This window comes from Haemaphysalis longicornis, unplaced genomic scaffold (genome assembly GCF_048455015.1).
Source record: "Haemaphysalis longicornis isolate Haplotype H1 unplaced genomic scaffold, Haemaphysalis longicornis Haplotype H1 scaffold_8, whole genome shotgun sequence".
Classification (NCBI taxonomy): Eukaryota; Metazoa; Arthropoda; class Arachnida; order Ixodida; family Ixodidae; genus Haemaphysalis; species Haemaphysalis longicornis.
The window spans coordinates 122,515,766-122,645,462 of record NW_027526445.1 but is presented as its reverse complement, the minus strand read 5'-3'; the positions used below and the strand labels follow the sequence as shown (position 1 = coordinate 122,645,462).

The window sequence follows — 129,697 nt, the reverse complement described above, 5'->3', positions numbered from 1 at the left end:
TGTCTCGACTACCTGGCCAGAATAGATTAGTAAAGGAACTAATGTAACCCGATGGCGCAGGAATTTTTCAACGCGTATATATATATATATATATATATATATATATATATATATATATATATATATATATATATATATATATATATATATATATATATATATATATATATATATATATATATATATACATATATACACATACATTTATATATCCGAGTGGCGCTGGCTACCACCCCAAAGTGCAGGAAACAAAAAAATACCTTAACATAAATACCCGAGAAAGTGGTGGGAAAACAGCCCCGCCGGTAGCGTAGTGGTAATCGCACCAGACCAGTATTCTGGAGGTCGTGGGTTCGGATCCCACCGGGCGGGCATTTTTTCACCACTTTCTTTCTGACTCAAAAAATTCTTTATCTGTTTCTATGACCTACCTCATTCCCCCCTTTGTTTTTCGAGGTTTTCTTGACTGCCGACCCTTATTCTATACATACATACATACATACCCACATACATACATACACGCATGCATACATACATGCATACACGCATGCATACATGCATACATACATACATACATACATACATACATACATACATACAACCCGCCGCGGTGGCTCAGTGGCTAAGGCGTTGCGTTGCAGAGCACGAGGTCACGGGCTCGATTCCCGGCCGCGGCGGCCGCTTTTCTGATGGAGGCGAAAAGCAAAAACGCCCGTGTGTACGAGATTTCGGCGCACGTTAAAGATCCCCAGGTGGTCAAAATTAATCCGGAGCCCTCCACTACGGCGCGCCTCATCGCCTGCTTTGCGTCGGCGCGTTAAACCACACAATCAAATACATACATACATACATACATACATACATACATACATACATACATACATACATACATACATACATACATACATACATACATACATACATACATACATACATACATACATACAACCCGCCGCGGTGGCTCAGTGGCTAAGGCGTTGCGTTGCTGAGCACGAGGTCACGGGCTCGATTCCCGGCCGCGGCCGCCGCTTTTCTGATGGAGGCGAAAAGCAAAAACGCCCGTGTGTACGAGATTTCGGCGCACGTTAAAGATCCCCAGGTGGTCAAAATTATTCCGGAGCCCTCCACTACGGCGCGCCTCATCGCCGGCTTTGCGTCGGCGCGTTAAACCATACAATCAAATACATACATACATACATACATACATACATACATACATACATACATACATACATACATACACACACACACATACATACATACATACATACATACATACATACATACATACATACATACATACATACATACATACATACATACAACCCGCCGCGGTGGCTCAGTGGCTAAGGCGTTGCGTTGCTGAGCACGAGGTCACGGGCTCGATTCCCGGCCGCGGCGGCCGCTTTTCTGATGGAGGCGAAAAGCAAAAACGCCCGTGTGTACGAGATTTCGGCGCACGTTAAAGATCCCCAGGTGGTCAAAATTAATCCTGAGCCCTCCACTACGGCGCGCCTCATCGCCTGCGTTGCGTCGGCGCGTCAAACCACACAATCAAATACATACATACATACATACATACATACATACATACATACATACATACATACATACATACATACATACATACATACATACATACACACATACATACATACATACATACAAGGAACTCTGCAAAAACACCGAAGAAAAAAACTAGTCCTGAGAGAAGGGAAGTAGATGGCCTCCTTTTCATCTCCACGTGGATCAGAACAAGAAATCTTAGCATTAGGCGTCCAAGACATTTCGAATGCAGACAGCGGGGGAGGCCGTGTTCCTATCAACTTTGTAATGTAATGCTCTTTACACAAGTGTATACATTGTAGACTCAAGTGGGGGTGGTTGCAAGCGCCGCCTTGGCGACTTATTGTAGCTTGGACCTTCTTTCTGAAGTCCCGGGGTTAAAAAGGCCATAAAGGCGGGTTCATTAAAAAGACCGTTTGTTGGCCCCGATAAAAAATTGACCCATTATATTGCAGGCTTCTAACACATAATCTAGATATTAGGGAAAACAGACAAACGGGATGCACGCGTCCCTCCCCTTGAATCACTTTCTATTAATTTGTCTTGGACGTCACTGCGCGATTGGAGACTGGCGACATAAGGCCTCGTCAAGAAACGCTACTGGGACATTGTAGTGGGACCCCCAGTTCCGTAAGCCAGCATCACTTGAAAGCTAAAGTGCAGTTAATACACGGAAAACTACCTTTTGATTGCTGTGTCTCATACTAGGGAAAGCGTGGCCAGGTTACGCCTTTGAAGCGCGAAATTTCAGTTGTTCAATACTTTCCGAGTTTTTTTTTTTTTGTTGTTGTTTAGTAAAAGCCGTTCACGACTGGAATGCAGCTGAGTAATTTATCTCGAGTTAGGCATAGTTGGGATTTGTCTTCGTGGGCCCCTTAAAAAGAGCGCGCGCGGACACCATGGTTGGGTCCTTGTAGAAACTCTCGATGCTCCAACGGGGCCCTGAAGTGAGAAAACCGGCCACTTGGCTCCTTAAGTTTATTCTCTGTCTCTTCCTCTCTCCAGGCGAGGCACAGTCGGTTTACACTTACCGAGCACGAACTGCTGTTGACGTAAACACCTGCAATTGCCGCACGTATATTTGTTAGAGAATAGATCTCGAAGTAGTCTCGGTTAATCCGTCTTGTGCAATGAAACCAATTATTTCACCGGACAAAAAAAAAATTACAGCCGTTCCACTCAATGTGAACGCATTCGGAAGTTCAGGGCAGTGGTTCGCCATAATGGGCTGTAGCGCCGTTATCCGCTCGCTGCTAACACCCAATGCAAATGAAATTTCCCGCCTTCGTAGTGCTCGCCTGTCCCCTGCCCCAAACTGCGCAAGTGGGAGTTCTGTTCTTTTTGTGCTTGCTTTTCCTCCCGCACGTGCCGGCGTTGCACTGACACTTTTTTTTTCTCGTACTATCGTAAAAATCAGCCCAACGAGAGTTCCTAACTAAATAAACGCGGGTGATGCCGGTTAGTTATGGATATTTTGCCTCAAATGTACCTACAGGTTTCTTTGCGCTAGACAACGGGGAGATGTACGACAAGCGCCTGCGGTTCACGAGTTTCGAACGCATCTGACTTATAAACCACATATAAACCTCTTGGCTTTCGAAGCCTCTGGGTTATGTCGCGACGACTGAAAGTCGTATTGTTCTACTTGGGTTCAGCGAGCGAGCTGAGACGGCAAGGCGAGCCCCTAAAGTGCTCTGCACTTAAAACGATATCAGCTAAACAGCACCACTGGAGCCGAGCTTCGACGTTGTGTGTTTTAAAGCGGTAAACCCACATTAATTTTAATTCGTATGTTTATTTTTTTGTGTTTGTTTCGGATTATTCTTAAGTAAGCTTGCTTTTCAGATGGATTATTCGTAAGTTAAACACTGAATACCAGCCGTGGACTCAAGTATATAATGTTAAACACATTCATTCAGAGATATAGCTTGATATGCCTATCAAATAAGTCGAATGTTTAGCTCCGCGGCCATTACTTAAAGATGTGGTGGCATTGCGTGAGTTAATTCACGTTATTAGTTATTCCACTGTTCAGCGTATGTGCACAGCCTTAGTTGCCTTCTAGTAGGTGACAGGCAGGAACCGCTATGTCCCGTTCATGGCAACCTCATCAACTACCGTGAATACGTCACATTGACGTCACATTAGCGTCATTCCTGATACTTCGGTCTTCAAATTCACGCATTGCATGTTTATCCCCGAAGCTACCGTTTTTTTTACGCACAGGTTGTACAGGCTTAGCGTCCTAGCAATACGCTAAATAGAGCTGTGTGGAATCAGCAATATGTCGTCATAGAAGACGCTATCCAAGCAACTGGAAGCAACAATGGGAAACTAGAATTAATTTCTAAAGCACATTGCGCTGCAAAAATGTTCGCACATCGGCCTGATATATGAATAACATGGGCTATGCAATGTAGCCTTCCTACTGGTAAGGTTTTTAGACAGCATTTCCAACTCACTTGAGTGTCTTTCAGGTTTCTTTTGCTCTCTGACAGCGTTTTTCATTCGTTGTAACCATTGTGTCGAGGTCCTGAATTTCGGTCGCCAGATAAGTTTCGTAGTTAGAGTGGTTCCATTGGGATAATCAGTTAATCCGGACGCTGAGCGCTGCAAACTTCTCAATTTGAGGCCTCCAGGTGAGTTGAGTACGTGGTTTCCTATCTAAAATGAGTCAACCCAGCCGGTGAGTGCTGCAAAGTTCTCAGTATGTACTGTAAAGTGATGTTCGCCGTTAAAACGGTCTCCAGGCGGAATTCAGTCAATAGCGGCCGCTCGTTCAGTATCTATACGATATAGTAAAGCTGCGTATGGCTAGGATCAAGCAGATCACCCCCGTAGACGTAGACAAGCAATTTCAAGCGGTGGATGTATATGGGTTTATGTATAAACTGTCTTATTCTGGTACAAAGTAGTATTTTGCACTCGCAGAAAAGAAGCCGAGCGAATCTTCTCAGCCTGTGCAGCAGCTTCGTTTGCTTACAGTACTTGTGACTGTCGCACTGTGAGTTCCTCCCGTAATTACGATGAGTGACACATCGGTTACCGTTGGGACAGTCAGCGTCCTGCGAACAACGAATAACATTTAGGTCAAGAAGCGCGGAGTGAATTTATTTTTCCTTTTTAGTACACTAGGCCCTTTAGAGGGACCTTATGACACTTTTTTTCCTTTGAAAGATTTTTCTCTGTCTGCAGTTTCGGTGTTGTTCGCGCACCTGAATGACGGACACCATGACGCCACTATGTACCAGCTTTCGTTCAGATGGAGCAATAAAAGTGGTCGGTAACCGGTAACCGTCGGAAACAAAAGCAAAGCGACACCTGGAAAGCGGGTCTGCTGTGACGAGCAAATCACGGAGAGCCGCTTACTTCTGGCGATGTCTACACTTTCGCTGAGCTTCCAGGTATACAGATAAACAGTACAAGCTTTTGCGGTCAGCGTTGTAAGGTATTTTCATTTTTCAAGAAAGAACTCCGTCGCGCAGGGGACTTTCATCGGCCAGCGCCCACCAGAAAGTTCACGCAAAGAAACATTTCGGCTAACTCCCTGATGCACAACATTAGTTTTAAGCATTCGGAACGGACAACCACATCACGCCTACAGCTGCAAACGCGTAACTACAATCAGTTGGGACTTCAGGACAGTACTAGGGTGAATACTTGATGTAACGACACCAACGAACGTAATGCGCACACTTCATGATTTCAAACTAAAGTATAAACACTTCTACGCATTTGCCCTCTTGGTTTACTTACACTTCGGCAAGTAGGCGTATCAGCACTGTTAAAAGGTAGGGCCACTGAAACCATCAAAAAGAAGGAAATGCCGTGAGAGTAAGTGCTCAAAAAATTTAACGCTGACAGTTAAATTCAAAGATGTGACCCTCTGTTGGACCAGTAGCCCGATGATCGAAGATATGATCCGATGAAACGATGGCTCGTGGTCGACGGCACGTGGCAAACGATGAGCTACTCCAAGCAAGTGTACAATATGTACACTTTATTTACACCAGCTATTTACAAGTCTCAGGGCTTATGACAACATAAAAGAGGTCGTGCAAGGCCCGCGTTGAGCGGGGCTCCCCGCTCTCTCTCTCCTCTTTTTTCCAAAAGCATCAAACTCCTCAGTTTTACTCCTGAAACCCCGCCTATAACAGGGACGTCACAATTTGAGAATCAGGATGACTCATTGAATAACCCACACTAGACCACTGATTGGCCACCGTGACAAACAAAGCTAGGTGGGTTCAAAATAGTGACGTGACCCACCTCTCTCACTCTCATGCAGAAACCCCGAAGTATTCCGCAAAACACAAATTTAACGCACATGAAAATCACCCGACTAAAAGCAAAAGTAGCGGCGGCCATCGGTTGTCGCGAGGCTCGTCTTAAAGTATCGTCCATACCGTGGGTGCCTATAACTCTGCCCCACGCCGCCGAAATTTCTTTCCTTTGTAAATACCTGGAGCGCCTAACAAATCCTTGTCACCTACCAATTGACGCATCCCAGCCGCCGAGTCGCCAGAGTCAGACGTGTGACGAACGGAAACTTCGCCCAGTAGCTTTGAGCAGTGCAACTGTCGTAGACAGAACGTCCGGTGCCCCCTTCCTATGTTTGGCCCCTTGACTGACATTCATCTCCCGTTCGCTTCGGGCTTTCTCATGGCCGTAATTTCGGTTGTCAGTGTCTACGGTCCCCCTTCGCCGGTGTCCCGAACGAACTCGAGGAACGACTCCTTCAAAAGCTTATATCGATTTTAACTATTGTGGGGTAGGGACGCATTTGTATAAGCCCTCTCCGGGCCCGCTCAGCGTCTGGTGATCACAAAAGTGCGGCGAACAAAAAAAGAAGCTTCCGCGGTTTCTCTTGACACCCCTCGCGCCCAAGTCAGCTCGGCCGGCGTTAAACAAACACAATAAAGGTAAACCCGCTATACCTAACGAACGATAATCTAGTTGCCGGGTGGTATTAATTAACTAAGTGAGGTGCGCGAACTTAACACTCACTAAGCAAACATCGAAGAAACAAGAAAAAAACTTTACCTAAAAAAGGCTGAGAAAAGTACGAAAACTTCCTCGCATCAAAACTGCGTGAAAAGTTCGTCAAAATCTTCGCTGAAAGTGCGTCCAGTGAATCGTCAAACCTTCACATACCCAGATAGCAAACAAAGAAAGAACCGAAGCGACCATATTTCGCGCAATACGTAAACGCATCAACGAACGAACTGAATGTATACCGATCGGTGGTTTGTGAGATGCGTGTACTTGTCTCATCTAGAACCCTTCTTTTCTTTCGAGATTTTGAAGTGACCATTCGCACACAATGGAAGCCCGGTTTCACGCATGCGTCGTGTGTCATGCGGAGATCATATCAGGAATCAGGGGGGGGGGGGGGGGGGTATTCTCGAGTTTTGTCCCTTTTGTGTCTCTTTTGGCGAGCCCTGATTGGCTAAAAGCAAACTACCGGAAGTGACGTAACGCAAGCGCGGCAAACCTACTGCCAACGCTCACTGCTTAACCGGAAGTACATCACGAGAAAGGGGGGCAAAAGGAACGTTTTCAAAAGGGACAGTTACGAGAATACCGCCCCAGAGCTTTTCATTCGACCAACCGGTCTATGGGGAAACGCATTAGTTTTCTGACAGGAAGCCAGCGGTTCGGTCCCATTAAGAAAGCTTTCGCTTTAAAAGACATGCAGATGGGGCAATATGCTCTACACTTTGTTCGACTTCACCCTTTTTGTGAGGTGGACTGCTTCGCCCTTTGCGAACAAAGACCTGCCTAAATCTTCGGCGGACATTGCCATGGCTGCAAACGGAGTTCCGAAATTCGTGATAAAGTTGAACCCACAAGTGCGTAGATTGTGCTGGTACAAAAAAAATGTCTGAAACAGTGCGGACAGGTAAAACAGATCAGAAGTCTTCTCCTAGCCATCTGCTTCAATCACCCACAACCTCTCAGTACGACGTACCGCTTCTGTAAAAAGTTTCAAGGCCATCCTGAAAGTGAACAGGTCGCCAAAAAATCTATCTCCAAGCGTATACGTTGAATTATTGGTTTTCAATATTTTCTTGCGTTTTCGAACCATAAATTCCGTTTACTTGAATTTCGTTGCAATATATTTATTTCTTACGCATTCATGGTACAATGCTTTCTGATGCTTTCTGATGCTTACATTTGCTGTAGCTATATTTATGTACAACTTACTTTCATGTTTGAAAATACGGTATCCACGTCCCCCACCCCCCTTTATGGGAACGCCATCGGTTCCTCAAGGAACAAATAATTAACAATAAATTAAATACCCTTCGTCGCCAGAAAAAAAACACAGCCGTTAAAATATGCGTGACATTACTGCACTGCAATGCCGGTAGTGTAGTTTGTCAACGACGTTGATTTCACTGTGGACAATACCGTGCTCCGGGATGTATGTAAGTGCTCTACGCACTGCTCCGTAGAGAGTACTGGTGTGGGGTGTGTTTGGGGCAACAAACTGCTGATTTTTCCATTACAGGGAAACTCACGACGAATGCGTGTACTCGATTTCACGGATATTGAGAAGCATCGCATTCTACGACCAAGGATTCCTCTTTCATTTGTTCTTCGGGTTGGAGGTAACAATAAATTCCCACAGGGACAATTCGGCCTTAACTCCGACCATCGCTTCGAGTGTTAAATAATCGTTACAAATTTGGATTAAGCAGGCCGCATTTGAGGTCTGCTCTTTCTGCATGACTGCATGGCTTACGCTAACGGGTGAGCGCAACCCTACATTCGTTGTGGCTCTTTCCCCCCTGTTTTAGATCCGCAAAACCAACCTGCCCCCGATTGCAGCTTAGGAGACACACTTACTCAGTGTGATGAAGCAACCGATGAGGGATGCGGGGACAAACATTTCCGGAGGGTGGTTGGCGCTGGAAACCTTTGACAACTGCTGCTCTTGTGAGTCAGAAAATGGCCCCTGCCCAGTAGGTCGATTGGCCAAGAAAGGAAGCTCGCATAAAGTCGGTAAGATATACCGGAGATGAAAACAAAAACTAATAGGCGCCTCAAATAACATAATCAAAGCAAAACAAAGAAATTTTAATGCAGTAATAAAGACAGGTACTGAGAAGCGGAAGAGAAAGTTTACAGTTTATTGCCCAGGCTCTGTAAACATGTGCCATCTATACTGTATCTGTATTTCTACAAGACAATGGAGTCAGGATCATGATAAACAAAAGGTCTAAACGATGACACCACGCAGAGAGAAGAGCAAAAGGACAGTCCTTGTGTTCCTCTGTGTGTGTGGTGTCATCGTTCGCGCAGTAGTCACCTTTTGTAACATGCACCAACTCGCCCGAGTCCTTCTAAATTAGATCATGATCACCCTGAGCTTTCATCATCATAAGCCTCTTGAGTAAGGATCAGGATGATGAGAGTTCGTTCACCTCACATACGCATTCTCGGTGACGGTGTGCCTCGAAGTTGTTAAATTCGGGCGTTTCTGAGACTTGAGCAAGTCCACAACGGGTGTTTAACGTCAGCTTCCGGCGCAGGAGTGGCACAGAAGAGGCAGGTGTCCGCAAGCTGGGCGTGATATCGAGCAGGCCAAGCGTGAGTAACTTTTGGGGATAACGCCACCCGAACTCGAAGCTCCGCAGCAAACCCTCCTCCCAGCGAGCGAGCCCACTGGGTAGGTCAGTTCCCCGCGGTGGAAGTAAAGCACGCGTGGCGCGGCGGAGGCTCTCTTTTTCCACCAACAGTTCTTCTGCGGTAGATACTGGAAGAACTGGTAGTGGCAGTGGGAGGTCTCTTTGGTGGCAGGCGCGATGTGCTGCAGTGTGGGCAGGAAGCATGTCCCGGCGAATCCACAAGACACGGACAGGGCTTGGGTAGGTGTCCTTAATCGCATGAGTGCATGCAGCCAGGCTTGTACACCGCGCAACTAGACGTAAATCCCGAATCGCTGCCGTTGAGTCTGTGAAAATTTCCAGCTTCACCCCACTAGTCACTGTCGATGCAAGCGCCTGCAGACCATCCGGAATGGCAGTAAGTTCTGCTAGCAGGCTAGGTAGAGCACCGAGGGTCTCGTACACGCAGCTTTGGTTCAAGGCAGGGTAAGACGGACACGTCAAGACCGTGGTGACGACGCAGTCGTATGCCCCGGCGTCCATGAAATCCTGGACAACCGGTTGCGTCGAAGGCGCCCTCAAAATTATCAAGCAACCTACTTCAACACATCTATGTTTATCAAATCTAGAACCAGCTGTCGGCCGTCATTCTTAATGACATTTAACACTCGTATCGACTGGGCACCTAGACACGAGTCGTCTTCGCCGGAAAACCCGGCAGACCATGTGCCTGCGCAGGAGAGTTTACGCCCGCACACCTCCATTGATTCCTTCTCGGCCAACGCCACCTCCAGCGATTCAAATCATTCTCTACAAAGAAAGACAAGAAGATTCACCTCAACATCTCGCCCCCCCCCCCCCCCCTCGGTTTCTTACAGGCCCTTCCCCTCCTCCAGAGATCCACAGAAGTCTTCATCAGCAAATTTCCCGCCAATGCCTCCTATGCACCTGAAACGTTCCGCATGGTAAGCACCCCTTTCTATCCCGAAATGCGCTTACAGCTCCTCCCAAACTACAGCAAACCTCCATAATACAGTTTGGAACTGCCGCAAATCCTCGCGACATTGCAACTTTTCGCCGCCCTCTGTTGAGGTTACTAGCCCGTCGACCCCATACTTTAAGCACGCCAACACACCCACCCCCATCACCAACATTTCGGTTCAAAGCGGCTCTTCAAGACCCTTTTGCAAGTCTGCGCCATACTAGACTAGCCTCCGCTTCATAAGGCGACCACTGATTGCAACGTCCCTACCTCCCCCCCCCCCCCCCCCCCCCCGGTGGCCAGAGCCACCTTAGCCAAAAAAATGTGGTTGATCTCGCTTTCATAGGAATCGGTAAAACACGAAAGTGAAATGTGCCTCCACAGGATCAGTTGAATGTTTATCATGCATCGATATGAACTTGGACATCGCTACTTAGATTTCGTCGATATGGCACCGTCAGACGCATCATCAACATTAGACACTGGAGTGTACGCGCCGGGACACTGCGTAAACCCGAATGAAACCCCACGCGCTCGCAAACCATGCGAACGAAACCGAACGGGTAGCCGGCGAATCGTTTGCTGAACTCATGGTCCGCGGCAGCGAAAAAGCATGTTATGCGGGGCTGTCTTGTGGGTGTGCTTCGCGGACGACGACCTGCTGGCGCGACGCTTTGGCAAATGTGCGACCACCACGTTCCTGTTCCGTGGAGTGTACGGCAGACGGTTGCGTTGTGACGAGCTCAGCTGGCGCCAACTATCGGCGCTCATGAGCGTCGTGATGCACTACTTCGCTTCACCTCTCGTAGACGCAGCACCACCTAAATGGAGCAGGTTATAGGAAGGATATACAGCGCGTTCATACAACTGTCGGCGCTTCAGCTCATAGCGCAGTGGATAAAGCGTCTATCACCTTATGTTGTGGCCATAGATTAAGTCATAGAGATAATATACTGACTCTAGAGGGAAAGCGCGCCGCTGAGCCAATGCATTGGAACCGTACGACACACAGTGGCAGGCATGATACAACGATTTGAAGGTTACCAGCTGAGCTTTTGCTTACTAAAAACGCGAAAGCGATGTGTTGCAATCTGGCAACGTGCTACTGTAACGTTTCCGCGTCCGGCTAGCGAAGCATGCCGGGAATAATTGTAACATGGCGGACCGCTTGCCAGGCGGATTTTATGTAGGCGGCATCGACAGCATTGCGCAGTTTATCTCCTGTGGGTAGGTAACCGACGTGTTTTCGGTTCAGCGTGTGACTTATATGTACTGAGACTATTTCAGCAAGATGTGGCAACGCTCACACAACACTTGCGGGCAAGCTCGAATGCGACTGATCGCATGCTCGAGGACGCCAAGGAATCAGCTGATACGTACTGGGGCGCACAGAAAAATGAATCTCCGTCATGATCTCCGAGCATTTTTGCGCTGTGCCGCTTTATTTGCCATTCTGTGACATTTTGCGAGTCGCTCAATGCTTTTCAAACGAAGTGAAGTGAACTGTGAGTTTAGCTGAATGTGAAACCTTTATTGACACCAAGAAAAAAAAAACGTTATCGCATGGGCCAACGCTGATATTGCCGGTGAGTGGCGGCCCTTTGAAGCACAGGAACGAGAGAGTGCGGCCGATCGCAGGCCAACGGAGTGCCAGAATGCATGCCGAAGGAGTATGCGAAATACAGTCAGCGGCGTGTCCCGTTTTCCTTTCTGTCTGTATTCGTCAAGTTCTAACTGCTCTCCACCACTTCAAAGGGAAAGCTTGCGGGACTGAATGGGCAGTAATTTCCTGTACAGAGCGCGCGTAGAGAGAACATTGACTTATTGTCTTATTGTGACTGATTTAAAAATAAACCGCATTTCGTTACCTATTTTTTCGTTCTACCTTCACGAACGTTTGCGCAAAAGTTCGAAGCATGGAGAGCTGTAAGAAGTTCCATGAATAAAACAACTGTAACGGAACGATTATAAGAGCTCCTTTTACTTCTCTTCCAACGGGAACGATCGCTGCCACTCCGTAGCCTGTAGTGAACTTGCGGTAGTCAAGGTAAGATCGGAATCGCTGTTCCGGCGTCAGTGCAGGGGCAATAGATAGGGTGCTTAACGTGAAGAAACGAATGACAGCCTCGCAAACGCCTGGGGAGGCACTTGCTCAGCGCGTGCATCCGAGTTGTATAACTTGTATACGTTTTGCACGCACGCAGATCTGAGCTGGAGACTACACAGACACACTTCGCAAGTCAGGCGCAAGAGCCTCGTCATTTCCTAGCGCACTTAAAGAAAATCGAAACCAAACCTGAACTACGCACTTACTCTTTGTTCGGTAATTAAAGCCTTATTACAGTAAAAGTTTTTATAAAGCTAGTTTAATTACTGAGGCAATAATTTGTAACTATTTTGCTTCAGTTCTTTGTTTTAGTTAAATAATTACGAAACAACTTTTTAGAGAGCTGAATACAATTGATCTGGCCACCATAAAAATTGTATCATGTCAGCGCCCACGATTGTACGGTCTCGGCCATAGAGTTTCATACTAATGAAACTAGAGGGGACACTGGCGCTGCAATCGTTCAACCCCCATGGAGCTGATTGTGTGACGTAGACTCGTGATTTTCGAACTTGGCTTAACTTGAGGCTTGACGATTGTTATATGTACTAGGCTTCGTACTTTTCCGCTCCGTCAGTTTCGGTTTCGGCGTCGAAAGCGTCGGTGGGTCATTCCGGGGCAGAATTGCTGTTGGCGTTCGATTCCAGCGGCTGCAGTGCGCAAATACTGCACGGCTGGAATGAATTAATGGATACGGGAAGCACTCCGCGCCGGGTAGTGTGTTCCATCCTAGCCACGTTCATGACTACGCTTGCGATTATAACACGAGCACGGTAGCGGCGAAGACAAATACAAATCTTTTATCAGCAGTAAGTATGTGTGCACAGCCGGTGATTTTTTTTTTTTTAATGTTGCGGGAGCGTCCACCAGCGGGTGGGCCGGCACCTTATCGTGGGAGAAAGCGGCGAAACAAGTGAGGGTAGGCCGCTTGCATAGGACGATTCCGCCAGTGCAACCGTCGTCTGCTAGGCTGTTCCCGCAAGCACAACACAGCCGACACAGTCCCTTTCCGTTGCTAATCAGCTGCGTGTATTCACCGGTGTAACCAAGGCTCACGCGCAATCGCTGTGACCGCCCGCAACCATGGACGCATATGGGGTGTTTGAAGCTGAAGGTAAAAACAATGTACCTCTGCAACGGTAGAATGGCTTTACCTATTGCAACAGAACGTGGCCAAATGATTGCCTGGGGCCTACCAGTACTTTTGGGCCATAAACTATGGCTCACGTAGCTATGTACTGGTGAAGCCATATGAGGCGATCACCGGCATGCATGCTTGCTATTCAATGAAGTCGCTGTGAGTCTACATTGGTCACAGTGTTCCCCATCCAGTGGCAGGTGTTGCTGTAGCAACTGTTTGCGTTAGTGGAACCCTGGCTCAGCGCCTGGAGACAGGCATATTGAGCACAGAGAAAAAGTTGGCGACTGCACTAGGCGAGTACTGTGTGAATTTATTGTGCCAACAGCAAAGTGCAGAATTCCGTTTCACTCATTTATAAAAAAGCCCTCACCACAGTCATACTCTGTAACACTAATAAAAAAAGCACAGCATTGCTTAATACATCAAAAGCAAGAGTGCAAGCTTACCTTGAGGAAGTTGTTTTGAACTTTTGAAGGCTGGTAAACAGCAAACATGCAAACTATGCAGCGAAAATGAGTGAAGGCATAAGCATGTCGCATCAATGTATTTATTGTCCCATCCAAGAGCCAGCATTGCTTAATACAACAAAAGCAAGAGTGCAAGCTTACCTTGAGGAAGTTGTTTTAAAATTTTGAAGGCTGGTGAACAGCAAACATGCAAACTATGCAGTGAAAATGAGTGAAGGCATAAGCATGTCGCATCAATGTATTTATTGTCCCATCCAAGAGCCACTGTGAACATATTGGTACCAGGATTTAGTTTGTAGCTACCTGCCAGCATTGCCATTTTCGCAACCAGCATACTGATGTACGCAGGCTGCTTTATGCAGGAATCAACAAAATGGTTACTGTAAGTGGCGAACAAATGCGACGTTAGGTTACGGTAAAAAGATTGCATGAAAGGAACCCTAGAAAAGCTTATAGCTGTAGAGCAGAAGTGTTTCGATCAGCATCTGCGAGCACAGTAGAAGCAGGGCAACAATATCTGATCAACGAACAAACAAAGGTCTTAAAACAGCGTACACTCGGCATGAGAATATACAGCCACAGTGAACAGCAGTGGGTGGATACAATCTGCAACTTGATAACAGCCAGAAGTAGGTGAGGCAGCCTTCTACCCCACTGATCAGAACCTTTTGAGCCATACTGACAGTGCAAGATGGGAAAGGGCAGCTTAACATTTTTCAATCCATTGTTTGGGCAGACATCAATGGTGCATAAACAAAACACTGCAGCCACAACGTATAATGTAAGTTTTAACTGACATTCACGTGGTGAAAGCTGATCCCCTACGTCACACCTTCATGAATATGTTGCTGGAGGAGGTGGCGGCGCCACAAAAAGTTTGTGAAAGGTGCACAATAGAACCTTGCTTCAACATGATTTACATGGGCAGTGAGGACGTGCCAGCTCTCTCACAGTCATTGGAACCACACACAGTCCTCCTCAGCAGGGTCCCTCAAGTGAATACCACTTTGGAACACAGTGGGCTAAAATACCACGCAGAATACTTCCACTTCATTCTTTCAGTTCAATAAGCACGTACACAAGTCTTTAAACGGCTGCTCATAGTAGTTAAATGAAGTTGGTTTCATGCTGTGCCAAGGCTATCGCAAATGAAGCCACTGCTGTAAGTCACATTTATAGCTGATATTATTTATGCATACAATGGATGGTTTCGAATAACTAATTTTCTTGCACCCGAGAAAAATAGTTTGAATCTTGAGTGCCTAACAAGCAAGATTCAAAGAACATCTTCCATGCACTACAAGGCACTTTCCTCACCACTTGTTTTTCTCTTTATTGTGCAGCTGAATGTACAGGATTGTTTTTACTATTTACATATCGTAGGCTGCAATCAACCTCTCCCCAAGCCCTTTTGCTTTTTCAATGGTGGCCCTTGCTAGAATTTTGGTGTTTTTGGCAGCTTGGCGGCATGCCTGCCTTGTCTTGCGCTGCTGATGATCCATCCAATGATCCTGACTTGGAAACTGGTTGCATGCCTGGTGCAGCTTCTTGTGTTGCCTGCTGGTCTGCTCCTTGCACTGCTGACACAGCTGGGACCTGTATCGAAATGGATGGCATCATTGAAGGTTTTGCAAGGCTTTTTTACAGATATTTAGAGCACAAGTATGTACTCTTAAAATCCAGCACACTAGCATGCTTATTTACAAAAATGGTTCCAGCAACATATAAAAACACACAGTTACGATCAGCTGCGCGCTGCCGTGTTGACACTGAAGTCATTACTTAAACCAAAGAGAAGGCACATACAATGAACTCACAAGACGCCAACAATGTTTTCAGAGGTCGTGCTTTAACAAGACATGACTTTAGCAGTTGGATTATTCAAGACTGAACAACCACACAAAATGAGTAAATGTTTTGAACTTATTGTGAAACGGCTACGGAACAACGAATGCATGAAGGCAGCTTGTGTATTATGGAAATGGCACCCCAGAGGCACTATTTAGTTGCTATTTAGGCAAGCACCGTCTGATCAGCAACATTTACGCTGTTTGACACCTTCGCACGTAATTTCCAACTGTTCCTGCGCTTCGGCACGCTTGTATAGAGGCACTGGAAAAAATACAGAGCCTTCAATTTAACACGCGTACCTGGTTATATCTGGGCGTGAGACCTCGGTTAGACAGGTGATGATTGGTACTTGTGGGCGTGTAATGTGCACACACGGTGCTTAGATATATCAGTGCGCGTTATTGGTCATCTAATAGAAACATTCTACACGGGAATTTTCACAAAATTAGGAACTCCCGTAAAATGCAGCCCACTGCTCCAGAACGCCCTGCATGCCTGCCGCTCTAAGCAAGACGAGGCCGTCTTCTGGAAGGTTAACACGAATGAAGTACGAGAATTTTTTCGCTGTGTGGCCTGATAAGATACCCTGTTTCCTACGCTTGTCGCTCTCAACATATAAAATTAACATTTGCTCACAGAAACAGCTCTACAGTGCGTCAAGACATCAAGAATACACGAATAGTGCAACAAAGAAAGAACCCGATTAACCATACGGTCAATAAAACATCGTCTGCGTGTTAGCGACGAACAAAGGTGATATGGTCGAGTTGGCCGTTATGGCTTGTTTAAGGCACCAAAGCAAACGATCAGCTGTTAATCAGCGTCCTTTCACGATTTTGTCAGCATGCCGACCGCACGTCGGGTAAGGCGACAACAGTTACACTTATGAGTGGAAATGAACAACAACCGTGTATACTTACTTGGGGTTATATGACGCGTCGCTCCGCTACTCGTAGTCTTCCAGAACGAAATTTAACGCTGTACAGCGGCCCTTCGGCAGATACATGCCACCGCCGACTCGCAAGCAAAAAAAAAAAAAAAACGAAAAAAAAATACGCTTAGCCGCCGAATCACCGGCCCCGCTAAACTCAGCCGCGTATGCCGTTCACAAATCACTTCCCCTCTTATAAAACAGTACTTCTAAACCTTAATTAAAACTTAACGTATTGTACAAGTTGTTTATGCGACTAATAATGTATACTGTAATAAACATTACTTGTAGCTTTTTAATTTAAAAAAAGATATTTCGAGTCAAGTCAAGATGTTGGCATAGTTAAGCCAAGTTCGAAAATCACACGTCTATCTGGCATGGCCGCCCTCATGGGGGTTGAAGCAGACGATCAACGGCTCGCATAGACACTAGCGCCAGTGTCCCCTCTAGTGTATATTAGTATGAAACTCTATGGTCTCGGCATAGAGTTTCATACTAATGAAACTAGAGGGGACATGGCGCTGCAATCTGGCGCTGCAGTTCAACCCCCATGGAGCTGATTTTATGACGTAGACTCATGATTTTCAAACTTGGCTTAACTTGAGGCGTCGAAAGCGTCGGTGGGTCATTCCGGGGCAGAATTGCTGTTGGCGTCCGATTCCAGCGACTGCAGTGCGCAAATACTGCACGGCTGGAATGAACGGATACGGGAAGCACTCCGCGCGGGGTAGTGCGTTCCATCCTAGCCACGTTCATGACTACGCTTGCGATTATAACACGAGCACGGTAGCGCCGAAGACAAATAAAAATATTTTATCAGCAGTAAGTATGTGTGCACAGCCGGTGATTTTTTTTTTTTTTTAATGTTGCGGGAGCGTCCACCAGCGGGTGGGTCGGCACCTTATCATGGGAGAAAGCGGCGAAACAAGTGAGGGTAGGCCGCCTGCATAGGACGATCCCGCCAGTGCAACCGTCGTCTGCTAGGCTGTTCCCGAAAGCACAACACAGCCGACACAGTCCCTTTCCGTTGCTAATCATCTGCGTGAATTCACCAGCGTAACCAAGGCTCACCCGCAATCGCTGTGACCGCCCGTAACTATGGACGCATATGGGGTGTTTGAAGCTGAAGGTAAAAACAATGTAATGGAATGAACACTCTGTATATGCAGTGCAGTATGATCTCGTTAAGCCGTACCAGACAGGGAGAGAAAATGTACCTCTGCAACGGTAGAATGGCTTTACCTATTGCAACAGAACGTGGGCAAATGATTGCTTGGGGCCTACCAGTAATGATTGCTGACGCTGCGGCGGAGCCTCTTAATAAATGCACATGTGTCACATAATGCGTATACCGTGTATGCGTCATTGAAGCAGAAGTAAGTATGATAATCAAGCTAAGCACCAGCAAAGCTAAGACTAACCAGCTGAACCTTAGCTCACACTACGTATAACCTGGCATAGCCGAGCTAAGCCACTGCTAATTTTTTTGGTTCGCGTCTGATTGCCCGACGAGTGAATGCCTCGTACGGCACCTTGAAAGAAAAACAATTAACGTAACCATTTAGTGCACAATGAACAGTTCTTAGGAACCTGCTGCTGGAGTGTTTTCCTTCGCTTTCTGGGTCGGTTTGATCGCCGGAGTGGCGGCCGCTCGAATGTCACGTGGCGAGAAAAAATAGTTAACGTAACCTGCAACTTCGCGCATTACCAAGTCCCCAGCAGCCTGCTGACGGCGTATTTTACCTTGGTTTTCGAGTTGGCTGGCCTGGTTGTCAACCAAAGAACTTACCAAGTGCGACGCCTTAAAAAGAATGAGGAAGAACTAATTAATGCAATTAGCTTAAAGCATAACCTGTGACTGACAGGCTTTACTTCGTGTTTTGAGATTTTTTCCGGATAAGCGCGCAATAGCCAGGCCGGCTGGTGCGAATCGGATGTCACGCACTGCTGCTGTGGAGAATAAAAAAGTAAAAAAAGAAAACTAGTAACGCAGCTCACGAAACAGTACCGCAGGATAGATATGCATGCCTTGAATTTGTTGCGCATTTTGTGCAGGTTCATATGCTCGCATCGACGGATGACAAAGCAATTTCACCGGGTACGCGCCAAAACAAAAGCGGCCGCGACGAGCACCACGGGCCCTACCATCTGCCGTGCGCAGTGGCCCCCAAATGATCCATCGGGGACGTCGGGGTGGTCCGTCGACCAGGAACACTTTCGGGTCCCTAGGTCTCCTAGGAAGACGCATCGCGACGTCCTGTGTCTACGTACGAACGCCGCGAAAAAATGGCTGGCGATTGCTACACTCCCTAATGCGAAACTTCTCGGTCACGGCGCGAGATGCTGCGCCTCAGGAAGTGATGGCGTGATCAGCGAACGCACGGCGGCGCTGTTGTGCCACAGCGCCTGGCCCAAATTCGTTGCACGGGGCGACGCGCCGAAATAGGGGCTGATTCCCGTCTCGACCAAACTAGACCAAACCGCCCGTGGCAGACATGCCGCTACATGCCTGGAGAAGGCTCCACTAAGACGGCAACGGCGTCGCCTTCCCTTTCCCCGTCGTGGCGGTTCGGTTGATGTAATCGCTTCGACTTCATTCGTCGGATTCAAACTCCGGCCAGCGAGAGTGCTGATTGGAGCGATTCAAACTTCTCGCAGCTGCAATGGACTCCCGGGGGTATAAAACGCGCCCGGAAGCGCAGCGAGCGCGGCACTTTTCGAAGGCACCGAGTGGAGACGTGCTGTCGCCCCTGTGCGAGCCGTTTACCGCTTTTATTGCCCTTGTACATACTGTATATAAATGTTGCTTCAACTTTTTGTCGGCCCGAGAAGTTGATCACACTGCTCTGCGCGGTGTCGATAGCGGACGGAGCAAGGCAACCTCACTACACCGGTGACTGCGTCGGGAAGGCTGATTCCCAACAGCGCACGCTACTCTGCCGTTATCTCGCAGCGCGTCGCCGCTGCCGAGCATGCTGTTGTAAATCGTGTTTGAACCTCCCGCGCAAATGTCACGTGGTTCGCATGAGCCACACAACGGGGAGGACGCAGAAGGACCGATGTACGTGCGCTACGGAGCGTGTGCTGGGCGCGCCCTCAGCATACTGCCCTCCCCCCCACACTTTCGCCATACCTTCATCCTCCTATTTCCTGCGTGCTCATATTCGGTGACATCTTCGTTCTCTCGGTTATTTTTAGAACGTCACCGCCGTGCAGCGTCTCGCGCCGCCACGGCATACCGTCCTCCCCCTCACACTTTCGCAACACCTTCCTCCTCCGTTTTTCTTCGGTGTTCCCTTCGTTCGCTCTGTTACAAAGCGTGCGCCGCTGCCAAACCACTGTAGCGCACGCCTAAGTTCTGCGCACAAATAATATGCCTCGAGCCGCGATTTTCGTCAGCAAATCAGCGTCGCTTCTTTCGCAGCCGAGACTTCGAGTGTACGCCTCGCACTGAACCTCCGAGACAACGAACCGCCTCCACGAGTTAGTTGCGGATTTTATTTGACAGGAAGCCGGGAGCCAACAAGGGCCGGCTGGAGTTGTGAGGAAGTAACACAATCATGACATTAACACATCAACGAGGCGCGCGCGTGCTCCAGCGGGGGTGGTAAACGATGGCCCCAAAAAATGTGGGTATTAGCCATCAGTGAAGGATCAACAACTACTACGGCAAAGGCAGCAAGGCTAGGAGTGACCGAAATGTGACACACTTTGGAATGCTGTCGGTCGTCTCCTACTGGCAGGCCGTTCGGGCAAACCGTTCCCAACTAATAGGGACAGAGGGAGGAACAAACGTACTCTGTCTCGCCTTACTACGGTAGAAGGGGGGAGGGGGGGCGCCTCCGTATGCCCAGCTTAAGGTAGGGTACATCACCCCAATCTGGGATACGCAGGGGCGTAATCTTAAAAGCAAAAAGCCCCCTTCAGAGCGACAGCATTATCACACTTTTATGCGCCTCAAATATACTTCACATGTTAGGGAACAGAAATACCCAGCTGCACCCGGTAAACGTGAGCAAAGCCATGTAATATATTTCTCGACGCTTTCGAAGTATACTTCATCTACTCTCATCTAATTATTAAGACTGCGTCCGTACCGAGCCTTCAAGAAAATCACATTCTTAGTTCGAGGGACTACGACGGCGGGGGTGAAAATGAAGATCACTATTATTTCACCGCTGCAGCGGGTGACGAGCTCACTATTCAGTTGTGTCAGCGACTTCACAACTGTGATCAAGCACGTTCCGCCCAAGAGAGGTTTCTCCTCATATCGCCACCATTTATTTCTCAAATCAGTACATATTCTTGCTGATAACAATGATTCAAAGGTCTGCCATTCTTTACTGGTAGATTTAACAGCGGTTATAGCGATAACCCTCATCTAATTTAGGGCCCCGCTTGGGGTCATGCTATTATAGCATGATAGAGAAATCGCAAACACTGCCAAACAATCGCCACCACTGCAAGGACCACAATTACCGGGAAGGCAATTACCGCCGCCATCGCTAGTGCAGCCGCCACAGTCATCCCTATCATTTCCAAGATAGGGAGCAGTTTTACGACGATAAACACTGCCATCAGTATCACCACAATCTTGAGCAGTCCTTCAATGTTAAACATGGTGGCCGGTTTGCGGCACGCAGGGGGAATTCGGGAAGGTGCGCTGACGGCTCTGTGTGCGAGGACCAGCGGACGGTAGAGCAGGACTCACGAGGCGGCCAGCCTTCAGAAGAACATCAGCAGCTCGCGTCTCGGCAGCCCAGTGGTCGCTCCTCCCACGGCCAGCCCTGGAGCTCCAGGTAGCGTCCACCTCAATCTACATTCCGGGAACTGCTTGAAGGGTCTTCTGGTCGGGCTTGAGCATTGCCCGGACACGCCAACGCCGATTTGGGGGAGGCCACGGGCAGCCCCTTCTCGATGGGTGGTGTTGATGATGAGGATTGCTAGGGGTATCCCCTTGTAGCGGGGTGATGACTTGGAATGGCGCCACCTATCTCGCGACTTGCGCGGCGATTGTTGGTTTTCGCGCCATTTGTAGTTGGGCTTAATTCGAATAATTAACCGGTTTTTATGCGGTCTCGGATTGGTGAAGTCTCCCTCAATCGTGCAGCCTCAACAGCGACGTATCCCGTATTTTTCGTTTTATAGCTTGCTTGCGCAAAGGTCAGGGGTGGAGTTATGATTTGTTGGTGGGCCTTTAGCCGGGGCGGTGGAAACTTTCTTGAGGTGATTATAATGGTGATGATGATAGCACCCTAGCCGATATTATCAATATCGAATAGCGTTAAGATTGACGAAGATTTCATTTTTGAGAATAACAATTCTTATTGTCATCATTGTATAAAATTATTATTGTTATTATTATTATTATTAGTAGTACTAGTAGTAGTAGTAGTAGTAGTAGTGGTGGTGGTAGTGGTAGTACTAGCAGTGGTAGTAGTGGTAGTGTTTATTATCAGCCGTGTTTATTTGTGCCTGCGTTAACACTCCATAGGCCTTTATTGGCGCCTTTATAGTAGAACTTAATAGTACATTATTATTTTTATCAGTGCTATTTCAACGAGGAATACAGTCAGTCTCAATATAACGAATTTCGCGGGACTGCCCAAAATCTTTCGTTATTTTGAAATATCAATGTAATAAAAAACTTGCTGTTACAAGCCAGTGCTCATACCTTGGAGTGAAAATGGCATATCTTGGCAGTATGCGCGTGTGCAGACAAGCAAACTTTCAAATAAAAACGTTGCACTCACTTCCAAGCAACTTTATTTGAAGAAACCAGTTGTTTTTTTCTGGCGCGTGAACACGCGCGACGGATTCCACTCTGCGCAAGACCTCATTGATTTATCATCGCAACGCGCAATGAAAGTGTGGACCAAGTTCACGTGCACTAAAACATCAATTTTTGACACTATCTCATCTTCTCCAGTGTTCTGTGACCCAGAGACGTCTTCGTTCACGTTGGGACGATGACGGCTGTCGCTTCTTCTTGGCTGTGTCGCTAGCTGCATGCATCATTAGATCTCGAACAAACTTCGCAACAAGATCACTACCAACAAGGAAATGCCTTCCCGCACACGTGAATAACGTGAGAAACAACCGAACCACCGACCGGGCACCGACTGACAGCCAGAGCAGCGAGAGAGAAAAAGGGGCAAATTCGGGTAGGGTGGCTAGGCTGCTGCACATTAAACTACAGCTGCTGTGTGGTAGCGCAAGCAATTGGCACTCAACATGGTGATGATGATAGCTGTTCCACTTGGGGGAACACGCACAAAAGCGGCGGTTCCTGTTTTACGCGAGAGTTGCGGCGCTGTTACTCTACCCGAATTCGTAACGACGATGTTTCTCGACTGTAAAGGACAAAAAAGATTACGTGCGTTGTTCTGAAATATGCGCTACACTGAAATTCATAGTTCTGAAATATTTTTAGTTTGAAAATATAGCAAATCGGGGGGTGGAATCTTGAAAATGTTCGTAAACCTGAGACACTCGTTAACGTGGGGTTCGTAGTAACGAGATTTGATTGTAGTACAAAGCTGACAACGTTCATAGTTATGTCTTGGAAAACATGTCTATAAAAACTATGTGTGAACCGTTGCTGTCAGTCAACTTATGAGGAAAAGGGCAATGATTCTGAAGCAAGAAGCCGCGAACCGTGCGTTGGGTTTGTTTATTTATGTTTTGCTTTTACCACCCGGCTGCGCCGGTCTGTGTTATCTGTGTGCCAAGGGCAGCGCGTGTTCCATTTTTTATTTGTATGCCGCACATGTTATCTCTTTCTCTTTTGATAGGGAGAGCGTTTTCAATCAACGTCAACAGCCCGGAATAATCTTTTTCGATCTACAATGTTCTGGATGTAAATCGACGGTTCGAGAAACACTCGCGCCGAAAGATAAAAGCGTGCAGAGCAGACGCCGCGGTATTCGACTCGTCGACGCTCGCCTGCACACGTCACTTTGTGGACGGCTGCTTCGCCGCCTTTGTATTCTTTGAGTTGTTATGGGAGCACAAGTTCGTTCCAATAAACTTGTTTTCCTTGAAGACAACTGCGTCGTCTCTAGCTTCGTGACAATATAATCTATGCATAATTCCGGCTCACCCGCATTCAAACAAATTAGACACGAGGATAAGCGGCTCACATTTAAGAGCTCTTATGCATGGAGGAAAGATTATTAAACTAGACCTTTCTTGTGGAACCGATGGAATACTTTCAAAAAAACTAATTCATTCCCCCGTAGACCTGTTCGTTGACCGAAAATCTGTATAATATATGAATGACTCACTGCGCATGCGTGAGACCGGGCTTCCATTGTGGCAGAACAGTTAATTGAAAATCGCGAAAACCGAAGGCATCTAGACAAGACAAGACAAGCATAAGCCACGTATCGCTATACCATTTGATCGTTCACAGATTCGCTGACTTAATGCGCGAGAAATCGTCGCTCAGGTTGGTCCTTCGTTTGCGATTTGGGTCTTTGATGGTTGGACGATCGATTGGACGCACGTTCAGCGAACCTTCAACGCACTTCTAGCGAAGGTATTGGCGCACTTTTGACGATGTTTTGATGTGAAGAAGCTTTTGCGCTTCTCTCACCTTTCTCTTGGAAGAGTCGAGGAGGAAGACGAGGCAAAAGGTTTATTGAGCTAAAAAAATTCGGCGGGTGGCTTGCTCAGTCCAGGGGGCTGCGCGCCGCCCATGCTCGTGTGGCCCGCTGAATAGGGCTGCGCTGCTGCTGCAGGTCCGGCCTGGTCGACGCGCATTCCCACTGTTCGGGGCTTCAGGAAAGTAGAGGAACAGGGTGTTGAGGGCACAGGAAGACGAGGTGGGCAGAAGTGGACGGAGGGTGACAGTCCGGTAGGGTAGTTACACTCGAAGCGTGAATGGGAGACGTGGGAGAGGATAGTGCAGTTATACTACGTGCCGGTTTGTTGTCGGAGCCAGATTCGTGATTCTGGCGGGGATACCTTCGGTGGGTGTGGCGGTACCGCGACAGGATGTCGGTGAAGCAGGAAGGGTGAAGAGGATGGAGTGTGGTCGTCGTAGAAGCCGAGCCGCCTGACCCTGTAGGGAACGCCTGGCAGTGAAGCTCGCGGGCCTCAGCACGTGCGGCTTTATTCCCAGGGAATGAGGCATGTCCCGGAAGCCATACGGTGGTGATTGTGGGCAAGTCGGCAATGGCTTTGAAGATCTTGAGCGCTGCCGGGGCTACTCTTCCCAGTAGGTAATGTCGCGAGGCTTGCTGGGAGGCGGTGGATATGGTTAGTTGGGTGGTGGGTGTAGGAGTGCCCGCGCGAGGGCAATGGCGGTGGCTTCAGCAGCGGTTGAAGAGAGATGAAGGAAAGCAGCTGCGTTGAGAACTGTGTCCTCATTGTCAGTGACTGCTGGGGTCGAGGGGGTGTTGGTGGTGTTTGGGCGATGTCGGTGTAGCGAGCATCCGGTGCAGAGGAGTACTTCCATGGAAGGTGTTGCACTCAGGATTTGCGTTGACCGTGGTCCTACACGGGATGCGTGTAACGCGCAACAGGTTCCACCTTGATATTGGTCTGGATGTGGGGTGGCAGCGGGTGAAGCGCATCGGGAGGGGGTTGGGCGTCGAACGACCTAATGCCCTGAGGACAGTTCGGCCGGCAGGGGTGAGGAATAGGCGTACCAATTGACTATTGTGTTGTGCTCCGAGGATAACGGGGAAGGTGTTATGCAGCCCCAGTTTAAGCTATCTCTGTGTGGCAGTGAAAGCTGGAATGTTCAGGGTGATCTTGTAAGGCCGACGAACGAGTGTATAGCGGCAAGCTACAGAGTCAGCTTCAGCAGTGTGACGTAGGCCTCACCCACCAGAGTATTCGCGCACCCCTGCCATCAGGAGAGTCAGACGCCACTGCGTTCGGAGGTAAACACGCTTTCCTCCGTGGTCTGGTCGTCTCCTTCAACGCCTCCGTGGCATGCGCTCTACAGGTGCATCTAGCTTGCTCTGTTCTTGAGGCTTGAGTCGGACGTAGGGGGTGCCGTATGTGACGCAGCTAAGCGGGATTCACACGACGGGGGAGGAGGCGCGCGGAGGTGGACGGATATGTGACATCAAGAGCACGTGACCGGATTCTCCGGCTTGGCGGCGCATCCACACGTGCGGAGCTACGTGGAGTGACTAGCAGACGACAGCACGGAGGAAGCGAGGGGATTCTCGGCGAGGCACCCTGCGGGACCGTTTTTTTTTCTTTTTGCCTTGCTTTCGTTCGCCCATTGCGCCCCCAAACGCCAAGGCGCTCTTCTCCCTGTTTTCCCGACAACAGCACCTGCAGTAATAGCGATATCCCAAGCGGTGCCCGAACCTGTTGTCACTTCACCACGTCGAAAAAGCCGCCCTTCCACCCGCTTCGACATAAAACCACGTGACCGCAATGACCACGCGCTGCCAGACTCCGTGCCGGCCTATGTGCAAAAAACAGGTTCCATTCCCTGCGGAGGGTCGCCGCCGCCAAGCGAAAACTTGCGGAGGCATTTTCTTTCCCAGAGCATCCACGGGCGATCCCCACCGAGGGGCGGACCCTAAAAGTGCTCACGTGAGCGGGTTTCGCAGGCCAGAAAGAGAGGGTTTCTCCGTCGGTGTATCCCGCTTTAAAAGGAGTAGGGCGGGGACGAGGCAGCAGGTGTGGTGTTCCCTCAGGCCGTGTTTGTGCGTGCAGACTCGCCGGATGAGATGGACAAGTTGCTCTAATGTTCCCTGAAGTTGGCGGAGAGTGACTTCTCTCCAAACATACCCGTGTGAAAAGGCACGCCAAGGATGCGGAGGATTTTGACCTGCGGCACCAGTGCATCCTTGATGGTGTTGCGGATCTGGTAGCGTGACCGGTGAGTGCGTCCGTTGGTCCTGAATTGGGCCCCTAGAAGGGCGAAGAAAGCAACTTTATGTGCAGATATTTTTTTCTTTAATAAAGGCGATGTCTTTCTTGGGATACTTAAACCAAGAAATTTTGGTCTGTCTGTGTGTCTGTCTGTCTGCCTGTGACTCGATTCAGCCACCCGACCAAAGCGAACAAAGTCTGCGCATTTGTCCAGTTTATATCTTCGTACTTGCCAACATTGTTGAACAAGAACAAGACACTACACAAATATAAGGCAGAAAATCAGTACATGGGTGATATTTGCAGTGTTCCTTAAAAAACATTCATGGATGCTTGATTTTTGCGAAATGAAATGCTAAATCCCACTGCAGAAAAAAAAAACTCCCATTGTCGCCTGCTGGCGCCCGCGCCACTATAGCTTCGGGCGCATATTGAGAAATCAAGCGGCAACACTACGAAAGGTTCCACTAGATAGGTTCCGCGTTCTGCTGGGAACGCACGTGGACAAGGGCAACGCGGTTCTATAAACGTTGAAGTAGGGCGCCTCGGTTCACGCGTGTCCCTGCCGTACAGCAGCGCTGGCATCGAAGCACCCGGCTTGGAGCAGTGGAACGTGGTAAATTTAAATTCAATGGAGCAAACCTTTAGCGTGTTTACCATGGGATGAGCTTGACACAAGAGAAACAACATGAGGGGTGAGCGGGAAAGCGGAGAGAGGCATTTACTTGGCAAATGTCGACAAAGACTATCGTCTTTTGTCGACATTTGCAACGAAAGGCGCAGATACGCGGCCAATGTTTTAAATGGCGTTTGGCTGAGTGAACCGGATTGTGCGCTCCTGCGTGTGCGAGAATAAATAACCATGTTGGGTCCGCCCCCTTTCACCCTTTCTCCCGCTGTTTTCAGGAGCGCACAAATCACGAAAATACGCCACACTGAAGTTGACGCCCACACACTGACAGAGAGAAGGCACTTTTCCTCTCGCTCAGGTCAGCGTCAGGCGGACTTCGGGGGTGCAATCTTCCTAAGGTTGAAGCCCTTAGGACCACCCCAAGTTGAAGCTACAAGAGGGCGCCTGGGCCCCATCGGTAAGACGGCGTCGGGCGCTCGTTAACAGCGGGGTTTCGGACGCGCCACAAAAGGTTCCCATGATGCGCGTCTCGCCGCCGAACAAGACAGGAACACTTAGCCTGCCGCCAAACGGGCGGCGCCGCGCGACGCCTTTGTCACCACCTCCGTTCGACGCTCTCGCTCATTGTTGCTGCACTCGCCGGCGGGCGCTCGAGTCACCATTACGTCACCGCCGCAGCGGGTGACGAGCTCACTATTCCGTTGTTTCGGCGACTCCGCAACTGCGGTCAGGCACGTTCCGCCCAAGAGAGATTTCTCCTCATATCGCCACCATTTATTTCTCAGGTCAGAGCATATTCTTGCTGATAACGATGATTCAAAGGTCTACCATTCCTTTTGGGTAGATTTAACAGCGGTTACAGCGATAACCCTAATCTAATTTAGGGCCCCGCTCCAGGTCATGCTATAATGAAATGATAGAGGAACCGCAAACACTGCCAAACAATCGCCACCACTGCAACGACCACGATTACCGGGAAGGCAATTACCGTCGCCACCGCTACGGCTGTCGCTACAGTCATCCCTATCACTTCCACTATCGGGAGCAGTTTTACGACGATAAACACTGCCATCAGTATCACCACAATCTTGAGCAGTTCTTCAATGGTAAGCATGGTGACCGGTTTGCGGCACGCAAGGGGAATTCGGGAAGGTGCGCTGACGGCTCTGTGTGCGAGGACCAGCGGACGGTATAGAAGCACTCACGAGACGGGCAGCCTTCAGAAGGACATCAGCAGCTCGCGTCTAGGCAGCCAAGTGGTCTCTCCTGCCACGGCCAGCCCCGGAGCTCCATGTAGCGTCCACCTCACCCTACATTCCGGGAACTGCTTGAAGGGTCTTCCGGTAGGGCCTGAGCAGTGCTCTATGGATACGCCAACGCAGATTTGGGGGAGCCCGCGGGATCCGCCTTCTAGGTAGGGAGAATTTACAGTGGCGCTACCTAGCTCGCGACTCGCGCGGCGATTGTTGGTTTTCGCGCAATTCGTAGTTGCGCTTTAATCGAATAATTGACCCGATTTAATCTCAAGTATTTCGCAATGGTGAAGCCTCCATCAATCATGCAGCCTCAACTGCGCCGCATCCCGTATTTTTCGTTTTATTGCTTTCTTGTACAAAGGTCAGGGGCGGATTTGTCATGAATTTGCTGGTGCCCCCTAGCGAGGGTGGTCGGATGTTTCGTGCGGTAGCCGGTATTTTTATTAGTATTAGGATTGATGAAGTTCTTATTTTTTAGAATAATAGTTCTTATTGTCATCATTGTAGAATGTTATTATTATTATTATTATTATTATCATTATCAATATTATTATTATTTCCGCGCACTTATCGCCCGTGGACGTCACACCTTTATCGTGCCAGCGGCTGAAGACAAAGTACGACTCCTATTCCTCCTTCTGTGTGACTGTCAGCGAGGATTGTTTTCAGCGTCTGGCAGATCCCTCCTTGTGGCCTAAGGATTGTCTTGTTAAACCTTTCCGAGGAAAGCTGCTTCCGGAGATGACACTTCTTATCGATGTCGCGTATGATGACAAAAAGAAGAAATAGGATAGACATGTATTATCAGAATGCTCGCGGTCTTCGCAAGAAGCGTCTGAATTTTTCTCAAACTTAGTTCCTTCAATTATTCAGGTTATTGTTATTTCCTAAACCTGGCACTATGGTGATATTAGCTCTACGCATTATTTTCCACCAAACTATCAAGTCTTTCGTAAAGACAGGAATTTTGGTGGGGTTAAGCACAGGGAGGGGGGGGGGTTGTTAGTTGCGGTTGACAGTGCTTTTCAATGTGTGCAGCGTCATGAACTGGAGGGCGACCACGAGTCTATCTGGCTAGATATACGACTAAATGGAGGTGAGATGCTTTTACTGGGGGCATTTTATATTCCTCCGGATATTGCTCTTTCATCGTTCAATCAGGTTCTTACATCTATAGAACAAGTATTCGCATCTCACCAAAACCATCAGCATGTTATTCTGGGTGATTTCAATACACCTATTGTGCAATGGGATAGCCTTACTCTTCAACACTACAACTATTACGTGCAACAGAAATCCAGCATGCTATTAGACTTCGTAGCCTTCACATCCATGATGCAACTTAATAATATCAAAAATAGCTCCGAAAACATCTTAGACCTCTGCTTTTCAAACATTCAGAATGCACGAGTATCGAGGTCTGGTATTTCTTCCGTTAAACCCGACAAGTTTCATCCTCCGTTTTTAGTTTCTACTCCAATCTCTTTTCAATGCCGTAGTGTCTCGTTGAAGAATAACGAATTATCTTTCTACTGTTATGCTCTTGGGGACTACATTGGCTTGTATGTCTTCTTTTGTACTTTTGATTGGTCTGCAATTCAAGATCTTACTGATTGTGATGCGCAGGTCGAGCGGTGCACTGAAGTTGTCAAAAGCGGTATGGACAAGTTTATCCCCACGTTCAAGCCCAGCCGCTCAAAGTACCCCTATTGGTTCTCCACAGAACTTCGTACCGCGCTTAAATAAAAGGACCGCGCCCACAGAAATTCAAAGAGTACTGGACTTAATAAATGGAAGGAGGACTTTCGCTCTAACCGAAAAATATGTAAAAGTCTATATGTGCGTGTCAACCGCTCCTATCTAGATTCCGTGGAGAGCAGCATGGATTCCCAGCCTGCAGAATTTTGGAAGTATATCCAGTCTCGTAAAAACAACTCATGTGATCGCATCAGCCTGGTTAATTCCTCTGTGGGACAGGTGCATGACGTCGCTAACTATTTTGCGCAGCAATTTAGCGCTACATATGACCAGTGCGATGATGCGGAAATAAACCTTTTGTTAAACCATGTACAAGGCCAAAGCCTTATACTATTAGACGAAAGGCTGGTTCTTGAGAGCCTAGAGCGCATGAAACCATCTTTGTCCTGTGGCCCTGACGGAATCCCTCCAGCCATTGTTAAAACGTATGGCAGTATTTTGTACCTGTTCTAACTTATATAATCAATAATTGTCTAAAAACAAACGTCGTCTCTCGCACGTGGAAAATCTCTCGAGTGCGTCCAATTTTAAAGACAGGCACGAGGTCTGACGCAACAAATTATAGGGCTGTTTCTCTCCTTTGTGCCTGCTCCAAGCTGTTTGAGACAGCGCTTCACAAAGTCTTATCAAGTTCTGTACAAAATGTCCTTATACCTAACCAGGATGATTTTATATCGGGAAGGTCGACAACAACAAATCTCGCCTGCTTCATGGAGCAGGCCTCCGCAGCAGTTCTGAGAGGGGCCAGTTGGACGTTGTATACTGCGACCTGAGCAAGGCATTCGATGTTGTCTGCCACTCGTTCTTACTTAATAAGCTTTTACTGTCTGGTATTGATACACCACTCGTGGCATTGTTGTGGATTTATCTACACAATCGGTTTTGTTATGTGAGTGTTAACGGCAAGTGCGCTATGTACAGGACAACCAGTGGTGTGCCCCAAGGCTCTGTGTTGGGCCCTCTGTTGTTTTCTATTTTTATAAACGATATGTCAGCTGCAACCAAGAAGTCTTCGTTCCTAAGTTATGCTGACGACATCAAAATATTCAAACGTATTGAGTCCGCCGAGGACTGTGTTTCCCTCAACAAAGATGTGTCCTCGTTCTCTAAATGGTGTTCAAAGAATACATTAAATCTTAATCCAAAGAAAACAAAGGTCATCTCTTATAGCCGAAAAACAAACATCCTTTACTTTCCTCGCACCATTGACGGCGGCCCCCTGTCTAGAGTTGATGGTATCAGAGACCTTGGAGTGCTCTTTGACCGTGCCTTAACTTTCTCGCCCCATGTCGATCAACTTACTCGGCGGGCTCTTCGCTCTCTTGGTGCTGTATGCAGATTTTCACGGGACCTTCGGCCTCCTAATTCATTCCCGAAACTATTCAAAACTTTGTATTCCTAAACTAGAATATGCCTCTGTGGAATAGAACCTGTCATTCTAACAGCAAACGTACAGAGCGTGTTCAGACCAAATTTCTGTCAATATACAGGCATCGGTTTTCCTCTGGGCCTCCCGAGACTGCCTTAGCAGTATCCTGATCCCCATTACATGTCTCTCTGAGTTGTCGGCGAACCGGCCTAGATCTTCTTTTTCTATATAACCTGCTTCATGGTATTATCTCATGCCAGGAACTACTTGCATTAGTCAGCCTTCGTGTTTCGCAAAAAACAAGGTTTACCACCCCCCCCTTTCCATAATGCTACAGCACTCAACACCCATTCCCCCCTCCAAAGAGTGCAGCGTCTCTATAACTGTCACTATGTGAAACCTGATATATTTCAACGTCCCCTTCGGGAGTTTTTGACTGGGTTGTTAGCTGCGATGCAATAATTACTCTTCTTTTGGGTAGAGTTTTTTTTGTTTGTTTGTTTGTTTTTTATTGTCGTTTTAATGTGTGCAATGTCTTCATAGTTCTTGTTTCTTGTTTGTAATTCCTGTATGTTCGTGACTTTGTGGCTGTAATTGCTTCATTGACTTGTCATATATTAAGGTATGCTACTTGCCTTCTATCGCACTCGACTTATTGTGCCGCGAGGAGCCACAGTGATGTCTCTGGTACTTTTCATCTTCTGTTGCTGTAATTTCATAAATGCGTTCCTGTATTTCGTTTCATACATTCTTCTTTATTTGAAGCTTCGTGTTCTCGCGTATATCTGCGAATATGTTTTTATGTCTGCTTGCTTCACCCAACTGCTGTGACCATTTTTCCACATACTTTTGCCATTGATCCACCATTAGAGTTTCTTAATCGTCTAATTTTGGTTGCAATACCTTTTTATTATCCTTTGGGTTTATTTTTACAGCAAAGCTGTAAATTGCTAGGATCCAGCCGATCGTCTCCGGTCCCACAGCGATGTAGACAGGAATCGCTAGCGAGCGTAGCGCCACGTTGCGGAGCCCACTCAAATCCCCGGAATAGTAAAACTGCGCGCCACACCCCCGGGGCATAGCAAAAATCATACAAAATTAAACAGGTCCTAGGGACTTCATATTTTATTACAAGACGGCTTATATTTCGTTTAAAAAAACTGGCTTGTGATTACGATACCCTCTAATGCGATATTTGGGCGTAGTATTCGGGCAGCTCGTTTAGCAGCCGCGACAGACGACGCAGTCCAACCAGTTGCGTCGCTCATTGCTTAGTAAGAACTGGCTGAGATCGCTTTTGCGCATTCCACAACATTCTCTTCAGATGTGCAAGACCGGTTCCGCCACTCGCAGTTCAACAGTCACTCCTGATAGCTGCAGTGCGCTGGGCAGCACTCACTCGTGGGTTCTCTCGACGGTGAGCCTCTGCGGCGGCGGCGGGAAGTGCGTCTCAGGAAGGGACCACGGACTGCGTCTCAAAATTGCATGGTTCACGGTGAAGTTGTAAATATTGTGGAATAGTTGTATGCTGTCAATACATATGGGATTCCACAGGAGGGAAATGGACAGCCCTATGCTTGTCCATGCGAACAAAACTCTAGTTCGTTGAAAGTTCTTTCCATTAATTAACGAGAAGCAATGCTCAATCGCAAATTACAAACAAACATGTTTTGGACTACGACCCATTGGACTACGAACCAGTCAAAGCTCACGTTGAGGCTCGGCCCCGCAGCTTTGCTGGCCATCCTTCTTCACCGGATGGAAGAAGGATGTGGCTTCTGAAGCCAAACATGGAATGGAGGGAAGAGGTATTTAGCTTCGAAGTAGGAAGTAAGCCGGGAACGCATCATATGTTCAAAAAGTTTTCCCAGTCACGATGTTAAGGAAATGGGTCGCAGATTGGTGATGGTAGCCCAAGCGACATTGGCAATTGACCAGTGACTGGAAACTCCATGAAACGCCATTGGCTTCCGAGCTATCGGCCACCCATCAATGCATTAGGTGAGAGATTGCTCGGGCGCCAAGCAAACGGTGTCCGGAAGCAGCGCCACACAGAAAGCGCATCGGAGGCCATCATTTATCCAAGCAATAAATGTTGGCAACGTTTATTGCTTGGATAATCCAAGCAACACACCACGTCTTCGCTCGCGCTAAAGAAAAAAGTTAAACATTACTTAATGTCGGGAATTATGTAGCGCTACTCCGTGTAGTTTGTATAGCGCTACTCTGTGTAGTTTGTTATAATTTTTGTTGTGCGCCTTTTGTGCTTGCTGCTTTTTGATAAATGTACAATTGATATATGTAGTTTTGATAAATGTACAATTTTGGCTTTTCCTGTATTTTATTGGAATTAATTGTGGAATTGTGTAGCGTTACGCTGTGTAGTTTGTAATTATTTGTGTTGTGCACCTATTGTAATTTCTACTATATCATGTCAAAATAATTTATAATCTTGTTTTTTCTACATCAGCTTTGTATAACTAGTTGTCATGTTTTGTTTCTACCGTTGCTGTGCAATGTTGCAATGTTGCATGTCCGGGGTTGATTGTCGCCGTCAGGCAAGTTAATCTGCCTTTTGCCTCTCCTCCCGAGACATGGTTTGTTTAAATAAATGAAATGAAATCAAAATGAAATGTAGGCGGCCGACTAACCGTGCCTGCAGCGTTTCAACACGTTGGTCGGAGGTAAACAGGCAACAGCGCAGCAAAAAGTAGTTACCAGACGGGTTACGCCACGGCGTCACGAAAAAAGGTCTACTGAAAACTAGATTGCAACGTATGTGAAAAAGACGTGTGCGATGTATCACTTTCTTTAGGCATCGAATATTTGTGTGTCCTAACGCAACCATGGCCGGCGGACTATTTTTCGTTGTGCCCTTCCGCTCTTTCTTTTTCTCCGTGGCGTAGGTATGGGGCGTGTTGCTGTCTCAGGTGTCTGTTTTTTTAACATTTCAACCGCCGTTGTACTCCTGTCGGTGCCTCTTACGTGTGTTTTGGTGTCGTTGACGAGCATATCTGCCTGTGGAATTACGCTGGCTGTCTGTTGTAGCTGAAAATGTAAGTAAGAGTTTGCGCCCGTTCCCGACTAAATTTGCGATGTCGTTGTAACGGTTCAACTACTTCGATGCTATATACGTGGTGTCGTGGGTTCTTGCGAAGAAGTAAGCGGTCGCGTACTGTGCTTCTATTTGTGTGAAGGCCAAGTCCAGCTATCTTCTTCCCGGCTTTCTTTTTTCGAGCAAGCTGTCGTACTCGTACTGCAAGTTCATTTTACGTCTACTATATATGCGTTGAAGCGAGACGCGTGGACAGTCTGACAGTCGAATATATTAAGCCGGCGTCATAAAACGCTGGCTGTAAACGCCACGTAATCCTACCAATTTCCGAACGAAGCCGGCACATCTTAAGGAACATCACAGGCTTGCAAAAAAAAAATGGCCGCCTCCAAATTCCACGATCCCGAAAGATCAAGCAACCCAACTACGCAGACTTCAAACAAGTCCATTTCCCCGCGACCCTCAACTCCATAAGATGTGCCCCACATTATACAGCTACGATTGCAACCTTTGTAGCGTAACGCCCTGTAGCAAATGGTATGGGAGCTTAAGGGCGGTAAAGAACTCCCGAAGACCGTGGCACCGTCACCGGAGCAGTGGGAGGCCCTGCAGCGCAGACGTAGAGAACCAGCGTGTCCTGGTGACCTTGGCCGTTCGGGCTGCGGCAGCCAAGGCATCCCGTACAAGGACGCCAACCACTCACGATGATCACCTCAACACCATCGCACGTCATCCCTCCGCCCCCTCGACCAACTAATTTCGTAGTTTCGAAATGTTCCGCTTGTATAAACGTCTCGTTCAAGAATTCCTCTAACTTTTGGCCGGGAGGCTGACAGACTAACTTTTAACTTTTGGCCGGGAGACAGAACGACAAACAGACAGACACAGACAGGCTAAACTTTTCGCGTTTAAGTAGCCCAAGAAGAAGAAGAAGAAACACAGGTATTTGTGAACACAGTTACTTGACGGCAAGACTACATTCATTAAGAAAAAAAGGGATTGGACTCGCATCCTGTACGGCCCAGATTCGAAAGCTAGGTCCAAGCTATTCAATTATTTTTTTATTTGACGGTGATGACTGTTTTTTCCTTTGTTGTTCTTCATTTTTAGGCGACGCAAGGCCGATTAGTGACACAAAGAATTTTCTTTTCTTAGCTTTTATTTTGTTTGGGCTGTCGGCCATTTTAAAGACCATCTCTAGGTCATGCCGACGCCATGGAGACGCCGCATTTTCGTGTAATGGAGCGTTCAGTGACTTCGCATCAATATTGCGCCTACGTCAAGGAACATAAATATCCCCAACTGCTCCCCATAACTGTGAGTCAGGTGCTGTAATATATTTGTCGAACTTTCCGAAATAAAAATACTACGGCGGCTGTCATCTCAATTTTGAATTCGGCCCTATCCGTCAACAAAATCATTCGCTCCGTTCAATAGACGTATTCATCGCTGATGACGGGGACTGAGCAATTTAGCCTTGGTCTACATGATTTATGAATGATGCCCGTTGAAGACGACCTCCGTAAGGACTGAACCCCCCTTCGCTCCTTCCCCCATCTTTCCCTGTCCAGTACCCGCTGGCCAAAGACCTTCTATCCCTTAAAGCTTGAAACAACAACAACAATAAGGACAACGATGATGTTGACAATAAATAGGAAGAAGGATGAGACGATAATTATGCCAGTGCCGCAGTTGGCGACGATCACATTACTCAGCGATTTCAGACTTGAATTTGACGCATTTGGACACGGGTGTTATGCGCAAGAGACCCTTCTTCGCACACCGTCCCCGCGTAATCTATTTATTTCTCTATTTATATATTAGTATCCATCACAGCGACTCGAAGGTCTAACGCCCACTTCAGCTGACTCTTGACAGCTGTTATTGCAATGCCCCCAACCGAATTTAGTGCGCCACTCGGTCTCGCGCTATGCAACAACTATAAGCATACCAAGACAACGCCACACGACCGCCACTATACTGTCGCGATCATCATCACCGCGACAACGATCGTCGTCGTCGCCACAGTCACTGTGGTAGCCACTATCAGCATCATAAGGAGCAGCAGCATTGAAAGGAGTCCTAGAATGATCAGCATGGTGGCCACGCCTCGTTCGCCGATTTACGGCCCGTAAGAGCAGGTCGGGAAGATGCGCTGACGGCTCACAGGTGGAAGAGGCTGTCCAGCAGGTGATGGAGCAGGGCTCGGGAGACGGCCAGCCTTCCGTAGGGGAACAGCAGCTCGCGCCGCGGCAGCCCGCCGGTCGCTCTGCCCACGGACAGCTCCGGGGCTCCAGGTAGCGTGCACCTCGCTCTACATTCCGGGACGCGCTAGGGAGAGGTTCCGGCCGGGCCTGAGAAGTGTCCCGGACATGATGCCAACACGGATTCGGCGGAGTCCGCGAGCCTCGGCAATGCCGGTGTCTTCTGGGTGGGGAAAATTTAAAGAGTGGCGCCCCTAGCTCGCCGATTTCGTTCATCATCATGATAATTGCCATAATAGTAATCATCATCATCTGTATGTTCACTGCAGGAGGTATGGCTCTCCCATCTGCGATATTGCGCTCCTAGAGAGGTACGACACCAGCGCTTCCGCTGCGATGCAGAACGTTTATAAAAAAAAATGTTGATCAAACGAGATCACTCGCACCATGCCCTGAACCCACTTGAAGGCTACCAAACCACACCTATAACAATTTATTTATTTAAAAAAAAGATGAGTAGAGTATAGCTTTTCCCACTCAAAAAATAAATATCATGGGTATTAAAAAGTTGCTTCGCTGGGCCCGTACCCGGGTTACTCGCGCCGTGTTGTGGCGCCGCAATTGTACCCATAGACGACTGAGGTGCTTTTTCAACGGCAGAGCTGTTCGAGAAGAAAAACCTCAAGAAAAAAAATTAACAGTGGCTTAGCTCGGCCATGCCAGGATATACGTAGCGTGAGCCAAGGTTCAGCAATCCAATCCAATCCACTCCGGTCCAGTCACTGCTCCTCGCGCATGCGCAGCACCGCTCTCCAGGAGCCACGCGAAACGGCTACCAAGCGGCTCCGGCGCAGCGTCAGACTTGGCTACTGCGCAACGGAGGCGCACAGCTGGGCACCCGCCGGCGCCAGTGCGTCTGCCGCGGCAATGACGTCACTCCTCTGGAATACGTACACAGGCGAATGTGCAGACCCAATTCTCCACACACCCGTACTTCAATTGAATTTCCAATCCAATCAAATCCAATGCAATGCAATCCAATGCTCCTCGCGCTTGCGCAGCACGGGGTCCACGCGAAACTGCTCGACCTCGGCCAGTGTAGCCGCCGCGCGCGCCTCGCCGGTCTTCGTATTCCAGAGGGGTGACGTCGTAGCCGCGGCAGACGCACTGGCGCCGGCGTGTGCCCAGCTGTGCGCCTCCGTTGCGCAGTAGCCAAGTCTGACGCTGCAACGGAGCCGCTTGATAGCGCCTCTCATTTTGTGCGCATGGGCAGAGGTATCAGTAGGGGTGTACACACAGCGGAGCGCTTGCCAGTGTGGTGTAGCCATGGAGAATGAGAGCGAAATCGCTCGGCGCAGAAGGGCGGAGAAGCTTAAATCATCGGATACCGAAGTAGTTGCCCGGTAATTAGCTGTTGAGCGTAGGAAGAACGAACAGCAGAAAGCTAAGCGTGCTGCGGAGACACCGGCGCAAAGGGAGGAACGTCTAGCAAAGCGGCGTCGCCAGAGGCTGAACGCCGGTAATCCTAGACAACCAGGAAAGCTAAGAATAACCAGCTGAACCTTTGCTCACGCTACGTATATCCTGGCGTAGCCGAGCTAAGCCATTGCTGATTTTTTATCGCATTTCGGGCGCACAGGATTTCCTTTGGGGTTAGTAGCGCAGGCGTTGGCTTTGGACCTGGCTACGGGTGCTATCGCGTGCTACCGTGCAACACTTTGGGAGAGATGTGAAAGGCTGCGGACGAAACGATCCGGCCCTGCCAGTCAAGGAGAACTTTCAGCGGAAAGTTTAGAAATAAAAGCGAGGTGTAACTGTCGGGTCTCCGATGAAGGGATAGGGGCCGCCAGCGGTGCTGCTTCTCCAGCCTTGAAACACTAGTGCAGGCTGTGGCAATTTTTTATCACCGTTTTCCCAAAAACACACGTGGATTCAAGGGTAGATTAAAAACCATCTGCCATGCTTTGGCTGCCAAAAGTGCGCGGCCCTTCCAACACTGCAAGCCCTTCCAACTACCAGCCATTCGTGGTCTGTGTCTTGTAGCTTGTGAATCTCGCACAGCATAGATGTGCAAAGTACTTGCTCACAGTGAGCACTTGAGAATCGGCACGGCGTACTGCCATCCTTGGCCTCGAGATGCAGGCCGCCTGTAGAGCCATGATGAGGTCGTACGCACGCTGCTATCACTTTCTACAAAAAGAAATCGTACGATATGTGGAGAAACGGGCAGACTTTGATTTAGAGTCCGTTACAACACATCCCAGAAGAAAATAGCGATCCACCACCCCGCAAAAAAAGGCTCAACTATTCCCGGTTATGTGCAATTTGTCAACCAGGCAATAAACAACCTTTCTCTGTCACTCGTGTTTTGACAGGGAGCGTGTTGGTGTGAAACTTTGGGGAAAAAATGTTTCACGGGTGCTGGGAGAGCCATAAAGCATCGTGGCCAGGAACAGAGCTGTATAACGATCGATAAAGAGGTACAGAAAACGGCACTCCCTTAACACTCTTGGCGAGGGTCTTCTTCGTGGGATTTTTACGCACTCAAAGGCGTACACGCTCACGCTTGAAGGGGCAATGTAGACAGAACACAAGTTTGGTTCGTTCAAAAGATTGGCTCGATATAATCATACTGACACCACTTTTAACACACACTTTGCTCGAATAAGTTATATAATTAGGAAAGAAGGGAATCGTCATGCGACCCACCAGCTCATTTCCCTCAACATAACATATATGATGCCATACCAGCCAGCTCTGCGATTGGCGGAGGCCGGAAAAGCAACGCGAATCAGGCAGATCTTATAAGCTTGCCGGACGAGCTATTTGCGCTTAAATTTAGGGCACATTTTTTTTTAAGCAGTAGATATGGTAGGACAAGCAGTGGAAGCTACGAAAGCACACGTAAACATAGAAGTATCAATGCGTACTGCTGTTGGTACTGCGCGCACTATGCTTGGTTTAGCTGCACAGCACTGCGGGGATTTGGGGTTGTCTCAGACGACACTGGCCGATTGAGGCAAGCAACTGTGTCTTACGTGACAATATTTGTCAAGCGAGCACTTTTTCACGAAAGGATTATTTTCTCCCTGAACAAAAACAAGCCAGGTTTAAATACGGTCAAAAACAAATGAAAGGCAGAAAACGGCTTGATGATGATGATGATGATTAAAGGCCTCCCCTTTGAATCGGGGTGATGGCGTGCGCCATCTAGCCTATCTTAGTAGTTTGAATTGAAATTTAGTCCCTCAACTCGGATTTCTTTTTACTTCTGCCCTGCCGCTACCCCTGGCTGCGATGTTATTTTATCGACTTCCCTGCTTTTTTTCCACCAATACTCTAGCCGCTGCTTAGTAATACCCACTGCTGACCAGTTAATGTTTCCATCTATTGCGAAGCCCAGTGCCTCAGGAAGTAGGACTTTTCCCCCAATTCTATCCGGCTGAATCTTTTGGCATCCTATTACTATGTGGTCGATTGTTTCTTTATCCCTGCCACATACAACACATGTCTCATCCTGGGACGAATATTTGCTCATGTAAGTTCGAGTTCTCAAGCAGCCAGCCCGCGCCTCAAAGAGCAACGCACTACCTTTATTGTTGTCATAAAAGTTCTCTTTCCGGATCTCTTTTTTGCTTGCTTTGTAGATTCCCAGCGATCCCTTCTTTTCCATCCTCTCTTTCCACATGAGCGTCTCTGTTTCCTTCACTTGCTTTTTAACTGCCCCCCCTTGTTTATTTGCCGCGGTCAAGGTATATTTAGTCGCCAGCTTTCGCGTCCTCTTCCGCCATTGGGTGTCCACACTTTTAAGGTACGCGTACCTGTGCACTCTGGCTGCCCAGTTCTTCTCATCTAAATGTCTAAGCCGCTCCTCAAAACGTATCTTACTTTGCGCTTCCCTCGCCTCAAATGAAGCCCAACCCATATCGCCTTGTACCGCCTCATTTGTAGTCTTACTGTGAGCTCCCAGTGCTAATCTGCCGACTGCCTTTTGGTTAACCTCCAGTCCCGACAGGATATCGGACTTTAGGCATAATACGGCATTAGAGAACGTGAGCGCCGGCACCATTACCCCTTTCCAGATGCCTCGCACTACCTCGTACTTATTGTAACCCCAAAGTGCTCTATGTTTCATTACTGCTGCATTTCGTCTCCCTTTCAGTTTGAGGTGTTCTTCATGGGCATTCAGGTAGCTTTTTCCGTCATTAAGCCAGATCCCCAAGTATTTGTACTTATTTACTAATGGTATGGCCTCCTGTTGAATTCTTATTGGTGCTGTATGATCTTCCTCGTTGAACACCATGACTGCAGATTTCTGTGGGTTAAAATGTAGGTCTAGGTACGTTGCCTCATCACCACAAATGTCGGCCAGTTTTTGAAGGTCTTCCGCATTATCTGCCAGCAACACTATATCGTCCGCGTACATCAATCCCGGAATCCGTTGCTCCACCAACTCTCCATTGCTTCGGTACGACAAGTCAAAGCCTAATCCACTCTCCTCTAATCGTCTTTCCATTCCTCTAATGTACAGTGTGAACAGCAATGGCGAAAGGGGGCACCCCTGCTTTAAACCTCTTCTAATGTATACGGGCTCTGTGCCTGTACGCCCTTCCCATGTAATATGCGCCTTGTTATCCTCATATATTGCCCTTAGCAGGCCCACAAAATCTGACCCAATCCCCTCTTCTTCCAGTATATGCCACAGCAATCCCCTATCTACGTTGTCATAGGCTCCCTTTATGTCCAGAAACAGTAGCCATGTTGGTCTGCCCTGTGCTGCCGAAATTTCGATGGTCTGGGTTATTATGAAAATATTGTCTTCTAAGCGTCGACCCGGCCTAAATCCATTTTGCAGTTCCCCTAAAATACCGTTACTTTCTACCCACTTCAACAACTCGACTTTGATGGCTTGTATAGCTAATCTATAGAGCACTGACGTGACTGTAATCGGCCTGTAAGAGCTCGCCTTGTCCTTCTCTCCCTTGCCTTTATAAATCAAACTCATTCTGCTTTCGCGCCATTGCGTGGGAATCCTCTCGGATTTTATAGCGCGCTCGATGGCTCTATACAAGTGCGTCTTTCCCGCTGGTCCCAAATGGTTGATAATCTCTATTGGGATACCATCCGGTCCTGTTGCCGTACTTTTGGGAACACTGTGTTCTGCCTTTTTCCAGTCCAAAAATTCGATATTAAATTCTTGATCTGTCGCTCTTCTATTGGCCACATGTGTCCGGGTAGCCGATATCTCGCGTGTTTGGCCGAAAGTATTTGCTATGACTCCATGTAGGTATTTTAAAGCGCTGTCCCCCAGAAGAACGTTACCGTCCCCGTCCTGTATCTGAGTCTGCACCTCTTTAGTCGTTGTTCCCAATGCTTTTAAATGATTCCAGAATTTTTGGGGGACGCTCTTATCCTTCTTACGTATACCTGATACCCATTTCTCACTCGCAGTTTTAATCTTTGCTTGTACTAGTTTTTGCACCTCAAATTTCTTTTCTCGGTACCGGCTCCACCGTAACTGCACCTCTTCATCCTGATATCCCATTTGTTTTGCCTTTCTGTGCAATCTAGAAGCCCGTTGTCGCTCTTCAATAGCCAGTTTAATTTCCTTGTCCCACCAGCTTTGTGGTTTCCTTTTACCCCTCCAGCGGTTTTGTTTCCTTACTTTATATATTTCCTTCTGTATACAACTCACAACCTCGTCATATTCCCACACCTTCGTGGGCTCGGCCTCTAATTCTCTTTCGATGCTATTGACAATGTCTGCTACCTGCTTTTCGCTCAATTTCGGGAGCCCAACCTCCGGTGTTTCCTGCCTAGCCCCTCCACTGTCAAATTTCAGGATTATACGCCTGTGGTCGCTGCCCAGGCTGTTTTCTCCTTCTTCATCTATCGTCATTTGGTTTAACCGCTCGTACGTGTGCTCCGAGACCAGGCCGTAGTCTATGCAAGACTGTCTATTGCCGCTTTGCCACGTTATCTGCCCGTCGCATTTATGCTCCCGGTTAACTATTACTAGTTGCTGTTCTTCACACATATCTAGAACCATCGAGCCGTTATAGTCCGTATATCCATCTAGATCCTCAATGTGGGCATTTAAGTCGCCTACTAATATCACCTCGCCGGATTCTTTAAATTTCTTTATGTCCTTCCTGAGGCAGTCCACCAACTCTTTATTTTGTTCTCTGGCGTCATTCCCTGTCCACAGATAGGCCACTCCCAACCGTGTCTTTTTTCCACCCACCGTTCCACAAACCCATAAGTGCTCCTTACAGCACTGATTCTCCCTTTGCCAATTCCCTCCTCGCCTAATCAACATGCCTACGCCCCCACCTTTCCTCTCTCCCGCTGCCCTGTTGCACCCCACCCATACGTAGTCATCCATCACTGGTGGCTCCTCCATATCTCTCAGGTGGGTTTCAGTCAGGGCGTACACGTCAATTTCTTCTTTCTCGAGTTGGGTTTGTATCTCAATCCATTTTTCCCGCTTGCGGCCGCCTTGCATGTTTATATAACTAATTTTAGTTTCACGGTTTATTTTCCTTTTCTTTGCTTTACGTTTCCGCCGCCATGCATCAGTGCCCCCTCCCTCCTGTCCTTCGCTACCGCCTCCACTCAGTCCGCCTTCTTCTTGAACGTTCGGGGCCCCCCTAAAAAAGCCACTGCGCGGGCTGCCAGTCGGTGCCCTACAGGCTCAGCTAGACGGCCACTGAAGTGTATGCCGTCGAACACAAACGCCCCGTTGCGGCCCGCACGGACCAGGTCCCGGTTCAGGTTGACCACCTCAAACTTCATCGTTTTACCCAGGGTCCAAAGCTCCCTGTTTGCCGCAACCACCGCCCTTTCTACGTGGACCCCTTGTTTCTGCACCTCCGGCACCGTGCAAACCGCAATCTGCACATCCTCCGAGACCGCCCTCAGCTCGGTGACCCCCTTCGCAATCTGCTTTGCGAACCCTCCCCCGCGTCCCTGCAACACATCGTTCACACCCCCCATTATCACTACCAAGCTGCGGTCCTCCATTCTATCCCACAGTTGCCACTTTGCCTGTTGTATTACTTCCCCGACTCTTTTTCCGGGAAGCTTACTCACCTTCACGCGTTCGTCGTCTCCCACCCTCCCCTTAATCACCTCTCCCACCCTGGCCATGTTGGAGTCGCCGACAACTATGACTTGGCGCCTCCTCTCGCCTTTAACCGGCCCTTTTGCAGGTGTTCGGGGGCTACTGTGGTTGACCACGGCGGCAAACGACCTGGCTGGCGATCCACCACTTTCCGGCGAAGCCTCGGTGCTTTCTTTGCGACCCGAGTCCGCTCGGCGTTGACGGACACCGCTCTTGCGAGCAGCATCAGTCGCTCCCTGTGGCTCTGCTTTCTTGCCGGCGTGCCGCTCATCGTGCTGATGCCGCGCACTCACGTCATCTCCTACCGCCGGAGTGACGAGCTCTTCCACCCGCTTTTCCAACTGGGCCTGCCTTTCTCGCGCTTCGCCCAGCTCGGCCATCGTGCGCACCAACTGGGCGGTCTTCGCCTGCCCCGCCTTGTCCAGCTCGGTCACTCGCGCCTCGAGAGCCCCCCGCGCTTCCCTTTCTTCCCTGAGGTCCCCCTCCAGCTCCTTCACCCTCGCATTCAGCTGCTTCTCGAGGCGTTCGAAGCCCTGTCTTGCCCGCTCGCAAGGCCTACATTCGAAGGGCGCCTTCTTAGCGTCGGCCACACGCTCAAACTCGGTTTCTCCCAAGTAGCACCAGCGCAGGCACTCTTGGCACTGCACCTGGTCCTCGTCCCCAGTGCCCTTTCTCGTCCTCGGGGCCATCGTTCGGCCAACCCCTAGGCCTAAGTCGCCCCGTCACTCAAACAAAGCCCGCTTAGAATTTTTTTTTTTTTCCTCTCGAACACCTAAAAGCCTGTCGCGTCGCCCCTGTGCTGTCGCCACGTTGCTCCTAATCCTCAAAACATCCCTCTCGCTGCGCCAAAACACAACCAGAAAAAAAAGCACTAACTGCTACCACGTGGCTTTACTACTCATTACATTTATATTCCTGTTAACTCACGCTAACTGCTCTTTTACCTGCTAACCTCTATTACTAAAGTCGCGTCCTACTTCTGCAACATTATCACAAACAAAGGAACGAAAAAAATCAAAAACTTAGCGTTTTCGTCTTCCGCGCCGTCACCTCCGCTGCCGCTGCCGATCCGCTGCCGAACCGATCCGCTGCCGAACTCTGACCGTTGATTGCAGACCGTTGATTGCCATGGTTTGATTGCCGTGGTTTGATTGCCGTTGATTGCCGTGGTATGGGGACGCCATCTAGGTTCGCTAACGGTAAACAAGGCTTCCCAATCGGCTGCAGAGCGGTCGGGACCCGTGAAGTCATTGCATACCACGAAAACACATGATTTAGCGAAAAAATTAAATTTTTAACCGAAATTGATTCATTTCTCAGTGAATAAAAGATCGATTGCATCCGGACAAGCGCTGGGGGCACTATAAAACACGATATCTTAAAACAAACTTTTATTGTGTCCTCATGGCCCCTTTAAAGTTGTACGTTGTTTCACAAAGCTAAACGTTTGCGGTGGTAGTGCTCGAGCGTGAGGAACGTCCACAGCATGGTTGTAAACAGTAGCAGACGGAGCGCTTCGAACACTCCCCACCCGCAGCACCTCACAGCGACTACCCCGCGTGTTCCTAGCAGCGCAATGTCTACCGAGCGCGACACTGTTTCTCTCAACGACCTTAACTGAGTGGCTTCACACTCCGACAGAACGACGTCGCCTTGCAGCGCTCTTTCTTGGCTGCCGCCGACGCATGGCTTGAAACACAGGCAATGAGGCTTGCCATTGACCAAGGGCCCTTGATTCGCACGGTTATACACACATTCGCGACGCAAATTTTGAAGCCGGGAGCCTGCATAAGCCCAAGCCCGTGCTATATATACACGGAGGTATTTTCCTTCGCGAATACGGTGCTGGGACTATGCGCCGCTCCGATATTCGCCTTTTCTCCTTCTTGGAATTCTTGCTAACATTTCGTGAAAATCGCCCTGAAGCGTGATTTTCACATTCTCAAAACGCATAGTTTCGGGCCTATTCACCATCGCAACGTATTGTCATGCAGTTAATGACAACGCCGGTTTCTTTGGGGAACAAAATTTTCTGAGAGTGAACTTGTGCTCCGCACCCGCCGCGGTGGCTCAGTGGCTAAGGCGTTGCGCTGCTGAGCACGAGGTCGCGGGTTCGATTTCCGGCCGTGATGGCCGCTTGTCTGATGGAGGCGAAAAGCAAAAACGCCTGTGTGTACGAGATTTCGGCGCACGTTAAAGGTCCCCTGCAGGTGGTCAAAATTAATCCGGAGCCCTCCACTACGGCGCGCCTCATCGCCTGCGTTGCGTCGGCGCGTTAAACCCTACAATCAATCAATGAACTTATGCTCCGGTAAGAACTTGAAGATCACACAAGCTGCGACGAAGCGGTCAACAACGTGACGTGCAAAGGCGAGTGTCGGCGCATCCAATGAAGCGGCGTTTGACCGGCAAGCATGTATCTTTCCAGGGGCCGAATTCTCTAAATTGACGGGGCGTCGCTTTGAAACGACGCAGTAGCGTCATGCAAATGCACGTGTTCCGGGGTTGGGGCCGTCGCTTTGAGTGCAGATGATGCACTAGGGGCCGAATTCTCTAAAAAACGGGCGTCGCTTTGAAACAACGGGGTAGCGCCATTGAATTGTATGTGTTCTGGGGTTGGGGCCGTCGCTTTGAGGTGCTCAGCGTGAAGTAGGAGCTGCAAGAAAAGCACTGTGGCAAGGACGCGAAGCGACACCCACTGCCCTCCGTCATTTCACTTGTCGCTTTGCGTCCTTGCCACAGTGCTTTTCTTGCAGCTCCTACTTCACGCTGAGCACCTCAAAGCGACGGCCCCAACCCCAGAACACATACATTTCAATGGCGCTACCCCGTCGTTTCAAAGCCACGCCCGCTTTTTAGAGAATTCAGCCCCTGGAAACCATTTCCCGAAAGGTCGAACGAGATGGAGAACATTTACGATTATTCTTGCCGACGACGGGACAAAGCAGTCTCTCTATCAAAGTAGATTGCCTGCGCAGCATACAAAAGAAAATGGCTGCGGCTTAGCTCCGCTAACCTCGGACATGCAAAGCAAAAGCTTGGCTTAGTCTGGTTGAGTCTTGGTTTCGCTTGGTTAGCCTTTGATGTAGCGGTATTGCCGACCACGGCTCAAGGTCGCTCGCTTCCGTGCAGCGCTCACACAATGAGGCCCTACGAACGCGGCGTTCATTCATGGCGAACGCACCGTTCCTCTTCGCCGGGCGCGAGACGAGTCACGTTGCACCGCATGCATGGGAGGCTGCGGGGGTGGTTGGCTGCCTCGGCCGCAGCGGTGGTGGCGACCGTTGTCGGCGCCCGCAGGCGCCAACAGGGGGCCCGGCGAATCACGCGATGCGCTTCGAGGGGTGTGTCGCCGGGGGTGTGTCTCCGGTCAAAAGGTCATTTGCTCATCCTCCACGAAATCGCTGGACGAAAGTAGTAAAGCTGTGCTTTAAAACGAAAAAAATTGCGCCCACCTCCCCGCGAGGGGAACCCTGTGTAGATGCGACGCATCGTGGGGTTCACTTGGTGTTTCTGTTGAATTGATTCTGAAATCGCTTGAAACGTGTCGGGAACGCGTATGATTATTATGTTTTATGATTATTATTATGTTTTATTGGCCAATCTTGGTCAATCTCTCTAAGTGGTATGCTTGGGGCTTCGCTGTCGCAACGACCTTTACTCCATCATTGTTGCTGTAAGTGGGAGCTTCTTTTCTTTTATTGCAAGTGTTAATCATTGCCCCATCATGCGTTGTATCAGTAGCTTCTTGACGTAGTTTGAATGAGTCAAGGATATAAGGCGCGTTCGTAGCATTTGATTCTGTCTCGGTTTTGTGGCGCAGTGGGAAGAGCACCATGTACCTCGCGTTCCGCCCACAGGGTCATGGGATCGAAACCGGGCGCCGCTAACTATTATTTTTTATAGTGTAGGCGGAGGGGTGTGGAAAGACAACGCCGTATGGAGGGACAAGGCGAGTGAATGAGATGCAGTCGCATCTAAAAACGCCGCGTACACGCGCTTTCCTTCGAATACAGATAACACGGCCTCGCGCGGCCAGACGCTGGCGACAAAACAGGAAAGTAAACAAAACAGGAGGCGTGGTCTACGCCAGTATTAACTGGACCATGTAACACTTTTTTTCAACTCTTTTCGAAAATTTTAAATGCTTGCAGAACGTAGTGAACCAACACATCCAGTACTTAGATTGGGGGTTCTTTATGCCCATCAGATAACTTTGCAACTTGCTCGAAATATTTTTCTCTCTTTCCTGGTCTTGGCGTTCTTCGACCGCTGGAGTTGGGTCATTGCAGTGGTGTAGCGGTTATTATAGGCCGGGTTTCCTTCAGTTGCAGCAATGAACGCATTCGAGAGACCAAAAGAAAGTCTCGAAAGCAAAGCAGAAACGGAAGGCGTATATATGCTGCGACAAGCAAATCACGCATTGCCGCTTTCGCAGTGCTTCCAGACGCGAAGAAAAGAGTGAAAGCGTGTATCGGAAGAGTTGCAGAGTCTCTTCAATCACTCAGCCAACACCGCGGATAGTGAACTTAAAGGCCTGGAGTGTGAGGCCAGATAGAGCCGATCCAAAGAACTGTATGCTGCGCTGACGCGCCCTGGGATTGTATTCTCGTGTTTTGTCCGCTTTGTGTCCGTTTCAAAAGTGTCCGTTTTGAGCAAGCCCTGATTGGCTAAAAGCGAACACCCGGATGTGACGCCATGCAGGCAGGACGGAGCTATGAGCCGCGGCTTCTCGGAGCAGACGATTTGGAGCAGACGATTTTTCGTCGCCTTGTTGCTGGTTCGCTGGCGGAACAATAAACACATAAAAGATAGTTTAAAATAGGTTTAGTCGTTTAAAATGTGGTTACAAGAACAGTTGCACAAAAGTAATCACAAAGCCCGCCTACAACTGCAAGTACGTCACAATAAAACGGACGCAAAACAGACGTTTTCAAACGGACAAATACGAGATTACCGCCCCTGGACCGGTGTCTCCGCAGGTCTTCGGCACGTGCCCGGCTTCCGGGTCCGCCGCTTCCGCCAGCATGGTGGCGCCAACGCTTGGCCGCAGTCCCTGGGCCCTGGTGGTCCGGCCTGGTGCTTGCCCTTGCGACCGTCACCACCGTCCTCGGTCTGATCACGGGCATCTTCTTCGCCAAAAACTACCGTACGGCGTCTTCCGCACACTTCAGAGCAAGTTCATATCGGTCGGTCTGGTCCGGTTTGGTCCCCTCCAGTCTGTCGGTCGGTCGGCCTTATAGGTAAACAAGAGGGGAAAGAAAAAATTGACCGCGTATCTGCTCCTTCCGCTGCAAATGTCGACAAATCACGATAGTCCTTGTCGACATTAGCCATTTGCTCCGTTAGCTTTCCCGCTCACATATGCTGTTCCTCTTCCGTCGCGCACACTCCAAGGTAAACACGCCAAATGTTTACTCAAGTAAATTTAAATTTACCGCGTTCCACTGCTCCAGGCCGGGTGCCTCGGGGCCAGCGCTGCAGTACGGCAGAGACGCACGTCAATCGAGGCGCCCTACTTCAACGTTTATAGAACCACGTTGCCCTACTCCACGTGCGTTCTAAGCAGAACGTGGAACCTATCTAGTGGATCTTCTTGAACCGCGCTGTTTTAAAACAGGACAAAGAAATAGCCTTGCTCTCTAGTGGAGCCTTTCGTAACTATTGCCGCTTGATTTCTTAAAATGCCGCCAGAAGCTATAGTGGCGCGTGCAACAGCAGGTGACGGAGTGATTTTTTGTTTCTGCTTATGGATGTAGCATTTCATTTCGCAATAATCGAGCATCTATGAATTGTTTTTATAAGGTAACGCTGCAAATATCGCTCATGTATTGTGTTTCTGTCTTATATTTGCGTAATGTCTTGCTGTCCTTCAACAATGTTGACAAGTATGAACATTAAAACAGGACTTAGACGTTTAGGTTTGGCTGTGGGTAAATAAGATTTAGTTTCACTTTGGCTGGCTGGCTGAATCGAGTCACAGACAGACAGACAGACAGACAGACAGACAGACAGACAGACAGACAGACAGACAGACAGACAGACAGACAGACAGACAGACAGACAGACAGACAGACAGACAGACAGACAGACCAAAGTTTCTGGATTTAAGTAGCCGAAGAAAGACTGTCGTCTTTAAAAATGGTGAATTATTGTAAAGGCTATACAGAGCCTAAAAGTTCATTGTAATGGGATAAAGAGAATATTCCAATTTTGGTGGGACCCGCCGCGGTGGCTCAGTGGCTAAGGCGCTGGGCTGCAAAGCCCGCGGTTCGATACCGGCCGCGTTGGCTGCCTGACTGGTGGAGAATAGAAACGAAAACGCCCGTGTGCACGAGATTTCGGCGCCGGTTAAAGATCCCCAGGTGGTCAAAATTAATCCGGAGTCTTCCACTGCAGCGCGCCTCATAGCCCAGGTGTGGACCCGGCACTTTAAACCCTACGATTAATATTGGAGGGTGCTAAAAAAGAAACACACTGTAACCTCCAACCGACCGGATGGCTGAGAATGCTATATATCTCTGTACAGCCGGCTTCAAACAATGCTATTACACAGAGGCATGCTGGCGAAGTGGCTTCGAGAAATCAAAACAACCTGATACCAATGGAGTTCGGTTGTGAAAGGAGCTTTGTCTCTTATTGATGAAAAAATTACAGCAGTGGCTTAGTTCGGCTATGCCAGGATATACGCAGCGTGGGCTAAGGTTCAGCTGGTTATTCTTAGGTTTACTGGTTGTTTAGGATTAGCTGATTATCATGCTTACTGCAGCTAAAACGATTCAATACAATCCAAACAAATCCAATTTAACCCAATCCAATTCAATCCAATCCATCCGATGCAATCCAATCCGCTCGCGGTAACAGCGGCTCCGGCGCGCCAGCTGTGCGCCGTGAGACGTCAATGCTCCTCGCGCATGCGCAGCACGGGTCTCCAGGAGCCACGCGAAACTGTTCAACCCCGGTTAGTGTAGCTCACGCTACAATATGTCGACGCGTTAAAAATTAGCACTTCACGATGCACAATATTGTCTGGAGGAGCGACATAGAGACGCCTCAATACTCTTTTCTTCGGGGGGGAGGGGGGGGAGAGGGTATCTTAGAACGTCAAGCAACTTCGGGCTATTAACGAGGGCACGAAATATTTTACACAGTAGAATGAGTTCAAACTGTTTGGGTCGATAGTCACGAAGCCGTCGTCTGTGCTACTACAGGCTGTTAGGTTTTCTTATGAAACTGAGTTTTGAAAATCAAGGATGACGTTTATCCGCACACGTTCAGTCTGTCCCGTTTCATGCTCCACCGGCAGGTGCTGTTTCTAGCGAGAGAAGCAGTATACCGTATGGGACAGACTAATATATATAGTTTTCAGTCATAACAATTCCGCCACAACTCATATACTGATGAAAATAGCAATTAGGGTTTTTGTACACAAGTTTTGTGTCATTGTGAAGCCGGGCAGGCGGGGCAGCTATACGTATAATTTACCTCAACCAGAACCACGAGCAGCGTAAGCGCAGTGCGTCGTTCCATACATTTCGAGGTTCATGCGCAGTCGAGAACTCGGACCATAGGACTCGGCGAGTTCTGACCGCAAGAGCGTTTCCTATCGGGGCTGCCCTCTGGTGGGATATTGCCTCTTGTACTGATTATGCGTGCCAAGTGTCCAACTTCAACTTTTCCTCGAAAATCACTTTAAAAAACTGTGGTTGATTCCTCTGTCATAGGAATCGGTAAAGCACGAAAGTGAAATGATCAGCGAAATCTGCAGCGACGTCCTGCTAGCGGGTCGCTTCAGGAAAGGGACCACTTCGGTATTGCTCCGTGGCGTATACGGCTGACGGTTGCAGCTTACGCTAACTTTCGGCGCTTGCTAGCATCATGATGCACTTCTTCGCTTCATCTCTCCTAGACGGCAGCACCATCCGCGTCAATGAAACTAATGGAGGACAGAATACCTTTTCTTTCCTCCATGATGAAGCTTTTTCTGACGTTTCTCCCGTGTTCGTTGTGCTGGCGTCATTTCCTTGACGGATATGAGGTCATCGAAATTTTAATGCATCAGGGAATACAACACTTTCGTGTTAAAAAAAAAGTCGTTCGTTTGTCGAAATTGCGCCGCACAAGGGACGGACAACCAATTTTTGTAGCGTATAGGCTCTCTAGCTCATATGAAAGCCAGCGTTTTATATAGCCCGGTAACGACAAGCAATTTAAAACAAATTGGCGGAAATAATTTTAATTTCGCAGCAAACTTTTTGAAATCGGAAGGGTGGCGGTTCGTAGTGTCGAAACTTGACACTACAATGTGTCCCGGTCACGTGACCTGCAGACCTAGCAGCTACTGTCATAGAGTTTCATACTATGTATGAAACTCTATGGCTACTGTAACTGCAGAAACGTTCATTCATTTATTAAAAACCTTTTAACACAAGTATTTGTATAAGTTTTATTGTATATGCATTTTTAAACATTTTTTTTTTTTAATTTTAAGACACGCCGCTGGCCGCCGCTGGGTTGCTGTCAGTGTGGCTAACTGAGCCTCCATGCCCAGAATCAACGGCAGCGTTCAGTAAACAGACCCAGTGAAGGAGCTTTGACGATTCTGCCTGAGTAAGGGGCGTTTGTTCTGCCAAAATTTTTGATTTCAGTTGCCAAATACGCTAACGGCAGCTTAAAAACTTCCGACCTCCACAACGTGAAGACAGATTCTACCTATCGTCCATCCCAAACAGATAAAACATGCAAAATAGACTTGTGACTTCGTGCAAAATAGACTAGTGAATTAAAAAACACATAAAGGACTGAGAAGCCGGCGATTCACACTTTTTTTAGCTGGGGACAAGTTTTTAAATATCGTTTTTCATCTCGCATACAGACGTAAGTATGTTGCCGCCCTGCTGTATGTAATGGTTGCCAGTATCATTTTTGGTAGGACACATACGGCTCGTACATCTAAAAATTTCGATTTAAAAAGTTCTGTGGCGTTATCAGCAAAGCCGTTTCTCCTAAAGGTTCTTTAAGAGATGCCCTTTCGTTTGGTGTAGAGATTGGGAAAGAGGCCATGAGTACACAATACAACTTTGCTCTATTTTATTTAAAACACTAATCTTAGGTAGCTCACTCAGCTCCAGTGCAGCTACAAAATACGTTTCTATAACCAAAAAAACAAGAAATATTCAAATACATTCAAATTCCACGCTACACTGACGTAATGTGGACATGAGTGACGTAATATGCGCCAGCAATAAAAATATCTTCATCAGTGTGTTAACTGCACGTTAACATTCAAGTGATGTACGGTCAAGCGGAAATGGAAGCCCCACTGCATACACAGTCGCTCAATCATGGGTTCTTTGCAGCGGCTTTAGTTGGCGGCCACCAATCACACAAACAAGGTTCTGTGACGTCATAGAAAAGTTGCCGAAATGTGACAAAGGAGTCGCCCCTCCTTCATCTGTTTTCCTCGGTATATCCATTATTGGTGTGAAGTTGGCTATGAAATTGGTATTGTTGTCGTCAGGGCAAAACAGTTTTTTTTTTATTAAACCAAACGTCTATTTTGTCTTCACGGCCCTTTGAAAAATCCCTACGTGGACTTAAGAAGTAGTCCGTAGCCCTCCACTACGGCGATCCTATAGCCCAGTTGTAGCTTCACACTTAAAACACCAATTTGGAATCTTTTAATAAAATCATGCTATTTGTGCATCGGTCTTCATAATCTCTGGCCTCCGCCAGCTGTCCCAACACCATTTCTTCTGCAGTACGTCTTTTCATCTCAAAGAAAATACGGGGAATAAACTAAGCTTCAGTTTCACAAAAAGAATTACCAGAAGCTGTTGCACCGCTGGCTAATAATTAAGGGTTATGATGATTTATGATAATTTATTCCGGAGGATACAGAAGCCGCGAGGCAATACGACGCGGAAAAATGGAACTGGGTTCGCGTGATCATCCGCCATTTTATATATATACGCCCTTATGCAAGGCGTGAACACATACAGACGGAAAAGGTCTTTTGGGCTGACTAGAGAATATGTACGGCTTCAAGCCTCAGCGAAGGTGAAGGCGATCAGAATATAAATAACGTAGACGGCATAACTGAGCACGAAAACGGAATCCTGAAGGTCGTTAGAGATAAACCAGGCTGCGAAATGCAACATCAGAAATGAAGATTTGTGCGATTGCTCCATGGCTGGCAGCGCCTAGCTGCTCGGATCTAAAGCAATTTTTTTGGCGAACGAAGAGCTTTACTGAGAAGCATATGCAAAAACGATGGGACATGCTGGAGCCTGCGGAAACCAGGCAATTCAACACATCTTGTTGGAGAATGTGGGCATTCAAATATTCAAAGCACTCATACGTCCGCCTTGCTGGAATCTCATAGGATTTGTGGAGAGTACGAAGAAAGCAAGCTGAAAACGCCGTGGAAGCGCTTGAAACGAACGCAGTTGTTGAGAACTGTCACCTGTTACTAGTATCAACTTCGTAACGCGGTCGCTTAAGGCGGCGTTAAGATTAGGTCGATGTAATGTAGATGTACTGAATTCAGTGTCTAGGTAGCACGTAAGACCACCGAGGAGCCACAATCGAGAAGGTTAGTACAATTATTCGAATTTTTTCGCTGCACGAGAGCATGACAATTTTAATTCTTGTTTCTCTAGTAAATTAAAGACTGCCCTATCGAAACTGAGGAGCAACTGATGTCCTGTACGGTTACAATGTGAACAGAGCTCAGAAACCTCTTTGGTTTTCCCCTAGTGAAAAAAATACTTCGAAGCACTCACACCACCCGCAGCGCTGACGTCGGCGGCGTGTTTCTCCCCGGTAAGAACGTGGGACGACGTACACCCCTATAGTCGGTGGTATAGCGTCGTCAAAAGCCGTCAACCCCTATAGTCGGTGTTAGAGCGCCGTCAAAAGCTGTCAACCCCTATAGTCGGTGTTAAAGCGCCGTCAAAAGCCGTCAACCCCTATAGTCGGGGTTAAAGCGCCGTCAAAAGCCGTCAACCCCTATAGTCGGTGGTATAGCGCCGTCAAACGCCGTCAACCCCTATAGTCGGTGGTATAGCGCCGTCAAAAGCCGTCAACCCCTATAGTCGGTGTTAAAGCGCCGTCAAAAGCCGTCAACCCCTATAGTCGGTGGTATAGCGCCGTCAAACGCCGTCAACCCCTATAGTCGGTGGTATAGCGCCGTCAAAAGCCCAAGCAAGCACTCATCATTCTATGTCTTGGATCACTGACCAGCTAACCACTCAACCAGTTTTACCAAAGGAGTTTCCTCGGCGTAATTTCGTAACTCGGCGTAACCATTTCACCAATGGGGTTATAGTACATCCACCTTGGTAAGCTTAGCTCAATATCGGTTGGAACACCACAGACCTCAACCTCGATTTAATCTCACTATCACGTATACCTTGTTTCAATTGTAAGCCTATAAAAGAGTTTGCTGTGTTAATTTCAAGTAATGTGAAGGCATCTTGCAAGACATAATATTTCATGTGTATGGAACGAACACAGCAACACCTTCTGCAGGTACAAATAAAAGTAGCCTGCAAAACTGTAATTCCGGAAAAATATTGCGCGACGATTTTTGTGCGTCTCGCTGGGCGTTGCAGAGGTTCGATGTTCAACCGGAAGAAGGCCTTGCTAAATTAGCCAAGTAGCTGAGGTGGATAATAGTACGAAAGAAAGCGTGGATACGTACGACGTTCGTGTGTTCACCAGCTATAGCGAAAAATTGGGAAACTAATTAACGTATTACGAGCAAACATTGTGAACATTATGACGCAGGTTTAACGAGGTGATGGAACGTGATCACCGGGGAGGGTGAGCATTTCAGTCCTGTGCGCCACTTCAACCACACCTTAACCTGAAACCTCAATTCACTTAGGGGAGGGGGAGGGGGTGATAACGTCGAGGTAAACCTTCACCATGTGCACTCGGCGTTTTGTACGCCCTCACGCAATCGAGACTTGGGGATGTTTCGCTCTCGGAAGTGCACGTGGTGGCGCGTTTGGTCTGGCTCGTGGCGGTATGGGGGCCTAAACACCGAAACACTTGTGCGCACTAGATTTAGAGAGAGAGAGAAACAACGTCTTTATTTGGCCTGCGGAAACCTCTGGGGGCACCTACTATCGCCGTCCTCCCTGGGGGGGAGGTGAGAAGTTCGGCCGCTGGCGATCGATGGCCGCTAGCGCGAGCTGCACAGCCATCTTCTGTAGTTCATAGTCCGCACTGGTCACCGCACTCTCCAAGCACGGCGGCAGCGGATCCGCAGTGGTTGAGTCCGTTTGCTGGCAGTCCCAGAGCATGTGCTGCATGGTAGCGCGACCGTCACCACACATCACACACTTATCTGTCTGGAATAATTCGGGGCACACGTGTTTGGCGAACACAGGCGTCCATATCGCGCGCACCTGTAGTTGGCGCACTACCACCGCATCTCTTCGGGTAAGATTCCGGTGCGGCGGCGGGTAGGCTCTTCTGCCCTCCCGATACCAGGCCAGCACCTCCTTGTATGTGTCGATTGGAGATGCCTCGATGTGGTCTTCATCTTCTTCCTCGCCTTCCGCAGGACGAGGGGGGGAGCTCGGGGCAGCGCTGTGTCTGGTAAGCACGCGCGCCGCTCGGTCTGCCCCCTCGTTGCGGTTGGCACCCGTTCCCACCGGGCCCATGTGCGCCGGGAACCACTTGATGGTCACCGGCATTGTTCGTTGTGGTAGGGCCCCGCACACCCTAGACGCGCACGAGGACACTCTGTTTGTGGCGTAGTTCATGACAGCACTGCGCGAATCACACAACACCGTCGCACACTTGGGGTTGGTTAGGGCCAGCGCTATAGCCAGCTCCTCCGCTTGCCTCGGGTCCTGGGCCCGCACGCTGCCCGCCGTGTACAGCTCCCCTGAGGTCGCCGCTATCACGGCCACAGCGTACGTGCCTTGGCGGCTCGGATATGCCGCCGCATCAACGTAGTAGGCGTTAGTGTCCGCCGCGTGCGCGGCCGTGAGGGCCTTTGCCCTGGCCAGGCGGCGTTCCCGGTTCGTTTCCGGATCCATGTGCTTGGGGACCGGCGGGACCTGCATGAGACCGAGCAGCCCGCGCGGCAACGACCGCGGAGGCGGCGGCGGCACCGGTCCCCTGTCTCCCTCCCCCTGCAGCCTCGTCTGGCAACCTACTCTGTGCAGGATCGACCTGCCGGTTCTGGTTAGCGTTAGTCTAGTAAGCTGTGCTGTGCGCTGTGCTTCTATCTCGCTTAAGGTGTTATGGACTCCTAGTTCTAAGAGTCGCGTCGTGTTGGTGTGTGTATAGAGGCCTAGTGCCATCTTGTATGCTTTGCGTATCAGAGCGTCAACCTTGCCGCTCTCGGCCGCCGACCAGTCGTGGAAGGCCGCCACATATGCCACATGGCTAATTGCAAATGATTGAACCAGCTTCAGGAGGTTGTTCTCTCGCATCCCTCCGTGCCGTGTTGCCACCTTCTTGATTAGCCGTATTGCTGTCATGATCTTCGTCTCGAGCTTGGTGACGGTAAGGCCGTTGTGCCCGAGGGCGTCGACGTGCAGTCCAAGGACGCGCAGCGTCTTCACCCGCGGTATGGTCGTCCCGTCTCGAGTTCGGAGGTTGATGTCGGGTTCTGTATTGCTTCCCTGACCTCTTCGTTTCGGTGGAATAATCAGCAGCTCCGACTTGTTCGGGGAGCACGTGAGGCCCGTGTCCTGCAGGTGGTCTTCGACTTCGTCGATGGCGCTCTGCAGGGACGCCTCGATCTCGCCGTCACTGCCGCCGGACATCCACAGCGTGATGTCATCTGCGTAAATGGTGTGCCCGACGTTCGGGATGCCCTGTAGTCGTTGGGCAACCCCGATCATGACTATGTTGAACAGCGTTCGCGAGATCACGGCGCCCTGCGGCGTTCCCGTGCTCCCCAGACTCTTCTTGTGTAGTTCCATACCTCCCGCCACTATCGTTGCGGTGCGGCCCGTGAGGAAATCGCGGATGTAGGCGAAGGAGCGCTCCCCCATGTTGAGGCGCGAGACCTGTTGAAGTATGGCTGAATGGCGAACGTTGTCAAACGCGCTCTTCAAATCCAGGCCGAGTACCGCTCTGTTGTCCATGGAGCCGGCCGGTCGGTCTAAGACTTCGTGTTTGATGAGCAGCATCGTGTCCTGCGTGCTGAGCTTGGTTCGGAAACCCAGCATCGTGTCGGGATAGAGACCTTCTTCTTCCAGGTAAGCTTGCCATCTGTTTAGGAGGACGTGCTCCAACACCTTCCCGATGCAGGACGTCAGGGAGATGGGCCGCAAGTTGTCGATACTCGGCGTCTTGCCCGGCTTTGGGATCAGTACTGTTCTGGCCTCTTTCCAGCTGGCGGGGAGCTTGCCCGCCCGCCAGCACTTGTTAAAGTAACCCGTCAGCGCCGTTATGGCCGCGTCGCTGAGGTTGCGCAGCGCTTTGTTCGACACCCCGTCCGGCCCCGGGGCCGACTTGCAGTTGATGGTTTGAATGACTGCCCGGACCTCCCACTCCTCGATGTCGGCGTCGAGCTTGGCGTTAGCCTCGCCCGCGTAACTCGGGAGGGGGTCGGCGGGCTGGACGGAAGGTATTTGTTGTCGATGCGCCGGCGGACCTCAGCTTCGCCGAGCTCCTGCTTCGCCTTGTGTAGTGTCCGGGCAAGGATGTGGTGCTGCGTCCCCTTCGTCTTGCTCTCGTCCAGCAGATGACGGAGCAGGTGCCAGGTTCTGCTCTTGTGGATTTGGCCGTCCGCTTCCTGACAGACCGCCTGCCACTGCTGCCGGCAGAGCACCTCGCTGTGCTTTTCGATCTCGGTGTTTAGTAGGGCGATGCGTTTACGGAGCCTCCGGTTGTGGCGTTGTCGCTTCCACCGGGCCCTCAGTGAGTTCCTCGCCTCCAGCAGGTGTGCTAGGCGGCTGTCGACTTGCGGGGTCCCTTCGTCTGCCTCCACCTCCGTTGTGGCTGCCCGTGTCACCGCGTTGAGCTCACGCGACCACTTGTCGATGTCTTCTATCTGCTCGGTCAGAGCGTCCAACTCTTGACGCACATTAACGAGTCGCCGGGTGGTATAGACTATTCCTTTGCATTGAACTGTACGGCGCACTACGTACGCACGTTTCCGGAGGGATCTTTGTACAAGTATTCCATTTCGAGATTCACCACAAGGTTAGATATCAGTCTGAATGTACGCAATGAACCCAATCCGGGAAAACGAGAGCGCGTGCTTTGTAAAACACGTAAATAAAATTGAGCGACATCTACGCATCGACTAGAGCTCGTCTAATTCGCTACCATCGACGGCGCAGCACGGTAGGAATACCGGCAGAAGCGCCATGGTCAAAGTCGTGCCGTGATATTTGTGGACTCCGCGTGACGAAGCGCTCTCGGAGGTTCCGCGTAGATCTTTTGCTTTAAATAATAAATTACTAGAGCACGATGTTCGTTTGTCCGCCACAATGACTAAATAGCTGCGCTGCGTTTCAGGTATCTTTGTTTTTTTGTTGTTGTTTTTTTTTTGTAGTTGTAAGAACGTTTGCGCTATGCTGTGTTTCACGTTAAGTGCGACGCCGGTCAGGATGCCTTGACAACCTGCTAAACCTTTTAAGTGAACCAACAAGGCGTCGCCGTTTTCTAGGGAAACAAAAGTCCCTCGTGAATCGCTGTTTCGTCATTTCTGAACTTTACACACTGAACGGCTCAGTGTGACCATATGCGCTAATACTCATAGCGCTGCGGCCTGCCTAAAAGAAACAAACAACCTTAATTATAACCACGCACGCACCATAAATTGATCTAGGACAGGGGTCGACAACCTGCGGCCCCCAGCACGTCGTTAAAACCCCCACCCCTCCTATCACTTCCTTTCTGAAGGCTGGCACGCCAGTTTTCACATGAAATGAGGTTGTACGGTAATCAACAACAAAAAATTGATTGCTGCCAGTTGGCATTGCCCCACATCTTCACACTTAGCCACACTGTTGTCAATTATTGTCAGATATTATTGTCAATTCGTGTAATTCAATTCTCTTTACGGAACCTCCGCCGTGTCGGCTTCCTGCCACTCGGCCCTCCACCTCAAGATGTTGCCGACCCCTGAACATATAGAGTATGATTTTTCAGCCACGGGGTGAAAATATTGCTAAGCTGCGCAAGTGCCGTCCGACGGCACTCCACGGCAGAACTAAACCACCAGGAGGTTCCATACAGGATGACGGACGGCACGGCGAACGTCTTTTCTTGTAGACATATTGTCAAAAGCGTCACGTAACTCCCCTTGGGCTATGAATGCACGGATATAAACAGTATATTTTAGGGTGAGCATTATTAGGCTGCTGCTATGACTTCAAAGCCCAACGTGCAAACTATTTTGTTTTACTTGCATGACCGTTCTCTTTAACCCAATGTTTTGTGGCTATGCGTACACGCGTCAGTCATCCTGAACTTGCGACGTTGCCCAACCGAGCTGAAGGCAATTAAACGTTTGAGATATATCTTTCAAAGGCACGATGAGTAAAAACACATATCAAGGCTTTAAAAAAGAGAGACTTGCTGTAAAATCACCGAAACGAATCTACAGGCGCTTTCGGTGTCTATGTCATGTATTCGTGTTCATTACGCACTCTTCCTATTTTATAAATGCCTGCATCAAGGTGGGCAGGCCCCGTCCACCCTCATCTTTGTGGCTTTTTGTCTGCGGCATTTGTAACGAAAATATCGAATAAATTTGATTTGATTTGATTTGATTTGATTTGATTTGATTTATCTTGCGCTCACCTCCTCCCCAAATAAAGCAATATGACCTTCAGGGGGTCGCTAGTCCGATTAGGTGACTCCTAGCTCATCTGATTACCGGTACTATTGGATAACCCAACCTAACTCCACCGAACCGATTATAAAGTTAACAAATCCGCTTCTGACACGATAAAAACGCGCGGCTGCCGGGTGCGAGGGGGAATTCTTTGACGATACGGAAGAACTGGCCGCGTCCTTGGGTAAATATAACACCGTGCACCGGCCAAGTGTTTGCGTGAGTGTTGTTTTTTTATGCAGGAGAAACACGCCGATGTCGTCAGCGCTGAAGGCGGTGCGTCGGCTGAAATGTATCTTTTTCGGAACTGGGGGAAAACCAGGCCGCTTTCTGAACTGTGTTCACTTTGCGGACATTAGTTGCTCTACTGTTTTTAGAAGGCGGTCTTTTATAGATTACAAGAGGAACAAAATAAAGTCGTCATTTGGCGACAGTTACTGTAACGATCTGGATTGGTATATGGCTTCACTTTGGGTGGCCTTATGAGCCACCTTGCCATTTAATCGAGTACATCCACTTTGCAGATTAGGGCGCTGACGACACCGAGCAAGAGGACGGTACGAGCGGTGGCCCCGCTGTTTTTGTGTCCTCCGTTTATACCCCTATTTCTTCTTGGTTTTAGAACTCGCAGTGTGCGACGTGAGACCAAAGCTATTGAGGTGATCTTCCATCGCTGTGCCTTATTTGGTACGCTGGCTTAGGGGTTAATTTGCCAATGAATTATTAGCTCCAGAGCTTTGTTCATACATTGAACAATTTAATTGATCACCTGACCACATGGCGTAATGACTGTGTTATTAGTTTTGTTAGCACCTGAGTTAAAAATTACAAAACAGTTACAATGCCGAGGTTGTTGGTTTTCATTGGTTGATAATATAAATATTGTGAGCGATTGGATCATTAAATGATTATTTGAATATATGATCGAATTATTGATTGATTGATTGATTGATTGATTGATTGATTGATTGATTGATTGATTGATTGATTGATTGATTGATTGATTGATTGCTTAATCGATCTATCGATGGATCGATCGAAATTTAATCATTTTTTTTTAATTTTCAAAGCTACAGGCACTCTAAAGGACAACTTTGCAGGTCAGCTTATAACTTGCGCATCTTCTTCCCCTAGACTTAAACAGGGACGCTCGGTACGCTCCAGCAAAAGACAGATACATAAATAAAACGACGGTAAAGAAATAAAAACATTTTGCTTTCATTCAAGACGGTACATAGATTTCCGCGGGTGACACGCAGCGAGAGGCATTCGACTGCGCGACGAGGACATACCACATGTGCACAAAGACAGCGGCAACACCGCGCTAGCTTTCGTTTTCTTGTATAACCACATTACGCAACACTTTCCCTTGCTAATCTTCCACATCCAGTGGACGCACCCCGGCCATCGTGAAGCCGCCGCACCGAGCCATGGCCCGTGGCGCTCGCGGAGCAAGGATTCCGGAAAAGCGACCGGGGCCACGAGACAACAGACGGAGGGAAAAAGAGCAGCAGCGTGATATTAGTCGCGCGGTGCGGGGAAAGCGTGTTGCAATTCCCACGGAACAACGAGGAAATCTGCCCGTTATGTGGACACGGCGAACGTACGTGCGGGAAGTAGTCTATACTTCTCGCCCGACGCATTTGGTCAAGGGCGGCGAGGCGGCGCCCTCGCGGCGTACGCACTCTGTCGCTGGTGGTGGTCGGCCATCCTTCCTTCCTTCCTTCCTTCTTTCCCAACAGAACCTACGCTCTCCAATTTTTATCGCAATCTTTCTTTTACAACCTCGACGCCCCTGCAAAGCAAGCCGCATTGCAATGTCAGATACGGTCTCGTTCGCACTACGAGGTCTTCCAGCTCACCGACGTCGCGATGGGCTGCCCGCCAGCAGCAGTGCTGCGGCGGTGGTCACCGCTGAGATCACCAGGAGCACGCGCCGAACTAGAAGCAGTGTCACACAGGTGACGGAAGACAGTCCCACTTATAGCGCCACTCATACAAGCCGCCCTCGGCGTCAACTCTTTCCAAGGCCGTCCACGCTTGACCATTGTCTTCGCTCGCCTGTGTGTGTGTGTGTGTTCCCGGTGGCGGCAACAATCCTTAACGCATGTACGTTTGCTCCAACTGACTGACCATTGTCTCGGACCGCCAGCCGCTTCACAGTTGCTTACTGTCCGGCGACGGGTGAAGACGTCGCCAGGCGGCTCAGCAGGACGACCCTTCCGCCATGGGCCAGGTATGGAGCAACCTGTGGGACGTCCAGCTGCCGTTCAACTGCTACGAGACGGCTCACACGTGGACGCCTATGTGCCATCGGGCGTGGATGGATCTCTTCAAGGACGTGATGGCGTCGACGCTCCCGCTTCACCTCTTTTTCTACTCGGTATGGCTCGTACCTTTGTGGAGGGATGGTCTTTGGCGACCAGGGCAGCAAGACTAGCTCTGCTGTCCTACTGAAGAAAAGTTACCGTCCCTGATTGGCTTTTGTAAGCGTGCCTAGATTGTGAGCGGCCGTATAGAATAATAAGTGCAGTTATTGCTTGAAGAATTTTTTGGGGGGCCCGATTCATTCTTCAAAGGTAAAGGTTACGAGAATAAACGACGACCGCTATGTACATACCTAGGGATGAATTTTGTAGTAGCTGTCCGTTGCAATAGCGTCCGTTTCGAGTCGCACATTCCCGAACTTGTGGTATGTGTTTGCGGTGTCAGTTCTACTTTGTGTGTGTCCGTCTCAAAAAATCCTGGTTCCTTCAGAACGGGCGCTCTTTCTTTTTCGAACGGAGGCTCAACTTGGAAAAAAATCTTCCTGAGTTCTATTTCGAGAAAGATAAATCTAGCAATGACTACCCTGACATTTATTAACAAGCTTTTCAAATCCAGGTTGGGTGAAATTCTCACCACTCAAAGCTGAAATACGCGCTTGTAGCATAAACGACTCCACTGATCTCAGCACATTTCTTACTGGATACGCCCTTCCGCGCGAGCAATGTGGAATTGTGATTTATCAATTATACCTGTGTTGTGCACGGCCGTGCACCATGCTGAAACTCTCACTCCCTGGGACTAATATTACCCAGTACGCCGTTTTAAACACGACGACCTTACCACTACGAATTCTTCGCTGTATACGCCAGTGCATGTTGATGTCAAGTGACAAACAGCGCCCAATTTGTGCAGTCCTGCCACTGTGCCTACTTTCGCGCCGCATATCGGCGAAACCGGCAGCCCGTTCGCATAATAAAGACGTTCTCAATCACAACGACAACAATATGGGGAGGAACGGTGTCATGGCCCCATTGGTAATTCTGCAATTTGTGGTGTTAAAAACTGTCCATGGTTATTACAATACGATGGCGGTGGGAACGCGGTCGCATACGAACAAACGAACATTTGTTGTTTGTGTAGCTTGTAGCATACATCATATAATATTCTCTAAAACAAACTGCCATTAGATAACCATCGTGGGATGTGTTTAGCATCTTTACGAGGACCATGGCCTGATGTGGGTCTTCAAAACAATGTTGTTCGTGCCTTGAGTGCGTGTTTTACCTCGACAGGAATAGCGCCAAAGTATTAGGCAGCGTATTAGCTTTTTACCGTAAATCCGTGAACGGGGGATTTTATAGACAACTATTAGAACTCACGAAAATTGTCGTGAACAGTTGATTTGTATAGCCGGGTCTATGACCCTTTGTTGGGGAAATGAAGTAGCCGGGCGCACAATCGCTTCCAACCTCTCCAATAAACAAACCAGTTAAACCACAACGGCGGTAGCATCTGTTTGAAATCGTGGGCATTTCAGTTCAATGGATTTGCCAAGGGAATGCAGGCCGAACCGCAATTTGAACGCGTTCACCCAAAAGCGGACAGGAATGTCAAGGCACCGTGAGGACGTACACAGAGGACGAGTGAGTAGCAGCTCAAGGCAGCTTGCTGATCGCACCATCCGTGACAATCTGGGACCTAATTTGAAGAAACGCGCACTTAAGGAGACAAATAAGAATCTTTGGGTCAATTCCTCTTTCGAAGGTCACGGGTGTTCACACATGCACAAGCACGCGCAAACACTCTCTCTTGTTCCCCTCCTGTTCCCGATGGCGATAGGGAGCGTGATTCCATCGATAGGCTCCGTATACGATCCACGCCCCCACTCACAGAGCTAGGCTTAGCATTCACTTAGAAAGCATTTAATGCCCCACAAAGCGAAAATGCGGCATCCGGCGTCGGGGAGACCTAAAGGCCGTCCGAAAACTCGCCGACGGTGCACACAGAGGAACACTAAGTGGATCTGGACATGTTTCTACAGGGTGTCCCAGCTATCATGCTCCAAGATTTAAAAAAGAGAAATTGCGTAACTCGAAGAAAACCTATTGCATAATGTTTGCAGTACTGTGAAGAAGCGGAGAGTATTTTTTTTTCGTTAATGAGACTTAATTAATTAATTGTAATTAATTATCTAACTCCCGAAATACTGTCCTAATCACTAAAGTGTCAATGAGGCACTTGTAGGTAACCACGAGGGGCATCTAACTGAGCTATTTTCAGCCACGAACTAATTGCGTACACATTTATTCTGACTGATAAAGGAAACCCGCGAAATATGAAAAATACCACGCGACGACGCTTACGCGCGCATTGTAAAGCAGCGTCCCCAAACAAAGCTGATTGAAAGCAACTGCTTCGCGTGTTACCCGCCCGAAGAGACAGCGCATCACCTTGATAATAGCATGCATGGAAGGAGCAGCAGCAGCAAGATTCGCGGGACGCGTGTGCAGGTAAGGAACAAACTCGGTCGCGATTTCTTCTTTTTTTCTTTTGTCTATTTCGTTCTGGCTAACTCAGCGGCAGCCTGTTTGAGGGCGTTGCTTTACGGTGCGCGCGGAGGCGCCGTCACGTGGTATTTTTCATATTTCACGGGTTTCCTTTATCAGTCAGAATAAATGTGTACGCAATTAGTTCGTGGCTGAAAATAGCTCAGTTAGATGCCCCTCGTGGTTACCTACAAGTGCCTCATTGACACTTTAGTGATTAGGACAGTATTTCTCGAGTTAGATAATTAATTACAATTAATTAAGTCTCATTAACGAAAAAATACTGTGCGCTTCTTCACAGTAGTGCAAATATTATGCACCTGGTTTCTTTGGAGTTACGCCTTTATTCTTTTTTTAAATCTTGGTGCATAATAGCTGGGACACCCTGTATATATCGGTGCTGTCGACTCCAGTCGGCATCCAAATAAACTTTCATTCTCTCTCTTCTCTCTACTGCGAGGATCTTTGAAGCGTCTACGTCACCGGCAGCGTTTAAACGTCAAAAGTGTTGAAACTTGGGCTACATGGTACATGATCGAAGTGAGGAAAACAGCGTGATGGACGGGACACAAGAAAGAAGAGATAAACGCTTGACCCTCTTATCTTGTGTCGAGACTTCTGCGCACGCCGAAGATCCCCACGCGGTCGAAATTAATTTGGAGCACGCCACCACGCAAGGCGCTCCTCATAGCTGCAGGTGTACCTTTGGAATGTAAAACCTCCAAATGATGGGGATGAATAAACCTATTGAGTCGAAGTGCTGATGTTCGGGCACCCTCCCGGTGGGAGGCTTCCTTAGTCCGGGATGCCTTGGGCTGTGATGGCCATCCGTGCCCTCTCCCCCAATTTTCGCTGCTGTGGGAGGTCGGAGCTGGTCAGCAGCTCCACCCACTGCTCATATATAGGGTTGGGTTAGGGGTGAGGATATACGGGATTGCTGGCACTCCCATACCGTGTGGTACAGGGTGCCGGGTTGGGGGCAGGATTTGCATGGGGCAGCGTATACGGTGGGATAAGAACCCTCCAAAATTAAAAAAAAAATTCCACCTATTGTTATTACCTCATCAATATCACATCCAGTGGCGCATGACTGCACTTCACACGCATATTACTGGCAAAACGAACTGTGTTTACGAATTCGCTTAACAAGTCGTTCTAATGCTCCAAAGATTACTTCGCGTGCCTCCAACAATTTTCTACAACACGTTACCACCTCCAGCCCCGCTATTAAGCCGGCAGGGCCGGCAATACTATTAATGGCGTCCTCGTGAATTCCTGGAATGTGCATACCCTCTTTGCTAGCAAGCCGCTTTCGCGGGCGATTTTACGTCACCACCCTGACCACGGAGTTAAAAATTGTGAGCGAGATCTGGCGAGGAGAAAGCGCATCTCGCCCTAATGATCCGCATGCGTTCATGAAAGTGAGCGAATACCCGAAATTAAGCACGCTCTCGGTATCCTGCTTCATAATTGGTTATAGTGACGCAAGTAATATGATTTCTTTTCTTTCTTTCTTTAGGTTTCGTAGAGCTCCTTTTATAACCGTAATCTCAGGCCCAGTTACACAATGCATTAATGGGCCTCCGCGGTGTGTGTGAGGCGGAAAGAGAGCCGTGGGGCGCCATTTTAAGACAACGCGTTAGAGCGAAAAAATTAAGAAGGATAAAGTTAGGCCCGATGATGTTACGAAATTACAGGGAAATTGTTGAAGGTCATTATCAGAAGATACACCGCGCAAGGCCCGATGGAAGTGAGGAAGTAGCAGCCTTTCCTCGTGGAGCGTGCAGCAATCATCTAGTTTTTCTGCTATTGCGTTCTCATTAAACCTACTCATTGGAACGGCACAATATTTCGTAACGAGAGACCGCAGGACGCTTCCACTGAGTAGGTTTAATGCGAACGCAATGGCAGAAAAACTAGATGATGATTCTGCCCGCTCCACGAGGCTGCTGCTTCCTCACTTTTACAGTGCCTTGTACGGGATGTCGCTGATGATGATCTTCGGTCCACAAATAACGAATATTTCTCAGTAAAGCGAAAACTGGCGCAATTAGATATCGCCTTATTACACAAAGATGATATAAGAATTTAAGCGTATTTGCTTTTCTCTTTTTTTTTCCGTAAAAGAACTACTTTCATAAAAGTGGCGGCTGCAGCACCCTACGCATGTTGCTTACACATTAGGGAGCGTCACTTAAATTTTATTTTCGCCAGCCTTTGAAGAAAAATGTGTCCAATTACGCCAGGGCCCCTAGCAAACAATGCATGACAATTTGCATGCATTATAAGTGTAGTGTCTTCGGCATTTCCTTATTTTTCGGTACATAATTATGTTGCTAGAAGATATTTAAACGCTGAGTGGAGGAATTAGGTTATGAGAGTGAGCGGGTTAAATCTGACGAATACTACTCCGCATAATGTACCTCTAAAGCGCCCCGGCGCATATAATTACAGCGTTAAGTAGCAGCTAGCCATTGGGCAGCCCTGCAGATGATGGGAAATACGGGTCTAACGTGTAAACGGCCTACGATTGTGGGCGTTTTAGCTTTCACTCCGAAATTTCTGCGCACGACAATTCCTCTGCGTTCACCCATAAAGCAAACGGCAGACAAAGCGCACTTTGGAAACATCTTCTGAAGCAAAGCTTTTAAATCCAGGGCTCCATACATTCCTGTTGCGCGGGAAGAAAAACTCCAGAGGCCCCACGTGCATTTGAAGAGAGAGACATTCTATAACGCGATGCGTTGGAAAAAACCACGTTTCTTTGGGGCGGTCAACACCACGAGGTGAACACCAAAGTCGCACGCCGTTCAAAATATGATCTGTACCTCAGTCTTATACGTCTTATCACTTGGGTATGCATTCCGTAGATCAGTTATAGACAGGCGCCATTTTCAAGATCAACGAAGTGAAAATAAAGATGTGCGCGTGTATGTATGCGTCTCTCAGGAATGACGGCTGTCAGTGCTAAAAAAAAAGTATGTTGATACATTTCTTCTCAAATACTGTGTCTCCTATATGTCACGTGGCCACAAGCTTCACTGATAACCCACCTTCGCAATTCATAATTTTAGTTCTTATACATTCTCTTTCCCTTTTTTCCACTCTTCGCGGTCGCGTGGAAGCTGGGGCGCTAGGGTTGCTCACACGTCTCTCCGTCATGATTAACCGCATTAATGATGACGCATTCGTCGGAATTCTCTGCAGTGCTCTTTGTGTCATAATAAAGGAACTTATTGGATGCCCCCGACAAGCTGTCGCAAATAAAATCTTATGCATACCTACACTGGCCCACTGGCATACGCGGGAGGGGGGTAAGGCGGAGGGCAACCCGCCCCCCACCCCCCACTCCTAATTTTTCGATCCCGAAGTGGGGGGAGGGACGAGAGAGAGAGAGAGAGAGAGAGAAAGAGAGAGAGAGAGAGAGAGAGGGAGAGAGAGAGAGAGAGATCACTTTATTCCCAGAGCAAGTTGGCTTATGAACGCTCCGTGGCCGCCGGCCGAACGGAAATAACGCTGCCTCTCAACAAATCATGACCAATAAGTGTTTTCGTTCGGATAAGCTGCGCACCAACGACATGCGGCTTCAGTGTCCTTTGCCACACCGAAGATCAGCCGCTTTGCAATTTCACTGTGGAAAGAAAGGAGGAAAAAGTCGGAAAGTTACTTCGAGAGCGACGTCATCTCGAAGTACGTATCTTTAATTTGAATAAATTATTGGCTTCGTATGTTTATTTTGTTGTAGGATATTTTTTTTTACTTTTTCGTCCTTTAATGCTTTCCTTTTACCAATTTTTTATGACCCCCCCCCCCCCCCCCTCATACTGGAGTAGTAAGAGTTCGTTGCCGATATGATCACCCGGATGGCACGGCGCCGAATACCATACGGAAAGGGGTTCGCAAGACGGGCGCCGCCAGGTATACCGTCCTTGCCTTTGCGCGGTGCGATCATATCGACACTCGTACTCATCGCCGCCGGCTCCTGAAGTTCCTCTCTATGACGTCTCCGGACGCAGTTAAAATCGATGGTTATCCTGTTGGCGTTATCCCCGGAAACCGCTCGAAGCGGTCACTTGAGCTTTACGTGCGTTTTACCGACATTATGCGAACCACGCCCGGACTTATTCCGGCAGGCAGCCGCCGCTGTTACGTAAGCGCGCCGAATTACTTCAGCGCTCCCCTTTTTGCATAGTAGTTTGTTTGTAACCTACTCTCTCTGAGAAATGGATATTAGGGGCTGATGTTTCACAAGCGGGCCGCGGCTCGGTGGCCAAGGCATTTTGCTGCTGAGCACGAGGTCGCGGGTTCGATTCCCGGCCGCGGCGGTCGCTTTGCTGATTGAGGCGAAAAGCAAAAATGCCCGTTTGTACGAGATTTCGGCGCACGTTGAAGATCCCCAGGTGGTCAAAATTAATCCGGAGCCCTCCTCTACGGCGCGCCTCATCGCCTGCGTTGCGTCGGCGCGTTAAACCCTACAATCAATCAATCAATCAATCAATCAATCAATCAATCAATCAATCAATCAATGTTTCACAAGCGTATCGAACTGCTTTAATCCTTTGTTGCATACGGTCCAGTGTTGCATGCTGCAGCTCTCGGAGCTGAGCCTCATGAATAGTGACGGACACACGTGCCGGTGTTATCGCACCAGGTCTCAAAAAGGATTACTTCCTTAGGCCAGGTTCAGACTTCAGGTTCAGACTTAAGGTTCGCAACTGACGTAATATCTTTATGTAATTACGTCATTTGACGTCTCAGCCACCTGAACTGAGTGAAACACCGTCTTTTTGCATCCATAGCTCACAATATGGCTGTTACGTCGGTAGTCTGAACATAGCGTTAGGACGGGTTCATACTGGTGCCGCAACTGTCGTAAGAACTTTAAAGAATGACGTCATTTCACGACTCAGCCAACCGAACTACGTGACCCGCCGTTGTTTTACGTCCATAGGTCACGATATGGCTTTTGCGTCGGTAGTTTGAACATAGCCTTACACTCTAATTTGGAACGCCATGAGGATTGCGCGGAACGACGACACAAAGAGGAGACAACAGGACAAGCGTTCTGTTCATGACGAAGCGTGGTATTGCGATGCCTATCGCAAGCACTTACGAAATCCTATTATAACCGTATCGAAGAAAGCCTTTGAAACCAAGTTTGCCGGTTAAAGAGAAGGGGGTGCCACGATTCCTTGATAGTCTCTGTCAGAGAAGGCGTTGAAGACAATTGTGAAAGGAAAGGACGACGGGAAGAAAATAATGAGGAATAAGAGGCGACCTGCTGTCTTGAATGAAGTATGTTCATGACGTCTCACACCGGCTAAAAAATGTCGGGAGAAAACATGAATTCCCTGTAGCTTTAACGGCCCCAGAAAACTTGGCGGGATGTGCAGGGCTGTCGAGGCAAAAACAGACAGCAGTGCGTCCAACACAAGTAAGGTCAGACACATGCGCAAATTTATAAGTTGTGTACAAGGTGTCGTTTATGAGATCCCACTGAATTGCAGTCGTTATTACAACGGCCAAGCTGGCGGCTGCATCAATAAAAGGCTAAGAGAGCACAGATATGCGTGCCAGCAGATAACGGGTGCAGGAAACTTGGCCGCGCATTGTGTGAGGTGCAGATGCGAAGCCCAGTTCGACAAAACAACCATTTTGTTAAGATCGAAACATGCACTCAGGCGGGAGATCTTCCAGGCATTTGCAATGTTTGCAAATGCCTGGAACGCAATGCGAACGTGTAATGCGATTTCTGGAGCAATCATTGTGAAACCAGCACATGCCACCGAAAGGGTTATTCAGACCTGCTTATCGTCACTTCCTCTGCCTTCTTTTGCATCTCGTTTTTTTTTTCAATATATCTTGTTTGATTTTTTGTATATAAATTTTGTCATTTCTATTTTAATAAATCGTTGTCCGAGCGCAGTCTATAGGTCAAGTGCATGTGTCATCTGTAGTCCGTCTTGTGTTATAACCAGTGCAATCCAGCCAATGCTGTCCACTACAGCGGAAAAATTTCCGCGATTTTTGAGGCAAGTCCAGAGCCCCGGAGATGCCCCTGTGCATATTGGAAACTACAGTGGACAAAAGGGGTTTTCATTTGCCGCACTAGATGACGCCGTCATACCGTTATTTTCCCGAACTGGGAATCTAACAGCTGTGCTGCACGACCGTTTCAGAGGCCTTTCGAAGGTCGTTGAACCAATTGTCTATCGAGTGTCCCATTGTAAATGCACAGGGCGCACTTGCAGGCTAGCGTTCAATTGTCAATTGAAAGTCGCCGTGTATAGCACAGGCATAAGACGCCAACTGCCTGCTCCGGCGGACAAGTTGCATTCATCTGTGCGTTTTTGTACACGGGCCGGTATCTACGAGGGACAAAACCTCTCGTAAAATATGGAGATATATTGGCCCACTATCGCCAAAGCAGAAGAATATTCCCTGCTCCACATCCCGAGTTATCGAGACAAGAAGCCACCAGCCTACGAAGAATACAAACTCCTATCCTCATCGCACGCTTCTTCACGCCATCCACCCCGCTACAGTGTTCTAGAAGAATTACACTGTAACCCCGCCATATACCCGGTCATTTGTAATTTCTGTGACCCCTTACCCGACACCCAAAACGCTCGAGCTTCGCGATCGCTGCGCCGCCTGCCGCCGCTTCTCCGTGGCGTTCGCGGGATCAGCGAGGCGTGGCTGATAGGTGGTCAGGCAGTGTTTTGGTTCTCTTTCGCTTCTCTTTGCCTTAACGCGCACTAAACAACTTGTTATGGTGACGTCTGTAAGCAAACTGCACGTTTAGGCACTTAAAATAAACAGCTGCGTCTTGGTAGAGCGCTCGAACGCCAACAAGAGCTACCCGGGGAGGCGGTTCTGCGCGCTCCTTGGCCGTTCTTGCGGGCGTCGGCGACGGCAGCAGAATATCACCACTGTCACCTTCGAACACGTCAGCACGAGTTAATTCTATTTATTGTCGCCTCGTTTATACCTGATATTGGCACCGTAAGAGGTTGGCTTGTTTTGCAGCGCGAAAAAGAATGCGGCTTAAATTTGCTCCGAGTATGTACGTCGTAAAAAAATGTTTCGGGGACGGTGATAACACAATAGCTGACAATAACTTGTGCCTTTTATGGGGATATAAGCCACGCGAAAATGTCAGGCACTTTCATTGGCTGTGCGTTGTTAAATATGTGCCCACTCACGCCTTATATAGCAAGAACCAAGTTATAAGTTAATGAAACCACGGAAAAAAAGACTGGTCTGCAAGTCAGGAATAAATAGAATAGTCGTACGAGGGTGAAAAAAAAATTAAATTAGTGCAGCTTCGGAAATGCTAAAGACGCTCATTTAAGTAATGTAGTATTCACCATACTAACTGGATGCGATATGGACTGATATTTCGCAAGACAGGCCGGGGGGAGGGGGGGGGACGCTCAACTATCGTTGTTTACAAATGCGGAACGAAATCGACAAATGAACGCTTTATTAATCAAACACACCAGCTGCGTGTTCACTTTCCGTTTGTTTTTCGCCTTCAACGAACTGCTGATCATTCGGCGGACGCATTTTTTGAAGAATGCAGGATAGGCAATTAAGCGTTGGAAGAGTTGATTGATTGATTGTATGGTTTAACGCGCCGACGCGACGGAGGCGATCGGGTAGCGTAGTGGAGGGCTCCGGATTAATTTTGACCACCTGGAGATCTTAACAACGGGCGCTTCGATATCTCGTACACACGGGCTCGTTGGAAGAGTGTGGTACCTGATAAGGGCCTCCGAATTCGGTTTTTGCTAGATTCTGCAGTCTCCCTGTGTCATATATGGCGATGTTTCGAAGAAGAGTTTAGTCGCGGACGCGGATTACTCTATAAGCCTGTCTCCGCGCTTCTCGTGGAGGATAAATGTAACAGGTGAACCTTTGCGAGCCCTCACCTCGCGACAAGACGCCCCACCATTAAATTTGTCGCCGTGTGCTGACTCCCGAGTATATTAATTAGAGAGTTTTAGCAGACTTTCTGTTGCGTCGCTTACGTAGTTACCGTGATTACCGGTACCCGACTGCGCCTGCGCACGCGGAAGGGCGAGGAGGAAGGGCGAGGAGGCGCACCCCACCGTGACGAATGCACGAGCATGGCGAAGGCCTGCCCGCGGGACAAATCCCCCAACCGCTTCGAATGTGCAAGTGCCCAGACGGGTCCCGGTCAACACGGTAATCACATACAACACGGAGAATACGGACTGCTAAAACTCTCTAATTTTGCATTATCCATCGTACTTCTCCCGTACAATGTTTGTGAAATGTATGTCGCATTGGCTTGTCCAGGGTAGTGATCAATATCAGATATCTGATATTTGCAAGCGTAACTTGCGTACTGTCAGGACTCAGGTATGAGTGCTCCGCTAGATTACGTGAGCGCACGAAGCCGATTTACATCATAGTGTATGGCCGCAACACGACCATCGGAGGAAACGCTGCTTACGGAGACACTGCCACTAAATTTCAGGGCAGCGGAATTGCAATCAGCTGCATGCATATGCCGGCTTCGGGACGCCGCGGCCTGTGACACACACCTGGCGCTCATACAGACCGAATGTCCCGCACTAAGATCGCGTCATAAACGTTAATACTCTCGTAAACACACCACGCTTGCAAACAGAGTGCCTGCTCCACATTATTCTGTATTTCGAACGCGTACAAAACGGGTACAACGCGTACAAAAGCAACAGCGACAGAGGGGAGAGGACCGGAGACTCCCGCGGCTGCTTTCGAAACGGGCCACCAGGGGGATTTCAGTGGCGCCCCTACAGGCCGCGCTCAAAGCGTATACCATCAAGTATGGGAGTGCGGACAAACCCCAGGCCCTCCCCTCAACCCTTCCCCCTTTTACGAGCCGTGGGTGGCTTGCCTGAAAATTCCGGACTCTGGGACCTAGCGCATACTGGTGAGGAGGGCCTGGACTGCCAGCCAAGGCCAGGGCATCCCTAAGGCCCCTAAGGGGCCTTAGGCATCCCGGACTAGGGACGCCCCCCACCGGGCGGGTGCCCTAACAGCAGCACCAGCGCTCGTGAAATAAATATTTATTCCTCCTCCTCCTTATAACTTAGACAAAATGTCATTGCGTGTGCACTATTGTGTGCACGCGCCAGAGCATACATTCGTAGTCACCAGCTGTAAATATTGCGGCTGAGTAAACCAACATCATTTTTTTTCAGAACAATTTTCATGCTTTGTCCACTGCAGTGGGCACAATGTCTTGTGGGTACAGCCACGTATAGATTTGCGAGTATTGTGCGCCATGGCACGTTTGATTCTTGCAGCCTCGTATTCGTTGTTTTCGATGTTTACATTGTTTTAGTAAAGCAGTACATTATAGGATGGAGCGAGCTACTAAAAATAAATTGTTGAGTGCTGCCGAAATTATCGAACTGTTGGACGTCCCGTTGTTGGAGGATCAAGTCAGTGTCCTGGTTGCCGAAAACGTGTCATTTGGCAGTGACTACGAACACCTTGAAAGCGAAGGAGACACCAGTGATGAAGTGTACATACTAGATGAGCGAATGCAAGAGCAAGACCACATACCTTCCTGGAGAGTGCGAGGTGTGCTTGTGGGTGGACGCCAAGGTGACTTTTTTTCTTTTAGCAATGTATATTACCCAAGACCATCCTATAGCATCTTATGTAATCACTGAGACGCAAGCCTACACATCATATGCTCCTCACGAGGCTACCATGTCACCAACTTGCGCGGCTCCCTCGAAGTCGACCACGCTCTTCATTCGCAGCCATTGTCGCAGCGCACAGGGCTGAAGTACCATCAAGTTACACGCCTGCGGTCACACCGTACTCCCCGTTGTGGTGCCTGGCAACCCCCGAGATTCGTCTCCGTGTTCCGGGCATTGGAAAGAAGGCCTACTTGCCACCACTGGCTCTCAGACAGTTTTCCATGCAGTTACTGCACGAACAACACAATGACCGGAAGCATGTGTACACAGATGGTTATGTAACGTCCTCGAGCTGGGCAGGTGCGGTTGTTATACCATCGGAATCAACCAAAATTCGATTCCGCGTTGCCCATGTCACGAGCTGAACGGCTACTGACCTTGCAGGCATCCGTGAAGCTCTTCAATACATTATGAAAGCTGCCCCCCAAAAATGGCCGATTTTTTCGGCTCCAACGGTGCCCTGCAAAGTATGCGAGCAGCCCTGCGCTACGGTCTTTTCCATCAACTGGAGACACAAATTCGAGAATTATATCACCAGGCTGTCGTGAAGGGCCATAACATTTCAGTGGCTACCAAGTCACTGTGTAATAACCGGCGATGTTTTGGCTGATGCAGCTTCCCGGACCGGCCATGACAGTGAAAGCGCCATCTTGCTTCTGCTTTCAAGGACCGATGCCGCGAGAGTGCTTCGTCAGTTCGCGCGTAGGACCTCCGTTAGTCAATGGAATACACTGGACTCTGTGCATCCACGCCTCTGCAACCGGGACCCCTACTCCAGCGCCATCCTCTGTGTGGGCTGTCTCGATCACAGTCTACTTTACTTTGTAGGCTGTGGCTGGTAGTGGCTTTCACAAAAGCCTACTCCTTCCTCATAGGGACGGCCAGTTGTGCCCACTGCGACGCCTGCGAGGTTGAAGAGACAATCGAACATGTGATTTGCCATTTCCCCTAGTATTCATCGGAAAGACGCGCGTTGGCCGCCGAGCTCAGCCGATTGGACAATCCACCGTTCACAGTAGAGGCTATTCTAGGGCTTCGACCTCTACCATCGACTTCGCAGAAGGCAGCAAAAGCCCTTCTGCGTATCATGAAGTACACAGGCTGAGGTGAAAAGCTGTAGTGCTCACAAAGGGACGAATGTGTGTGCGCGTCCCCGCTCCTATCCCCTCTTTTTCGCCTGCCCTCTCTTTAATTCCCTGAACACCCCTTCCCCAGTGCCCAGTAGCAAGCCTGGCTCTTAGCCTGGATAACCTATTTTCTCCTCCCCGTCCATAACTCCGACTATAGTGTGACGCGTTCACAGTTTTGTGTTCAGGCGTACAAGTGTACGGGAAAAAATCTCAACTGCTGAAAGAAATTATCAAAAAATTATCCACTAAACCTAGCCTGCATGTTGTCCACTGTAGTGGACATTCTGTATCTTGTGAAATAAACTTTTGACTTGAACAAAACTTTTCATTTGCTTTTTCTAGAGGCAAAATAATAGAAAACCAAATTAACCGCAGTTTGCACATATAGTTTCTTTTCCTGCAACAAAGCGTTAACAGTCTTCGTAGCATAATTCAATGATGACAATACTCTGTTGTGGTTTTTTTTTTTTTTTTTTTTTTTGTGGGGGAACGGGGTAGAAGGGAGAAGGTGCGGTTAAAATGAGTGGTGGCTGTTAGGAGTGGCTCTGTTAGAGCTGGTCAAAGTTTGTATGAGGGTTATAGTTTACTAGAGGAATTCCTAATAAACTCTTGTATTAGTGTCGCGAGTCAGATACTGACACACAAGTACGAATCGCGGTGCGCCGTTATTCTACGTCCGGTTATCGCATCCTTTTTTTATTTATTTCTGTTCATACTTTATTGTATGCCGGTCAGGCTTTATATCAGGGAGCATACGGCGACCTCCTCGCACCCGCAAAGCCTACCGCAAATCTAATCCGTTCCGATCTCACCTGGCCTCGCAGTACGCAGTTACGAGCAACGCTGAAACCATAGAACCTGTAACGTTGGCCCCGGGGGCGACAAAAGCGGCCGATGTTAATCATCGGGCTTCGTGAACGTAGCAATCGAAATTATTCTCTACTACGTGTCGTCGATAGCATCATTGCAGTGCCCCCAAGGATGCGGTGGTGACGTGACGCACGCTCATATATGCGCGTCGTCGAACCGGATCCCAACCAAACTGAAAACCGGAAACTCACCCCCCCCCCCCCTTTTTTTTTTTTTTTTTTGGAACTCTCAAACAGTAACCGCTATTTTCTGATCCCGCTAATCCCGAACTGGAACTGTGCCGAAAAAATAAATAACGGTTACCGGTTCACAACGAAACGGTTCGACCACCAGCTGTTGACCGTGCACGTGCGATCATTGCCATCGGCGCTTTTCGCTTTCTCGCACCATCAACTTCGTAAGCTGTCACGCACTTTCCCCTTCAGATCAGTGAAAACACTATCAACGCACTCTCCTTGGTGTCAACATGATTGAAAGGAATGCACATATAGGTCAGACCACGGAATGCGGGACACGATGACCGGGGAGTAAAAGGGGGGATAGACCCGTCAGGACGAAGAACTGAGACTAGAAGGAGTGCTGTTCAAACTTTTGGTGATAAAAGCAATATTTTGCCCTCCATGCGTCTGGGCAATAGAGTGATTGACACAAGTTAAAGTTAATAATAATCATGTTTATTTACGTGCCCAGGAACAGCCAAAGGCCCGAGTGCTGGCGCGCGGATAGTTACACAAAAACAAAATACAAGAAACATATTGGAAGTAACAAGCAAGCGTGGAGACACACGCAAATTGAAGTAGTGGAAATGACATAACTAAAACACAGGCGGAGTGAATGGTGGGTACAGGTAAAAAAAAGACAAAAAAGATGGTGGGTACAGGTAAAAAAAGACAAAAAAGACGCCTTTGTGGCTCTTATTTTTGTAGAGATCACACAAAAAGCAGAGCAACAAACTGACAGAAAACGGAAAAAACAATAGCGAGAGTAAAGATAATAATAATAATAATAATAATAATAATAATAATAATAATAATAATAATAATAATAATAATAATAATAATAATCTACAATGACGGCAATAATAACTATTATTCTAAAAATGAGAACTTCATCAATCCTAATACTAATAAAAACGTCGGCTATCGTACTATCATCCTCACCATTATAATCACCATAAGAAACTTCCCACCACCCTCCATAGGGTGAACCAACAAATTCATGACAATCCGCCTCTGACCTTTGCGGAAGCAAGCAATTAAATGAAAAATACGGGATGCGGCGCATTTGAGGTTGCACTATTGAATTAGGCTTCACCGTTCCGAGATACTTCAGATTAAATCCGTTCAATTATTCGATTAAAGCCCCGCTACGAATTGCGCGAAAACCAGTATATTATGTCTGTGGCGAAAACCAACAATTGCCGCGCAAGTCGCAAGCTAGGTGGCGCCACTGCAAATTCTCCCTACCAAGAAGGCCGGGCCCGCGGCGTCCCCCAAATCTGCGTTGGCGTGCCCGGGGCACTGCTCAGGCCCGATCGGAAGATCCTTCAAGGACTTCACGGAATGTAGGGCGAGGTGGACGCTACCTGGAGCTCCGGGGGCTGGCCGTGGACGGAGCGACCACTGGGCTGCCGAGACGCTACCGTTGCCCTGCAGAATTCTGTCTTCCGAGCATTGCTCTACCGTCCGCTGTCCCTCGCACACAGAGCCGTCAGCGCCGACTTCCCCCTGCGTGCCGCAAATCGGCGAACGAGGCGCAAGAATCATGTTTATCATTGAAGGACTGCTCCAGATCGTGGTGTTAATGATGGTAGTGTTTATCGTCATAACACTACTCCCGATCGTGGTGGCGATAATGATGACTGTGGCTACAGCAGTAGCGGTGGTGACGGTAATTGCTTTCCCGGTAATCGTGGCCGTTGCAGTGCTGGTGATTGTTTGGCAGTGTTTGCGATTCCTCTATCATTTCATTATAGCATGACCTGGAGCGGGGCCCTAAATGAGATTAGGGTTATCGCTATAACCGCTATTAAATCTACCCAACATGGATGGCAGACCTTTGAATCATTGTTATCAGTAAGCATATGCAATAATTTGAGAAATAAATGGTGGCGATGTGAGGAGAAATCTGTCATGGACGGAATGTGCCTGACCACAGTTGCGGAGTCGCTGAAACAACGCAATAGTGAGCTCGTCACCCGCTGCAGCGGTGACATAATAGTGACGGTGACATAATAGCAATAAATTTTGGCGCCCCACCGGACGCAATGCCTTGGCGGCTGCAAAAGTGTGTCAGCTGCAGGGCTGCCAGGTCTGGCAAGTTGTCGCCAAACTGGCGACTTTTCGAGACTCGAGGCGACTTGGCTACTTTCTGGCTCCTTTTAGCATTGGTGATTTTATATATTTCCGTGCCCTTCTGATACCCCACTTTCCACAAAAGCGGCTTTATGTGAGGTTTAAGTACGTTTCAGCCGTTGAGAGAAACTGAACAAACACAATAGAACTAACTTTTAGGGAAATGACGATTATCTGCCAAAGTTTAGGACAGGTCCCAACAAATCAGCCACTCAAACACACCACAGTACAGTTCTGCTTACCACCACACATAGAAATTTCCCTCGCTATTTTTAATGTCGTGCACCTAATGCTGTAAGAATAGCCTCAAGGCCTTCAAGCAGCCCTATCGGTTTAAAGAGTAGTGCTTCAGTAGTTTACGGGAGCTTGACATGGCGTGCAAAGTCGTGGTAAGTATATGTGGCGACCTATACTAGGCACAGAAATGTAAACAGGCAGCCAAAGCGATAAAACATGGTGAGGAGGAAACGCCCGTTCCAAGTCATTCGTATTCTTTAAATGCTTCACCTAAACCTGCATATGAGGCAAGTTTGTTTTTTGTTTTTGTTTTTTTTTAATGAGCTAAATCCACCTAAAGCAAACTTGAGAAAAAATCGAAAGTGTTACCGGACCTAAATCCAACGCTGTCAAAGCTATTAAATGACATCTTTTACATGTCCGCTAGGGGAATTTTATGGCCACAAGTCATTTAAAAATTAGCGATAAATTTGAGCAAGGTTAGGATGATAAGTTCGGAATCGTCTTGTACTGAATTCAAACATTCAAGTTGCGGCGGCATTTTTATGAAACATTTATTGCAATTGACTGTCAATGATGGTACGGTGGAGTTTTCGCGGAAAAGTCATTAAACATAAGCAACAGCGCTTCAAGAACAGTAGAACTATGCATGAAGAGCCGGCGAGTCCTCTTGGCAGCATTAGCAGCTCTTTTCGAATTGCTCCGTAGGGTCATTTTCTTGGGAACACCTGAAGGCACTCTCGAAGTAAGCAAGCTCTCTCTTGCCCTGCCATTAATTTTCAAAACGCTTCTCAGGAAGGCTGCCCATATCTTTTTCTTCACATTAATGAAGTGGCTCGTACCAGGAGAGACAGTGAGGGGGGATTTGCCATGGCTTGTAAGCGGCGGCTAATTATTGAGTACTAAATGGTGAATATGGGAGTAAAAATAATAATATTAACTATATTTACTCCGCAGTGACTGGGGAGACGAGAGTAAATTATTGTTTTACATCTCTCAGTTTCATTTCGTTTACTTCTTGTTCTGTTCACTTTGTCGTTGACGACTGGGGGCAGATCTTTCGCCGATCTCTTAACTGCTGTCTGAATTCATAAGCCAACTCCCAAAAGCAAAAAAAAAAAAAGAAACAACCTATGGAAACACACACTAAACAGTCCGAGCAGTCACGTCAAAAGCGAAATCCCATTGAGCAAATGGGTTTGGCTTATTTTAGATGCGAAGCATCTCATGCTCGGGGCTGCTGTGTCCCTCCCTCCCTTGTTGTCGTTGTCCGCCGTCCTCACTCTACTCTACTGTCGTCCGCCACGCCGTCCGCCCACTTCCGCCGTCCGCCCCCTTCTTGCTCGATTCCTGGCCAATCCCCCGCGTGGGTATGCGCCATGAGACGTGGAACAACACCACTATCCTCAATACCGAGGTTCTTTTACAAACCCTGGTTGCCCGGTGTGCCACCGCAGCGACGCGATTGCCGACCTTCACCACTTGCTGTGGTCCTGCCTCGCCTTGAGGCCGACGAGACTGCGGCACCTTGCGGCGACGGGCCTCCGCGCAGACGACGCCTCCGCATACGCCGCATGGATATATGGGCGCCATCATCGTTCACTCCTTGACTTCATCCGCGAAGCGAACATTTTCATTTTCATCTAATCACCATCACCTCATAAACCCATATATATGCCCTGTGGCAAAATAAACGTTCTTAAAAAAAACAATAAAGAAAGACGAGAACCTGGAGGTGTTGGATCAGGTAACGCAGGTGTCGGTCTCTTCGCTGTCTCTACATTTCTCTACATTTCTTTGTCTCTGCATGGGGGCTCACATTACGTTCCCATTCGTGCTGCGATAAATGAAGCAACATAACGGCAACACAATGAAACCTACACGGAACCGTCATGATGCTTCGCAACCTCCTTACAGTTCCCCACGGGAAGATGGTGTAATTTTTTTTATCCATGTCACATCAGGATCTGGCTCACGGACACGTTTGCTGGTCGTTATCTCACCAATTTTCTTGCCACATTTGTTAAGGGAAAGTTGCCGAGTTTTTCGTGTTACTGCAGTTTTATCTGAATCAGTTCCGGTTTGTCGATTTGGCTCATTTAAAAAACGAACACCATATTTTAACTTCTTTGTAGTAGCCAACCACTGTCGTTTTCCCGCACAACAGCGAACAAATGAAATTTGTGATACTGTTTTCTACGTCACAGAATTTATGCTTTTTTTTTCTGCGAAGGTAATTAAAAAGTACTTACTAGCATCGCCTTTCGAAAAATGGCGACCTTTCCGGCTCTTTTTCAAACATTCACACAAAGGAGGCGACTTTTTTGGCTACTTCCGGAGATTTCCTGCGACTTTTTCTCCTGGGTACCTGTTGCAACCCTGTCCAGCTGCGAGGGGGGGTGGGGGGGAATAAGATTGTGGTGTCTGTGACACCCCATGCATCCGCGCGAGTAAAAATCTTTTCGCTGGCGGTGCAGTCAACGACAGAGGTCAACGACAGAGTCAATGGCCCGCTTCATACCCAGCGGTCCACGCAGCATTTCGAGTATCGGCGTAAACTACTGATGTAACTGGGATGACCGCATATGAGTTTCCTCCAAGTATTGCCGGTGTCCCTTGCACCACGAACACGCCGTTCCTCAATTGGGCATTGCTCGCTCCTCCAAATATAAAGTCAGCACCCCCACCCCTCTTGCGCATATCGGAAATAGGTGGGATTCTGCCGGCTGACCCCATGAATGACCTTGGTATTATGCGGGACATTTGTGAAGGTTTCCGTGTCCCTTGCGGAACGCGAAACAGCAGTCATCAATCCGGACGGCTCGTCACCCTAAATGCGCAGCAATGTTGCATTGGTACGCACCTGCTGGTAGCGCGAGCAGAGTGCAAGGCTGAACAAACGGAATTCCACATTCTCAGCAGCCTGCAGGAAAAAATGAAACACGATTCTCTCCTCCCCTCGCTTCGACTGTGTATAGGCACGTCGCGCTGATGTTTTCCTCGCAAGCAGCAGCACCGTTTCCTATATCCTGGTAGTTTAAAGCGTCATTTCTGTTGTGACAGATGCCACGCTCATCCCGGCCTCGGTTAGTAGCGCTCAATTTGCGTAAGTGTCGGCGCTCTGGCCGAGTGCCAACAGTCATGATTATCCCAAGTAAAGCCACGGGCGGCCACACAAAGAGGCCATCTATGGGGTAACGTCGATGAAAAGACGCTACTCGTTGATACTGTAGCCGACTAACGCCTCATTCCAAAACAAGAAATATGTTGATTCCTCTGCCATAGGAAATCGGCAAAACACGAAAGTGAAATATGCAGCGAAATCTCCAGGGAAATGAGCAGAATTTGTTGGTCGGAGGCTGTCTTGTGGGTGCGCTTGGCGAGCGACGTCCTGCTGGCGGGTCGCTTCGGCAAAGGTGTACCGGCGTCATTTCCGTGACGGATATGACGTCAGAGAAATCTTGGTGTATCCCGGCATAAAACACTCTCGCTTTAAAATATAAAACCTGAAAACGAACAACCCTAAGTATAACGTACTCTTTAGTACTAAAGGTTGCTTTCCCGCAAGAAGACCCTGTGCGCAGGGGTGCACCCTTTACAGGCCGCTTGCTTCGTTCTACTGGCGTTACTTCAGTGACGGATATGACATCAGTGAAATCTGTGTATCCCGGAATAAAACACTTTCGTGTTAAAGAAATTAAGCTACATGCACAGCGAGGGCTTCGCTTCTGGCATCCTTGGTGCCAAAGGTAGTATAAGAGGGCTTCCAGTCCGTCGATTGCTCTTACAGGCTGTAGATGGTCAAGTCACGGCACCAGGCCTACAAAGAAGGTCCCATTCACCACGAGTCGTTGGAGCTGCCCTGGCTATCACTCTCGGACCTTAGATTCAGTATTACCATACCCCACAAAGTGGCTGAGAACGCAGTCGCCTAGATAGCTTAACCGGTGGAGCATCGGAGGTGTACACAACGATTCGGATCCCCGCTCTGAATGCATTTTTCTGCGCTCTTTCCTAGCATTAAAAATAGTGAACTTCGTTCCGAAACAAATTAGTCATACTGCTCCCCTGTGCTTTCATCGGCTTTCCAGACTTCTGGCTTTTCTTTGCGGTTAGGTAGTTTGTATAGTCACTGAAAAGAAGAGTATACAGCTGATGTGTTCTTCCGGGGATGATTTATAACCCAGAAACTTGATGACATATTGCGGACCTTGAAAGAAAACTTACTTCGGCTCAACAGCAGCTAAACCCTTATCAACATCGCCTTGACGAACACGAAGTCGTCGTCGTCACCCGTAAGAAGGAGGAACGTAAGTCTTTTGAAGACTGAAATGCTGTCAAGAAATATTGCAAATCTGCGTGGCGTCGTCGTGGTGTTGTATTTTATAAAGCGGCCACCAACTCCGCCGCCTGGTTTAAGCTGACGCTCTAGACGTCGGCTGTATAATACACAGCAACAAAGCGACGGAGTAGACCCAACTAAAACATCAATCGACGAATAACACTGCAACAAAATTATTGCAGTGTCCTTTTAATTCTCACGGTCTGGAGTACAGCTTTGTTCGTTGGCGATCACCCCGGAACATTGCTGCGATCGTTTTCCCGCGTGGAGATTGAGGGGGGGAGGGGGGGGAGAAAAGATCTGATTATTAAGACTACAGCCTGATATGCCTCATTGTAAGGTTGAACTTGAATGACCCTGGAGTCAACACGAACGGTACCAAAACGCTGAGGAAGGCCGGGAAGGAGCCGAAGCATGTCAGCCGTGTATCATCATCACCATCACCAGCCTACCTACATCCACTGCAGGGCAAAGGCTTCCCCCATGGACCTCCAATTATCCCGGTCCTGTGCTAACTGCGACCAATTTATCCCCGCAAACTTCTTGATCTCATCTGCCCATCTAACCTTCTGCCGCCCCCTGCCACGCTTGCCTTCTCTAGGGATCTACTCTGTCGCCCTTAATGACCAACGGTTATCTTGCCTTCGCATTACATGCCCTGCCCACGTTCATTTCTTCTTAATTTCTACTAATATTTCGTTTACACGCGTTTGATCCCTGAACCACTGCGCTCTTTTCTTGTCCCTTAATACAGTCGTGTATAAGAAATAATCAATGATTACCGAGTTATTGATTATTGATTGATACTAATGACTAGTAAAGAGGGGTTAAAGATTGTTAATTATGGATTAAGGCGTATTAAAGACGGAAAAATATCGTGGTTGCAGTGCCGATCGGTCGACGTGAATATGAAAGGTACCCGTCACAATAAGTACGCCAGGCTTTAGCCCGAGGGAATTTTAGCCGTTACAGGAGAACCGACAAGAGCCTGCAGTAACTGACGGAGTGCTCTTCTCCGCAACGCGTGCTTGATACCATCTTCTTACGGATGCTCTATTCCTGTCTCTGTCTTGCCAACGTGCGCGCTATCAGACTGCCGCGCTGCCCCGTGTCAAGGCCGTGCCCCTGGAGCAGCTGATCCTGCATGACGTGCTGGGCAACAGCCTGCGCTCGTCGCTCAGCATCGCCTACTGCTTCTTCTTCCTATGCGCATTCGCCTGCATCTCCAGGTGAGTTAGCCATCACTCGCCAGGCTAATATGGCCTCGCAGAATAAGTGTATAGGTGAAATATACTGCTAGGTGTGTGCGCTGAACGGGATACGATGCGATGCGGTAAAATGTGATGTAAAGCAATGTTTTGCGTGCACGTTCGTGCGTAAAAATAAGGCAGCTTTTAAATGCGCTCTTGCCTGCGTGTCCGTCCTAAGCAGTCCTTTTGAACGCAGGAACTACGTTCGGAGTTTTACCAATTACAATTGAGTCACTGCGCAAATTGAACAGTCTGCCTCGATTGCTCCGGATTGTATGCAAATATTTTGCTAGAAAACTGTGCCAAGCAAGTACACATAGCAAGCACATAAACTGTACACATGGCAAGTAGTTTATTGAGAGCGCAAGTGATTTTTCAGACGCTATGCCCTTTCAATGTACTTCTTCTAACCTCGTGGTTCATTAAGACAACCATTGTACCTTTTAGTCACTCCGAAGGGTGCAGTAGCCAGCTCCTCTAATTAGGCTGAAGCCTAACTCTCCAATAAATAATTCTCTCTCTCTCTCTCTCTCTCTCTCTCTCTCTCTCACTGACCGCAGCGGTTACCTGGGCCACTTCTCGCCGGGCTCTGTACTGTTCTCGTGCCTGGCAGCGGTATACCTGGGAATCAAGCTGGAAGAACCGAAGCGGTACGTTGCTGCTTCTTCGTTGGCCGCTGTGCGCCTTGTAGCGCGGACCTTGTCGCCCATCATCTTCTACTCTGTATGTGCGTGACAGAGACTTTTCTCCTGCCCCGCCGCAGTGTCCAGGCGCTCCTGCTGTCAATGCTGCGGCTGGTGAGTTCGCGGATTGTGTGTTATTACGTTTCGACCAAGCTTTGCATACTAATCATGGTGGTCAGCGCGAACGGAAACAACACACAAAGAAGAGAATAGACGACACAGACGACGAAGAGAATAGACGACACTTTGTGTGTTGTTTCCGTTCGCGCTGACCACCATGAATGCTATACAACTCGCTCAATTTGCTACCTCATTACTTTGCATATATATACTAAGCTTTGCATGGTACAAGTGACGCTTGGCCCACGCAAAGCTCAGCACATACCTGTAACATGCTACGTTACGTGATCCACTGCGGCTTACAGCATTGATAAATATGCATTTATTCGTGTAGATTAGTGGCAGCGTTAATGGATTGGCTTATGTTGGCTGCGAATTTCTTGTGTACGTGTTTATTCGAGGAGGCGCAGGCAATAATGCGTAGGGCCCCTGTAACAAAGCGTGTTGCATGCAGTTTCATTTCAGTGCCTTTTTGTGCGAGGATTGCTACTTCGTTTATTTGGGAAAGAATGGGTGGTAATTCCGTCGCCAGATGATTACGAAATGTCGTTAGGAGTCGTAGAGATTTTTTTTTTGAACTCCTTCTTGTATAATCTTACTTTCTCGTAATACTGCGCGATGTGGTAATTCCATTTTTTTTTATTTTCTTTAAATCTTCTGGATGACGCAGGGTTCTTTCTGTATGATATGTGTACTGAGCTGTCCATTTCCCGGGACAAATCAAACAGGTGGTGGGCTTCACTGTGTATTTTATCGCACTGAATGTGGTTTTCAGGCAAAGGCTGTTCTCGGCGTAAGGAATGTTTAGCAAATTTGCCCTGTTCACCGGAAAGTATTTCTCACTGTGTGCTTTCGGGTGTTAAATGAGCAAGTTTGGTATCGGCAGCACACGGCGAAACTGGCAGCAGCCATTCGGTAAAGATAGCGGATTCGCGAAAAAATTCGTGAAGTCTAGAATACCCTCCTGGGATGAGACACTCACATTGACGCTTTGTCCCGCGTTTCCTCCATTAAACTAAACGACCTAGTAACAGACCCGGCACAACTGTTGCCACGAATTAATAAACACTGCCCTTATATTCCTTGTTACGAGGTGGCAGGAGAAATAAAACTAACCGTGGTTGATGGTGAAGTGATATATATATATATATATATATATATATATATATATATATATATATATATATATATATATACATATATATATATATATATATATATATATATATATATATATATATATATATATATATATATATATATATATATATATATATATATATATATATATATATATATATATATATATATATATATATATATATACGGGATGGTGGCCGTGTCATAGCTCCCGCGTATAGTTTACGCGCCACAAACAGTCTCTTCTTCCTCATACGTTAGAACCACAGCCCCATGCATTCTCCTCGACTCTCTTCGTCGTCTCCTCGTGACAATGCGCAACTGCGTTTCCCGTCGTTGCAGGCTGCCGAGGTGGCGTTTGCGATCCTGGAACACAGCGGAGTTGTGCCCAGGGGCCTTCATCGCGCCCAGGTGGGAGATGATACCGCACGACCTCGACAAAATGCGTGTCGGAATTAGGGCGATCCATCTGAACGGCCGTGCCGGCTGAACGGAACGGCAGCACAACTTAGTCGGCCGCGCTTGAACTATCCGCGCGCGCGCAGTTGTGTCGCCGCCCCGCTTACCTTAGTAAAGCCAGAGTCCTTCAATGCCTCTCTCTCTCTCTCTCTCTCTCTCTCTCTCTCTCTCTCTCTCTCTCTCTCTCTCTCTCTCTCTCTCTCTCTCTCTCTCTCTCTCTCTCTCTCTCTCTCTCTCTCTCTCTCTCTCTCTCTCTCTCTCTCTCTCTCTCTCTCTCTCTCAAACGCACACACTCAAACGCACAAGAAACGCAGAAGCATTCAAGGACTCGGGTTAAGCCAAAGCCCTAACAAGTAAAGTGTGTCTCTGTGTCCCTGTTTTGCAGCTCGGCCAATATATGAAGCGATTATGTTGGTCGAATTTTTGCTCATATGAAATATGACTGGGCCACTGTAACACGTGCACAATGTTTTCAACACGAAGCAATACGCACGCGTACTGTAGCAGCAGTCCTTCCGCCTTACAGCCCGCACTCCGCAGTAATATCTTTAAAACACTCAGGGTGGTTTGTACTTTGGTTCTTCAGAACTTCAACGCTTGAGATCTCTTTGCACGATGAGATACGTTTACCTCTTTCTGGGTCCATTTAAAAAATAATGGCTTAGGGGCTTTGGTAGCCATTCCCCTGGATTAATACCAGGTGTATGATAACGCGTTAAGAAAGCTGACCGGATCAATAAAATTATTTTTGCTAAACATGCACGTTTCAAAAGTTTTTGACCTGATGCCAAGACAACTGAACTGGTATTGCATTCCGCTGTGTTCTGGTTCGTTCACTAAAAACTCAATATGTCGATACCATACAATACGAGCCAGAAATCCATTAAGCTGTTGCTATGAGAAAATACAGCAGGTATTAGAGTATGCCGTGCACGCCTTGCACTGAAGGTGTTGCTGCAGCAGGTTCGTGGACCGTGGGAACGGCGAAGTTACGGCGTGATGTCGCAAGTCACCGGTGCGGTGGTTTTTGGTAGTCAGCGCGTGGGCTCGATGCTCGGCGATCGGAGAGAAAGTACAAGCGACGGCTGTCGGCATTTCATTACCTAGAGATCTTTACACCCCTCAATATTTCATAAGGTCAAAGACAAGTCATTTTTTTTTTACTGTTTCGCGCATGCGTAGTAAGGAGTTGCTCTCATGGGGCAAAGTTAAATATGCATACTTACGCGAAATAGGTCTACGAGCGGGCGAGATTCCTTGAAAATCTCGGTGCCCTATAACGCTCAGCAAAGCATGTTGTTGTGCTAGTTGGTTCATATTCATACTTAAAACTGCGCATTCGTACGGGACAAGAAAAAGAAGACAAAGCCGTCCTGTGTCTTCTTTTTCTTGTCCCGTCCGAATGCGCTGTTTTAAGTATGCCCTATAACGCAACAAGCAGTACAGTTAAACCTGGATATAACGAAGTTGACAAAAAGTCGCAATTTTTTGTTACGTGCAGCTTGTCGTTCTTGCAGGTTTCGAGTTAAGGCTCGCGTGAATGAAGTAGGAAAAAAAAAAACCAAAACGCTAGACATCAGTGACGGTGAACTCACCCTTGAAAGATTTATTTGACAGTGTAAAACAGTGGGATTTTTGCCTGCTGCTTCCCCCACGAGCTTATTCACTACACGGCTTTCCAAATAAGCAAGGTCACTTACCCTTGTAACTTAAGACGCTTAAGGCAAACGTAGCTTAAGACACTTTTCGGTGCCTTAACGCGTTTCATGGACCAAACTTATGCTTGAAGTACACCTTTTCGCGAACTTGATTATCTTTTGCGCACTCAAAATCGGTGAGAGGGTTTTACCTGGGATACTGTATACCGTGCGGTGACGGTCTTCGTTCTCACCGACGGAGACGGCATTTAAAATCGCAAGCTTGTCTTCAAAAGAGAGAAGTTTTCGTTTTCAGGCAGCAAAACTCAACACCGACGAGTCGACACCACAGATAGCAGTGGAGACGGGTGACTTCACGCCCTCTGGCTCCTAATCGACAACGCACTCTCACGTGGAAAGCACGGTAGTTTGCGGTGCGGCCGAAATTCTCTAGATTAGTGCATTTCTCCAGCCGATTTCTTCAGGAAAAGTGCGACAAACAATGACTCATCAGCGTAGCGGATTCGTTATACATCAAGGTTAACCGTACGTCTTCGTTAAATAGAGGTCGCAAACACATGGGCTTCAATGTGGCTGGCAATGGGGAACTAAAAAACTTCGTTAAATCCAGGAATTCGTTATATAGAGGTTCTTGACATCTAGGTTTAACTGTATACCAGATTTTTCGCGACCCCCTTGTGCCGTTGTCAGAACACTGCTTCTTTTTTCGCCCGGTTGATGTAAATTAGAAGACAAGCAGTTCAGCTCGTGGCATTGGAATGATGCGATGCCCTGCTGCGCGGGTCTCTGTCTCCTACATATTAAGTCCTAATTTTCTGTTGCTTCCATCTCCCAGGTACCACTGTTCGCCCTGAGCCTAGCAGGAGTCATTGCGTTAGCAAGGTACGTGAGTGGGTTTCTTTCGTGATTTCTTTCGTGCCTCAAGATATGTGGTATACTGACACAGCACGAACAAAGAAGGACCCACAGTATCGCGAAATGCAAATTTCTTTCTGTTTGATAAGCCTTCTTTGTCTGTTTTTTTCGTTGTTGTTGTTGTTGTTGGTGGTGGTGGTGGTGGTGGTTACACTGGTTACATCCCATGGGTAACCAGTGGACATAACATCACAAGAAAGATTTTTTTAACTGTGAACATTAGGCCGGACCTGAATTTATGCGCACTTTATTCATGCGCCGAAACATAACTCATTGGTAGTTTTACATTTGTTACGAATTTATTTACCAGCCAAAATATGCCGTCAGGTTTGTGAACGTCCCCTTCACGCCCGTGAGCAAAAATTTTGCGAATTATGCGACGTGCTAAGTGGGCCTGACCCTTCAGTTTGTCGGGAAGATGCAAGGACGTATTCCTACACGAACGAAACTTTAAGTTCGGGGCCGTCCGCACAGCCGTCGCGGATCAAAATGAGTCCCGTACTAGGCTAAATAGCAGCTCACCCGTTTCTATTTCGTTACTTCGATTGCGCATAGTCTTCGTTCCGGCTTATGACCGCTTGCCGTCGTTCGGTGTCCGGTGTTCCGTGGCCAATTGCTATGCGCCATTCCGCCCCTGGTAGCTTTGCAGATAGAAGGGAAAGTAGAGATGGGGGGGTTCGTCAGTCCTGAGTTAGTTGCGTGTAGCCAACGCAGGCAAAGCTGCCGCCTCGCCCGTAGCAGTCAAAGAGCGGCCAAGCCTTCAGCGCTGTGCCTGCCTTCAATTGGCGTGCTGGTTCCCAACAACGTCAACAGGTTGGCGCGAAGTAGGACGCGTCTAAGCTAGTTGGTGTGTGTGTAGAAGCGGGGAAATGGACCTTTGACGTTTCCATAGCTAAAGAAGGCAGAGCTGTGGAAATAAAGTTGCCGTGACAAATGCGTGCAATCGATGTTTACGTCAGCGATGATGTAGACACAAGCGTGGATAACGGAGACTTAGACACACCTTGACGCGGATTTCTCGTGGCCACCGGGAATCCCAATTCGAGTGCCGCCACTTGCGAAAAAAAGCTAGCGCATGCCGTAAGGCGTGCTCTATCACGGGCTATAAATCAAGGAACCGTTAGCGTTGCAGATACCAGCTGTGCGAATAAATGCGTATAGCTTTGATACTGGGCTCGTTTAGCAACATCGATTGGACAGAGATGTCATGCAAGTCATTCCACTGCCTTATAATACCAGCTCTGTGATTCACTTATAATGATTCTATGCAATCGCTACCGTGCGTATGCTAAGCCGTTGTGCGTAACAGCATTAGGCCATGTTCAGACTGCCGACGCAAAAGCCATTTAGTGATCTATGGACGCAAAAAAACGGCGTTTCACGCAGTTCGGTTGGCTGAGACGTGAAATGACGTCATTCTTCAAAGTTATAACGACAGTTGCGGCAACAGTCTGAAGCCGGCCTTAATATCTGGCTGCTGGTTTTACGCCATCGTATTATCAGTTTGCCGCTTGGCTTGTGTGGTTCCCTGCTTATGACAGATTAGAAGAACAAAATACCACGAATCAAACGCCTAAACCCAGACCAAGCACTGCATTCATATTGACAATCTGCAAACGTGGCGTTCCGCCTTCTTCTGAATGGAGCAGTGAATGACGACGCTGGGCACGCGGCCAGAGCATGCAGTAAAACGTTGTAGGCCAATAAACATGCTTTGCATACCCTAAATAAACAGATGATGAGTGGAAGCTCATAGGCAGCGACCAATAAGCCAAAAAAGACCTGTAATCATCGTACGAATGCGCGCAAAACGCTGAGTGCAGAAGCGCGTTGGAGTTTCCAATTTATATTTGGCAGTCACCCTACTTCTAGCGAAGCTGTTACCTCTTCGCAGTGTATACCAGCCTGCTACACCTACGTCCCCAGTGCGTCCAGTCAAAGCAGAATCACCGTATTGTGCTAACGCTGTTCAACTGTATACCGGTAAACGCATGCAGAGAGGCCGCGATGACCCTTTTTGGCGCTCAGCATTGCGTGGCTCTCTGCCGCTGTTTATGCCCGGGTCTTTTTGCAAACAGAAATCTCGCTTTTCTTGAAACACGAGAAACAGACGCCCGCTGTTTTTTTATATAACTTGGAAACACCACCTGCCCCAAATATTAACCCAGCACTCGACTTTCTTGTTGCCACGCCCTTGCGACTTGTCCAGAGGGTCAGTGAAGAATTGGCGAGGGAAACCGAGGCAGGCTTGACAACCCGGAAATTTATATGAAACAAAGCAAACCCCCAAATCAAACAAATTACAACACCAACAAAGCCACACAATCCGAACAAACTCTTAACCAAAGAAACACTAGATAAAGAGCCCAGCGAAATATACTTTCCGATGTGCTGTTGCAAACCTCGGGTGCCCAGTTTGCCACCGAGGTAATGCAGCAGCCGACCTAGCTCCCCCATTTGCTGTGGTCTTGCCTCGTCTTGCGTCCGACGAGGATGCCACACCTTGCGGCCACTGGCCTCCGAATAGACGTCGCATCCGCTTACACCGCCGAGGGGCCCCGTCACCGTTCGCTCCTAGACTTCACCCGCCGAGCGAACATTTTCATGTTCATTTAATCAACTTTCCTCATCACCAAGTCATGCCCCTTTACCTATGTCCTGCGGCAAAATAAACGTTCTAAAAAAACTGTATGCAAACACTCTCCTCTATAGCAGCTACAATGTCCTAGAACTAATGCCGGAATTCCTTCATTGGCCTCTCTGCCCTCGGCACTAATCTTTTGTTCTAATTTTCGGAATCTCCAGATTCCTTTGCGGGGAGTTTACGAATTGGCTCATTCGTTGGCGGGAAGTTTAATTTCCCACTTTGGCCTTCTTCTGGAGCCCTTCTTCTTGTGTGAGGTTCCGGCGCCAAGCTCTTCGTGCTACCTTCTTTCTTTCCTCCTTCAACGTTGTCTCCGGTGGTATCCCTAACTCGTGACAGCCTTGAAACACCGACTGCCTCGTCTACGGCAGCCTCCATGCATCCATCTCTGCTGCGCGGGCGCCTGACCTTAAGGCTGCTCCTGTACTCTGGAGCAGGAAGGTTAAAAAAATTAGCGCCAGTGGTTTGCAAGTAAACCTGTATTCACATGATGTATGCTTGAGACGAGGGAGAAATCTGAGCGAGGTCGTGACGTCACCGCACACAGGCTTCAGCTCTGCCGACTCCTTTCTTCACACGGGTGATGTGACTTTAGTAAAAACAGCAGTGTCTGCAGATCATATTGGTCGCCAACCTCGACACCTGAGCAGAACTGCCGTCGCGTCCACGAACTTCAATCGAGAACATAGCGGCAAAACGAAGATGGTGGCTTTTTGTTCTTCTCCATAGAGGAGCGCCTCCAAGAAGCATGCCTACTGCCGCAATGGCTGCAGCTTTACTGTAAACTCATGACATCTTCAAAGACAAGCTTTGGCTTCAAATTGACAACTGTTTCAGACACGCAGAAGCAAGGCAGCGATGTTTACAGCGACGGCCGTATACGCCGTACTCGTTACAACCGATCGACGCTGTGTTATGTGACACACCGGGATCACATATCAAAAGCAGCGAAAAAGGAATGCCGAGAACTTTATAAGTTGCTCTGGTTACCCGATGAACCTAGAAAATCCCGGCGCCTGCGCCGCCAAGGCTCGGATCGTTCGTAGACTGCGAATGAAATCACCAACCTCCGATCGGAGCGGGGAGGCGTACACAGATGTCTCGACGCACACGCCACGCGGTGCGTCATCATAGGAGTCCACGTCAAATTTCCCCGTCATGTGAATACCTCCTGACCCGCCGCGGTGGCTCAGTGGCTAAGGCGTTGCGCTGCTGAGCACGAGGTCGCGGGTTCGATTCCCGGCCGCGGCGGCCGCTTTTCTGATGGAGGCGAAAAGCAAAAACGCCCGTGTGTACGAGATTTCGGCGCACGATAAAGATCCCCAGGTGGTCAAAATTAATCCGGAGCCCTCCACTACGGCGCGCCTCATCGCCTGCGTTGCGTCGGCGCGTTAAACCCCCACAATCAATCAATCAATACCTCCTGAGAAAGAGTTGTTTGCTATGGTGACAATTTTGCTTGCATAAAGGTGCAAATTAGCATCGTCTAACACAAGACGAGCCTACATGTACAACGACGACGTAATCAGAGCGATTCTCGTGAACCTGGCCTCGGCCAGCGGGTCGCAAGTGTGGATTTTGCGGGCAACGACAATCGTACAAACATACGATTTTTTGTGTTAGGTAAATAGCGTGAATAAAAAACGAGACGTCGTTGGCCGCCTTCAATGACGTGGCACACAATGAGTCGGGAGTGCGCGAGTTCTTGTCCCCGCCACTTCGCGAGAACCTTGCGCGTTGAGCCCGTGCTGTTTAGTCAGCGCCGCGCGTCCTTACGCGCGGATTCCGTTGGTTTTCCTGGTCTTTGTTCCGACGCGTGCCAGTCAAAGCACGTGGCCTCCGGCGTCAGCCGCAATATAACTTGCACTCGACGCCGTACATGCAAGGGAGACGGAAAACCGTAATACCCTTGCTAGTTTGCGTCGTGTTCTGTGCGGGCAGAGCCGCGCGCAGGCGCGTAGCATGACGAGCAAGTGGACAGCAGCCAGCTCACGAACAAGAACTGATTTATTGGCACACAGCGCGCGCTTCCTATACGCGCTGGCGGTTCCTCATGCGCGAGATAAAGAAAAACATAACAGACGACGCCTGTCGGTGCTATCAAAGTTTGGTTGCAATTTTTATTGTTATTAACACCGAATAAAAGCTCATTTTCTTTCTCTCTTAACGCAGAAGACAGCCGCGTATCCACTGCTAAGCTAAGCTAATAGGTTTTGAGGGGGGGGGGGGGGGAGGTGGAGGGGGAAGCCACAATGCATTTTTGTACGATGCGGTAGAACCCGCGCAACATTCGTTGAAAACGGTAGCCCCCACGTTTACGATTGGAACGATTGTCCCTAACGTAATAACATAAACTCAGCCGATGCATAATTATACGACTGGAGGGGGAAGATATTTTATGGGTGGAACAGCACATCTGTACTTTTGTAAGCGAATGCACCATGCTGGACACATAGACCACACTGTTAGAGTGCCTCCCAAAGTGGTATGACAGCGATTGCCCGTGGAGCATATTTAATAGAAACTGAACACAAACGTGGGCACTAGGGTAGCTCTAGCATTTTTATTTATTTTAAATGCCTTAGAGACTCCAATAAGAAGCACCTAATAGGGGGGGAGGACGTGTACACGATGGAAGCGAACTGTCCCTATTGGTGAAGGTAAGACGAAAACGGAAACTGGCAGCGTGTTAGAGGTATAATTCGATTAAAACACCAACGCAGAAATTTGAAACAGAAAGAAAGTGTCAGCCACTGCGAGGGATAAAAAAGTGGTTGATGTCTCTTTCGAGAAGCAATGAATGAACAAAATTTTTAATCAACAACAGGTACTGGTGTTAGCGCAGCACCTGTTGTTGATTAAAGATTCTGTGTGTGTGTGCGCACGTGCGTGCGTGCATGTGTTTGTGCGCGCGCGTACATGTGTGTGTGTATGCGGGTGTGTGTGTGTGTGTGTGTGTGTGTGTGTGTGTGTGTGTGTGTGTGTGTGTGTGTGTGTGTGTGTGTGTGTGTGTGTGTGTGCGCGCGTGCGCGTGTGTGTGTGTGTGCGTGCGTGCGTGCGTGCGTGCGCGCGCGCGCTCGTGCGTGCATGCTGCGTGCGTGCGTGCGCGCGCACAAAGACGATGGCGACGACGTCTATGCCGCGACGTAAGAGTGAACATATGGTTTATTGTAGTATACCCCATGACATGTAAACTCTAAGATCACGGGAAGGGTGATCACCGTTACAGTCATCACCTATATCTTTTCTGATTTCTCTGTTTACTGCGGCGGTGGCACTGTTCAAAGGGCGGCAATCTTTTGATCATCATCGCCATCGTCGTCGTCGTCGTCGTCGTCGAGACTTGCATCTGATGATGTGGACGTTATTCAGAAGCAATTAAGTACAATTCTGTTACGGTGGTGAAGGTAGCGAAACAGAGTTAGCAGCGATCGATAGGTAACTTTTACACCGTTGGCTGACAATTATAATGACAATCGCGTGGATAATTCAGTATAATTTTATTGGAGAGGAGGCGGAAGCATCAAAGCAAGAAATCCCATTTTGGTTTGTTTGTTTTATTCTTGCAGCAAACATGCCAGTACAGGGCGAAAATGATATTTGTAACTACTACACCTGCCACAGTTTAAAATTCGTTATCCAAAAGTGGTCACTCCAAACCTAAGTTGTTAAACATAATTGTGGCAAAGCCGACGACTCATTTCAGTTACATCAGAGCAAATGCTGCTGCTTCAAAGAGCCCCCCGTGTGGCACACTAATACTGCCGAGTGAATCCGGCCATCGTTCCACTGTTCCTATATGAATCGGGGCACGCTTTAAACGTAGCTCTATGTGGTAAGCAGAGATGCACGAACACGTATATCGTGATTGCTTTCCATGTGCACCACCACCTCGCATTTCGCGATTGAAGCAACGTAACCGTTAGCGATCGAGTCGCCTCTGCTGCTCCTCGCTGAGACTGATCACTTTCACTCCATCTTTCAGCCCATTTCTGTATTTGCATTTTCACCCCATTTTAGCCTTTCTCTCCGTCTTGCAGGGGCACCGCGTCCAAGGACCTGAGCCTCAAGGCGTTACGGTACGTGAGCGCGCTAATGTTCAACACGTCAAACACTTCACCAATATTCCATTTACAGTGTACTAAGTGCTTTTTTTGAATCGGGCTTTTTTTGATACTGTAAAACTACGAATGTAGTTATAAAGAAACGGTTGCTTTTCCGCTGAGTGCATTTACCGCGTTGGGAGTATTTTTGTGTTGCCTTTACCGCACTCCGCTGAAGCTGCGGGAAACAGAGAGGAAAGCGGTCAAGTGCGCAAAACGAGAGGGGAAAAGGAAACAAAGAAATTAGCTGTGTAGTGACCAAAGAACGACAACATTAGATAAAAATTCTAATATTTTATTACATTATTATTCGTGACTCAAAGAATAAAAATTTTTTTTTCTCCGGACGTTATGAAATGATACGTATCATATACCCATAAAAAGCAGGTATATGTCTACCTACTTATATAATGTCGGTATATAATGTATCATATACCCATTTAAATGTGGGTGCATGTACATATACGTATAAAAATATGTGTAAATGTATTATATACCCATAAAAAAGTGTATCATATACGCATTAAAATCCGTGTAGACCCGCCGGTAGTGCTTAAAACGGAGGAAGCCATTTTTCAAACTGTACGTGGGACTCAATGCGGCCAGTTTTGGAACTACAGTTTCTTGAAAAACGTGTAGGAAGTGTGAGAAATGATACAGCAAGCATTTCTTGGCAGTCGACAGGCCCAGGTGCGAGTAAAAAAAAACCCTAAAGATTGCGTATCATAATGATACTTGGGCATTACAGGGTTAGGGAATGAAACAGGCAGCGCCAGTGAGAAAATTGAGCAGAAAAAAAAATTTTGTATGCACGGGCATATGATTTGAGCGTACATTAAGACATCCAGTGGAAAATTGAACGAGTGGTTGTAAATTGCAATTTATGGTTTATCTTGTCCTATTCCTGGTATAAAAAATTTTATTCACCAAAACCACGTAAAAGGATAAGTGTTTAGAAGTCGTGGTGGCCAATGCTTTACATTGCTGTATCCCCGCAACCAAACATAAGAAAAGCGTGTTTGCTGAAAAATATATTTGCTTTGCGACGCACTGAACTTGTGTGCTCACCGAAATGAAAGTTTTCGAACCCACCAAACGTTCAATTTTACTCTTAATTTTTTTTTCTTATTCATATTCTACCACAAGTAGGCATTAGATTTTCGCACGTTTCTAATTGAAAAGTACATCTCAATAGAAAAGATATTCCGCGAAAACAGAAAATCATTTTAGAGACTTAGTTGTTGAATGAAAATGCTCGATGATATTTCGCGAATAAACACACTGTGTGAGCAATCCAGCCCACTTATGAACATGTGCCCGACTCAGTGGTGGAGCTTTACAAAAATAGCCTACCGTATCGGACCTTTCCACTGCACAATGTGCGCTGCAGGCTGTTCCTCGGTCTGCAACTGTTCCCTTGCAACCACAGCGCCGCGGCAGAAAGCGGCGCCAATCAGCACAAGTTCCGCACGGCACTCTCCTGTCTCGCATCGTCGATCACGGTACGTGAACTGACGTGAAAAACCAAGAATAGTGCATAATAATGTATCCCTTTACAATTTTAGCAGCGCCATCATTGTAGCGCTTGACGATCTCTTTCGTAAACACCTATCCGTTTTTGGAGTTTAACTGAGACAGCTTGATTTGCTTATGATGCTTCTTCGTGTTCTGCTGAGACACCTTCGTGTGCCTTTTATGGCGCTTTTCCCAGCACGCCAATACCACGCCGCCATGCGACGTCATCCCTTTGCACACGGCGCACTTCCACTCAGAAGCCTACGCGCCGCGCCGCTCTGGTGGTGACGTCACGCTCCCACATTGCGCAGGCGCGGTACCCCCGTCGGCTTCACGGCTCCCAAAGCCGAGCGCTGGGGCTATGCAATGACGTCATGCTCTTCCACAACGCGCACATGCTCCGGAGGCTTCATTCATGACGATAAACCGACTCTAGCTTCCTGTAAAAAACCATTGCATGGCCTTATCACCAAACTGCATGGCCAAAACAGCTCATCCAACCGATTTTACCAATGTTTTATTTCTTAGACAGTGTGCATGTTTAAGGGTATACCGTGGCTAAAGGCGTAAATACATCAGTGCACATAATACCTACAACAGTTCGAACAAAATAAATGACAGCGAATTTCTGAAAGTAAATATTGAAGGTGAGAGTATTTCTCAGTTTAAACAAAGTGAAACATAACATTTATGAAAACGGAGACGAAAAAATGAACCTGAGCCCTTATCAATTCATACATCACGAGCGTTACGTTTATGCAGTAATTTCCATTAGTTTATAAGCAGCGCATACAGAAGCTAACACAAAAGCAAAAACCACAATACACAGCAGGAACAATAGAATTTTTACTTGCTCGCATTCTTCGCTGCATTTAATCAGACATTACGCATTCCAATATTATTTGTAAGCAATTTTTTAGTCTATAAAACACACCTAGTCAATTGTATAGAGACATAGGTTACCGAGTTATGACGGAAATATTTGTGTTTGCTCAAAGCGTCCTGCACTTATAAAATTTTAAGAATGCGTGAAACGTCATCAAAATTGTCGTTTAGTTCTTGCATATTTAACACTTCAGTTGACTTATCATTAACATACTCAGCCATTTCAGCCATAAAGTATCTCCCGTAGAGGAATCATCAGCGTGATCACTTTTTGCACCAATTGTACTACCAACCCTTCACGGGAACTGGATGGTATACGTGAATTTACATCAAAAGATGTTGCTCGTAGAGTTACGCATTCGTGGCTTCGATATTTATTCCATCACAAAACGTGACCTTGCGCACCTTAATACTCACTGAGCGAAAAATTCGGGCTTACTGAGCGAAAACGCTGCAGACGACGCATTCAGCAGCCCTGCCGAGAGCGAAATGGACCTTTTCCACGAACGTTATCTGCGCATGCCCGTGTAGGTGCCGCCATTACTTTTGGTGGCTCGCTCTTATCACATTTGCCGCTTTTTACTGGTGCCATGGGCGCGCCTGGACCAACTTCATACAGATCATTATTGGCATTCGGTGGCCACTGCCAAAGTGCTGTCATTGCACGGCCAATCACTGAAATTGGCAAACGGGCTAAACTTTCTCCAAGTGCGCACCCAAAGAGCGACGTCTGCTCAAGAAGTTTAAAGAGCGAAGCGCGATGTGAGTGCTAAGCAATCCTCTTAGCTATATTTACGGGCGCGCCCCGCAATTAGCAATATCGGACAAGAGCGTCACCAACAATCTTGGCCGAAAGAGCCACCAATTGTGATTTCCATTATTGCCGCTACTAGCGCTGTTCTTGTAGTGGAAAAGGTCCATTGTTCAACTCCGCAGGAATACCGGGAGCAGCGGGGCGGGTGCGATCGCGCTCAGCCACCGCGGGACGGACTCGACGGACGTGCGCGGAAAACGCGTTCCAAGGGGGAGAAAAAAATCGCCCACCTTCGCCACTGAGATGCGAAGACTAAGAAAACATCGGGCTGGTGGTCTTCAGTAGCTTTAACTTGGCTTTCCTTAGGTCTGCCCCTTTCAGATGGTTAAAAAGCGAAGCTTTATCCATACAAACTGAGCTAAATAAAAGTCCCCAACCAGCCCTCTTAAAGGAGCCATGAAGACAAAACACAAGTTGGGTTTATTAGAAAGACTCCTTAGTCCGGATAACAATGAACCAATATCATCGCAATCTTCGAACAACTAACGGAGAGAAGGAGGAGGCAAAACGTTTTATTGAGAAAAAAAAAGAAGAGGGTGGGCGGCGTCCTCAGTTCAGGAAGCCGCGCGCTTCCGCAGCCCGGGTGGCCCGGTTGATCAGGCGTTGCTGGTCCTCCGGGTGCAGGCTGGTCAGCGCGCGTTCCCACCGCTCAGGGGATGGGGAAGGGAGGGGATCGGGATGGTGCGGGCAGAACCATACAAGATGGGATGTTGTGGCGGGATATTAAAGAAAACGTGTGAAGCAGTCGCGACCCCCTAGCCAATTTCCCGCAACTTCTCTATGACGTCACGGAACCTTGTTTGTGCGATTGGCGGCCGCCTAACTGACCTGTCGCCACGACACATGACTGGACGTCTGTAATGGGGCCTCTAGTTCCATTTGACCGCATCACTTGAATGCTAGCTTGCAGTTAACGCACTGAAAATTATGTTTTATTGTTGGCCCATATGACGTCATTCTTGCTCATAACACGTCACTGTGGCGCAAAATTTGAAAGTTTTTAAATACTTCTTGATTTTTTTTTCGTCAAAAAAAACATCTTTTGTGGCTGTAATGGAGCTGAGTGAGATACTGAATCCAAGTTCTTTCAAATTAAACGAAGTTGTATTTTCTCTTCATGGCTCCTTTAAAGTCCAAAATCCAAGCTGCCAAAATCCGCAGCGAAAAGTGTACTTCAACCCAGCCAAAGTCCGAAGCCAGCGCTCGCACTACGAACCCGAAGGAAATGCTGAGCGCCCCGAATGCGATGATAGCGCAATCGGATAGACGCCGTTTTCACGGCGCGCGCGGGAGACCCAGGGAAATCGATTTCCACCACGGGAAGTGTTTTGTTTTTGAGGCGCGCACTCCCCACACCTGCTCGTCGTCTCCTTGCGTCCTCGCCACTTTCCCTCACACTTCTTGGCCTAGCATTTCCCCCTCTCCACTTCGCCCATGATGATAGTTTTCTGTCAACGATCCACACCGACAAAGGTCACGCTCAAACAGATCCGCTGTTTAAAAGATTGGCCGCGTATTTGCTGCTTTCGTTGCAAATATCGACGAAAGACGGTAGTCATCTGCCGCTTCGGCCAAGTAAATGCCTCCCTTCTCTTTCCCGCTCGCCTTTTATTCTGTTCCATTCCCGTCGCGCTCCTCCCTAGGTAAACACGCCAGAGGTTTGCTCAAGTAAAAATTTAAATTTACCGCGTTCCACTGTTCAAGACCGGGTGCCTCGATGCCCGCGCTGACGTACGGCGGAGACGCGCGTGAATCGAGACACCATACTGCGACGTTTATAAAACCACGTTGCCCTCCTCCACGTGCGTTCCAAGAGGAACGTGGAACCTATCTAGCGGAACCTTTCGTTACTGTTGCCGTTTCATTTCTTTTGAATTTTTTTTTTCTGAAGTGGATGTAGTATAGCATTTTCTATCGCAAAAATCAAGCATCCATGAATGTTTTCATAAAGGAACAATGCAAATATCACTTTTGTGTTGATTTTTTACTTCATATTTGCGTAATGTTTTGTTCTTGTTCAAAAGTGTTGAACCGGACGTATACACTTTTAGATTTGGCGGTGGGTATATAAACCTATTGTGCACATTGCTTCTCTTTGGCCGGGCGGCTGATTCGAGTCACAGACATACGGGCAGACAGACCAAAATTTTCGCGTTCAAGTAGCCCAAGAAAGATGCGCCCATGCACTCCGTACCGATGGGTAATCAGCGAAGCTGGAACGTGTGGCCGCTGTTTACCCGCGTTTTTCACCCCCTCCGATGCGTCATTCCCACTCACCGGTGTCGGTAGATGCGACAGTGCGGTGGCTACGTCATCTACGAACCTAGCCAATCCCTCTCTAAGTCCACTCCAACCATGGTTTTTTAAGTGCGAATGCACTTTATAAGCGACCCCAAACCATCCACCGCCGGCGGCGGCGGCGGCGGCGGCGTCGGCGTCCGCAGTGCTCCTCAATATTTAAAAAAAAATTCCCCCGCATTTCCCCGAGGGGGAGAATGTGAAAGTGCGAATGCACGGTTGTCGGCCCGCTTGCGGCGCTTGCGCTCGGCCCCCGCAGCCCACCGCCTCGCCGCCTTCTCTTCCATCTCTTCCATCGGGTTTGTAGTATCACGTGTACACCACGCAGTTATCAAGCCGCTATAACGCCGCTGAGTCGCCAACGCACGCCGCTGACGACGTAGTTTGAATGCGTTAAAGATATAAGGCGCGTTACTCACGCTGATATCAGCGTGGCGTCCGTGGCTTAGTCGGTAGCGCGTCGCGCTGCGGCCGCAAAGTCCTCGGATCGAAACCTGGCGCCGGATGCTGTTTCTTTTTTAAATATAGAGGAGCACTGCGGACGCCGACGCCGACGCCGCCGCCGCCGGCGGCGGATGGTTTGGGGTCGCTTATAAAGTGCGATGCACTTATATCTTAACGCGCCTTATATCTTTAACGCATTCAAACTACGTCGTCAGCGGCGTGCGTTGGCGACTCAGCGGCGTTATAGCGGCTTGATAACTGCGTGGTGTACACGTGATACTACAAACCCGATGGAAGAGATGGAAGAGAAGGCGGCGAGGCGGTGGGCTGCGGGGGCCGAGCGCAAGCGCCGCAAGCGGGCCGACAACCGTGCATTCGCACTTTCACATTCTCCCCCTCGGGGAAATGCGGGGGAATTTTTTTTCGTGCTTTCACGTGCGGTTGCGCCGGACGAGTTTTCTGCGAACATGGGACCACCGGATTATCCTTCCGCCTAGTCATATAAAGCTCCTCCTCAAAGAGAGTGTTTAATGACCTCCGTTCTCTGTGAGGCCGGTTGCGGGATGACGTGGCCGCGTTTCCTGTCCCGTCCCGTGTGCGCAACATCAACGTTGCACGAGGGTGTCCGTGGGGGAAGGCTAACTAACCACGAAGGGGCGCGCTTCCGTGGCTGTCGTTGCTGCGGGAAAGCTAGCTTTAAAGGAGGTCGCGGTGGTTACCGCAATATCCCCCCCAAAAGAAAGGCCTGCGGAAATGGGGCGCGGGCTGATGGTTGAAACAGCGTTTCGTTAGTTCGTCCCCCGTGCGCGATGCCTTTTCTTTATGCGAGATGATTTATTTGTCGGGGGAATAAATCTACGGCTTACTTACACAGATGCAGCCTGCTGGTTCGGGAATATTCCAGCCTAAGCACGGTAGTACGTTTCCTATCATTACAAACACTCCCCTTCTCTTTCTCGGCGTGTAGCGCAAAAAATTGGCACCGTATCTGCTCACTTTGCTGCAAATGTCATCGAAAGACGAAAGTTTTGCGCCGCCTCTGCCACTTAAATGCCTCTCTCCCCTCCCCCAACACCCTCCCGCCCTATTTCCCTCCCGTCCCGCTCTTCCCGCGATAAACACGGTAGAGGTCGCTCAAGTCAATTCGAATTTGCCGCGTTCCACTGCTCTCACACCATCCACAGGAACCTTTCATTACTGTTAGAATTGGAATGCCGCCACAACCGCCGCGGTGGCTCAGTGGCTAAGGCGTTGTGCTGCTGAGCACGACGACGCGGGTGCGGTTCCCGGCGGCGGCCGCTTTTCTGATGAACGCGAAGAGCAAAAACGCCCGTGTGTACGAGATTTCAGCGCACGTTAAAAGATCCCCAGGTAGTCGAAATTAATTCGGAGCCCTCCCCTACGGCGCGCCTCATCGCCTGCGTTGCGTCGGCGCGTTAAAACATACAATCAATCAGACGGCCGCCGCTAGTCTCAATGGCGAGATCTTTTATTTTTTTGTGTCAAAATATTGTTCACAACACACATTTTTTATTTCCTAGGGGAAATATAAAGCGCACACCTATGTTTAATGAAAAGAACACTGCCTAGTACGAGTTATGTATTGGTGATTTGCCACGAATATGTCTGACGTTTTCTGTTTGCTGAAAAATGTGGACAAGTATACCAGATTTAGTGAACCGAAAGGTTTTGCCAATGTAAACTTCTCGTTTCAGAATTATTCTACCTTTGGCCGGGTGTCTGAATCATCGGACAGACATACATATAAACAGGCAGGCCAAAATTTCCTGTTTTAAGTAACTTAAGAAGGACTACATCGTCCTACGCCTCAGTGCTGTGCGTGCCTTGTGTTTCCCGCACGTCCTATCAAAGGACATCATTCGGCATGAAGCACACGTAGCGTCTTTATCCGAGGAGCAGTGAAGTGAGGTAGAATACCCAAGCTATGCCCTGCGTTACGAAAACCTTCTAAGCAAACTTTTAAAACTACAGCATGATGTGTTAACCTAATTTGAAACATTTTTTTTTACCTGTAGCGCCAGCTAGCGGCTGAGTCAAAGGCTAGGCTTTCACGTGATCATGATGCACTTCCTCAGGCCAGATCTGCCAGTGTCTTCTCTGTAATGTTTTAGATGCAGAGCATCTGATTCACTCGCCTTGTCCCTCCGGCGTCGTCGTCGTTGTTGTCGGCGTTGTCCACCCCTCTGCCATTCTCCTCGCCGCGCGAGCTGCGCTCTCCGCCGCTCACCCCCTCTCCTCTCCGATAACGAACACTCTCTCGCGAGGGGCATTGGATTGGATTTGATTACATTGGATTGGATTGGATTGGATTGGATTGGATTGGCTTGGCTTGGATTCGGTTGGATTGGATTTGGATTGGATTAAAGTGGATTGTGTTGGATTGTGTTGCGTCATAGCCGCGGCACGTTGCGTCATAGCCGCGGCAGACGCGCTGGGGCCGGCGCATGTGCAGTACTCTCTCTTCCGCGGTTTCCTCTCCTTCGGGCGCGCTGCGCATATAACCGGTGTGCCGTTCTCCGGCGAAGCAACATCCACGCTTTGCTCAAACACCTAGAGTCCACGCCGCTTTACAAGTACGCCAACGTCGTCATCGGCTGGGACCAGCTTACGCAGTCCCCTCAACGTTATGCGCGCTATAAAACGCGTTCCCTTCGCCGCTCCGCCTATGCGTCGCATCTACACAAGGGTTCCCGCGAGGGGAGGTGGGAGTTTTTTGTCTCGGTGCTCTGACCGTTTCAGTGGCCACGTTTGCTCTCTTGAGCAGCAGCACTACGGAGTTAAGCGGCAACGTGCACATGGAGCGTTTTGCTCGCGTCTGGCGGCCGTCGGCGTCTCCTAGCGGCGACGGGAAACGTACGTTGGAGAGGACCAAAGGCATTTTTTAGCTAACAAAGCAATCTGGCAGGTGTTGGGAAGGTAAATCGTGCTCTCCAACATTTTTCGTGTCGCCAACATGCAGACCCGCCGTGGTGGCTCAGTGGCTAAGGCGTTGCGCTGGTGAGCACGAGGTCGCGGGTTCGATTCCCGGCCGCGGCGGCCGCTTTTCTGATGGACGCGAAGAGCGAAAACGCCCGTGTGTACGAGATTTCGGCGAACGTTTACAGATCCGCAGTCGGTCAAAATTAATCCGGAGCCCTCCACTACGGCGCGCCTCATCGCCTGCGTTGCGTCGGCGCGCTAATAAACCCTACAATCAATCAATCAATCAATCAATCAATCAATCAATCAATCAATCAATCAATCAATCAATCAATCAATCAATCAATCAATCGCCACCAGGAGGCGGCGACGGCCACCAGACGCTAGCAAAACGCTCCATGTGGTTGCCGCTTTATAGCAGGGCGGAGAGCCGGTCCCGGTACGGTACGCACCCGTACACCTACGCATGCGCACAAATAGATTTTTCGGACTCTGCGCATGCGCAGTAGGGCCTGTCGCCTACCGTACGGGGACCGGTTCTCCGCTCTGCCATAACTCTCAACTGACTGCCTGTCGCTCCGTTTTTCGCCCACCAGTATCGGCCTTCTTTCGCCGTCATTTCCGTTCCTTCCCCTTTGCCACACGCACTGGCTGCAGACTCGGTTTCAACCGCGTGCAAGCAGTTGCGGGAGGAGTAACAAGACCCGTCGAGGCAGCGGCAGCTAGCGCTCCGCTCTTCTACTTGTCTCTGTGGCAACTTGGCCAGCGTTACGAAGGCTCTCCGCGAGTTATTTCCACCCTGTCGTACTCTGCTCCTCTACAGCTCCCTCCGGTTACAGAGCGATGCGAAAATGAGCACAGCGCCGGGAGAACCTTGCCGAGATAGATGTCAATTTTGCTCGCGCAATAAGAACAATCTCTTATCTGTACATTCTGTGGAAGCGTCTTTGTGGTGCATTGAACTATAAGTAATCGAACTGCACCGAGCGTGTTGACCACCCCCGTTTTCTATGCGTCACCTCATGACTGACGACGCGCAGAGGTTCGTGGTCTTCGGCAGTGCTGGCACTGCTGCCTCGTTCCTGGTGTCCTGGGGTCGCCGCCTGGATCCGCGGCCGGGCCTCTTCATAGGATCATTCGCGGCTCTGTACAGCGTAAGTCGGTAATGAACACCAAGCATCGGTAATGAACACCAGTCGGTAATGAAATCGGTAATGAAACACCAAGCATCGGTAATGAAACACCGGTAATGAACACCAGTCGGTAATGAACTTCGGTAGCTTATTATTATCCACCTTCTGGTGTACTTATGTGGATGTAAAGAGTATCCTGCGCTTGGGGGTGGCAGCAAATTCTGCTCTGACTGCACCGACTAAGGTGATCAAGGTCTTTTTGATCTCCGGGCCATGACTCAAGCGTCTACGACATACCGGGAGGAGCATTCGAGTAGCGAGTGATCCTTATACATATACTTGTGCTGCGTGTGCGTGTGCGCGGTGTGTTTTGGATAATCATATGGACTGGCGCACTCGGCAGCGCTGCCTTGCCAAAGCAAATGGCACGTATGCGCCGGTGCAGATGACGCGGTGCGCCCTCAGGCTACCCAGCTCCAAGCAGGCTTGGCACGACCCCGCCGCGGCGCTGATTGCCGGCATGTCCCTGGCCTTCTGGCCCAGTCCCAGGATCACGCTCTACTTTGCCTTCAAGTTTCTCGAGGTGAGTGCGTGTATTGATTGATTGATTGATTGATTGATTGATTGATTGATTGATTGATTGATTGATTGATTGATTGATTGATTGATTGATTGATTGATTGATTGATTGATTGATTGATTGATTGATTGTCATGGTATTGGTTGGAATTGTCGTCTGCTAATTCCTTATTTAAATTAAGGGGTCGAAAACCAGCCATGTGTTTACTGCTGTTCCCAAACTTATCCTGCTGCTTAAAAGGGCCATGAACACAAAACAAATGTTAGGTTCATTAAAAAGACTGCTTTTTCCCAATAACAATGACGCTAATTTTATTTGATCGCAAACTTGGAACAACTAATGTAGATACAGAAAGTCCCCGTTATAACACAATCCCTTTATTCAAAGTTTTTGACGGACTCAAATGCACTGCAGAAAAAGCAAGTTATCACCGCGTTTAACTAAGTATTGCTTATAACGAAGTGATTTTCCCGTCCCAAGGACTTCATTACACCGAGGATTTACTGTATTCAGGAAAGCAAGCAAAGCAGTTGCGACTCACCGGTCACTTTCTAGAAGGGTCCTTATGACGTCATAAGATCTTGTTTGCGCGGTCGGCGGCATCCGACCAAAGCCAAAGCCCAGAAACATGACTGAGATTGTATGCGATTGCCGTGCATGGTGTCTCCAATTACGTTTGGTCGCATCACTAGGTTTCTAACGTGCAGTTAACACGCTTATAACTATGTTTTCATTGTTCCCTCTATTTTTACAGCTGACATCATGTAGCGCGAAATTTGAAAGTTCTTCTGAATATTTCTCATCTTTTCTTGGTTAAAAAACGTCTCTCGTGGCTGGCCTAGAGCTGAATTAACAAATGATTGCTTTTTTCAAGGTTGTATTTTGCTTTCATGGCTCATTTAACAAGAACTACTTCGCAAGAGACATTGCAGTACATGACATTCCCAGCCATCGTTTGTTCACTCGAATGACGCAGCTCTGCTACAACCGGGGCGAAGAGGCCGGCATCTTGCCCTCTGGTTCCCCTGGTGCTCATTCCGTCCTCTTTGCCATCTGTTGCGGCGTTCTTCTAACAGTGGTACGTGTGTTAACCACGTCGCAACAAGTACGACTCCGGTACTGAGCGTTAATTATACCAGCGCGCGAAATGCATCTTGTTGTAACTTCAAGTAAAGCGACGATTGTGCGGGGCTCGCCGAACGACCTCAAAGGCTCCATGGCCCCAGAATGGAAGAACACAAGAAACCAAAAAGAAGGAGGCCACCTATAGGCGTTGTCCAGCGTGGATAACAGCATTTGTGGCCGCTAATAAAGCGGCGAACTCAGTATTTAGGGGCGACACAGACATTATGTATCGTTAAAGATGGCAAAAGTTGCTCGTGCAGAACTCGCTTAGAAGTTTTTCTTGCTGTACGGTAATGGCGACCGGAAAAGTAAAGCAAGGACAGCCAGAAGAAGCCTAATAAATCAATTCCTAAATACGGGTTTCCGGGCACAAGCTATGGGATAGCGAAATTAGCACTCATCTCAATTGAAGTCCAAGATAAATTTTACATGCGAATCATATCTTGAAAATCCCTGGCGTGTTTTATGGCGTCGCTTTATGCAAAAACCGTTTTGAACTCCCAGGGCACCGCATGCGGTTGCAAAAATACTATGAACACGAAGTATTTATCGAAAGACCTTTCGAATTACTGCTGGCCCGGCTCATGCATGTCATTGATGTTCAGCGCAAAACCTGCGGTGCGTAACCGACAGTGCCAGCGTTCTTTTAATCAAGCATGCACGTTGAAAAGCTAAGCATGTTAGAAATGACTTGGAAGACAGACGATATAAAAGCGCAACAAAAACAAGAGATGTCAGCTCTATTAAGTGACGCCAACAACAACAAAATATCAAGAAATGAACGCTGGCTCGAGCTATTGTTGTGAGCGGCGTCAATATGAAAGAATCCAAGCATTAAGTCTGTGGCTGTAGGGGCGCAAGTTCAGAGCTTTGTTATTAATACGGCGGCTGTCATATGCACCTACAGTTTTTGCAGCACTCAGCTAGCTCACAATAGACGTGGTTGGAAAACTTTGGGCACAGAAGGACCGCTTTATAAATTCCAATTTTTCCATAGAGATAACTGACGAGAAAGCTTCGTTTACATTGTGTCTTTATGTTTTTTTTAGGGAGTGCTGCAACCGCACCTCGTGCGGCCGTCGTATCGCGCGTTCATCGACAGCCTCATCGGGAAAAGGTAAGCACCACCCCGAAGCCTAATGAGGACGCGCAGGCAGTTATTTCACGTCGTAACGCAGTTTTTCGCTGTTACGCGTTAAAGGGGCCCTGAAAGGCGTTTTGAGCACACTAAATGAACTAGCGCAATCGTTAGATTGGTTCGTCAACGTCATCTGTGCCAAGTATTACTCTTTTACGCGCAGCGGAAAGCTCACACTTTTGTTGCAAAGTTTGTCGCTTTTTTCTCACCCTTTCCTTCGTGTTTTTGGACGCCGCCATCTTCACATGTCTACGTCATCGATTCCCAGATGTTCGTCATGAGCTAGACATCCTGCTATTGGGCGACTTTTTCACGCACTTCCGCCACAGAGATGAGTCGTCTGCTCAGCGTCGGCTCGCCGGCTGATCTGCTGCAGCGTAGTGCCGGAGTGCTTGGACATTTTACGACAAACGAAACAAGTGTAAACAAACGCTTAACCGTTTGTATTCAATGCAACACGGCCATAACACGACATGCATATTCTCTTACCTGAGTGCGTTCCATAAAGAAAGCGTTGAAGCCCCGTCACACTTCTTTCGTGCAATCGCAGAGAACGCCCTGAGCCGAATTCCCGGGTTTGACGCACACACTTTATTCAACTTGTTTTGACGTTTAACTTCAAAACAATCCAGAGATGTGTTTCGAACGAACACAACGTCACAACATGCGTTGCAAGTCTGAACCGCGATTGAGAGAAGATGGGTTGCCTCCTCCTGCCCGTCGTAAATTCGGCACTCACCTCGCGCGCGGTTTGCGGGGACGAACAGCAAGTCACTTAACTCTGGCGCACAAGCCGAGATGGCTTCCACGCACACTGCACATACCCCATGCGAGGTTGAGTCGTACGTCGCTCGAGAAAGATAATCCAGACCATGGGAAGCACTATAAACCCTCAGAAGCACAGCGTCGCATTTCATCGCGAAACAAAGGCGTCCACAACACACACACCATCGCCTCCTGTAATGCCAAACGCATCTCGCACTTCCCAATGGGAGTGAGTGGTACGCCTGTAGTGCCCACATGTCGCGAGGTGGGGCCCCAAGCTGAACCGGGATCACGGAACCGTAACTGACTTCTAGAGCGGTTTGTGCCTTGTTGCCAAGGCAACCGATGTTTGAGATTGTCAAAGAATTGGCGCTCGCTCCAGCGCTCAAGCTCAGAGGCGCGGCGGAGCATGTTTTGCCAACGTTGCCGCTCTCCACCACGCGTCGCCCCAAGCTGAACTGGTCACATGATTGAAGCGTTTTGTGCACGGGTTCTGTATCGGTTTAAAATATTTTTTTTCACATGCCGCCGGCAGGAATTACCACCGCCGCAAAATAAGACCCGGCACCAGCGGGGCCACATCTGATACGGCGCTTTTTGGATAAACAGTGCGCCTTCGACGAAGGCGTGGCGCATGTAGGCTTTCGAGTGTCAACAAAGCTTGCCCATAGCAGACGACAGTCTGAGCAGCGCAGTAGCGGATGTACGTCACCGCTGCGGAGCCCAGCATCATGGGAGGGAGGGCTCGCCGCCGTCAACGGCGGAGAGTAAGTTGAAAGGAGGAGGAAACGCGGCGCGTCGATAATGCGCGGTTTTTGATTTACGATTTCTCAGCTAATACTCATCGCTTTAACAAAATTCTTGCGGGAGGAGATTGCTAATACATTGCTTTATTTGGTTACATGTACATCCATGCATCGGCGGAAGGTATTTCAGGACCCCTTTAAAGGTGCGATGAGAACAAAATTTAAATATGGTTCATTAAATAGAGTGCTTTGTCCCGATAACAATGATACTACCTTATCGCAAACTTGAAAGAATTAATCGAGGTAATCAAGGAGACATATCACGCAGTGGTGACTCCCCACCGCATTTTCCGGCGATGTCTCTTTGACGTCACAGAATCTTGTATGATTGGCGGCATGCCGACGTAAGCCACTGTCAAGAAACTGTCAAGAAACAAGACACATCAAGAAACATGGCCTCAGTTCTGTTTGATCGTATTGAACGCTAACGTAGGGTTAGCCCCCTGATTACGATGTTTTTTTTTTGTACTGGCCCATACCACGTCACTCCTGCCCATATTACGTCAATGCAGCGCGAAATTTGAAAGCTCTTCATTATTTCTTGTATTCTTGTCTTCGCTTAAAAGGGTTTTTCGGGGCTGTATTGGAGCTGAATGAATTACCAAAGGAATAGTTCTTTCAAAGTAAACGACGTTGTATTTTGACTTCATGGACCCTTGACGGGAGGCACGGAGAGAAATTTATAACGCTGCTAGCTATACCCGGGGTGGTGTGGCGTTATTTGACAGTGGAGGCGCCTGGGCACCCCATCTGCGTGTTTTCGCTTTCTGGTGGTATACCAACGTTTACTTCCCCATGTTGCCGCACTCGGCCTTTTCGGGGTGAAGGCGCCGAAAGTTTGGTATCCGCATTCGCTGCAGCACACATCGGGGGCCTTTTCACTCTAGTGGGTCAGCACGGCGTCAGCAAAATGTGCGTCAGCACAATGTGCGTCAGCACGGCGTCATTTCACCGCGTCCACACAGGAACTGGATTTCTTCGATGTGCGGTCGTGAAGGGGCAACCAGACCCCTTGACGTGACGTGTTCTGAGCGGTGTCTCTGCAGTGCTTTGTCATCATGGGGTTCATGTTTTGTATTTTCTTGAGATTGTTTTTGTTTAGCTTTCACCTTTCCCTATAGTTATTGATAACGGGAGTATTTTACTGCTTATGAAGCAACAAACTTTCAGTCGAGAGTCAGCACCACAATTGCGTCTTCCTTCCTGTCGCGTATTCGTCTTTCTGCGCTGTTTTTAAGTTAGTGGCGTAGCGCAAGAAATATTTTTTGTGGAAAAATGGCCTTGAGAAACGAGAAGATGACACCCACAGGGGGGGGGGGGGGGGGAGGACGCAGTGCTAAAAAAATTTCGGGGGTGTTCTGACCCCGAAACACACTCCCTAGCTGCACCCCTGTTTCACTGCACACCTTTTGCTGCTTCGGTATGACTACGGAAATTCGACGGCATATATGTTGTGGTATGAATTCGTGCAGTGGAGCAAAATGACACTATACAAAGGCGCAGCAATGGTTTACCGCTAAACGTCTTCTTTCTTGAATGTCTGTGTACGCCTTTGAACTACGGAAGCTGGGAGCTAGCGGAAAACCTCAAAAAACGTCGACGAAGAGGCATCGCCGTTTATAAAGCAAGCTAAATAACGTGCTATATAGGATGCGATGCGTACGTAGCTATCTGTGATGAAACCTGCAACTGTTTGGCTGCAATCACGCGCGTGTGGCCCTAGAAGTAAATATAGCTTAGATAACGCGTGCCGGATAATGGTGACAAAGTTATGGCAATGGTCGAGTAAAGTTTATTTACCAGGCATACACAAGTGCAATTCTGTGGGGTCACGAGAGAGAATCGTCCTATGGTCCACAGAGGTCGCTGTGCTCCGTTCGGAGCAGGTGGCAAAGAAGGTCGCGACAAAGAAGTTCAGGTGAGATAGAAGTATGTGTATTCGGGAAATTCACTTTGCCGCTCTCTGTTTCGAAAATCTTACCTCGTACGTCTAAGCGACTGCCTGAATTAACAAAAAACGGCTCAACGTGCATTGTTTTCCTCGCAGGATGCGGTACATCAACGTACCTGCCATTGCAACGCTGGGCTACGGAACCACCAGCATCGTCCCAGATGGTCTGATCACAATGCCCGAACTCGACCCAAGGTTTATCAGCGAAAAATACAAGGAGACGCTTTGGGCGAGGTCCCAGTAGCTCAAAACAGACTCCTCCGATTCCTGTTCCTTTCCTTTGTTCCAGGCCTCTGTCGACACTTATTTCCCACACTTATGAACAGTAACTTTTCTTTTTTTAAATGCAGAGCATTTCAGTAACTCACGATGTCACCCGCGTTGACGTCCGTAGGCGTCCGTAGTCGTAGTCCACACCCCTCCCCCTACACTATACAAAAAAATACTATCCGGCGCCTGGTTTCGATCCCTCGACCCTGCGAGCGGAACGCAACGTACCTGGAGCTCTACCCACTGCGCCACAAGCCGACACAGAATGGGAGGCTACGAACGCGCCTTATATCCTTGACTCATTCAAATTACTGCTGACGAGCGCTCTCTCGTCAGCAGTTGCCACAAGTGCAACAACATTAACGTAACGCAAACTACTTAACGTCGTGCGCCCCCGGAAATGCTCTGCATTTGATCGTGCCCCTCGCGAGGGGGATGTTTCACTGCGTCGCCATGCGAACAGTTTGCCATTATAGTTTTTTTTGCTTACATAACTGTAAATCTGTATCAATGTTCACTGAAATTATTTACAGCGTGTCTACAGGGGTACTTAGGAAACTTGAATGGAGAAGTCAGGATAAGACTAAACCGAGAATACTTCAGCCACTTGACAATACTTGACAGCCACTTGAGAAGGCACGCCCTCTGAGGGACTTCAACATAGTCCTCAAATAGAGCGGTCATGCTGCCCATGCGGGATTGGCCTCTCGAGCGAAGCCTGGCCCAGAGGTGGTCACCTCCAGGTTCTCGATGCAGGCGCTCCACATGCCGCAGCGCTGACTGCGTGGCGAGCAGCTGGATGGACCAGCTTCCGGTTTCCGCCAGGGTGCTGGCCACTGGGGAGTCTCGTGGGAGGCCGACGCAGCGCCGAAGGGCCTTTCGATGAGCCACCTCCAGGGTCTTCCCCTGAACGTCCCTGAGGTTCACCAGGGGGAGTGCGTAAAGAACACGCGAGACAGCGCAGGCTCTATAGATCTGGAGCGCCCACTGGTGCGAGCACCCTCTACCCTGTGCCAGGAGCTGCTTGATACCCCTAACGGGGCGGGTCATCTGGTCCAGTTCTGCCCCAACGGCAAACCTCCATGGGAGGGTTTCTTCGATGGCCAAGCCGTGGTAGACGACTTTGCGTCGCCAGGGGAGGGGTCTACCGTTGAGATGCAGTGGAGCAGAGTGTCGGGCTTGGGCTGGTCGTGGATGGATTGTGATGGCCTCCGTTTTGGCCTCGGAGAGTCGAAGTTCTTTACTCGTCAGGTGGTTCGCAACTGCATCGAGGGCCGCCTGTAGGGACGCGCATACCCGCCTGCCGACTTTGGTGGGGCCCCGGGTCCAGTGTGCCACGTCGTCGGCATAGATGGCCATCTCTACCGGGTACTCCAGGGGTTCCGGAAGACGGCTGGGAAGGTCCGCCATGGCAAGGTTGAAGAGAAGTGGGCTCAGGACGATGCCCTGCGGAACACCAGTCCCCACTCCGCGCGCGGCTCTCAGGGTCTTGCCGACGCGTACACGCAGTGTATACGGTCTCTGAGAAAAGCCACTGACATAATCTCTGAGCCTCCCCTCTGCTCCCAGGCGGTCAAGGGCACCGTGGATGGTGTGGTGCGGTAGCGCGTCAAAGGCCGACTTGACGTCCAGGAGCAGGAAGACTTGCAAAGGATTATGCTTCATAAACTGTACTCAGAAAGCCTCGTCGCAGGAATGAAGATAAATATGAGTAAGACGAAATTAATTTTAAATAGACGACCAAAAAGCGCCCCGTTCAGTCTAGGCAATGAAATACCAGACTAAGTGGGGAATGTACTTTTGGCAGGTCATGAGTGATGATCGGAACTGCAAGGAAATCAACCGTAAAATTGCTATGGGCTGGAAGAGCATTAGACAAACACTCTGAAGCGAGGAACAATGGGCTACCTCTGTCACTATAAAAGTGAGTGCGTGTATAACTTTACCGTGCTCGAGATGACGGTGAGGGAACAAATGAGACTAGAGTCCTCTTCAATCTTCCCTAGCTGCTTAGTTGGCGACCACGAGTACGTACTTGGACCCTGGAGGCGTCATCGGCCATCTGGACGGTCCGGAGTTGAATATCCGGGTCCGAACTGAGCGGCATGTCCTCCCACATCTCCTAGGAAGTGGCGTCTATAGTGCTTGAAATGTGCTGTTAATGTTAAAGGGGCAGGCTTATAGAGTGTGTTCAAATTCGGCGTTGCTGTTTTTCATAGGGCCCGGAATAACAATGACTGAGCGTCGCCGGGTTCGGTTAGGTGTATGATTGAAGTAGACATCAGGCCACTGACGGCCACTTTTCCAAGGTGCGATGAGCTGCGGGGTATCTGAACCTAAATAATCTGTAATATTCCATTATACCTTTATGAACCATCATGCGCTCTCTACCCCTCATGTGGAATGATGTTTCAGCTGTTTCTGGGCAGTTTCGGGAGCTCAAACCTCTGGTCCCCTAGTAAGCGTTTTCGTTCCCCGGAAGTGCAGAGTGCGCCAGTGCCCATATAGACCGTTTACAGCGAGCAGCTAGGCCTGCCTTGGGCAGATGGCGCCAGCGCCGCACTAGCCACTACTGGCCTTTAAATTTCCAGTTTCGGTTTCGCCGTAGACTCCCATTGTCCGCTCGAAGTGCGTCGTTCGCAAAATGGGTTAGGCACGAAAAAAAGTCATAATTTAATACTATGGACCAGGGTGTCGAACCGGAATTTTTTCGGGTTCGGTTCGGGTTCGGGTTCAAGCCTTTCGGGTTCGGTTCGGGTTCAGTTCCAGAGCACCATTACGTTCCGGTTCGAACCGGTTCGAACCCGTTCGAACCGGTTCAAACGGGTTCAAACGGGTTCGAAAAAAAAAAAAACAGGCGTGTTTTTTTCTGTTAATTTTTTGTGCTCGTTTTTCGTTTCCTTATCAAATCGGCATAACAACAAATTCATAATGAAGGTTTCTTTGTCCAAATATTTTGTCTTCGCCAAACTAAAGCGACCCTGCAACACGTTTTTCAACTTTTGTCTAAATCTTGAGTGCTTGCAGAAAGTAGTCAACCAACGCATTATACTATGGGGTCGCAATGTGCCTCAGCCAAAAATTAGTTCTCTCCTCGTCAGATAACATAGAAACTTGCTCAAAATATTTTTCTCTACTTCCCGGTCTTCGCATTCTTCGACCGCTGAATGACGTTATTACAGCGGTGTAGTGGCTGTTTGCCGGCTTTCCTTAAGTTGCAGAATAGAACGCATTCGATAGCCATCTAAAAAAAGCCACAAAAGCGAAGCAGAAACGGAAGGTGTATCCGCAGCGACGAGCAAATCACGCACTGTTGCTCTGTGCTGGCAATAGCTATAGTTTTCGCAGTGCTTCCAGATGCGAAGAAGATTGAAAGCGTTTTCGAAAGTGTTTATTTATTCATTTATTTATTTACTGGTTTTTATTTGTTCATTTATTTATTTATTTACCTAGTTATATTTATTTATTTACTGTTGGGTTTAACGCGCCGTCGCAACGCCGACGACAAGGCGCGCCATAGTGGAGGGCTCCGGATTAATTTTGACCACCTGGGGATCTTTACGTGCGACGAATTTCGGACACACGGACGTTTTCGCTTTTCGCTTCCACCAGAAAAGCGGCCGCGCCGACCGGGAATCTAAACCGCGTCTGTGTGCTCATCAGCGCTACGCCTTAGCCACTGAGCCACCGCGGCGAGTTTATCTAAGGTGTTGAAGAGCTCCTTTAACTGTATCCGCAAAATGTTTTCTATGGTAGTGTGACGAGTATGTGGCGCCGACTGCCAAGCGTGCCAGGTGGCATTTAGAAAAATTTTCTACTGCTCATCTTTTATCTGCTAACAGAGCTGTTATAAAAAAAGAATGGCTGTAAAGACTCATTGGACGGCGGGTATAGGACGACATTGGATAGGGAACCACTGGAGATAGGAACTTCCTAATGGCCCTTCAGCGACTGGTGACAGCGATTGGGCTCTAGGAAAGATGATAGCCAAGTGAAGTCACAAGCAGCACTAATGATCACTTGTAGAGAGAGAGAGAGAGAGAGAGAGAGAGAGAGAGAGAGAGAGAGAGAGAGAGAGAGAGAGAGAGAGAGAAAATGAAGTTTAATTCAATCGAGGCAATGTTTAAGAGAGGCGTCCTCATTCGAGGGGGCCGAATCGACAGCCGTTTCCATCAAGAACAACTGATCTTCCAGGCCGCAGCTGGCCATGGCTGTCTTCCAATTCTCTATGGAAACGTGAAGGTTGGATGGATCTACGGCACACTAGTCGCAGCCGCCTACTATGTGTATGAGGTTCCCAGGCTCTCCACAGAAGCAACGCAATGGAGAGAGTTGTGTCCCGTCAAAGAGGTGAAGTCTGGCGTTGTGTGGGAAGGTGTATGCCCACAGGGTGCGGAGTAATGTTTCCTGGTTGATCGGAGGAGTACGCTCTATGGAAGAGGCCAGAGTGCTGAGTAACTTCTTGTCTGTGACTGCAGGATGCATGCACTCGGGCCGGGCTTCATCGGAGCCGGCTAAGCGAGTCAAATCTCGAACCACGAGGTTGGTGATCTTGTTTGCCGTGGATGCCAGCATGAGCTGGCGCCCATACAATCGTGACTGGTCTCGTTGGTGGTCTCTGATTGAACATCGGAAGTGTTGTAACATGCAATCGACCGTTGGCAAAGTTTGGCCACGCCTGCTAAGGGTCTGTTATGAGAGTTTTGACGCCGCTTTGGCTAAGCGCATGTGCTATCGCCGCTTCCTCAGCTTAGAGGGGGCTGTGTTCGGCGGTTGAGATGCTACACCTGTGGGAGGCTGCAGAACGGTAACACAAAGAGACGGTACTGAATAATGCTATCGGGCGACTCTTGCATCAAACCAGTTGATCGTCCCTCCCTTTTCTTCTTGCAGTTTAGTTTCTTTCCAACTGTCTCCCCTCATATATACACACGTTTTGAAAACTCTTTGATGAATACAATATGCATTAGGCAATTAGTTATTAACTTTAGTCCAAGATGTCAATTTTAATATAGCAACAACATAATAGCGCAATAAGGGCATAAAGAAAGACCTTTTATAGCATTCAGGCGGTCTTCACATAACTTTGCGGCTACTTTGTGCGGGACAAAACTTCCTGATTGGTCGAGAAGGAGAACGCAGCAAAATTTCCAAATGCCAAGGACCGCCTTAACTGACCCGCTAATTCTTTTAATCAAAATTAATCAACACACCAGTCCCAATAATTCACATTAGCTCATTCACTCACCTAACTAATTTCAACTTCAACTTCAACTTTATTGAGCATTTCGTACATAGAAATGCGAGGACAAACACAAAAAGCTGCAAAACTGCAGCTTGACGAGGTGTTTGAACCTTATGGTTGGCGTGGCAGAGCAGAAAGAGGAGTTTAAAGCATACGCACAGGACATAATCCTAAGAAAATAAATCTCGCCTTAACATGTCGATATTACAAACATAAAAGAAAGCATTAAAACGCACTATGCTCACAGTTTGTAAAAGATACTTATTAAATGATATACATACACGCATATAGGCACTCATAGGTACATACATACATATAAAGGTTACAAAACAAAACAGGGTACTCAGGTGCATAAAAAGAGAAATATTGGATATGTACGGAACCTGTGTAGACACAAAAGACAAACCTTGAAGAAAAAGTCATGTTATATACAGGTATGCATACACTCATCAAAATCTGCACTACAGAAGTATCCACATAAATAAATACACACAATATTGGCAAAAATCAGTGTACGGTACTTTTTAGATGCTAAAGTTTGCAGGGAATGAAGACAATGCCAATAAAATGCTTGAAAAATATTGCAAGTAATTTTGGCTAAACCAAGGTTGCCACGAGAGACAACGCTTAATAGATTGTCAGTTAAAAATGTTCTATGTTCAGCAGTAAACGTTTCCTTAAGTCTCACTTAGAAATTGTATTTATAGCTATGCCACTCTGGGCTAGGTTATTTAAAAGGCGGGCAGTTCGGGATTGCAACCATTCATTGCCATAATTCTTTCTTGAGAACGGCACGAACCATGTACTCCTTCCCCTAATTTCGTACGGTACGTCCAACGGTTTTCTTAAACTACATAGACTTAGATATGCTGCACCGTTGTGTTGCAAGCTATTTTTATACTTTGTTAGAAGAATAAAGTTGTAGATACATTGGACAGGAAACAAATTATACTGCAGAAATAGTTCGTTGGTGTGAGAGTCATATGGTACAGTTGCGATATGTCGAATGGCCTTTTTCTGAAATAAATGCAGCTTATTAATATTTTTTGCGGAACTGGTTAACCATACCAGACTGCAGTAATTGATGTGAGCTGTGAATATAGCTTGATAAAGAATAAGTTTAATATTTGATGTAACCACAGGCTGTAACCTACAAAGCACCCCACACGCTCAAGATAAATTAGTGCAGACGTGATAGACATGGGCATCACATTTTAAATGTTCTTAAAAAACAATGGCTAATGTCTTTATTTCACTAACTATACAAATCTTTTCAGATCCGATGTACAAACTGAGGTTTCTGTCAACAGATCTTTGAGCTGGTGAAAATAACACCGCTTTAGTTTTCTTACTATTTATTTTTAACGGGTATGCTTTAGTCCATTTGTGAAGCTTTTGGAGGGTTATATTTGCTAAATGCAAAAGCTGAGTAGTATCACACGATTGAAAGAAAATGTTGGTATCATCTGCGTAAATAATAAAATGTGCAATGTCAGTAATTTATACGATATCATTCATATAAATATTGATCAGGATTGGCCCTAGAAGACTGCCTTGCGGAACTCCAGCCCTTACTTCTTGTGAAGAAGAGTTGTGTTCCTTTATTGCTACGACCTGTTGCCGGTTACTTAAATAAGATTGCAAAAGAGTAAAGCCCCCGGAATCCATACTGTTGTAATTTTTCAAGCAATGATAAATGACTAATTCTATCAAATCCTTTGAAAAAGTCTATAAATATAACTAAAGTTACCTTCTTTTCTTCAAATCCCTGGATTATTCATTCTTTTTGCGTTAGTAAAGCTAATTCGTTGGCATATGTTTACGAAAACCGAACTGTTTTGATGATATAATAGAGTGTTTGTCACAGAAGGACACAAGGTGTTTCGCGATTACTTTTTCTAGCCTTTTAAAATAACTGGAAGTAGAGAAACCGGTCTATAATTGGAAAAATTGATTTTGTCCCCGTATTTAAACAGTAGCGTGACCTTAGCTTGCTGCATCTTTTTTGGAAAAACACCAGTAGTAAGGCATAAGTTATATATATGGCTAAGCGGCGATACAAGAAGGTCCAGTACAAGCTTAATAGGCCGAATCTGAAGCCTATCGATGTCTATGGCCTTGCTATTTTTTAGTGACAAGAAAATCGACCATATTTCCTGAGGCGTTACCGGAGAAAAAAAGGCTCTGTGGGGGTTAGAATCCTTTAGGAAGCTCACAGCGCTTTCATTGTGGGAGCATTGCATAAGATTCGTTAAATAGTGATTGAACTTGGTTGCCAGTTCTTGACCCTTGAGTGGTTTATTATCTACTGTCAATTCAAAGTCGTCGTTACGGGGGGTAAGTAGGTGCAAAAGTTTATTCAATTCCCGCGACATGACATCCCGCCGGGAGGAAGCCTCAGAAAACACATGTTCGAAGTACATTTTTTTAGTATAGCGTAAGAACTTTGTCACAAAGTTTCGGTACTTTTTAAAGGGACACTGAAGTGAATTTGTCAAGCTCCCGTTTTTGCTTGCACTGCGTAGACTGGCTCAAATTGGCACATTTTTCATCGTTTATCCGGTTGACAAATCGGTAATTATTTTACAAAGCGCGAAAGAAGAAAAACTACCATGCGCGGTTTGCGGCGGTCGCACCAACTAAGCTGTGACGTTGCGAGGAGGGGGCACCGTGATTGGACGATGCCCAAGGTTAGCAATCAAACAAGTTTCGGTTTCGGTTCTGTAAAACAACATGTTTGACGTCTGATGGCGTCGTTGGATGGACATTCTCAATATCCCAGTAATCGTAGTACCGCGCTTCTGCCATGTTGTCAGCTGTAAAATGCATAAGATAAGCCTCCCAGGACGGCTTGGAATCGTAGCATTCACTAGCCGAGGCCTACGCAGTGCATGAACGCCCTCCGCGTCCCCGCAGACACACAAATGCATGCGCTTTTCCCCCATATTTGGAGCTTGCCTCACTCATGCCTGTATTGTAAAAAGCGTGTTCGCACCAGGCCAAGGGTCTGTTGATTCTGGCCTGTGCCCACTGCCCGCAAGCAGTCGGTGCTTATGGCAACAGCACACCAACGAGAACTCGCTAGCGCGGCGCCAGTGCCAGGCTGCGCGAGTTCTGCGGACTAGTTCGTGGAGCAGTGAACGTTGCGGCCCAAAAAAAGGTGAACTCAGTATAGAAAACATCGGCGAAAAACGAAAAAGTTAACTTATAAAAAAAAAAGCATGTACCCGCGAGGATTCGAACTTGCGACTGGCAAAACACTTGCGATGACACACCTAGCGCTCCAAACAACTAGGCCACGCGCAGAGGCTGCCAGACGACCGATATATAAGGTAGATAATGTATAACCAGTTTACACTTTTATTTATTTTTATTATTTCAAGCAGCTTAGTTGACTATTTGTTGTATTGCGCTCGTGCAGTAAGCGTCCCCCGAGTTTCCACAATCGCTCACGTCTAGGAATTGCATTTCGTAGACGGAAAAGCGTTCGCAGATGCGTAGTCGTACTGCTGACCGCTGTGCTTGTTCGCCCGGCGCAAAAAAGTGCTTCCCGCACCCTAGGTTTACGCTGCACGGTAAAAATATCAGTTGATTTTATTTCCTTAGTACCTATATTGACTTCGCTGACTCTTCTCCCCCTTTAAGAGACCTATCCTCTGTACTGGCCTCTGTACCAGTCAGCGAAGCGTCGCATGTGCGCTTGTGCAGCGCTTGTGTGAAGTGACCTTGACTTGGAGCTAGATACAGTGTACAAACTAACGAAGTAAAGAAAGGCACATTCTTCCATTCCCAAACGTGTTGTGGCTTAGTTTCAACTGATCTAGCGAATTGGGACGACCCGTCGGCGCCCGGCGGAATAAACGCTGGGCCGACTGACTCGGTCGCGGAAGGTCGGCGAGCCGTGCAGTAGCGCAGCCAATTGCCAGCTCCTCTCCTGCTGACGTCACACGAAAACGCCACAGAAAATGGGCGAGAGTGCAGAGAGGAGGACAGCATTTTCGAATTGATTTTTCTACTAAATAAATTCGCGTAAACGTGCTCAGAGTGGTCGAAACAGGGCCTAGGGACTCCGAACTACAATTTGCGCTCGTAATCCGTCATTGTTTACAAATCACTTCAGTGTCCCTTTAAAGGCTACAAAATCGTCCCTGTTCTTTGTTTTTACAAACTTATGGTACAATAAATCTTTTTTACGGATCATCTTCAGACATTCGTCTGTAATCCATGGTTTACTTATATTCTTATTTTTCTTTACCATCTTAAGAGGTAAATACTTTTTATATGCATCTTTATATGATTCTAGAAAAGTATCGCAGGCATCATCTGCAGTGGTGCACAGAAGTAAAGGGTTCCACCAAATAGAGGGAATTTTCTGACGAAAAGTAGTCAAAGTATTCTGATTAATATCGTGAAAAGCGAAAGATTCGGGGTATTGCTTACATCTTAGTATTTCTGTGTGCATTGAGAACATATATATAGGTAAATGGTCATCTATATGTACACCAGTCACACCGGACATGGTACTGCTACTTGTATCACTGGTTGTAAATACATCAATAAGACTTTGGGAAAGACGGCCCATACGAGTTGGTTCTTTGATCACGTTCATGCAGCCGAAATAACCAAAAAGGAGCTCTAGATCACGCGAATGTGCCCTTGCCTGTAATATGTTAATGTTAAAGTCCCCACCAATAGTTATTTGTAAACCATAAGACAAAACAAAATTGAGAAGGTCTTCTAAAAATGCGAAACAATTTTCGAGTTTTCCATCAGGGGAGCGGTACACAACAACAAAAATAGCATTTTTACATTGCACCGTTAAAGCTTCATAATCTGTGGTAACTGTCGAAAATTCGTTCATTGTACTACAAGAAAGCTGTGTAGACACGAGCTGTTACACACCCCCACCTCGCGGTGGGACCTATTTAGAAAGAACGCGTTGAAGCCCGAAAGGCGCAGCACGTCTGTGTCACTCGTATACCAGGTTTCCGTTATCATGACAACGTCGAACTTGAAACTTTCAAAGCTGCGTTTTCTTTTCTTGTGGTTTCACATTCTTCTTTCATTTCCTCGTAGCTTTTGTTGAAGAATTCGCAGCTTTTTTGCATTTCTACATTTTCTTTCCTAGTGGTTTCATATTCTTTTTTAATTTCCTCGTAGCTTTTCTGCATTTCCCTTACTTCTTTTCGAAATTCACGCTTAAGATCAGCGATCTCGCGTCTTAGGTCAGCAATGTCAGTTTTCATGACCGAAGCAATGCGGGCTTATACACAAGGGCACACAATAGCAATGACACTGGGTGGTTGGCACCAGAGGCAACAGAAAAAGTCACTGAGTAAGCGAACAAAGATTACTGCAGAATATTCAAAATAGGAAGGCGACTATCAGGCGACCGTTCTGTTCGCTGCCTCCGCTGCCAAGTAATGCTGAGGTGGACGGAGCGTTCTTTTAAAGGATCCACTTCGTGACGAAAGCCACACGTGGTCCAGGAAACAGGGGGTGTGGCGAGGCGATGTGGCGAGGTGGTGTGGCGAGTCTAACCGCTAACCCGCACTAATCGGCTTCAATCCATTCACCTCTGAAGTGTTAGGTTAAGCAAATTCGAGATAACATAAAAATGCTAGCAAATATACTTTAAAAGTGGAAAATAGGATTCCCCATTTTTTAAAATCTCATGTTCTCTTAGAGCAGTAACCGAAAGACACAACGGCACTGTATACAAGAAAAAGTTACGTTAATTTTGAGAACTGCGATTGTTTGTGTCTCAGTGCTGTTTGTATATAACTGCCCATTCAAACTATAAGTGGAAATATGGATGTATTGTTGATGGTGTCCCTGAAGGCCTTCACAAGCAGACAGGGATGCATGCGAATTAACAAGACATTAAAAACTTTACGCGATTTTAAACACCATGTAGAGAAACCATGAAGAATATTCCATGATATGTTGCCTCGTAATACGCGTTAGAACTTAAGTTATTCTAAACGTAACCCGCCGCGGTGGCTCAGTGGCTAAGGCGATGCGCTGCTGAGCACGAGGTCGCGGGTTCGATTCCCGGCCGCGGCGGCCGCTTTTCTGATGGAGGCGAAAAGCAAAAACGCCCGTGTGTACGAGATTTCGGCGCACGATAAAGATCCCCAGGTGGTCAAAATTAATCCGGAGCCATCCACTACGGCGCGCCTCATCGCCTGCGTTGCGTCGGCGCGTTAAACCCCACAATCAATCAATCAATTCTAAACGTAAAACATAATTGGGAGAGATGGGCTGTGCCTAACGCAAACTGATAGTATATACGGACAACTTTACATTAAATTGAGGGAAATAATTAGAAGAGAACATGATGGGCCTTGGGAACTGCAAACTACGCAAAATATTTCATGGTTCTGTCTGGGGAATGGCAAAATATCTTCAAACGCAAGGTAGGGTACCGAACTGGAAAACTATAAATCACATTTTTGAAGCCCCGGAACCGGTTCGGAACGGTTCCTTCGATTCGTTCCGGTTCGGGTTCAGTTCCAAAATGGCGGAAAAAATACGGTTCCGGTTCAGTTCCGGTTCCGGGCAAAAATTCGGGTTCGGTTCCGGTTTTCGGTTCGGTTCCGGTTCCGGTTCGACACCCTGCTATGGACGTAGTCGGAGCTCATGTTAGTCGTCGCGAAGTGGAACAGAATGTTCGCGGATGCGCTCCAATGTACGGAAGCATATGAAGTCTGGGGCGCAGCACCACCATGCGTGATTCACACACTCCCAATAGTTCAGGTTCCCTCCATAGCCCCCATGTGTCGCGCTTGTTGCGATGCGATAGGTAGATCAGACGAACTGTGGAAACGCAGAGAGAAGAAAAAACGTTATTGATTACAACTGTGGCTCGGAACCACGGTGTAAGAATATTCTTACACCGTGCTCGGAACGCTCAGTCTGCGCCCTCACCGAGCATCACGTACCTTACTAAGGCACTTTCGAGGACACCAGTATCTGAAATCTTGAGCCATACACTTCGCTGAGGAAGTCGTTGAAATAAATTATTCTAACGGTGTATTTATCGTAGTCCGATGCAGAGCCACAACTGAGGCCATACCATATGGAAGTTCACCACTTCAACTCTGTGATTAAATCCTACGTAGGGTTCGAATCGGCGGCATACATGGTTATCGCAGTCGAACTATTACATCACGAATAAATAAAACTTGCTGCAGCAAATCTAAAAAAAAAATTAATTCACGAATGCAAAAGTGAAAATAAAAACTACGGACATATCTAGAAATTGTCATGACGCATATGCCACCAAACAAGTTATGTAATTCATAATATAAAAATACAAAAAATGCCCACATCCGCAACCTTATGTGCCAGCTTGGGAGCAAATGACGAAGCACGACGGAAAACGTCGCGCACTTGGAAAAGCGTCTGATTCCCTGCAAGCGTTTTCTTTTTTACAGGGTATCAACTAAACTCTCTTCATCGGCTTTTTGGCCGATAGATGTGTTAACAATGCCTGATCACTCGATTTGAGCTTTTGTAAGCTTCCCTGTACGTGCTAGTATTATCTCGCGATTAGTGCGCGAGCGCGCCTAATGTTAATTGCCACGCATATGCGATTTTTCTGTCCACTGGCAATTTCAACATGTACGTGTTTCCATAGCCGCAAGTTAGCATGTACCGAACAGACAACAGCTGATAATGCGGAAGAGGCGAACAAGGCAGATCGCGTCAGGTGTAAGTCAGCTGACAATTACAACGCTGAGCGCTGCAGCTTTTTCATCGCACGTCGAAACATGAAAAAGCGGTAAAGGATTAATTTACAACTTCCGCACCCATGCAGGATTATGTTGTTTTAGAGCCCTTTATATTCATAATATAGTGCGTCCACAGCCAATCATTTTGGCGAAAACAGGAAAGGAAAGCTCTTAAAACAGTATAACGTTATTAATACATGCGGAATTGAGTTTTATTAGGCAGGTTTAGCATATCGTTACCGTGTTTACGTTACCGTTTACCGTGTTTGCGGGAATCGACTGCGCCGTGCAAGAGTTACCGCGAACGGTAACTTACCGGCACAGGCTTCACCGTCGCCAGCGGCTTCCGGTAAAACGGTAAATGCCCAGACAACACCAAACATCCTAAGGACATCCCAAAAAAGGCCCTAAATCCCATGTCCCAAACAGCACAGCCTATGGGCATCCCTGGGACTTCCGCACTGGGAGTGTCCTAAAAATGTCCACGAATGGCTGTGATTGGGATGTATGCGGAAGCGCATGCGTGCTTTTTGTTGATTCGGTCAGCCCAATGTTTTGTTATTGTACATAGATGAATAAAACGCATAGGCGCGTGTAATGCGCGTAAGGGAGGTACAGCCGTAAAGCAAATGCATGGAGGAAGAAAAACTTTTCTTTCCTCCATGAGCAAATGCCTCGCGTACCCGCAGGTAGCGCGTGATTGTTACAGGAAGTGCTTCAGAGAAAGGCTAGTACACTGACTAAACCAACTGAAAACGCTGCTTTTGAGCAGGGCAACTTTCTAAGGGAGGAAAGAACCGTCCCGCACAGATGGCCTGCTGCTTGGTTCCGGGTCTGCCTTGTTGCCATTTTATTTCGTATTTATGTACAATATTTCAAACTATAAGTTAAAAACTAAAATTTATATTTTATTTTAATTATATTTCAATACATTTTTAAAGCTTCGTTGTTATTCTACACCATTAGAGACGTCTGTGAGCTTTTTACGAAACTGATTCAGCCGATTCAGCCATCGCAGTTTTATAAACATGGCCGCCCGCGGTTGGGAATGTGCATGGAGGAAAGGGAATGTGCGTCGTGCCAGGTCGTGCTCCCGTGCTGCTGGAACGTCATTTCACAAGGTAACTATTGCAAGTCGTTTATATGTACCACTCAGTGTTCAAACCCTTCCAATGCCCCTCTTGTGTTTTATGCATAATTTCTTGCTCTGTGGTCGAAGGTGGGTGCTCAGTGCGGAAACGGTCGAAAGGCTTCTCCCGGGGTGGCGGGAGAAGTTGCAACGCTTGCTGCACTGTTTCGCGTCGCTCAACTTGTTTTGTACCTCTAGCTGTTGATTATTTTACATGAATTTATTATACAACTAGTGTAGAAGGGCATCACTGCAACAGATAAAAAAAAAAACGCCGCAGATGCCGGAAAGCCGAGCAAGAACAACTCTAGACAAAGAGACATTATTGGGCCTCAATAGTTTACTACCCTGTCACACGGGCACTTTCAATCGCGATTGAAGTGAATCGCGATCGAGTTTTCGAGCGCGCTCGAAGCACTGCCGCTGCTACACGGCCCGTTTCAATCGAGTTCGAAAAGTTGCACGGGTTGCATTCGTGCACGCCTGATGGCGTTAACAATGTACTTGTGGCCGGCGTCTGGTAACTTCGCGCGGTCGTAGGTATACGTAACTATGTAGATATTACCTCACGCTTATTTGGGTCAAGTTATTTGAAACAATTTGTGGCGTTAGTTGAAGTTGTCACACTCTGTGCTGTTACTGAGTGGGGACGAGAGTATCGCCGCTTTCGTTCGATCGCGCTTGGAAGCCTCGATCGCGCTTGAGAAACCAGGATTGAGTTCGAGCGGGATCGAGCTCGATCGCGATTGAAACTGCCGTGTAGCAGAGGCCCGATCCGGATTCAGCTCGATCCGGATCGACTCAATCGCGATTGAAAGTGCCCGTGTGACTTAGTTCCTGGTTCTAGGCCTCAATCATCAGTCCCGCGCTACCCGGAACGAAATCACTTATTTCTCGCATGTATTTAGATAAAACCACGTCTCGGGTTTTGTCAACGCGTGAGACAGTCCAGTGACAGCCCTCGGTACTGACTGCGTTTTTTCTTTTTTCTTTTTTTCAGAAATGATAGAGCGGCATAGCGCAGGTTTTATGCGTTATAATTTACGCGTTTAACATTTTTCACTGAGTAGCATGTCAGTGTGTGATGTGCTCAATTTACTCAGCTCGCGTGATCGCCTGCCCTTGTATCTAAATGTGGCTTGCTGCTGTAACTTTGCGGCCGTTTGTAGATGGGCATGTTGGCGACTACACAACCTCCCCCGCAAAGAGAATTACGGCAAACTATGCAACAAATGGCAACGTGATCTGGGCCGCTTTGAATATTCAGATCTGGGCCGCTTTGACGACTGTTTTAAAGAGGGGCACTGTGGGGGTAGTTGTGCATCATGTTTAAAGGGCTGCGAAGACTGACTTCACAGTGCGGCTACTGTTAAAAAGCCTTAACAATTTTTCATGAGCGGTAAACACAACCTTTCACTCATTTTGTTTGTAATCTTTCTCAAATTGCACGATATGCTCTGCCAAGCGGTTATATTTCTTTTTTTTTGCCAGTCTCCTGTAGTCTCTTGTCGGCAAGCAGACACTCAGAGATGCAGTTAGCAGTTTTTACAGGCAGCTTTAAACCTGGTGGGCATTACCAGAAAACTGCGACTCCCGTGTCTAGTGTCGTCCGTGCTATTGTTACTCTGTTATCTTTCATTGTGCTTTGCACCATTGGATCCCAGGGAAGACTAATGTAATGGGGCATTTGACAAACGTCTAATGGTAAATGGCTGCAGTAGCTTGCATGTGTGTGATGCGTTGTGCCAACAAGCATGATTGTA

At 48.1% G+C, this 129,697-nt stretch overlaps 2 protein-coding genes and 1 non-coding gene across 3 annotated transcripts in view; 2 read left to right on the top strand and 1 right to left on the bottom strand.

Annotated features, from left to right (window-relative positions):
* Window positions 1-4,799, bottom strand: part of LOC144148458 (uncharacterized) — an 11,524-nt gene extending 6,725 nt beyond the window's left edge. Inside the window, exons 1-2 of the mRNA XM_077679997.1 lie at window positions 4,782-4,799; window positions 4,550-4,631 (exon numbers count right to left, since the gene is read on the bottom strand). Of these exons, the coding sequence (XP_077536123.1) occupies window positions 4,550-4,631; window positions 4,782-4,799 (100 nt within the window). The remainder of the gene's footprint in view (window positions 1-4,549; window positions 4,632-4,781) is intronic.
* On the top strand, window positions 300-372 carry Trnat-agu (transfer RNA threonine (anticodon AGU)). The gene has a single exon. It is a non-coding gene; the product is annotated as a tRNA-Thr (tRNA).
* A 57,540-nt stretch (window positions 4,800-62,339) lies between the features above and the next one.
* LOC144150042 (transmembrane protein 135-like) lies at window positions 62,340-113,884 on the top strand. The gene is made up of 13 exons (XM_077681840.1): window positions 62,340-63,099; window positions 85,281-85,417; window positions 85,999-86,088; window positions 86,202-86,235; window positions 87,724-87,792; window positions 90,334-90,380; window positions 97,098-97,136; window positions 98,551-98,662; window positions 107,097-107,210; window positions 107,635-107,772; window positions 108,746-108,847; window positions 109,944-110,011; window positions 113,651-113,884. Exons 1-13 carry the CDS (start codon window positions 62,944-62,946, stop codon window positions 113,796-113,798), a joined length of 1,254 nt encoding a protein of 417 aa, XP_077537966.1. The 5' UTR covers window positions 62,340-62,943; the 3' UTR covers window positions 113,799-113,884.
* Window positions 113,885-129,697: the final 15,813 nt, after the last annotated feature.

Excerpts from the sequence above, each read along its gene's own strand:
- LOC144150042 (XM_077681840.1), top strand. The coding sequence starts at position 62,944 with ATGGGCCAGGTATGGAGCAACCTGTGGGACGTCCAGCTGCCGTTCAAC. Across the intron at positions 90,381-97,097 it reads GGAGTCATTGCGTTAGCAAG|GGGCACCGCGTCCAAGGACC; the intron begins GTACGTGAGTGG and ends TCCGTCTTGCAG. Across the intron at positions 107,773-108,745 it reads TTGCCTTCAAGTTTCTCGAG|CTCTGCTACAACCGGGGCGA; the intron begins GTGAGTGCGTGT and ends CGAATGACGCAG.